The 132,759-nt window shown below is 49.3% G+C and overlaps 7 protein-coding genes and 1 long non-coding RNA gene across 12 annotated transcripts in view; 2 read left to right on the plus strand and 6 right to left on the minus strand.

Moving 5' to 3' along the window:
* LOC121105790 lies at nt 1-3,444 on the minus strand. The gene is made up of 3 exons (XR_005838460.1): nt 3,358-3,444; nt 210-408; nt 1-94 (listed from the first exon to the last, which is right to left on the minus strand). It is a non-coding gene; the product is annotated as an uncharacterized LOC121105790 (long non-coding RNA).
* The window catches only part of EPHA1 (EPH receptor A1), a 12,310-nt gene extending 2,305 nt beyond the window's left edge, over nt 1-10,005 (plus strand). Inside the window, exons 2-16 of the mRNA XM_040643880.1 lie at nt 901-1,303; nt 1,550-1,705; nt 2,004-2,348; nt 2,490-2,617; nt 2,853-3,003; nt 3,776-3,872; nt 4,095-4,153; nt 4,968-5,093; nt 5,929-6,114; nt 6,277-6,338; nt 6,459-6,665; nt 6,875-7,024; nt 7,307-7,500; nt 8,955-9,110; nt 9,190-10,005. Coding sequence (XP_040499814.1) covers nt 901-1,303; nt 1,550-1,705; nt 2,004-2,348; nt 2,490-2,617; nt 2,853-3,003; nt 3,776-3,872; nt 4,095-4,153; nt 4,968-5,093; nt 5,929-6,114; nt 6,277-6,338; nt 6,459-6,665; nt 6,875-7,024; nt 7,307-7,500; nt 8,955-9,110; nt 9,190-9,268 — 2,499 coding nt within the window. The 3' untranslated portion in view covers nt 9,269-10,005. The remainder of the gene's footprint in view (nt 1-900; nt 1,304-1,549; nt 1,706-2,003; nt 2,349-2,489; nt 2,618-2,852; nt 3,004-3,775; nt 3,873-4,094; nt 4,154-4,967; nt 5,094-5,928; nt 6,115-6,276; nt 6,339-6,458; nt 6,666-6,874; nt 7,025-7,306; nt 7,501-8,954; nt 9,111-9,189) is intronic.
* On the minus strand, nt 9,628-18,544 carry ZYX (zyxin). Of its 3 annotated transcripts, none has more exons than XM_040643877.1 (11): nt 18,455-18,544; nt 18,103-18,322; nt 17,423-17,622; nt 17,180-17,272; nt 16,552-17,082; nt 16,095-16,151; nt 12,261-12,384; nt 11,998-12,167; nt 11,724-11,902; nt 10,702-10,822; nt 9,628-10,182 (listed from the first exon to the last, which is right to left on the minus strand). In XM_040643877.1, the coding sequence occupies exons 2-11, from the start codon at nt 18,308-18,310 to the stop codon at nt 10,078-10,080; spliced, it is 1,788 nt and encodes a 595-aa protein (XP_040499811.1). In that variant the 5' UTR covers nt 18,311-18,322; nt 18,455-18,544; the 3' UTR covers nt 9,628-10,077. The 3 variants fall into 3 exon arrangements, with proteins under 3 accessions (XP_040499811.1, XP_040499810.1, XP_040499812.1); XM_040643876.1 differs by having other exon boundaries at nt 18,103-18,325; XM_040643878.1 differs by lacking the exon at nt 16,095-16,151 and having other exon boundaries at nt 18,103-18,325.
* Nucleotides 18,545-41,334: 22,790 nt separating this feature from the next.
* Nucleotides 41,335-47,067, plus strand: FAM131B (family with sequence similarity 131 member B). The gene is made up of 4 exons (XM_008697298.2): nt 41,335-42,117; nt 42,386-42,583; nt 44,044-44,187; nt 44,395-47,067. Exons 1-4 carry the CDS (start codon nt 42,030-42,032, stop codon nt 44,862-44,864), a joined length of 900 nt encoding a protein of 299 aa, XP_008695520.2. The 5' UTR covers nt 41,335-42,029; the 3' UTR covers nt 44,865-47,067.
* Nucleotides 47,068-47,377: 310 nt separating this feature from the next.
* Nucleotides 47,378-78,438, minus strand: CLCN1 (chloride voltage-gated channel 1). The gene is given in 24 exon segments (XM_040643881.1): nt 47,378-49,639; nt 50,111-50,197; nt 50,288-50,392; nt 53,268-53,306; nt 53,556-53,635; nt 53,974-54,085; nt 54,388-54,632; nt 57,754-57,887; nt 58,128-58,341; nt 60,142-60,252; nt 60,442-60,511; nt 64,927-65,076; nt 65,330-65,414; nt 65,731-65,832; nt 66,054-66,138; nt 66,437-66,562; nt 71,748-71,826; nt 72,848-72,925; nt 74,053-74,070; nt 74,073-74,188; nt 74,434-74,562; nt 75,121-75,252; nt 75,669-75,789; nt 78,259-78,438. Coding segments are annotated over 24 exon segments (2,976 nt in total). The 3' UTR covers nt 47,378-49,261.
* A 4,560-nt stretch (nt 78,439-82,998) lies between these two features.
* On the minus strand, nt 82,999-99,350 carry CASP2 (caspase 2). 3 transcript variants are annotated; one of them, XM_008697299.2, is made up of 11 exons: nt 99,186-99,346; nt 96,426-96,576; nt 95,967-96,134; nt 95,735-95,816; nt 95,050-95,144; nt 94,611-94,787; nt 89,342-89,470; nt 89,098-89,188; nt 85,685-85,834; nt 85,400-85,509; nt 82,999-85,269 (listed from the first exon to the last, which is right to left on the minus strand). In XM_008697299.2, the coding sequence occupies exons 1-11, from the start codon at nt 99,257-99,259 to the stop codon at nt 85,138-85,140; spliced, it is 1,359 nt and encodes a 452-aa protein (XP_008695521.1). In that variant the 5' UTR covers nt 99,260-99,346; the 3' UTR covers nt 82,999-85,137. The 3 variants fall into 3 exon arrangements, with proteins under 3 accessions (XP_008695521.1, XP_008695523.1, XP_008695524.1); XM_008697301.2 differs by lacking the exon at nt 95,967-96,134 and having other exon boundaries at nt 99,186-99,347; XM_008697302.2 differs by lacking the exons at nt 82,999-85,269; nt 85,400-85,509; nt 85,685-85,834 and adding an exon at nt 88,948-89,012 and having other exon boundaries at nt 99,186-99,350.
* Nucleotides 99,351-99,641: 291 nt separating this feature from the next.
* TMEM139 (transmembrane protein 139) lies at nt 99,642-102,595 on the minus strand. The gene is made up of 2 exons (XM_008697304.2): nt 101,431-102,595; nt 99,642-101,208 (listed from the first exon to the last, which is right to left on the minus strand). Exons 1-2 carry the CDS (start codon nt 101,721-101,723, stop codon nt 100,815-100,817), a joined length of 687 nt encoding a protein of 228 aa, XP_008695526.1. The 5' UTR covers nt 101,724-102,595; the 3' UTR covers nt 99,642-100,814.
* A 12,236-nt stretch (nt 102,596-114,831) lies between these two features.
* On the minus strand, nt 114,832-119,327 carry GSTK1 (glutathione S-transferase kappa 1). The gene is made up of 8 exons (XM_008697303.2): nt 119,145-119,327; nt 118,503-118,584; nt 118,175-118,303; nt 117,769-117,869; nt 117,562-117,597; nt 115,828-115,944; nt 115,355-115,448; nt 114,832-115,085 (listed from the first exon to the last, which is right to left on the minus strand). The coding sequence occupies exons 1-8, from the start codon at nt 119,214-119,216 to the stop codon at nt 115,036-115,038; spliced, it is 681 nt and encodes a 226-aa protein (XP_008695525.1). The 5' UTR covers nt 119,217-119,327; the 3' UTR covers nt 114,832-115,035.
* Between the last annotated feature and the right edge of the window lie 13,432 nt (nt 119,328-132,759).

Consider the following 132,759-nt stretch of genomic DNA (forward strand, 5'->3'; position numbering starts at 1 on the left):
GCTATTGACCTTCCGACGAAAGGTCAGAAGGAGGATCAGCTGTTTCCGGCCGTGGCTGACAGCGTGGGTAACACCTGCAGCCCCACAAGCCAAGCTGTGGATAAGGGGGAACCGCTGTGCCTTTGCGGCCGCGGCCGCCCTCGGGCTCGGCTTAACCCCTCCGAGGTTTCCCGGTCTGAGAAGAGCGTCCATAGGAGTGCCCGCCTCACCTGTTGCGGAGGGTTCGGCTCCGGTGAGCTAACAGCCTGCCCTGGCGGAGGCTGGCAGGAGGCATTGGGACTTCTGCTATCAGCAGGCGGGGCGCTGGTGTGCGACGCACCCCTGTGGGTCCGCCTGGAGTTGTGCGGGGAGACCGTTCTCTGCAGGCTCTCCCTCTAGTACCCTTTCTTTCCTCCTCAAGAAGACGTACTGGAATGTAGAGGTATAAGGAGCATGTTATTATAGGATGTGCTCTCATTTTTTTTCCAAAGGGAAGATGTTGTAAAGTTTGTTATAAGTAATAAATTAATGATGACGCACTTTATAACCGATCACTTCATTGGCACAGAGGTTGGGAACACCTTCGAATAGTGGAAATTATATGGGCTGTGGCGTCTCATGGACCGGATTCCAGTCCCGTCATGTAGTAGCTGTGTGATCTTGTACGAGGTCTGGAACCTCTCTCAGCCTTAGTTTCTCCATCTGTTAAGTGGCCCTGGTAATCCACCCTGCCTCACAGGTGTATTGTATGGACTCAAACAGTGTAACCCACATAAGGCGCTTAGCTCACTAGCTCACACGTACTAAGCCCTTGGTTTATGGTCGTGTCAGCTATAAAGAATTAAGCCAACAATCGTTTTCTGTTCCGTGGGAATGAAGCATGACTTCCCCATGCCCGCTTCCCGCACCTCCCCTTCCCAGGTGACTACTGTGGCTGCAGACCAGAGCTTCACCATCCGAGACCTGGCATCTGGCGCCGTGAAACTGAACGTGGAGCGCTGCTCCCTGGGCCGCCTGACCCGCCGAGGCCTCTACCTCGCTTTCCACAACCCAGGTGCCTGTGTGGCCCTGGTGTCCGTGAGGGTGTTCTACCAGCGCTGTCCCGAAGTTGTGCACGGCTTGGCCCGGTTCCCAGACACTCTGCCTGGCCCCGGCGGCTTGGTGGAAGTGGCAGGGACCTGCTTGCCCCATGCCCAGGCCAGCCCCGGCCCCTCAGCCACGCCCCGCATGCACTGCAGCCCCGACGGTGAGTGGTTGGTGCCCGTGGGGCGGTGCCACTGTGAGCCTGGCTATGAGGAAGACGGCAGCGGGGAAGCGTGCCTGGGTAAGGAGCCTGGAGGAGGGGATGTGGACGTGCAGGGGTCGCTCGGGGGAGGGTCTTTAGGTGCGGGGGGTGGGGGGAAGGATGCCTGTGCTCCGTCTTAGCCAGTTTTAAACAAAGTGGCTGAGCATCCCAGGGGGACACATGCAGGGTGTTTCTGGTACAAAGGATTGGGGGAGGAGGGGTGAATGGGGATGAGTCCGCCTGTAAAAACTGGACATCCGTGGCTCTGCTGCATTCTCTCTCCAGCCTGCCCTAGCGGCTCCTACCGGGCGGACACAGGTGCACCCCATTGTCTCAAGTGCCCAGGACACAGCACAACAGAGTCTGAGGGGGCCACCATCTGCACCTGTGAGAGCGGCCATTTCCGAGCCCCTGGGGAGGGCCCCCAGGTGTCATGCACACGTGAGTCCAGGGGGGCAGGGCTTGGCCATCTGCGGGGAGGTGCAGGCCCTTTGTTGAAACCATGTTAAGGTTGGACTTTTCCAGAGCTTTTCAGATATTGGGCATCCTTTACAGTGCCAAATGCTTACAGCTCCTCCCCTGGCCCTTACTTTCCCTGGAAGAATGAAGAAATGAGGTAATTCCTCATTTCTGGAATCAAATCTCCCATCAAGGCCTTCAGAGGTGGGAGGAGGTGGGGACCAGCAGCTTGGATGAGAGCAAAGCTGGGTCCTCCTAACGGCCCCACTTCTCCTTACAGGGCCCCCCTCAGTTCCCCGAAACCTGAGCTTCTCTATTTTGGGGACTCAGCTCTCCCTGCGATGGGAACCCCCGGCAGATATGGGGGGTCGCCAGGATGTGAGGTACATTGTGGGGTGTTCTCAGTGTCGGGGAGCAGTGGTGGATGGAGGACCCTGCCAGCCCTGTGGGGGAAGCGTGCGCTTTTCCCCGGGAGCCAGTGGGCTCACAGCACCGGCTGTGCGTGTCAACGGCCTTGAACCCTACGCCAACTACACCTTTAACGTTGTGGCCCAGAATGGAGTGTCGGGGCTGGGCACCTCCACACATGCCGGCGCCTCCCTGAGCATCAGCATGGGGCACGCAGGTGAGCCACTAGGACGGGACTGGAAGAAACCAGAAGGGCTTAGGACCACAGGGACAAATGGATGGGCAGGAAGCAATCGAAAAGCTATTGAAGTTATTTCCTCTTTCTTTCCAAACCCACTGGAACCCTCCCGACTCACAGAGTCGCTGTCAGGCCTGTCCCTGAGGCTGGTGAAGAAGGAACCCCGGCAGCTGGAACTGACCTGGGCAGGGTCCCGGCCCCGCAGCCCCGGGGGGAACTTGAGCTATGAGCTGCATGTGCTGAATCAGGTGAGGGCAGGGCTGAGAGACCGTGTCCAGTGTCCGTGCCTGAGCACACCCCAGCATCTGGTGTGGGTTACAGGACGGAGGGAATACTGATCACAGTGAACTGGACAAAAGCCTTCACAGAGCCCTGCCCTGACTGATCCCCCGTGCACCCCATTGCACGTGATCCCAAGACCGCCCATCCCCTCCACCAGGTCTGGCTCGGCACAGCCCGGTTAACGTTAGCTCTCATCCACAGGATGAAGAACGGCACCAGATGGTTCTAGAACCCAGGGTCTTGCTGACTGAACTGCAGCCAGACACCACGTACATTGTCAGAGTTCGAATGTTGACCCCTCTAGGGCCTGGCCCTTTCTCCCCTGACCATGAGTTTCGGACAAGCCCGCCAGGTGGGTGGGTTCTCCTGTGTTCTACCCCAAACACACATGCACCTGTCATCCCACTGAGACTTCTCAGACCCTGCTCCAGTCAGTGACCTTTCCCCTTCCTGTATGCCCATGCACACACACACACACGTGCAGACACACGTGCACATACAGTGTACACACACGCGAGCACCGTGCGTACACACATATGCGTAGACACACACATGCACATGCACACACACATGACATACACAGGAGCTGCCTGGGGCAGGGAGAGCACCACGTGGACTCACGAAGCCCCCCGCCCCATAGAAATCTCTTCAGATACACCTTCTAATGCTGGATGCTCCCAGCCAGTTTCCTATGAAATCTCCTAACCTCTCATGCTCGTCAAAAGGCAGCCCCAAGGGGTGCCTGGATGGCTCAGTCGTTAGGCGTCTGCCTTCGGCTTAGGGCATGATCCCGGCGTCCTGGGATCGAGCCCCGCATCAGGCTCCTCCGCTGGAAGCCTGCTTCTTCCTCTCCCACTCCCCCTGCTTGTGTTCCATCTCTTGCTGGCTGTCTCTATCTCTGTCAAATGAATAAATAAAATCTTTAAAAAAAAAAAAGGCAGCCCCAAGCTTGTGGTCCCAGTGTGAGGCCTCCACGTGCTCGCTCTCACATGCACACCCCCATCTCCTCGGGGAGGGACACACACCTGAGGGCCACTGAGGGCCCTGCCCCTCAGCGTGCCCTTTCAGCCTCCATCCTCCAGGCGGCCTCTGAGCCTGCGGACTTCTCACCCCATGTGCCACAGTTTCCAGGGGCCTGACCGGAGGCGAGATCGTAGCCATCATCTTCGGGCTGCTGCTGGCTGTAGCTCTGCTGCTCGGGATGCTCTTCTTCCGCTCAAGGTGCTGCCCCTGCCCCTCCCCGGCCACCATCTGGGCTCCCTTTGCCTGGCCAGAAGCCCCAGAAGGCAGCCCCAGCATCCCTCCCATCCCCTAGTACAAAAGCTGCAGTGTACCCCCACACTGTCCTGCGCCCCCTGTTATCTGTGGGAAGAACCCAGCCAGGGGCCCTTGGGCGCCTGCGGCCGTCCCAGAGCTGAAGAAGCTGTCCCCTCACCCCCACAGGAAAGCTCAGCAGCGACACCAGCAGAGGCAACGTGATCGCGTCGCTGATGTGAACCGAGGTGAGCCTGGGCACCTGTGTGTGTGCATGTGGTTGGGGAGGGGGGGCTGTTGGGAGATGCCATTGAGATGGAGCCAGAGAACCCACATTTGCCGGGCCAACTCTGGGAGCACACATTGGGGCTGTTGTCTCTGGGGCCTTTCTGATTTGCTACCTAATTAACTTTGGTTAATTAACTTTGTACTGATAGCCCCCCAGAGGCTCTGTGCAATTACCTGGTAGCTCTTGGTGCCCCTGTTCCGACACCAGGGCCCTGGGCGGCCTCCCCCACCCTGGCTGGCCAGGTCTGTGGGCTGAGCCTCGGCAGGACAGGGATTGCTAGCAGGCTCCTTGAAGTCCTCCAAGGCATGTGGGCTTTCTGCTGGTCACCTCATTAGCTGCCCCACCAAAGGGGGAGTCGGTGGTCCATCCAAGCGAAGGGGTGAGAGTGAGGCTTGTCTGGGAATGTGAATGAGGTGTGAGTGATCAGAGGAGTCTGGCTAGCAGGGGTGAGGAGGAAGGGCAAGGAATTTGCAGTGTGGTCAGTGAGCCATGGGAAGATTGGGTCACTGGAGTCCATGAACAGCTTTCTGGCCCACTGCTCTGGGCCTCTGGGGGCAGGGACACAGAGCTTTGCACATGGATGGAGGAAGAACTTCATTGCTAAGGACAGAGACTTTTTCCCACTTTAGCCAAAAGGGGAGTCCTAAGGGAGCAGAAGAATGAGAAGGCTGGGGAGTGCTGCTGGCCCTACCTCCCCTCACCACCCCCAAAAATTCCTCCTGAGCCCTGCAGTTAGAGCTCCTGTGTCTGAGCCCTCCCTGTTCTCCCCACAGAGGACAAGCTGTGGCTGAAGCCTTATGTGGACCTCCAAGCGTATGAGGACCCTGCCCAGGGAGCCCTGGACTTCACCCAGGAGCTTGACCCAGGCTGGCTGATTGTGGACACTGTCATAGGGGAAGGTGAGCCGGGCAGGTCCCCTCCTGTGTGGCAGCACAGAGCTGCCAGCCAGCCAGCCCCTTGGAGGGCCTAAGAGCTCCTAGATGAATTCCCTCTCTGTTCTACCCTGTGTCTTCCTTGAATCGCTGTGGTCATGTTGTAACCCCCTTATCTGGTGTCCAAGAGCCGTCCCTGCTCCCTTCACATCTGCTTCTGTGGTTTTGGGGTTTCTGATGAACAGCCTTCACTCATCATCTTTGTCAAGAGAGGGGTCGCTGTGCCCAGGCTCGGGCTATTCTCAGCTGGTTCCCAAATGTGGGAGAGATTCAGAGCCTCCCTCAGCCCACATTCCACCCCACCAGGGGCCCAGTGTCCTTGGGCTGCCCTGATCCCTTGGGTCAGCAGAGGAAGTGGATCTGAGCAGGAGAACAAAGCTTGGTAGTGTCCTTGCCAATTATGCAGCCAGGCCAGCTGAGCTGTGACCAGAGGATCTCACGAAGAGAGGAGGCAATGGTTAGCTTCCGCGGTCACTGGCGCACTGGCCCTGGCCCAGCCTGCCCTTTGTGGACACGGCCCAGTGCCGCCGCACAAGCGCCTTCACCTGGCCTGTACCGAGCAGCTCCTGTCAGCCAAGAACTGTGCTCATCTGAGAGACGGTACCGGACGGGTCGCAGAGCTACACTCCTCTTCCAGACTCCTGTCCCCTTCCCAGGAAGTGCAGCCCAAGCCCCTGGCCCAACAAGGGCAAGCCACTTTTCTAATCCAGAGAAGACAGAAACCTGGGGACTGGAGGATATGGCTGCCCATCCCCTAGGGGAGCCTGACAGGGCATCAGGCCATGGCTTGTTTTCTTTCCAGGAGAGTTTGGGGAAGTATATCGAGGGACCCTGAGAATCCCTAGCCAGGACTGCAAGACCGTGGCCATTAAGACCTTGAAAGACACCTCTCCAGACGGCCAGTGGTGGAACTTCCTTCGAGAGGCAACTATCATGGGCCAGTTCAACCACCCACACATTTTGCACCTGGAAGGCGTTGTCACAAAGAGTATGAGCAGGGCTCTCCAGGAGCTTGGGAAGGGCAAGAGGAAGAAAGGAGGGTGTGAGACCACCGGGAGTGAAGGGAAGATATGCCGCCAAGGGCAGGAAGTCTGGTTCTGGGTGGACATGGGGCAGAGGCTGCCGTGCTGACGTACACTTTGTGTCTCAGGAAAGCCCATCATGATCATCACAGAGTTTATGCAGAACGGAGCCCTGGATGCCTTCCTGAGGGTGAGGAGGACGGAGAGCCACCTGGGCAGGGGAAGGCACCATGGATCCCTGGGATTGGCTCCTGGTTTGGGAAGAGGAGACCCTGCCCATTCCCTAACCTGCCCACTCACCCTGCTGCAGGAGCGGGAGGACCAGCTGGTCCCTGGGCAGCTGGTGGCCATGCTGCAGGGCATTGCCTCTGGCATGAACTACCTCAGTGACCACAGTTACGTCCACCGGGACCTCGCCGCCAGGAACATCTTAGTGAGTCAGAACCTGTGCTGTAAGGTGTCTGACTTTGGCCTGACCCGCCTCCTGGACAACTTTGATGGCACATATGAAACCCAGGTTAGAGCCCTGTACTCACCACGCACACACACACAAGCACACACATGTACACAAGCGTGCACGCAATACGTATAGTCACGTGCACAAGTACAGCACACATGCTCTTGTGGGCACAATAATTACTCATCCCTTCGCACAGGTGTTTTCTCTCCCCCTCCCCCCACCATGCCCTGAAACACGTCACCTTTCTGTCCTACGTCCCCTGTTAGGGAGGAAAGATCCCCATCCGTTGGACAGCCCCTGAAGCCATTGCCCATCGCACCTTCACCACGGCCAGCGATGTGTGGAGCTTTGGGATTGTGATGTGGGAGGTGTTGAGCTTTGGAGACAAGCCCTACGGGGAGATGAGCAATCAGGAGGTAAGCCTGGGGTCCTCCTCCCTATGTCACCCCTAACTCACTTCTCATCTCCTCCTGAGATCCTCCCATGGCCCTTGCCTGCAAATATCCTATTCCTTCTTCCTGACGCGCTGTTTTTCCGCACTCTTGTTCCTCGGTCCCCTTTGCCTTACTCCCTGTTCTCTTTACTACTGTCAGGGGCAGGTGGAGGCTCTATCGCAGTGATGTGTGAACAGAGATTTCTCAGGGGCCACCAGGGAAGGTGACCTTCCTACCTCAATCCCGCCCCCCACTCCACTGCAGGTAATGAAGAGCATTGAGGATGGGTACCGGCTGCCGCCTCCCGTGGACTGCCCCGCCCCTCTCTATGAACTCATGAAGAACTGCTGGGCCTATGACCGTGCCCGTCGGCCCTCCTTCCACCAGCTGAAGGCACATCTGGAGCAACTGCTTGCCAACCCGCACTCCCTGCGGACCATGGCCAACTTTGATCCCAGGTAGCCACGTTGGGGAGGGCAAGGGCTTTTGGAGGGCAGATCTGGGAGAATGGAAATGGGCATTCGGCTGCATTCACTGAGTGCTGGGCCTGTGGAGCTCTGGGCAGAGCAGCGTACTACTGAGGCAGGACTATAGTCTGCGCCCCTGGGGACGGTCCCCCCTGATGGAGGAGCCGCCGTCCCGTCCCTGACAGCTCTAGTTTGGTGGAAGAGAGGAAGCAAGTGCACAGGGATGGAGAGCACATACAAGCCGTGCAGACAACCTGATACCGACTCCAGGAGGCTTGGTCACTTGGGTGGGGTGGGCAGAGCGACCAGCAAGCACCAGTGGGATGCAGGTCAGTACTGGGAGGGGCGGCCTTGTGGGGTCTCACAGGACACATGGCCAGCGCGGGTTGGGGAGCGAAGGGCAGGCTGATTACAAATCGTGCAAGATCCCGGCAGCGTTGTTTCGGGACCATGGCAGATGTGAAGCTGGAGAGGTGGCAGGGTGAGTGCAAGGAGGGCCAGCTGTGCTGAGAAGTTTGCACTTTACCCTCCGCGTGGGAACTATTGACCAGTTTTTAAAATTGGACGGCTAGGATCAGAATTGTGTTTTACCAAAACTGCTGCCAGACTGTGGAGAATGAACTGGTGGCAGGGGTGAGGTGGGGCAGATGGGCAAGGCCGGACTTGGAATGCTTAATCAAGTAAGCCAGCCCTCGCATGCCAGCCTCTGTATCAAACCGCCATATATAACCTTGTTTCTGGAAGAAAATGTGCTCCAAGTTCCAACTTTTGAAACTATCTTTTGGAGTACAACTCCCTCGTATACTGGAGACTGCATGTGCTAATCTTTCTGGAATGTTGAACATTTTTCCCCCAGCAGATTTACTTTGCTAATGGTTTTGGCTCTGGCTGCCTTTAGCACAGGAACACTCATTGTCTTCTGGGTGTCGGAGGGCAAGAATAACAGCCGGGCCTGGAGGTGGCGAGCAGTGGCTGCTCCCAGCATTCACAGGGGCCACTCTGACAAAGGCAGGACCCTGCCCGGCTTCCCAGGCCTCCGCTCTCCTGCCCTCTGCGTCCTCTCAGCTGGGAGAGTGGACACTTTCGCACCAGCCCCCAATCAGTTAGGCCGCACTGGCCGCTCCAGTGGGAAGTGGGCTGGCAATCAGCTTGTGTTCAGGCCCCCCGGGGCTTCCACTTCCCCTGGGCCTGTCAGTGCAGCAGGACCTGACCGTCAGCCTGCCCATTGCTGGGAGCACGCCAGAAATCAGGCCAGGAAAGGAGTTCACAGACAATGGCCGGGCTAATCCACAAAGTCCGGATAATCTCTGTGCTCAGACACCCAACTTGAATGCTGGCTGCACATGCTCGTGGGCTCAGCCCCAATTTCAGGGAGGCTGGGGCGGGAAGGCAGAGAGGACAGCCCCTGCATCTCCCACGGGACTGAGGTACCCTGTGTCGCACAGGGTGACGCTTCGCCTGCCCAGCTTGAGTGGCTCGGACGGGATCCCCTATCGGAGCGTCCCCGAGTGGCTGGAGTCGATCCGCATGAAACGCTACATCCTGCACTTCCGCTCAGCGGGGCTGGACACCATGGAGTGTGTGCTGGAGCTGACGGCCGAGTGAGGACCCCGCAGGCCTGGCCGGGGAGGGCTCCTGGGGGGCAGGCCCACACTCACGATCCCCTTTCATCGCCCACAGAGACCTGGCACAGATGGGGATCACGCTACCAGGACACCAGAAGCGCATTCTTTGCAGTATTCAGGGATTCAAGGACTGAGTCCCACCCTCACCCGCCCCGTCCTCAGAGAGCAAAGATGGGGCCATGGTCGCTCCCCACGGCCCTCCCCTCAACCTACGAGATGTAGGCCTTTGGTGCTGCTCCTGCCCACCTTTCCCTGAGGAACTCACCTCTGGGCCCAGGAGCCTTCGTTTTAAAAAGGGAGGTGGGGGTAGAAGTAAAAAGGAAATTGGGGGAGGGACCTGGGGAAGGGTTTAATATATATACATATACATATATATTTTTGTAAATAAACAGGAACTGAGTTTTCTCCTTTACCTCTGGCTTTTTTATCCCTGGATTTCCTCTGACCCACCCACGAGGGCTGTAGGCGTGAAAGAGTTGACTCCTGTGATTTCTGGAAAACAGGTTTTTTTATTTGTAGCTGTGGCTACCACCTGGCAGCATGGGGGTGGGGGGGGGGGAATATCCAGGCCGGTCAGCCCAGCCCGGCCTCCCGGAGTCAGGGCATCTTGCAGCCCTCAGCAAGCACAGGACATGGCTGCTCGGCCGCTAGCCGAGGGCCTCGGTGCAGCAGTGAAAGCAGCAGCGCCCAACCTGGGGCCCCCTCAGGTGGGGTACACCTGGGGGACGGTGGATGGTCCCTGCGGGGCGGGGCAGGCTGGAAACCCGGAGCTGGGACTCTGCAGCCCTAGGCCGTGCTGGGGCCCCGGACAGGGCACTTGGGATCCCGGGGTGGGGGTTGGCGTGGAAGGAGAGGCTGGACATCAGAAAAATAACTGAAGGTGGGCAGGGTGGTCTCCGTGTGGGTGGTCCACTGATGGAGAAGGGACTCGCCCGTCCCCCGCTCAGGTCTGGGCTCTGGCGGTGTGGCACTTCCGGCAGAGCACATGGCCATCCAGAGGGAAGCAGCCGTTGTCATCCGCCTCAATGGACAGTGGCTTCCCACAGTCCTGGGAGAAAGGAAGAAGAGCCCGCTGGTGGAAGGCCCCTGTGTCCCCCCACCGCACCGCCACCTTTAAAGCAGGAAGACCAAATGCCTCATGGCTTGGCTGATGTCCAGTGTCACTCACTGCCTGTGTCCCCAACCACACCCACGCCCACTCCTCGCCTCACTGCTATTGCCGATTGTCAGTCTTGTCCCCTATGCCTCTCCCACCCAAGGTGGGCAGTGTGGGTAGAGCTGGTTCCAAAGCACCCACCCAATAAAGGACGTGGGACCTCTCCCACCTGCCTCAGCTCCCTTCTCTGCCTCCTTTAACTTCAACAAGCACATCCCTCTCCCCCTCCACTACAGCGAGGCACAACACCCTCCCCTCCCACTGGTCACTCTTTCTTGGTTTATCCAAAACTCAGTCACCCCACAGAAAGCCCACCCCCCATCCCGCACAGTGATGGGAGCATCTGGGTGGGGCAGGCATGGACATCGCCCCCACCACCACCCAGCCCTGGGGGCCAGAGGCACGGCCAACCTCACACTTGTAACACTTCATGTGGAAGTTCTTATCCAGAGCGACCACTCGCACGGTCTCCTCGCGGCCAGGCTCAGGCATAATGGGCCCTTCGCAGACCGAGCACCTGGGGGCATATTGCCTGGAGGGGCCAAAAGCAGGGCAGGAGTCAGAAAGGGGGCACAGGGTACCCAGGGCTGTCCATCGAACTGCAGGGAATGAGATGGTGTTTGCATGGCAACGGGGCAGAGGTCTTGGCCCACTTGGCTCACATCCCTAGGCAGAGGAACTCAACGGAGAAGTGCTATGACCAGCCACCTTCTCTGGCCCTCATCAAGGGGAATTTCCTGCCTTTCCCCCTCACCCTCCCAAAGCCCCATCCAGCCCAGGAACCTGTGCCACCAGCTCTTTACCTCGTGGTAAAGACCACAGCCAGAGGTGCCCTTCTCCAGCCCCCATGCCTGGACGGGTGCCCCTAGCCTACCCCTGCCACGCAGGTGTCTCTGCCCCACTGCTGGGATGGGTGGAGGGAGGCGTGTGCGTTCTGGATGCCTCCGGTGGAATTCTGGAAACACACACCTCAAACACACTGGCAGACGTGGGAGTGAGATTGTGCAGTTCCCTGTACCATCCTTTAGCGACACTGTGGGATTCCGCTACAGGCCTAAGAAAGTAGCCACCTCGTAAACACTGCTTCTAGGGGAAAACCAGAGTTCCAAAAAGCTCATCTCCAAAAGAACTTTCAGAACCCAGCCTATGCGTGAAATGAATTCATTCCAGCGCACATGGCTCAACACAAGACCATACCCAAAAGAAGCCTCAGTGAACCAAAGGCCAGGGGGGCCTTGCAGGTCGTGGGACTTGCTACCAAGGTCTGAGTCCCCCAGACAGCTACATCCAGATGAACGGGGCTCTTGCTGTCAGATGGAATGTGGGACCAGAAAGTGAAGCCAAGGGTTTGGAGCTGTCTTAGACTCAGGAGGGCAGCCTCGCTCCCAGCCAACCTCCGAGAAGAGCCCAGAAGCCAGGAGGTGGGTCCTCACTTGTGGTAGTCGGGTACACAGTGGGGCCGGTTGGCCTGGTCCACGATGAACGAGGTGCCCTCCAGGGGGCAGGCACAGACCACACAGGTGAAGCACTGCGGGTGGTAGGCCTTGCCCGTGGCCCTCAGCATGCGGTCCGTGATGGGCTGCCCGCACGTGTTGCACTTCTCCAGAGTGTCCTAAGGAGGCAGCAGTAGGGCATTGGCAGGGAACTCGCACCCAAAGCCAGACGCCAGGGCACATCAGCCCCCCACGGCCCCCCACCCGGACTCACGGTATAGCAGCCCTCGCAATAGGGCGCCCCCTCCAGGCTGTAGAACTGCTGTCCTTGCAGCTGCTGCTCACACTGGTGGCAGGTGAAGCAGGTGATGTGGAACAGCTGCCCCAGGGCCCGGACCGCGGGCTGTGTGCGGGCCAGCGGCTGATGACACCGGCCACAGGCCTCTGGGAGGGCCAGAGAAGACAGAAGTAAGCAGCACGAAGGGGCGTGCGGGGGAGCGGGGCCGTGGTGCTGGGGGAGCTCAGGGGGGAGCTCACCGTGGACGGCGGCAGCGCTCTGCCTCTGAGGATGCTCCATGTCCTGCATCAGCTGCTGAGTCAGCTGCTCCAGCTCCTCCACCTCCTTCAGACTCAGAGGTCCTGGGGCCCCCGGGGAGCGCACCTGCAACGCCAGCCCTTCCTTCACCCTCTCCTGAGAGTCACCCTCCCTAAGAACTTCCCCCCGCCAGCTTATCCGCTTTCTGCCGGCAAGGACTACCCCCTCTCCCGTTTCCCAGACACTCCGCTTTGACTCTGGAAGCTCCTCATCCTCCCTCCCTGACCCCCAGCGCCACACGGATAAAGGGGAAGGGGATGACCGTTCCACCCACTTTGCCCAAACCCTCCCCGCCCCCCCAGCCCCGGGCAGTCGCGGACAGGCCAGGACAACTGAGCGGACAGAGGCCACACACACAGCAGCTGAGGTCAATGAAGCACCCGACACACCAGGCCACGCGTCAACTCCACAGAGCATGCTCAGACATGGCCCCCCACAGGAGAGGTTGGCACGCGATGGCATGTGCACCCATGTGCACACACACCTACCCGTCCCGCCTGCTGCTGAGCAGCCCCTGTCAGCGTGAGGATACAACATAGGCGGGAATCACAGGTTAAACCCCCAGCGCTATCTTGGGGAGCCCAGCCCCCAGACCCTCAAGCAGGGGTCCAGGACTACCTGACCCCACTCTCTCCCCAGTAGGCCTCAGAGAAGGACCATTCCCTAGGCCTACCTACCCCTTCTATTAAGGGCAGCCTGAGAGAGCTGGAGACGGGCGGTGGGGTGCAGGTGAGGTTGGGGGCACTGCTCGTCACCCTGAGCAGTGCCAGGGGAGGCCCTGAAGGGGCTGCGTGACCTGCACCAGCGTTCCCATTACACTCCAACAGAAACGCTGCGTTGGTTTTCTCTGCACTGGATAAGCCCACCCGGTGTCCCCTGTCACTGAATGTTCTACCTGCAAATGCCTTTGTTCCTATAACGCCTGGAAGCTCAAGGCCTCCCAGCTCCCTCGGCCCGCAGCCAGCTGCCCCTCAGCCCTGGTTCCAGCACACTCAGGCCCGTGTGCACCCAAAGCTGCCATCCGCCTGGGGAAGCAGAGCTCCACGGATGCCACAGCCCCCAGCTGACTCCCCGCAGACTCCTGCCACCTCCTGACCTTCCAGGACCGCAGCCCCTGGAAGCCCCTTCCACAATGTAAGCCTCACCCTCCCCTCTCCCAGTCTTCCCTTCCTGGCATCCTGGGGACGGAGGAAGGGTGCTCAGGCAGCCCTTGCTCTCTGGAGCCACTTTAGGTGTCTGTCCCATTCTTTGAGAGTATGAACTATTCGCACACGTCAGCTCCCCATGGGTATGCACACGCCTTCAAGACGAGCTCCACGCAGCCCCCGTTCTCCCTCTCTGCCTGCCGGCGTCAACGTCACAGCTGCCACACCCTGGCACTCAGACGGCCAGCTCTTCACTCCAACAGCTCCGAATGTCCTTCGTCTCAGGCACCTTCCGCCGCGAACACTTCAGACCCGAGAGCTCAAGTAAATCTTCCTCCAAGACCCTGGTCTTGACCTCCCAACAATCACATTCCTGTCTCCTTCCCCATTCGCACCTACTGAATGATCCAGCTCACAAAGGGTCCTCTGCCTGCCGACCTCCCCCATGTGTCTGTCTTGCGCATCAAAACCCTCTGGCTTGCCTCCCCCCAACTCTGGTCCCTGAACCATCTATTTCTAGAAAGCCCCCATGGCTACTCATGCCACCCCCGGCCACCATGGCTGGCTTATCCGGCCCCATATCAAGCCTGGCTCCCGCCACTGCCGCTTCCTGCTTCTGCCTCCGAGCTGCAGAAAGTAGGTGGAGAGATCACTGAACACCGCAGGGTGAGTTCACAAAACACTGCAGCGCCCTCTGCGCCCTCCGGCCTCAGCCCCGCTGTCTGGTATTTGGCTCCTGCGGATTCCCAGTCGCCTTCCCCACAGCAGCTGTTCCAAACCTTTCCATCTCCTAGAGCCCCCGACTGCGTCGCCCCCTCGCTCACCGATGACCTCACCTCCTACATGACTGAGGAGATGGAAGCCAGCCAGCTCCAGCTCCCTGCTCATTCCTCCTCTCCCAGAAAACACTGTGGCCACCCTGCCCTCACTGTCCCGGAATGCCAAGGGGGCGGCATCACCACGCGCCCCTCCAGGACGCCATGCCAGCAGCAGCCCCTGCTCTCAGGCATCAAGAACCCCTCTTGCAACAGCTTCTTGCTCCTGGTTCTCGCACACGCGCACTCCCTCCCCCACTGCTTCTTCATCTCCCTGCCAACCTGGGGGCAGGTGACTTGGCAACTCCATTTCTCACCACCTACTGACTCACCTCCTTTCACTCTGTCCCCACCATAGGGCACCAGGGGGCCACCCCAAAGCCATGGACGACTTCCAAATGGCCCAACCTCTGGCCTAAGTCCTCATCCACTTCAAACCCCCGCTGAGGAACTCCTCAGCCGTCACATTCTCCTGAGAGCCCACCCTGACTCGTGACCCTCTTCCTCCTGCCGCCTGTCTTCCCCCTCCCACCTGGTCAACCCGAGCATCACCCAAGGATCTTCCCAGGCCCTCGGCTCCTCCTCTCAGCAGCCACTGGGCAGCCCCCGCTGCTCCAGAGTCACAGCCCACTCCACCACGCACGCCTGCGCCTCGAGTTCAAGGCCCTGTCCTGAAACCCAGTCCTCCGTTTCTAACCAGATGACAGCTCCAGTGAAGGCCAAGTCCTCCTGGAGCCTGTTGCTCAACATACTGACAGCGGGACCCCTCCTCTTTCCGTCCAAACCATTTCCCCTTCTGGACTTCTCTATTTTGTCAGCAATACCGTCATTCCCCAACATACCCCTCCTCTTCCACCCGCTTATCAGTTACCAAGCCTGGAGGCTCTTCCTTTTTAACAGCTCTCATATCTGGGTCTTATTTTTCACTGCAACTAACATGACTATGGTCACCCTGCAGTCAACCCCACACATCACTGACCTCCCACCTCCAGCCCATGGCTCTGCTGGAAAAACGTCCCCCAAAGCTTCCAAAAGCACAGCTGTCACCAGCCCTCCAAGCCAGCCACACTCCTCAAAACCCAGTACCGACGCTCCAGGACTCACAGGCTCCCTTGGTCTACTGTCTTATTTCCTCTTCCCTCAAGCCCCCACCTACCTACCTCCGAAAGGACAGCTCTGCAGTACTCCCACAGGAACCGTCTACTCTCTCTTCCCCAAACACCCAGGCGTACCTGTGCCCTGGAGTCTTGCTCATGCTGTTCCCGCTCAAATGCCCTTCCTGCTCCTCTCAAGAACCTCAAGTCCCACCATCCTTCAAGGTACACCAGGGCCACAACGCCTTTCCTAACCCGCAGGCTCCCATGTTGACGCCTGTCCGGAGTTCCTGTAACACCAGATTCTGCAAAACTCACTGGCATTTGGCAACCCTTCAGTGGTGCCTGCACACTAACACACGCATTCGTGCCGTCGGCTAACTTGACGGCTCATAGGACTGCGTGACCGTCAGAGTCCCCTCGACTCAGATCTCATCCCCTGAACCGGAAGGCCAACGCGGTCAGACAGGAATGATAACTTTTCGACTCTGAGCATTCAAGAGCTAGATACAGACCTCAGCCGTTTCTATGAGTTAGCTCACTTAATCTTCACAACCACCATGTGGGGTAACGGTGGGGAAACTGAGGGCTAAAGTTTAGCTAACTCGGCCAGGGTCTTGTGAGCCGGGAATCTATCCCAGGCCCATCTGACTCGCTCAGACTTCACATCTTTGAGAGATCTCTTCCCTCCCAGAGCACAGAGCACAGTGCCTGGCACTCACCAGATGTTGGCTCAGCCTGTGTTTACTGACGCTGTGACTCTTATCATCAGCTGCGCCCTGGGGCAGTGAGAGTGGCTCAGAGGAGCAGAGAGGTTAACGCAAGAATCCAAAAGAAGCAAGGTTGGACTGGTGATGATCTCATCCCTCCTCCCTTTAACATTCTAGGGGGCAGGGTGCAAGGGAAGGTCCACTAAATCCCCTTCTTGATTCAGAGCCTGTGCTGCTCCCCCGACTCCCGATAAGGCCCCAGGCAGACCCAGACCCTGCCAGGCCCTCCTCAGAAGAGCTTTTTCTTACCACTGCTCCACCAGGCCAACTTCAGAGGCTTAAAACTCCTATCCCACCACCCCCACGTCCACCCCCTCTCTGGGGCCACCTTCACCCTCATTTTCTGGCTCCTGACTTAGCCCCATCCCCAGGCCCCTGGTCTCAGGCTGGTCCTCCCACCCTTCCTCACCTGATTTTGGTTTTGAGCCGGCGGGGGCAATGGATGCTGTTTCTCCTGCACTCGGGGCTTCTCCTTCTGCTGAGCATAGGTGAAGCTGGGGGGCTGAGGGGAGCCTGTGCTACTGGAACAGGGGGCTTCAGGGGACCCCAACTTCTGATTGGGCTGTGAGCCGGGTCCACCTGGGGCTCCAGGGCTGAACTTGGAAGCCACAGGAGTAAACTTGGGAGTGACTGGAGAAAACTTTGGGGCTGGAGATGGGGCTGGGGGTCCTCGAGGCTGAGTGATAGCCAAAGGCACAGGCTGCGGATGAGCCTGGGGCTGGGGCTGCACGTGGAGCTGGACCTGAGGCTTGGCCTGGGGCTGCACATGGAACTGGGTCTGGCTGGTAGGCTTAGCCTGAGCCTGGGCCTGGGGCAGAGGCTGGGAGCTAGAAGGGGACTTCCAAGGAGGCAGGGGTGCTGTGCCCCCAGTTGCAGGTTTAGTACTGGGCTTGGCAATGAATGGAGTGGCGACTGGTGGGGGTACATATCCAGATGACACCTGCAAGGAAGGGGAGGGGGAGGGAAGAGAAGCTCAGTTAGAGGGGCAGGCCCGCCTTTCCTCCCTGCCCTGCCTTTCCTACTCTCCTGTCCCTTACCCGGGCTTTGAAGGGATCATTCCTGGTCATGTCATCCAGCAGCGTGGACAGAGAGTCGATCTCCAAATCAATACTGCTCACCTTCTCCCTAGGCTAGAGGGTCAGGGGTCAAAGCACCCATCCCACACCTCCAGCCCCACCTCACCCCCATCAGGCCAGAGGTGCAGGGGAGGTCAGAGGTAAGGCCTCTCCTCTACTCCCTGGGGGGTGTCCCACGGTAGCCGCCCCTCCAAGTCCCCATACCTGTGGTGGAGGAGGTATGGCAGCCCCTGGCCCTGCCTCTTCCTCCAGTGGAGGCGGAGGGGAAGGGAAGATCTCTTCCTCCAGAGACTCAGAGGGAAACGGTTCCTCCACAGGGGGAGGAGGGGGTGGGAAGGCACCTCCTAGAGCACCCTCCGAGTCGTCGCCATCCCCAAGGACAGGAGGGGGTGGTAGGGGAAAGTCTGAGGTAGGAAGGCGAGAGAGGACAGTCAGCAAGAGACCCCTCCACCCCTTCCCCAAGTTACTCTCCTTCTACAGAGCTCACCCCTAACCCAAGAACTCTCCCGGGGGGCTGGGGGCCTGGGAGCCTGTGGGAAGGAGGGGGAGAGGCAGGACGCCCTGGGAGCACTGGGTCAGTGAAGGCGGGGGACTCGACCCTGGAGTGATGCAGCTCCCGTTACACTTGGGAAAACGGACCCAGAGGGGAAGATTCGTGCCCCACATTCCCGCCTCCCACCCCCAGGCGGTGGACTTGGAACGGTCCCAGGAGCCCTGGCTCCCAGCCATGAGCTCCACGATGAGGTAAGAACATCTGCTCGGGACAGGCTAGCTGCGCCCAGCCCCCTTCCTGCAACCCTTCCAGACACCCCAAACTCCCCAAACCACTGTCCCCGGCCCGGCGCATACCCGCCGGGGTCCAGCCCCCAAGCCCAGCCGCATACCTTCCGGGGGCGGCGGGGGGATCTCGCCCACCCGGCCCATCTGCGCGCGCTGGGCCCCGACGGCCGGGGGAGGCTCGCTGTCCCCGGGCCGGAAAGGATTCACTTTGGGCTTTGGGGCCACCACCGGGCCGAACTTCTTCTGCGGGGCGTAAAAAGCCGGAGCCGAGACCGAGACGGAGATCGCGGGAGGCGGGCGGGGGGCCGCCATGGCCGGGCCGGACTGCTGGGGGTGGGTGGCCAGGTTACGCGGCGCCGGGCCGGGCGGAGGACCCCCAGCCCGCCCGGCTCCCCGCGGCGCCCGCGCCCCCGCCCCTCCCCGTGCGCAGCAGCCGGGCGGCTCCCCGCGCCTCACCGCGGGCCGGAGCGTGCGCGCCGCGTCTCGGGTGGCCGCCTCGCAGCCGGGTCCGCGGACTCTGCGGCCGGGTCCCAAGCAGCCTCCAGCCTGGCGGGGAGGGACCAGGGAAGAGGGAGGGAAGGAGGGGGCGGGGAGAAAGCGGCGCTCAGACCATACAAGGAGCGGCCCGGAGAGGGGGGCGGGGAGAGGCGGGGAGGGCGGACCCGGCAGGAAACTCCCCCAGGAAGGGGCCCTGCTCCGGACCCCGGGCCGGAGGCTCAGCCAAGGTCCTCCCGCCCCCGCCCCGCCGCCCCCGCCGCCCCGGCCGGGCTCAGACCACCCCTCCCTAGGCACAGGCCTCTGATGTCATTTCCTGACTCGCCACCACCATCACCCACCCCCCCACACACACGCCCGACCTGCGGGTGCCCGAGATCTGACTCACCGTCCCCACTCCCGGCAGAGCAGGCAGAGGTCGGGTGGCAGTCCCAGAGGTGGCGAAGCAGCCCGCCTGCGCCTCCGCCGCGGCCCTGCCCCCTCCCCTCCCGGCCTGCAGCTACCTGCCCCCGCCACTTCCAGCTGCTCCTCCGCCTCCCACCCGGCCGCCAGCCCCGTCCCCCGTCCCCCATCCCCTCCGGCTCAGCCCAGAGTGGCAGGACTGGGACGGAAACGGGCTCCAGGGTGGACGGGGATGGTGAGTGGGGGTTCTCCCTGCCCACGCCCCCTGGGCCCTTCGGGGACCCCGAGGCGGGGTGTGAGCACGAACCTCGAGGGTCCTTGGAGGATCCTAACTTCAAATCTTGGGCCGCCGCCTAAGGCTTCTAGGAATTCGCATCACCCGCGCGCCAGCCTGCAGATCAGTTAAGCTTCGCGGGAGGCAGAGACCAGGAATGGAGGTGGGGGCGGGGCGGAGGCGAGGGCGGCCGGCGGACTCGGGCCGGGGAGGATGGCTGTGCACCCGGGCGACATGGCCTCGACGGTACTTCAGGGCCTACCGTGACCCACCCTTCCGAGAGCCTTTGGGCAGCGGGGCCGGCCCCGGGCAAGCGGAGCCTGCGTTCAGTGGAGCCCCCCACTGGTCCGACCGGATTCCTCAGCCTGGGACTCTGCCCCTGGCTACGCAAAAGGAACAGACCTAGGCTCTTTTTTCTTTGTTTTTAATTGAACATGGAAATTTACCAAATTGCTGCCTGAATTCCTACACATCCCCACCAGTAAAGTAGGGAGACATATGGCATTTCGGCCTGTGGGGCCAAAATATCACCCGCGGGCGCCCCCTTTTCCCTCATTCTCTGCTGCCAGCCTTCACTGCCTTGTAAGGCAGTCAGCGCCCTTGCAAGCACCATACTCAGTATGCACTTCCAGTCCTGGGCCCTCCAAATGGGCCATACCCTACTGTCTGCGAGCCTCTGGGCTATGCTCTAGGGACCTTCCAGACTCAGCCCTCACATTTGCCTCCAGAAAACAGGCTGAGATGGGGCCAGGTCATACCCAATAAGCTGCAGGGTCTAGACGAGAACTGGATATCTTGAGGGCTGTAATGTGAGAGCTTATTCCCCTAGGCCCTGGTGTCAGGTAAAACAGCCCTGGATACAGGAGAGCAGAGTGCGGTCAGGGTTCAGAGATCCAGCCTGAATGTCCAAAATAAGTGACAAGTGTCTTCATTCTCTCTGCTTCATTTTCTCTGTAAAAGAGGGGTGATCTTTAATCCACCGACCATATTGCATTGTATGGAAAAAGAAATCAAACTCCGTATCTGAAAGTGCCATAGAGTGCTCAGCATTATTATTCAAGTCCCAGTTCTGCCCAGAAGGGAAACTCTGATGGGTTCGCCTAGAACCGGTTTCCCCTTGGGTGTTGGCAGGCAGATCTCTCCCGGGCCTTGGTACACGCAAAGCCCTGCTTCTTTCTTCCACCTTATCGAATAACTAATTCTGCAACTACATTTCCATCTCCTTCTACAACCCCACTGACCTTTTCTTTTCTCTACCGTCCTACTGTCTTTGTCACCAGGATTTCTCGCAGCCACAAGCATGTGTGGCCATGTATGATACTAAGCCTGCAGTGCAGACCTCCGACACGTACGAGCCGGTCCTGGGCCTGTCCCTGTGAAGATCTGCTAGAAATTTGATACTAGATTTTCCGTGCATGTCAGAGATTGTGTCTTGGGCTCTACGGACCCTACCTAAGTCTCATTGCCAACCCTTCAAAAGACAGTTGGCCCTTGAACGACATTGGTTTGCACTGTGCAGGTCTATTTATATGCCAGGTTGTTTTGTTTTGTTTTGAGAAATACAGTACTATACACATAGTTTCTCTTCCTTAAGATCTAGTTAACATTTTCTTTTCTCTAGCTTCCTTTATTGTGAGAATACGGTATATAATACGTATAGCATGCAAAATATGTGTTCGTGGTCTGCTCATGTTACTTCCAGACAACAGCAGTCTGTTAGTAAAGTCTGGGGGAGTCAGAAGTTATAGGCAGATTTTTGACTGCACGGGGGTCAGGCCCCTAATCCCCACGTTGTTCAAAGGTCATCTATACACCCACTTGGGGAAAAAAGTTAGGAGGATGGTTTCCAGATAGCATCGCAAGAGTAAAAGCCATCTACCCTCTAAATGTCTCCTTAAGGAATGTGCGTGTGCAAAATATAGTACGTTTAATTGTGAGGCAGCTGAACCTATTTATAAATCAAGAATAGAAGAGTGCGTAGGCAGGCTTAGTTTTACTGACAACTAAGAGCATTTGGGATACAGAATATTCAACCTAAGAGTTTTAAGCCAGCTTTTCTAAATACAAGTAGAAACGCTTCAGAGCATCCCAGAAGGACACATTCGCTAGGCCAAGATGTCTCAAGTGTAGCTTCAGGGTCAATGCTATCAGAATGCACTGAATGACCAGCAGCAGCCCTAAGGATTTTTAGGTATTTTCTTAAGTAAGCGATTCGAATTGGCTTTTTCGGGGAGTATGTGTAAAGTATAGCAAGCGAGTAGATGTTCCTACCCAATCGTTTCCAGCGGCTTGGGGCCAGGTGAGAGAGAGAGGATGTGAGAAAACAGGCAGTGACCTTTTGCCACTGAAAACATCTCTACACACCTCCGAGGATTTATATTCACCAAGTCTCAGAAAGTTTGCTTCAAGGGCAACAACTTAAGAAGTTAGAGGCAGTTAAGAGAAGAGAGAAAAACATAAAAGGAGGGAACAGGGGCAATGAATTCCAAAAGGGAAAGAGGGATGTCATCACAGAGTTCTTTCTGTATGCTGGCTGCAGACGGACAGAGGACCGACAATGCTCCGGGCGCGGTGTTCGGTGCTGAGACTACAGCAGGAACCACAACCACCATAACCCCCCCACCACGTAACACCACCACCGCCAATAACAATAGCACGCCGACGTAAAGCTTAGTGTGTGAAGCTAGCCACAGAACTAAGCACTTGAAACATATGCCCCAAAATATTTTGTCCTCACAATAAACCTGTGAGGAATGTACATTATTATCCCATTTTTCAGTGAAGGAAACTGAAGCCAATCAGATGTTGGATTTTTTTTCACCTCCAAAACTAAAAAAAAAAATTGCAACATACACAAAAAAGAGAAAAATTGCAATGCGAATATTTTATGATTTGAAGACACCGCTGCCTCCCGCTTACACCCTTGCAGTCCCTTATTTCTTCCCTTCGAGAGCCCCAGCCTGGTGCATCGAGAACCTCTTCAGGTCAGCCTCCAGCTCCACGCCTTACTGAAGGACTGTGCCTAGCCGTCTGTCCGTCTGTATGTGTGTACACACGCTCACGCTTGTATATGTGATATATTCTATATCTACATTCTGGGCACTCTGGAGATTTCATACATATACGAGAGACAAGCCTTTGTACCCAAGTGTGAGATGCTACCGGAGGACACGCTTAGGCTATACTTTTGTATAATATATAGTTTTGTATAAGAGAACATTTCCAGGAGGCTTCTCAAAGAGTTGTTAACAGTGGTTGGTGTTATGGTATGGAACTGGGGGCAAGCAGAAGACTTTTATAACTATTGTCTTTTTCTCCATGAACATGCATTACTTTTGTAATTTTTAAAAAGGAAAAGAAAGAAAGAAGAACAATGGCAAGGCCACTGTCTCTTTCCTTCTGTCCAGTGCTCTCTTGCACTGAGTACCGGGAGCACATGGTCTGCAGCTCTCCCCCTCCCTCCAGTATTTACTCCTCTCCTAGTCCCACTTGCATTTCCTGTCGGTACAAAATAAACTCTTGCAGCTGGAATGGCAGACCCCAGGCAGGGGCTGGGTGGGGGCTGGGGAAGCACCCAGCAAGCCCCAGGGAGCTTGATGGCAAAGCCAAGGAAGAACAGAGCCCTGCCCGGCCCCTCCTCCCCCAACACCCCCCTCCTCATGGAAAGGATGCACTGATCATCACAAATGTCCCCTCTGTCCTCCTTTCTTCAGGGTCAGCCCAATAGGGTGATATCAAAACAGCATCCTGAGCACACTTTTCTCTTCCCTCCCTCATTTCGGTTCAACCAGAATTTACTAGTAAGTTCTGTATTCTAGGCACTCTGGATATAAAGATAAAGCCAGTTCTTGCCTTCGAGGAATTCTCCATCTAGAGGAGAAACACTGAAGTGGATATTTTGGTACAATAGGGTAAGTGTTAAGGTTAGGAAAAAGCTTTCACCCACCCAATAGCGCTGCTTGGTGTGGCCACATTACTTACAGCAGCTGGTGGCGTCCTGGCCACTTAAAACTCATTATGATCATCCCACCAGGTCCCAAGCAGCAGTGAGCAGAGCCTGCATGGGGCATCCGGGGAGCAGAGGTCAGAGGAGCAGTAGAAGTCAGGGCTCCATACACACATCTCCAGGTCTGGGCCAGATAGGCACCCAAAGGCTCTGCAACTTCAGGAAGAAAGAAATGTGTGCTGGTTGTGGGGGGCAGAGTAAGACAGATGGTCAGATGGCGCGGAGTCAGCAGCCCCGGGAGCTGGGAAGGGCAGACAGGAAAAGACCCGGGGCTCCCACAGCAGCACAGGCAGGTTGCTGGCATGGGCGGCAGGGGCAGTAGAGAAGCATCTGCTGTCTTCCTTCTCCCCGAACTCGGGGAAGCCAAAATCAGAGATGGTCTGGCCTAGAAGCTCGAGTGTTTTTGACCGAAAATTGCAGATTAAGTGGCTCTAGAGAGTAAACATCTCAGGAAGTAAGGGGGTTAACTATGGAGAGATAACCCAGCTGCTTGAGACCGAGGAGGACTTGTGTTTCTCTCGCGGTTCCTGCCACCTCCACTCCCTTTAAGAAGATGGGCCTGATATGAAGAAACCCACCAGGCCAATCTGACAAAGGAAGTGGGAACTCCGAGCAAAGCCACAGACCTCATTCAAGCTTCCTCGGGTGCCTTCCTGCCACTGGGTTTATTCACCTGCCATCCAGAGACGCCACCCACACAGCAAATGGACACCCAGGTCGGAAGGAGGAGAGAGGATCCACCCAGAACACAGACATCTTCCTACATAGACTTGGCTTCTCTCGTTTCTCTCTCGCAAGCCAAGAGACAAGCCTTTGTACCCTAGTGCTAGCAGAGGACACGCTTAGGCTACAAGCAGCCCACCCAAGTCCAGCCAAGCTGTCGTAATCTCTGTAGTAGCAGGGCCTAGGAGGCCTCGTGCAGCGCCTGCCACAGAGCCGGGGCCAAGTGTGCATTTGCAGACCGCAAGCGAATTCCCGAACCCTGGAAAGCTCATACTAGATCAGAAAGGCCTGTATTTAAGGGCATTTAAATTAGCTTGAATTGTTCATTTATCCACTTAATAGACATTTATTGAATACCTACTGCGCAGGACTTTGTTAGGTGCTGGAGACATAATATCGGGCAATGAAAGACACGAGCTCAAGCCCTCAGGAAGGGCCACGCCCTTGGAGAGGCTACCAGGGGAGATAAATATTAATCAAATAGTCATAAATGCAACACTGCAGCTGTTTCTAGGACCTCAAGGGAAACGTATATGATGTCTCATGGGAGATGCAATCCGGTGGGGGAGCTTAGGGAAGGGATGGCCAAGCTGAGATCTGAAAGCTAAGGAGTTAAGGAGGCAAAGTGGGAGGGGAGAGGCATTCCAGGCAGAGGTAGTAGCAAGAGCAAAGCCCTTGCTGGCTGAGGGCAAGCGCCGGCCGGCGGGGTGAGCGGAGGGAAGGCGGGCGGGGCGGCCCTGCGAGGGGGCGGTGGCTTCGCGCTCCGGAGAGCCGGAGAGGGGGCGGTGCGGAGACGCAGACCGTACTTTGCCCCGCGAGCGGTGGGGAGCCGCTGCAGAGTTGCAGGTCGAAAAGAATGGCATGAAAAGACAGGATTTTTGAAGATCTCACTGTAGACGCAACGTGGAGAATAGCAGGAGGGTCCAGTACAGATGTGGACAGACTCAAGGGGGAGGAGGACGCTTGTGGAGGTGGACAAAAGTGGATTGATGGAGGGCTGTTGAGGCGAGAAATCATCCGCAGAACATAGTGATGGCTTGAATCTGATGCCTGGGCAGGGAGGGGAGAGGATGGGGGGTTGAGGAGAAAGAGACATCGTGGACCCAGCCCAGCTTCTGGCTGGTACCTGCCCAGAGTGGGGTGCTCGGGGCTGAGAGGCGCAGGTCTGGGACTTGCCAAGAATGAGAGGGTGTGCGGTGGGCAGTGGGATATCCCGGACCAGAGCAGGGCGGAGAAAACTCTGAGGAATATCCACGTTTACGAGTCCTCTGCCTCCAAGTAATAATATGAAGCCGCTATTGGCTGAAAATCTCGCCTAGTGAGTAGTTGAGAGGACCTACGATGGACTTTGATGGATGACAGCATTTGTGGGACAGGTGGAGAGGGAGGCGCGACTCTCCGAATAAGGAAGCCCCTCCCCGGGCCCCTCCTCCCCTCCAGCAGGAGTGAAGAAAGATCGCCTCCTCCCCTGGCCACCTGGCCTCCATGTGCTCTGATTGCATTAAGCCCCTTAACCCCATATGCAGTCAAGGTAAGAAGCCCCAGATGCCCAGCTCACCCCACATCTTCCTCCTCTGCCCAGCTCCTGAAACCAGTGCCGAGGGCCCTTGGGAACTCACAGCCGCTGCCAGCCTGTTCTTCCAGCATTTTCCCCCCACTTGGTCAAACCTGGGTCACCTTTGAGGACACACCTCCCTCTGCAGCCCTCTCAGGTGACAGGAAAAATACCCCCCCCCACCAACTTCTTACCAGTAGCCCTGGATGTGCAACAGATCTCCCTGCTGACCCTCGTTACTACTTCCACACTATCCTCCTTCCCTCCTCCCTAATATCCCCAGCTTTGAGTATCTCATCATCAAACTGTACCACCTACTGCCATTTCTCCTTGTTTCTCAAACATTGTTACGTCCTAGCTCCCTGGCACTTTCTCCAAAACAACTTTGCTATTGAGTCTCGGTGATTTCAACATCACAAGATGACCCTTCCTTCCCTCTGCACCTGTGTCGCTTGCACTTCTCTCGTCCCACGTCTCTGCTCTGCCTCAACCACGATATGCCCTAAACCAATATTGACCAACAGAACTGTGACGTGAGCCACTTATTTAATTTAAAAAGAAACTAAAGGGGTGGCTCAGTCGGTTAAGCATTTGCCTTTGGCTCAGCTCATGATCCCAGGGTCTTGGGATAGAGCCCCACATTGGGCTCCCTGCTCAGTGGGGAGCCTGCTTCTCCCTCTCCCTCTGCGGCCATTCCCCCTGCTTGTGTGCTCTCTCTCTCTCTTTGTCAAATAAATAAACAGAATCTTTAAAAAAAAAAAAAAAAAGAACAGGTCGCAGTAACTTCAATAATAGATTTAATGTAGTATATCCAAAAATTTTATCATTTCAACATGGAGTTGATATATTAAAATTATTAATAAAACATTTTACATTTTTTTGGTGTGTTAAGTCTTGGGGATTTGGTATGCATTTTACCCTTACAGCACATCTTGATTCGTCCAAGGCCCATTTCAGTGCTCAACGGTCATACGTCACCAGTGACTACTGTGACGGACAGCCCATGTCTAAAAGACCTTGCACCATCCCTTCCCAATCACGATTGCAAGCAACCCTCTCTCCAACCGGCTCCTTATATCTTCCCAGTTTACTCCCTTCCTCTAGCTTGACCCTAACAATCTTTGGACCCACTGGGACCTACAATTTATGTCAGCTTTCCTCTTTACCTCCCCCTGCATCATGCCCTCCCCCTACCCAGTTTAAATGCCTCCGGCAATCATGAGACCTACTCCCTCGCACCTGCCCTCAGCTCCCTTGTGCCTCCCACTTTGTGGTACCCACTGGGCAAAACCCAAACCTGGCTTCAGCCAAACTCTACCAAACCCATGCCTCCAGCCAGGCAGCTCCATGGGGCCAGAGGCAAACACACAGCCCTTCTAACCAGTCTTGTTTCAAAATTCATGACCACGAGCCTTCAGGTGCCACTCAGCAGCCCCACTTCCCCGTAAGCATACCAATTTCTCTTGCCCATTCACTTCCTAGTCTTTTGAAAGACTTCGACATCTTCCCTCTCTCGAACTTCTTCCCCGTCCACACCCACCGCTGATGACCTTGCTTCCTGTGGCACTGAGAAAATTGATGAAATAGAAAAGACCTTACCCAGGCTCCCCTGATGTCCACTCCCCAACTGGAGTCTGCATTCCTGCCCTCGCTCTCCTTCCTGTTAGTGTAGTAAATGGCCCATAAAGCCACCACCACTCTTGCACTAGATTCTATTCCTTCTCATCTGCTCCAGGATGTTGCTTTAGCAATTGATGCACTCTCTTGAATTTCAGCGTTTCCTTCTCTCATCGGTATACAGATATATGCTAGTGTTTGCCCCAACTTAAAAATTAACCCCATCCTCCCCTCAGCTACCACTCCATTTCTCTGCTCATTTTCTGAGTTCTGTATACTTGTTATGTCTAATTCCTCTTCTCCCATTTTCTCTTAACTTCCTCTGATCATCGTTTACCCCCAGCACTGTACCAACATTACTTTTCTCAAGATCAGCAATGACCTCCATATTGCCAGTCAATGAACAACTCTTGGTTCCTACTTTTCTTGACATATCAGCTATATTTGATTCCGTTGTTTACTTTCTTCTTTATGAAGCGTCTGTTGCTTCACTCTCTGTGCACCAAGTTCTCTTATTTTCCTCCAACCCCACTGGTCCATACTTCTCGTTCTTCTCGTCTGGCTCCAGCTTATCTGCTCACCCTCTAAGTGCTGGGACTGAGTCCTTGCATCTCTTCTCCTCCATCTATGCACTCTTCTTGCTGACCATACCCAGTCTCAGGCTTCTAATGCCATCTCAATGCTAATGACCCCAAACGTGTACCTCTATTTGGATCCTTCCTATGACCCAACAGCACACACATCCTACCTCTTACTCGTCATTCCCACTTCATTATCTAGTAAACATTTCAAACTAAATATGTCCAAAACTTAACTCCTACTCTTTCCCCCCAAAACTTGTTCTACCCATAATCTTCCCTCATTTGGCTGATAGGGAAGAATTTGAAATTTTTTGGTTCAGGCCAAAAATTTTGGAGACATATCTGACATCTCTTTTTCTTTCGCACTCTGAATCTATGGAATTCTGCTGGCTCTGTCTTCAAAACATTTCCAGAATCTGGCCACTTCTCCCCATCTCTACCACTACCCTCGTGGTCAGAGTCTCCATCATCTCCCCTGATTTACTGCAGCGTCTTGCCTCCCTACAGTCCACTCAAAATATAGATGCCAGTGTTATCCTTTGATCTTATTTCCCATCATGTTACTCTGATCAAAACTCTCCTTTCTCATTTCGCTCGGAATGGAAGCCAGAGTACAAGGCTCTACCCAAACGAGTCCCACATACTCTTTGAGCTCATCTCCTATGACTCATTCTGCTCCAAACACATTGGCCTCTTTGCTTCCCCTCCAACATGCAAGTCACATTCCCACCCAAGAGCCTTGCACCTGCTGTCCCTCTGCTTGGAAGGCTTTTCCCCAGACATCTGCATGGGTCACTCTTTTATCCCCTACATACTCTTCCTCAAATGCCACCTTCTCAGTGAGGCCATCCCTGACCATTCTAGTTAAAACTTCACACATTTGGGGTGCCTGTGTGGCTCAGTCGGTTGAGCATCTGCCTTCAGCTCAGGTGGTGATCCCAGGGTCCTGGGATCGAGTCCCGCATCAGGCTCCCTACTCGGTGGGGAGTCTGCTTCACCCTCTCCTTCTGTCTCTGCCCCACCCCACCCCTGGCTTGTGCACTCTCTCTCTTTTCTCAAATCAATAAATAAAATCTTTTTTAAAAAAAACTACATACATTTAAGTACATACTACAAAACTACATGGGGCGCCCGGGTGGCTCAGTCAGTTAAGCAACCAACTCTTAATTTGGCTCATGTCGTGATCTCAGAGTGGTGAAATCAAGCCGTGCTTAGAGCCTGCTGAAGAGTCTCTCTCTCCCTCTGCTCCTCCGCCTGTGCACCCAAGAACGCACATGCACGTGTGCTCTCTCTCTCTAAAAAAAAAAAAAGAAAGAAAAAAGAAAAAAAAGGAAAAGTAAAAAGCTACATACACTAATGCCCTTTATTTATTATCCTCCTTTCCTTCATTTTTCTTCATAGCATTTATCTCCTTAAAAGTATTCTATAGTTAGGTCCTGGGCTTCAATACCAAAAACAAAAAAAAAAAAACAAAAAAAAATTACTCATTTAATTTCTACATTGATATCTCCTCCCAACTACTTCTCACTGGACTGTGAACCCCATGAAGGGATGAATTTTGTCCCGTAGCATCTGGAATAGTACTGCCATATAGGTGCTCAAGAAATACTTATAATGCGGAATGAACGAATGAATGAAATGAATTAGCAAAGAAAGAAGAGAGAGAAGGAGCAGCCAGAAGGGCAGGAGAAAAACCAGGAAAGAATGTTCAGGGACCAGGGAGTGGTCAACTGTGGAATGCTCCTGATGTGTCAAGTTAATATTAGAGATGAACCCCATCTGGTGACATGGAGGATATGTGAGACCGCTGTGCGAGCTGTTTCTGCGAAGGGAAGACGCCAGATTGGAGTGGGATGAGGAGTGAATGGAGGTGAGGAAATGAGGACGAATGCTGGCAGCTCTTCCAAGAACTTGGGCTGTGAAGGAAACTTGAGATATAGGGAGAGAAAGATCAAGTGGCAAATTCCAGCTCCCACTTTCGAATGCAGAAATTGCTCCCATTTCCTCCCTCAACACAATTTTCCACCGACCATAATAAAATCCAATGTCCACTACCACCACCCACCTCAGTGCTTATAGGTGCATGAGTCAGTTTGAAAGGAAATGTTGTAAAATGCTAATACTGTAAAAAATAGGTGACGGCTTTGGTTTCCTTCTTTCTGCTTGTATGTATTTAAATTTTTTTCTAGGGGCATCTGGCTGGCTCAGTGGATAGAGCATGCAACTCTTAATCTCGGGGCCCTGAGTTCAAGCCCCAGTGGAGCCTACTTAAAAATAAATATTTTTTCCCCTAGGGGGCGCCTGGGTGGCACAGTGGTTGGGCATCTGCCTTCGGCTCAGGGCGTGATCCCGGTGTCATGGGATCGAGCCCCACATCAGGCTCTTCTGCTATGAGCCTGCTTCTTCCTCTCCCACTCCCCCTGCTTGTGTTCCCTCTCTCACTGGCTGTCTCTATCTCTGTCGAATAAATAAATAAAATCTTTAAAAAAAAAAATAAATAAATATTTTTTCCCCTAAAACAAGTACCTATTGCTTGAGAAAAACACGTACACACCACCCAGCATTCAAAATTTCCTGTCTCTTTTGGACTTTACTACCTGGGTGGGTCCACTGCCCATTGGCAGGACAATCATGATTGATTTGGTGAATGAACAGCCCTGAAGTGAACACCCGCCCTCCCCACCACCCAGGAAAGTAAAGTCTTGTCCCCTTAGGCTTATCACCATGAAAACACCTAAACCAAACAATGACCTGAACATACACGCAAAGATTACACACCCATTCTTTTTTTTTTTTTCACACGCCCATTCTTAAGCACAAAGAACAAAGCGCTGGAACTCCTAAGTTTAGAACAATGTTCTCTTCTTTTTTTTTTTTTAATTATATTGTGGCAAGAACACTTAACATGAAATCTATCCTCTTAGAACAATGTTCTTGTTATCTCATTTTACCCAGAAGGAGCTGATCAATCTCAAGAGCAAAAGGAGTAGGGGGTCTGAGCGTATTTCAACAGGGTTTAGTGTCACGCATATCTTACATAATAACAATCAGAAAAACAACCCACCGTACGTTTAAGGTAGCATCACAGGATAAGGAAAAGAATGCTAGAAGAAAGATGGAGAACGTGAATTTTGGTCGCCGCTGAGCCACTATGCCGTAGGATTGTGAAGATCGGAGAGACGAATCTTCCGTGTCCGTGAATCGCTCGCGGCAGACTTGATGTCTAAGGTCGTGTGCAGTTCCAACACTCAGGGACCGGTGCTTAATGCCCTGTCTATCCTCTGCTCTTCCACCGGCAGGAAGACGCCTCTGTGGTCCTCTCTGGACCTGGCTGCCTTGCTTACAGAAGACAGCAGACTGAGAAGGGCAGCGTCCCGCCCGTAGCTACGCCGACCCGTTATGTGGTAAACCCACCATTGAGAATCAGGACCAGTTGCAGGAAAGAAGAAAAGAAGAAAAGGCAGTTAGGCTTTGCAGCAAAAACCAGATCCTTGTCCAAGAAAGCATTTGCAAGACGGATCCATGCTGAGATCTCAGGACATCCCGAAACTTAAGGAAGGCAGGGGGTTGGGAACCCAGAATGGGGGTATATTCAGGAATCCCAAAGGGGGGGGGCGGTCAACTGTCAGCTGGTGACAGAGAAGTCTGGCAGAGCCTCAGCCACCAGGCTGTGATTCCCAGGCACGATCGGGGCTGGGTGTGTTGTAAGCGCAGGTGGGGTCTCTCCTGGGGGAGCTGGGCATACTGGTGGAGGCTGAAGGGTGCCAGCAAGGGGGTGAGAGGGCTCCAGAGGCATAATGCGATGTGGCTGCCCCCTCCCCTGAGTTAGCAAATACTGGCCAGGAAGCTATCAGTGGTACTCAGGACCCAGCCTTCCGGTTCCCGGTTCTCCCTGACCCCCCCAGAGGGAGGAGTATGACATGGGCAGGTAGGCTGGAAGAAGCAACTGCCTGGCGTCACCTATTGGATTCCTTCCCTTCTCCATCAGTGGCTCTGGGATATGTGAGTGCCGAGAGTTTGCTTGACCTCTGAAGATCCCATCTGGTCTGGCTCTCTTGCTATGGATGAACTCCATTTTTTTATTGTTTACCAGGCCTCTGGCTCATAGTTGCCCAAACTTCAGACCTGCTCCCTAGGTCCTGGCACCCTGCCTGGTCTGCTGCAGGCTGTGACCTGGACATGATGAAGATAGTATCCCCGAAACCCTGAACATACTTGGGGCCTGCCATGGGAGCAGCGGTGAAGCACTGACATCGTTCTGGGCCCTCTGGACCAAAGCCTCCCCTTCTCTGAGGGAGGTAGGATCCAGTTGGCTTAGAACCACCGGCCTTTCTCATCGGAATGTTTGGAGGGAAACCCCAAATCTTAAGTGATTCTCTTTCAGCCTTTCCCACAGAGCCGCTTCTCAAGGAGAAGACAGGACAACCGCATCCCCTTGAGAAGCTAGAGACTCTGTCAGAGTCGCCAGGGGAACATGTGCTTGGGTACTCTCCTCTGCTGAGTGAAATCACAGGATCCTGTAAAATGTGGGTTCAGTGACGGTGAGCTGCCCACGCAGGGGACTTCGCCTCACACGTGGAGGAGCGTCTCCGGGCGGGCGCTGCCCCAGACAGCGAGCTCGCCACCCCTGCCCGCGCTGCCCAGCTCCCTTATCTCAGTACACGTTGCACTGAGCTCACCTTACTTGGATCCCTACTGTTCTGTAATGTTTCCAACTTCATCTAAAAGTCAAGCCAGCAATGACCTATGCCAGTCTAAAAGGTTTTATCTTCCTCAACGTCCCTCAGGTCGGAGATGGTTAAGTGAGGCCTTCCTGGCCCCACCAGCAACACTGAAACCAGAGAACTTTGGTTACGAATGTGTCGTCCTATATAACCAGCTGCCCTGAGCCGTCCCGTCTTCCTCAGCAAACTTGCTCTGCCCAGGAAACACCCCGACCTGGCACAATGGCCAGGAACCTCACCTACTACGGATGCCTCTGGGAATCCCGCTGAAGGTGGGGGTGGGGTGGGGAAGAGAACTCCACAGACCACCGCAGATTCCGTGGCCACTTCCTACTCTGTGGGAAGCCCATTTGCACACCACCGACACCCTCGCATCTGTGGCTGAGCTCTGAGTCTGCTCCTCTGTGTCAGCAACTTCGACCCCAAGCTCCCTTCTTTGTCCTCTTGTTCCCAGAGGATTAAGTAAATGACTCCCATTTGAAAGAATCCCGGCCTCCATCAGTGCTGTTCTTCCAGGGCCCATGCTATTCCAGGTACGCTGCCGACAGATAACTTCCTGCAGCCCTTTCCCCCAGTTCTCCAGTAGCCGCAAGCCCACTTCTGGTGCCTTCAGCGAACAAGGCCTCCTGTGAGCCAGTAAGAGCTGCCCCAAGGCTGACTAAACGTGGGGGTGGGCTGAATCACAAACATCACGGTGAGATAGAGACTCTGATACAAAACACGGACACTGATAAGTGGGAACCGACACTCCGGTCATCTGTGCCTCGTGACAGCACCAGAGACCCAGAGCAGCGGCTGCAAGTGTCCCTTTCCATGTCAAAATTTAGGAGTGTGGCTAGATCTGTTCCTCTCTTCAGCCCCACCTTCATAAAAGAAAGACAAGAGTGAAAGAACGTGTATCAAATAAAACCCTGAACCACGTAGCTCCAATTATTTAAACACCAGATGAACAAACACATAGAGCTTTTTCCTGCAGCATCCAGGATGAATTTTCTACTTGAGGGGCTGAGTTTATGCTCCAGCTCCTTCTCTTTCCAGCTGGGTAATTTTGGGGAAAAGATAAGTAATGGGCCTCTAAGCTCGGATTTCTCAACTGCAACACAAAGACAATGATTTCCCTCTGGATTGTTGTAGGAAGACACTGAAAACTCTTTGTCAACTGCCAAGTGATATTTGCATATTACTTATTATCATTTTATTCTCTCTCCCCCATTCCCAGATTTAGTAGATGACCCCGCTTCCTACTTCTCCGGGAAAACAGACACCATCAGACTGGAATCCCTCATCTTCCCAACACCAAACGTGCAACCGACTGGCATCTGCTCCAACTTTCCATCTGCTGGAAGAGCTGGGTCCCTCCATCTGAGCCCAGCCCCCCTCCCTGAGCCTCAGGGTGCATCCCTGGTGGCCGCCTTAGGAATTCACGCCTCTCTTGCATCAAGAATCTTCCTCTCCTGTACTTTGAACTTCCCCCTTTCAGTTGGATCTTTTCATCTGCCCTTAACCTTGATCTAGTGTCTCCCATTAAAACAAAAGAAACTCTTTATTAAGCTGCTGTCTTTTTAGAGTTTCCTCTGGATTTGTTGGGGGCGGGCCTGAAGCTTGGGTGTGACTTTTAGTCCTGCAGATAAAAGGGACACATCTTTGTTCTTGAGAACCAAGGCTTCAAAATGGGATGGCAAGTGTCTTGCCTGGTCATTTAAGTTGGTACTATTAACAGGGTTATTAAGCTCCTGCAGAATTAGAGACTACCCCACACCACCGCCAACACCAAAAATACATTTAGAAGCCAGGGATTCTTTTTTTTTTTTTTTTAAGATTTTTAAATTATTTTTACACAATCTCTACACCCAAAGTGGGACTTGAACTTACAACTCCAAGATCAAGAGTCGCATGCTCCGCTGACTGATACAGCCAGGCGTCCCTGAGGCCAGGGATTCTTAAATGTTTTTCTGCCCTGGACTCGTTGGCAATCTGGAAAATCCCTGGCTTCCCTGTCAGAATAATACTAAATACTAAATAAGAAATAATAATACAAAAAGGGAACGACTAATATAAAAAACCAGTTATTATAAAATTGTGATATAGTAATATTCTGCTTCTTTATCAAGGCATTAAATGAGAACTTGTACAAGCAGGTTCAGTACCACTCTAAGTTCAGAGCAGTGATGAACATAAAGGATAGCGTAAGAAATCTGCAACAACTGTATAATAGAAACATCTACGATGTTTATGGGCAGTAAAGACACAGAACGACAGCTCTAATACCATCGTGCTTTGCTGCCTGTACTCATACCTGAAGGAAACGGAGAATTTCAGTTACAAGTCAGCGAACACAAAGATGTAAGTTCTTCCAACCAAGGTTAGGGACTCTGGATTCTGCCCATGGATCCTGGGACAAGAGTTCCTGTTTTAGGGGCATCTGGTTGGCTCAGTCGGTTAAGCATCTGGCTTCGGCTCAGGTCATGATCTCAGGGTCCTGGGATGGAGCCCCACATTGGGCTCTCCGCTCAGCCGGAAGCCTGCTTCTCCCTCTCCCTCTGCTTCTCCCCCTGCTTATGCTCTCTCTGTCTCTCTTTCTGTCAAATAAATAAATAAAATCTTTTTTTTTTTTAAAAAGTTCCTGTTTCATTTTATTTAAGATGTATTTATTTGTTTGAGAGAGAGAAAGATCGAGCAAGCCGGGGGAGCAGCAGAGGGAGAGGGAGAGAGAGAATCTGGAGCAGACTCCTCATTGAGTGTGGAGCTTGACCCTGGCCTCGATTTCAAGACCCGAGCCAAAACCAAGAGTCAGATGCTTAACCCACGGCACCACACAGTCACCCCAAGAGTCCCTGTTTTAGAGGTCCCATTTTTTTCTCTCTTATTTCACAGTAGGCTCCATGTCCAGTGTGGAGTCCAACGTGGGGCTTGAACTCACAACCCTGAGATCAAGACCTGGGCTGAAGAGTCAGACACTTAACCAACTCGGCCACCCAGGCACCCCTAGACGGTACTGTTTCTGAGCTTGGTTCTGTTCTTTCTGTCCAAGAGCTATCCATAGGAGATTACGGCCATGAAACAGCAACCCCAGAGAAGGGGGAAACACCATTTCACCCCGTCGTGTTCCAAAGGGGACCAGTTAGGGAGTACCAATGCTGTACTGGGGCATTCAGCCAAAGTCCTCTATTTTTAGAGTTTGGAAATAGACTCATTAATACTGCGATTTCATTGAGGGCCAAACTTAACTGATGAGTGAGCCTGGACATCTGTAAAACATAGGTTTTCCTCAGGGAATCCCATACATTACTTGGGATGGAAAGCCTGACAAAAGGCAGGAGAATGTGTGTATGTGATTTTTAAGCAAACATAGATATACTCTAATTCTTATATCACAGCCTGCTTCTTTATAATGTCACAATGTATCATGAATAATTTGTCAACAAACTCAATTATAAAATAGTATCAGTAGCTACACAGTATTCTCTCATAAGCATATACCATAATTTATTTAATTAATCCCCAGGTTTGAGCATGTGGGTTCTGTACAATCTTTCATTATTATGTAAATAGTGTTCTGATGGGTGCTGTAGATTAAATCTTTGTCCACATTCTATTTTTATTTCCTTAGAATATTTCTATAAATGGAATAGCTGTGTCACAATTTAGTCATGTCGCAACAACAGCAATGCGTATTTTAAAGATTTTTTGATCAGTACTGTCAAATCGTCCTCCAGAAAGGTTGTTCCTGTCCAGATCAGAACTGGAATCTTTGACCCTGGCTCAGAAGATGCCAAAGAGACTGGGAAAGAATGTCTCTCAATGGTGAGAGGTAAGAGGATCCCATACTAGAACCAGAAAGAAAGCAGGCCAGCGCTGGGCCTCTGACATTCTGCTTTTCTCTGGTGCTAGAAATACCTTCGAGACAGAATGGGAACCAGGACTGGATCTTTAAGACCTGGGGTCCCTTGTGTTGACTGGATTTCAATCATTTGATAAACCCAGCCCTGTATAGCTGTGCTAAGGGGAACAAGGAACGGGGTTTGCATCCATGTTTGGACCAGACTAATCGTGGGAATACTGGAATCAGAGAGCTCCCCAAAGGGAAAGCAGTTTCAAGTGGGAAGGTGTGAGCAGAGCTGGCCACTTGGTCTGTTACTTCCCGACCTGGATATTCCCATCAGTGCTTTCTCTCCACAAGACACAGAGGTTGGGTGGCACTGCCATAGTATCGGAAGCTGTTTTTTCTTCCTCTTCTCCTTACCTTCTTCTCCTTCCTCTCCTTCTCCTCCTCCTCCTCCTCCTCTTTCTGCTTCTCCTCCTTCTTCTTTCTCCCCCATCTTTTCATGCTCTTTCCTTTACGGCTAGACAATATATTTCAGGAGGGCAGAAACCATATGACACTTCTTTTGCATAACCAACAATAGTAGATATGGGGGAAAATACTTGCTAATTCTTCTCACTGTCAAAATAAGGTATCAGATCTTGCCACAAATTATACTGGATGATTAAAATCTCAGCAGACCTACTGACTACTCCCTCTTCTCTCTCATGGTTTTATAGGAGCAGATTGAATTTATTTCGTCATGCACAGAGACCAAAGATCAGTTCTCTCTCCATAATTCCATCTCCCAGATCTGCAGTTAGATTATTAGCATCTTCTCTCCCATCTTTCCCCTGGGATCCCACAGAATGTAGTGGTCTAAAGGGTTAAAAGGTGCATCTATGAGACTTGGTCTTTTGTCCTGTTATACACCCACACCCCCCGGGGACGCCTAGCCAGGTGCCCTGCTCCCTGCCCAACCTCAGGAGGGAAAAGGAACCAGGTGGGGAACAAACATACCCTGGATTAGCATTTGCTGTCATTGGTACTGACACGGTCTGCTCTTTCACACCTTGCGTTTGCAGGTGTTGCTTAGTCAAGAGGCTCCGTGCCCTTTCTTGTGTCTTTTCTGGATTTCACTTCTTGTCTGCTGTAACGATAATGTTCACTTGACCCCTGCCACGTAGATCACTCTCTCTCTCAATCTCTTACCCACCAGCCCCTTGGTACCAATCTGACCCCTTCTGGCCATCCAGGAGGCAACCCTCCTCTCTCTCGACTGCTTCCTGACATTCATGGTGTCATTTGTCGGAGAAGACCAAGGCTCAGAAAGTTAAATTGGATTTAAAACTGTGCCTTCTAGTCAGTCTCGATTTTTATTTCATTCTAGCTGGGACTGAATTATCTCATTCTCCTCCCCCATCCCCAATCAGGCCTGGAGGCGATGTGCACCAACCCCATACCCATCCCCGAGTTTCTAGCGAGCGCCCGGCACAGGGAAGCTTAGTACACGATCCACTCGCAAAGACTTCGCGATCTGTTTGGGTGGACAAAACGCGCACAGGAAACGCAGAGCAACTGAAGCTGTATCCAATCACGCTCGCGTTTGTGTCCCAGATGCGGCCCCAGGAAGAAAACAAGTGTTTGCGGAATTTGGCGGCCAAGGCCCTTCATCCAAGCTTTATTACACGTCCCCCCACCCCCGCATCCCGCGCCTTTCTCCCCGGGCATCCCCAACGCCGGCCCTCGAAATCCATCCACCAGAACCAGAGGGCGGGCGCTGGGTTCTTTCCCCGGCTCCGGGGACCCAAGGGGGACGTTCTCCGGGTCTCCAGCACCCCCCGGGCACCATCCGGGCCGTCACCTGCGAGGAGCCCCCGCGCGGGCCAGGGGCAGGGCGGGTGGAGGGGAGCGCCGCGAGGTGCGCGGGGAACGCGGCGGCTGGGTCGAGGGCAGGGGCGGGGAGGCGTCGCGCGTAGCCAATCCCCGGGCCGCCCCCTCCCCGCCGCCGCCAGCCGAGCCGGGGCGGGGGAGCCAGGCGGCGGCGGCGGCGGCGGCGACGGAGGCTGCCGCGGGGAGGGATGGAGAGGGGAGGGGGGAGCGGAGCCGAGCGGAGACAGCCGCGGCGCTGCAGAGCGGCTGGGGCGGCGGCGCGGCTCCCGGTGCTGCCCCCGGCGCCCGCCCCGCGGCAGTGAGCGCCCGGCCCCGGAGGCGCCGGAGCCATGGGCTGCATCGGCTCCCGGACCGTGGGTGGGTACCGCGGCGGGGCGGGGGCGGGCGGAGGCAGGCTCGGCCAGCGCCGCTCCCCGGCCCCCTCCCCCACCGCCCCCCGGCGCCCCCCGCCCCGCCCGGCCTGGCTCCCGCACTTTCCCCGCGCTCAGCTCTCCTCCGCGCTCGCCCCTCGCGCCTCCGGGGCCGGACGCCCTCCTGGCTCCTCCGCTCCCTCGTCTCCCTCCAGCCTCCTTCCGCCTCCCTCCCCCCGGCGCGGTCCCTCTCCATCATCTCTCCACCAGCCTCCTCTCCCTACTCTCGCGTCCCCGCGCCCGCCACCTCCAGGCCATCCGCCTCGACCCTGCCTTCCCCAGAGCCTTTCTTCCCCCTCCATTTCTGGGGCAGCCCCCTTCCAAGGACCCCTGGCCTCCGCCTTGAGCCCCCCCGCCTCCCTCTGGCTTGGGTGTTTTGCTCCCACCTCCTTCCCTCTCTCTTGTTGCCTTTTTCTGTCGTTCCTGCCTCCCCCGATTCGCTTTGTTCACGTGCATCTTCCCTCCGGGGCGGGGGCGGAGGCGGGATGCGCTTGGTGCCTCGGGGAGGGGAACTGGGTCCACGCCCGGAGAAAATGGGGCCGGGCTGGGCTGGACAGAAGGGAAGGGCCGGGGGGCGCGGGGAGAAGGCGGGGGATTTAGAGGGATGGACAGGGGTCGGGAGCCCGCTCCCAGAAGGGTGGGGCCGGCCGGCCCGAGGAACCGGGACCTGCACCTGTCGGCGGGGGCTGGCGGGGCGGGGCCGCCTCTTTATTTACCTTGGACTGGGGGCGGGCACAGGCTCCTCCTAAGTCGTCTCTCCCCTCAGCCTTTGCCTTGCTTCCACCCCCTTATCCCCCGCCCCACGCACCCACTCCACGCTCACAGCTCCAAGAATTAGTCCAACCCTCTCCCAAACCCCCCAATTTTTCCTATTCCAACTCCCAATTTCTCCCGCCTACACGACCCAGTGACCTCAGGCTGAGAGAATAATTCGTATTATTATTACAAACAAACTCACTCTCCGGAAGCCTGATTTCTCTGAGACCCGATTTATTTCCATGGATACCCCCCTCCTCTGCTTTCACCTCTTCCTGGGGTTCTCTCTCTCCCCCTCCCTGCCCCCCAGGACTCTGACTCAGCTCTCCCTCCTCTACAAAGGCCACCCCCCCTCCCCTCTCTCCTGCTCTGCCCTCCTCATCCCTCCTCTCTTCTATCTGTGCCCTTCCTGCTCTCTATGCCCAGGGGTCCATATTTCCTCTTCCCTGCCAGCCACAGCCCCTGGTCTGACCCATCTCATCACTCCCCTGTAGCCCCAAGGGAGAGGGACTCACTTAGGAGGGGTCCTACCTCCTTCCCACCCATTAACCACAATCCCTTTTGCACTAGCTGTGTGGATGCCTGCTGAATGCCTCCTCATGCTCGAGACCCCGTTCACCTCACCCCTTCCCAAGAGTGGACCCCTAACCCTAAATTCAGAATCATAAAACTCCATGTGGAGGGAGGACCTATAAGGTCAGATGGTTCCACAGCCATTTGATGCTTGAGTCCCTTTCCAACTGCCCAAGGGGTTCTTCCCCAGCCTCCCAGGAGGGGAGGCACCACCCTGCCCTCTTGCCAGCATCTGCCTTGGCCACAAGATCCGGCCTCACCTGAACAATTCCCATCCTCCTCTGCCCTCCAGTCCCCCAGTCCCTCAAACCCTGTCCACCCCTCCCATTGTCTTTTGTCTTCTCCTTGACTTGAATGCCTATACTTTTAGTTCCTATTTTTAAAAGTCCCCTTCTCTTCTTCCCCTGTGCCCCTTTGCTCCTCTTCCATCCATCGCTTGTCTCCCAACAGTCAGGGAAAATGATCACATCTCAGTCTTTGCTTTCTCTCCCTTCACCATTTCTGGGTGAACACACCCAACTCCTGCTTCTATCCCCGCCAAATCTCCTTCGCGTCAGACAGATTCACCAAGTCTAAGATACAAACCATAAAGCCCACATATAGAGAAGCTTACCCCTAAAGAAGTTTTGCCCTTATTTGTGGAAACAGAATGGATGAAAGGCACGGCTCCCGTAAACTCCCATGTAGAAACCTCAGAGATTCCTCAGGAGAATAAAGTACTGTTTTCCTGGTAAAACCCAACCACTGACCCCTCCATTTAAACAACAACAAATAAGGCCATATAACACTTTCTCTGAATGTGCTATTCTTGGGTGAGCTCAAAGGGCATATTCTGGCTCAGCATTATGGTTTGTCCTACCAAAAATTGGGGGAGAGTAGGGACTGGAAAGGGAATGTGCTATCAGAGGGAGTGGGAGCTGGAGGGAAAGGAAGGGAAGGGTCTGGAGGGGCTGCCCCTGTGTGACCTCAGCACTCTGCGACCCTGGAGGGGGCTTTTGGGGGGTGGCAGGTGAGGTTGAAGGTGGAGCAACTAATGAGCCTGTGGCCACTTCAGGGAATGAGGTGATTGCAGTGGACTGGAAGGGCCTGAAGGATGTGGACCAGATCCACATGGACAGCACCAGCTCGCTGCACGGAAGCGGTCTCCACCGGACTTATTTATTTTATTTCTTTTTTAAATATGTTTTGACCTGGAGTACCACAATCCTTAATTTTTTTTTTTTAAGATTTTTTTTATTTATTTGAGAGAGAGTGTGAGCACACAGGCGGGGGCGGGGAGTGGCAGAGGGAGAGGGAGAAGCAGACACCCCAATGAGCAGGGAGCCCAATGCAGGGCTGGATCCCAGGACCCTGCCTGAGGCAGAGGCTTCACCGACTAAGCTACCCAGGCACCCCAGGTACCCCTAACCAAAGGACTTTTAAAAGACCCCGGGAACCCTCATGAACCAAGCCTGTGAGCACACAGGCGGGGGCGGGGAGTGGCAGAGGGAGAGGGAGAAGCAGACACCCCAATGAGCAGGGAGCCCAATGCAGGGCTGGATCCCAGGACCCTGCCTGAGGCAGAGGCTTCACCGACTAAGCTACCCAGGCACCCCAGGTACCCCTAACCAAAGGACTTTTAAAAGACCCCGGGAACCCTCATGAACCAAGCCTCCCAGCTGCCTAATCCTTGAATGATCTTCCTAAATTCCAAGAGAACAGCCCAAACACTCCTTCAGACTGGCACTTTTACGGAACATTTCTCCTACTTTCCTCAAAACACAGGCCAAATGTTCCACACTGAGCTCCTAATCCCCCTAAATTAAGCTGGGGAAAAACTTCTCTGCTTCAGCACTCCTGGAAGTCCCTGGGATGGGGGAGGGGCGGGGGCTACTTGCACTGCTGGGTGTGCCTGGGATCCCCACTCCCTTTGTTCCCTCCTCACAGCAAACCCGGACCGATTTCTCCTGGGATGGCATCAATGTGAGTGCAGCTCCCCCCAGCCCTCCCCAGCGCAGCCTAGTTCCTCTCCCTTCTCTTTGCTCCCCAATGCCAGCAGGCACCCTGAGCCCTCACATTCCCTACCGAGCCCCCATCTTTTCAAGGGCAGTTGTGGGATAAGCGTCCTTGGGACTCCTTGACATAACGGTTCCCTTTCACCTGCCCAAGCTCAGACCCTTCCTCCTGGAAACCCTGAACTCATCTCTGCCCCTCCACCCACATTCTCTCTCCCAGCTCTCCATGGAGGACACCACTTCCATTCTTCCGAAGCTTAAGCGAAACTCTAATGCCTATGGCATTGGGGCCCTGGCCAAGTCATCCTTCTCAGGTGAGACTCCCGACTTGGTGATGCATCCAGACAGGAGAATACCTATGCACTCCTGGTCTCGGTCTCCTTGCTCCTGGAGGCCTAAAGAAGACCCCTACCCCTGACCTATTTGACCTTTAGGTCAAGCCCTCCTGTCCAGGCTGGCCCTCATAGGGAGCCCCGCCCCCACTGGATGGAGTCCCATGGGACTTGGGTGGGGACATGGGGTGGATCTTGCATGGGTATTGTGTGCTCTTCCGGAGGATGTGGAGAATGTCTGGCCCCTCAGGGATTTCTCGTAGCATGAAGGACCATGTGACGAAGCCCACAGCCATGGGGCAAGGCCGGGTGGCCCACATGATTGAGTGGCAGGGCTGGGGGAAGACACCAGCCATTCAGCCGCAACACAGCCACGAGGCGGTGCGCAGGGACACCGATGCCTACTCGGACCTCAGTGATGGCGAGAAGGAGGCACGTTTCCTAGCAGGTACTTATTCCGGGGACCCTCAAGAGACACGTTTTCGGGATGCCCTGAGACTGACCTTCCAGCCTGATCCCGGATGGCAGGATCGGCTCTATCCATATGATGACCATAGGACATAAATTTCCAATCAGCTCTGATTTCAAGTACTTTGATTGATTCGGGTAAGTGCCCTCAAACTTACTTTTATTATCATCTCAGAAACTAAAGCGAATTACATGGGACTGTGGGTCCACCTGTTCCAAATGCCTTCCCTCCTACATGGCAGCACTATCAGTATAGGACAAAAAGGCAGGGGCCTTCAACTCTGAAGGGCTCTCCTTCCACTCATGTCTCTTGAGGAAAAAGAAGAAAAGGCGGTGGGAAATCCCTTCTAGACTTTGCCCCTCAGCACATTGCAGTAGTGGATTCACTTACTTGGCTCATTGCTTATGACAGCCACTAGAAGATCAAGGGACCTGGGTGAGGAGAGGGTGGTACACAGAAGAGGTTTCGGTCCAGGACAGTGGAATCCCTACGAGACAGGCATGTGGCATGCCTCCAGCGGTGGCCAAGCCCCTGTAGCACATCCCAGTAAGACACCTGGGAAGAATGATAGATCTGGAAGAGAAGGGAGGTATCTCCGTGTTGGTGGCATGAGGTAGAACTATCAGTGGGGAGGGGGGAGACGTGTATGGGTAGGGGGTAGTTTAGGGCAATTGCCAATGTAAGCTTCAACCTATGGCTCTGACTAGAATGGGGACCCCCAGGTCTACCCAGCCTCCCTAGTCTGTCCTCCCTCCCTTCTCCTTTCAGTCGCTGGAACCTTCCTCTTGATGCCACTGTGGACCTATAAACCCATGGTTCTCCCTTGGGGATTCTCTATTGAAATTGAGCCCTCTCATTTAGCGTTCTCTGTCTTTGATGACCTAGTACTAGCTAACATTCTTAAAACTGTCCACAGAGAAACTTCTGGAAATTCCTCATTTTAATCCCTTTGGATATCGCACCAGAAGACCCCTCAACTCTCTCTGCTAAGAATTCTTAACCTGACCTTCTGGGAAGTCCCACACAGTTTTGCCTTGTGTGGGGGTTAGTCCGTGCTGTCCCATACAGTAGCCACTTGAACTTGAACGTGAAATGTGGTTCCTCTGAATGGAGATGTACCATCTGTGTAAAATACCAACTGGATTTCAAAGACGTGTATGAATAAAATAACATAAAATATCTCATTAATAATTTTTATATGGATTATGTGTTGAAAGATAATCCAAGATCTATATCGGGCTAAATAAGATATATTATAAAAATTAGTTTCACCTGTTTCTCTTACATTTGCTTCAATATGGCTGTGAGAAAATTTTAAATTGCACCAGTGGCTTGCATGGTATTTCTATTGGACAGCGCTGCCCCGATGTCGCCCTACCCCGTGCATGTGTCCAAGTGTTCCCAGGGGTATCTTGTGCTGACTACGTTCCTTCTCGTAGGTGTAATGGAACAGTTTGCCATCTCCGAGGCCACACTCATGGCCTGGTCTTCCATGGATGGGGAGGACATGAGTGTCAACTCCACCCAGGAGCCACTGGGCTGCAACTACAGTGACAACTACCAGGAGCTGATGGAGAGTCAAGGTGAGGGATGATTCCTCTGAGGCTTGAGAGGCCTCCCCAGCTTAACTGGGCTACCTCCACTCCTGTGTGTTCTTCTGAGACTCCCGGTCCATCTCGGCTTTCCTTCTCTCCTCCCTGCTCTGCCGCCCTCCCCACTCAGTTCTCTGTGCTATCGCTGCCGCCCTTGATGTTCTGTAGCCCTGCTGACTTCCCTGATTCTCTTTACAGATGCCCTTGCTCAAGCCCCCATGGATGGATGGCCTCACTCCTACGTGTCCCAGGGCATGTACTGCCTGGGGTCGTCGGACGCCTGGGAAGCCAGCGACCAGTCCCTCATTGCCTCTCCGGCCACAGGATCCTATCTTGGCCCTGCATTTGATGACTCACAGCCTAGCTTGCATGAAATGGGGCCTTCCCAGCCTGCCTGTGGATACTCTGCTCAGGAGCCTCCCCCTTTGCTGGGGTCAGACATGGACTGGGCTCCGGGGGTGGGTGGAATGGACCTGGCAAGGGGCCCTGCTGAGGAGAAGAGGCCATTGGCCCCTGAGGAGGAAGAGGATGCAGGATGCCGGGACATGGAGTCACTTTCCCCACGAGAAGACCCTGAGGTGTCCACGGCTCTCAGCCGCAAGGTGTCTGACGTCACATCCTCAGGTGTGCAATCCTTCGATGAGGAGGAGGGCGAAGCGAACAACTAGCTTCCTCCCACTCCACGCCCAGCCTTCCACTCCCACCTGAGGGGCATGGCTGCGACAATACCCTCCCTTCCCCCAGCAGTACAGCTGAACCCGGGCAGAAGACCATGAGGGACCAAGGAGTTGCCAGTCCTCGCCAGGAAAATGGAGAGCCAGGATGGCATTTTATCCAGGCTTATGCTGTAGAAAGCACAGGTCTGGGAACTGAGGCCCAGACAACCAGATGGCTCTGAACTTTGCTTGGCTGTAGGCTCCTGGGTCTGTGATGATGAAGCTCCAGTGTGGCTCCCGAGGACAGCAGCACAGGGCAGCGTGTGGCCGTCGACTGGACCTCAGTTCTTCACTATCTGCTTCGTCTTCCAGGAGCCTTGACTGTGGCTGTGGGAATGCCTCCTTTCTCCGTGTCACTCCTGCTTTTCCCGACTCTGTTTTCTCTGGCTGTGGCCCCAGCTCATCCCGACTATGAGGAACAGACCTCAGGGGCTATTGGTATGGCTCGATGGGCACAGGGGAAGCCACCTGAAGTCATGTGTCCTTAAAGGGTGGAGAGCCTGCCCTCAGCGAGAAACTGGCTTCTGAGATCAGGAGTCGTGGGGGAGGTGGGTGTGGCAGCTGGGATGCACAGGGACACAAACGTGATTCTTTATATCAGGGCCTGCTCAGAGACCAGAAAGTCACTGATGAGACCAAGAACAAATATGGCCGCCTATGCTGAGATCTTGACTATTCCCTTGTCTGGAGGGAGGATCCAAGGATCTGGGAAAGGGCCCAGCCGGGGCTGGCCGCTCCAGCTCTTGCTTCCCTTTTCTGCCTCCTTCTGTCCCCTGCTCTGGAGCCCTGGCCCTGAGGGGGTGACACAGAACGCAGGTGTCCTGGCCAAATGGGGAAGCATGAGGGCTGTGTCTCCCTCCATCTACCCTCTAATTCTCTGGAGCTGTTTACACTTTTCTCTTTGCCTTTTCTACATTTTTATAACTTCTTGGGGACTCAGGGTTGAGTGGGGTGGAGGGAGGAGTCTGGTGCTGTCAGGCCCCAGCCAGGGTGGGCTGTTTGCTGAGGAGCGGTGTGGGCACTCGGCTCCTTTGCCCCTTCTTCAGCTCCTCCCAGGACTCCGAAGAGGGCCTCACAGGTGTTCTCCCTCCCTCCCCCGGCCTCCTGTGGAGGAAGAGAGGAGAATCAGAGGATTCTTCCTTCCAGGACGGGTTACAGGGAGGCACTCTCACTGCCCGTTTCCAGTGTGGTGGGGACTTCTGCGCAGCACTTCTGTGAGAGATCTGACAGCAGGGGACGGGGGAGAGTGAAGGACGCCACAGCTGTGGAGCTGGCTGGCACACTGCCCCTTCCCACTGCGGGGGCACAGGGAGACTCTGGTAGGAGAGAAGCTGAGAGCTCCATTGTTGCCTTCCCTCCTTCCTCATGCCCGACTAAGGCTCCAGCTCCAAGGCCTTGTGTCCTACCCACACTTCGTCAGGGGTCCTACCACTTTACCCTTTGCTGGGAAGGGAGCACTGTCACCCTCTCCCAGACCCTGGACAGAACTGTCCCCCCACCCCATGCCCCAGACTTCTGTTTCTTTGGAATGAGGAGGTTGAGAGTTGGGGTGTTTCTGTCCATCTGTGACTGCCCCCCCCCACAACTGAGTTCACACTTTCATTCACATGTGCTCCTGCGATGCAGCTGAGGCCAGGGTCCCGTGTCCTCCAGGGGAGGGGGACAATGGCTTTCCTGGGGTTGGTCCTTGGAGGACTCAGGAGTGGACATGGTGAGCATGGGTAGGCGAAGTCACCTTGTCCACAGCTGTCTCACGGAAGACCTCTCTTGTGTTTGGTGATGTGACCTGACTCAGGAGGCAGCAGGACCTTGCAGCGAGCAGCTCTGGGAGGTGGCCCCGCATGCCCTTGCTGGCTTCTGGTCCTCACGGGAGACTCCTGCCCTCCTGCCGCGGGACCTTGGGGTTTTGCATGCCCACAGTTCCCTCTTGCCACCGGTCCTAGTTTCCTCGCCTCGTGCCATCAGCTGTCTCAGTGCACCATCTTCTTCCTCTTAGTCTCATCCCCTTTGTGCCTACGTTCTGCCCCCAGACCACGGTGGACGTCCAATCCAGCAGGTTCATTCATTATAGTTTGTTCGTTTTTGCTCAGGGTCTGTGGAGTTGGGAAAGGAGGACTAAAGCAGTGTTCTTTCCTCCCTCCCTCCCTTCCCGGAGGAAGCCAAACGGTCCCTGCAACAGTGGCTGAAACTGGGAGGGAATCTAGGAGATTTTACACTTGGAGGGGGCTCGCAGACCAGAGGTCAGGTGAGGGCCTGCATTTTCCACTCTGAAGAGGGAGAAGAGCCAAGGAGCTGGCCTGGGACCCTCTTAGGACTCTTCTGGAGGGAGGAATTGCCTCTCTGGTGCTGGGGGCAGGGTGCATGGGGTTTGCTTCTAGCCTATTCTAGGGGGAGGGGAGGGGCATGTGCAGGAAGAGGCTGTAGGGGGTGGGGTGGGGGAGGGTTGCTTTTCCTTTGGGGTTAAAGGCTGTGCAGCACGTTTTCCAACAGTCCTGGAACAGGGCTGTTTTTATATTCTTGTGAATGAAACTGCTCTTGCTAAATGATTTTCCTTTGGTGGGGGGTGCACTTTCATTTTCAAATCACTTTATTAAAGAAAAATCCAAATCTCCCATTCTTCCCCTTCCACTGCCCCACTTCCTCCCAGGCCTCCCTTCTTATCCTTGTGCTGAGGGGGTGGCTCTTGGCGAATGAGTGTATGACCTTCTCTTTGCCCCCACCTCTACATCCCATACTCTGTCTTCCAGGTCTGGGAAATATCCATTTTTATGGCCAGTCTTAGCATGTTTTCTTAATGTGACATTCCCACCCCAGGCCCAAGAGAGATTCTATGACATATATTACAGAGAGAATTATATATAAATATATATATATAAATATTATAGATTATATACACATGGGCACGGGCTCAAATGCCCACTGCCAGTCCCCCTGCCCAGGCTGCACTCTCTCTTGGCCTGGGTGGGGGGAGGGGACGTCTTGTTGGAGAGGGCTGCAGGCTGTGTTCAATGGCACTAAACAGAATGTGGTGGCACCTCTGACTATGAGTGTCTTCTTTGGGGGGATGATGGAGAGTGGGCACAGGGGAGGGGAAGGAGGAGAATGTCAGAAAGGGGGTACAACTGCAGAACTAGACAGGGACCAAAAGGAGGGAGGGAGGGAGGGAAGAAAGCCTTGGTCGTGGAAGTGAGGGCTGCTGGAGGCTCAGAGCACCCAGGACAGCTCCATAGGAAAGACAGGCTAACGACAGGCACCCTATTGCTCATGTGGGGAGGATAAGGCTCTGACTTCCCTGGCGTGGGAAACATCAAAGAGGTCAGCCATGTTGACATTGAACCCCTATCTCCCTACCTCCAGAAGAGGAACACAAAGAACTAGTCTAAGAAAGGCTGGTGTCTGAGTGACCCAGTGACCTGGCTGCCCTGAGCCTTGGTTCTTGGCAGGAGAAGCCACGGCCATAGCAGCTGGAGAGCACAGCGGACCCTGGGGCAGGAGAAATCAGTGAGGACAGTGGGGAGGGGGTTGAAGTTCCCAGGGGGTGAGCTGGAACCTGGAGGGTGAGGAAGCTGGTTGGTGTGAGACAGGATGGATTTGGGCCTGAAGGAGGCGTAAGTGTTCAGCAGCAGGACACCCGCTCCCTGCACAGAGCCCTCTGCTCTTGGGGGATGCTCCTCCTTGATCTATGCCATGCTGCTCACCCTGGGGTGAGGAGGGGGCGATGGGACTGACCGGCCTTTCACTGCCCTAGTGATGGCCCTTGCCTGCTGAAAGGTATTGGGAACCAGGATGGAGTGGGGAGGCTAATCCAGGGAGCAGATGTGAGCAAGCAGGACAACAGGGCGGGGGGCTCTGAGAGAGGGGTATGGATGATTCGCCAGCATACTCTGGGCCATCAGTCTGTGCGGCCATGAGGTGCTCCCCTGTCCTCCACAGGCCCCAGTCATTGCGGGCCCCCCCTGCGGAGCCTGGTGGACATGGGGCAAAGCCAGGGAGGTGTTGGGACAAGACACCAGGGGACTGCAAAGGACTGAGGGGAGGCCAAGAGAGGCAGGGTATTTCCCACCCACGTACCAGGAAGGTCGGGAAGCCCCATGACATAGCAGACCCTTCACTGGGGTTAGAACCCCCTGCCTGCCTGGCCGAGGACTAAACAGCTGACTGAGGCTACTCTCTCTGCCCACATTGTGACCTTCTTCTAAGCCGGTCACTAGCACATTTTAAAACTCCCGGGAGGGGCCAGGACGTTGGTGTGATCTCTCCAACTTCAGGACATACCCCCCCCCACCCCCAACAGATCCAACCTCTGGCCTGGGCCTCTGACAGTCTTTAAGACGAGGTCCTGGAGGTGGTCAAAGGATCAGCTCGTCCTCATCCTCCTCATCAGTGGATCGCAGACTGGGGCCCTGCAGGATGTCAGCCAGCTCCTCCTCCGGCCCCGGACTCTCCACCAGCTCCAGCTCCTCCAGCTCGCCCTCCACCTTGTCTGGAGCCACCGAGAGCGAGAGCGGGGGCTGTGGGGAGGGGGAGGGCACAAGGCTCTCTGGGGAGGCGGGAGCCCCGTCCCCTGACCCAGCAGCCCCAGTTCCATCCTCAGGCAGGCTCCAGGCCTCCGTGGGAGGGGGCAGGCCCCCGGGGTTCTTCCGAGTTGAAGTTGTGCTCCGGAAGCTGGCGAGGGGAGGACGGAGCTGCACCCCAGACTTGGTGTGCCCCTCAATGGCCTTCTGCAGCTGGTGGGGAGAGGGCAAGGGGGTACAAAATTGGGAAGAGAAAGAAGAGGGGATAGCATGAGACCAACAGGCAGGAGAGAGGACAGATCTGTACAAGGAGGAGGAGCAGGAAAGACATGGAGCAGCACGAAAGGGGCATGGTGGGGCGGGGGGGGGGAGACGCGTCTGTGGATCTGCGAATCCCAAGCTCCTCTGACAAGGCCCCTTCCTGGTGACCCTCAGCCACATCCCATCTCTCCCCTCCTTCCATGGCCCTCCCCAGAGCACACACATGAAACTGTGACTCATGCCCTGAACCCTCATCCCACCCCACCCCCCATGGAAGGTCCCGGGGGCATTCCTCTCCACCTGCCACAGGCTCCCCCCATCCCCTCCAATCTCCACGTGAGACACCATCCCCTCCCCACCCCCACCCCCTTATCCTGTGCCCACTCTTCCTCCTGCAGCTCCACGGGGACCTGTCACATTTACCTCTTCCAACGCCAGCACGCCCCTGAGCTTCCCCATGCTGGTCACATAAGCGAGGTGGAGGCCAAGGAGAGAGAACAGCGTGTGGGTCTGCGGGGACACAGCAGCACGTCAGCGCGTGTCCACCCCAGACCTCCCCTGCCCTCCACAGCCCTGAGCAGTCGGGGGGCAGGGACTTGCCTTGTGCAGCGATGTCTGCTCCACCAGCTGGAAGGGAGATTGGTCAATGCAGCAGTGGTCAAAACAGACAGGCTGGCTCAGCTGCTCCTGCTCCCAGGTCTCAATCTGCCAGGCAGAGTAGGGCAGTCACTCAATATCACGGAGCCCCCTCCAACCTCACTCCTGCAGCTTGACCCCAAACAGCCCTCCTAGCCCCAGCCCAGACCCCCAAATAGCAATGACCTGTCACAGATCCTCCAGATCACTAGACCTCCTCACTCTTCCCAGCGGCTGGTCCCTCTCCTCCCTCACCAGGTCCCGCATCCACCTTCACCCTCAGGCGCTTAGAGCAAGGCTGTCTTCTTATCCTCCAGCCCTTCCACCCCCTGGTGCCCTGAGCACTTGTCACTTCCAACCCCTCTGTCCAGTCTTGTTTCACCACTCCTGTAATACCCACTGCTCGGGGAAATGAGGCGTGCCTTCCAGAAGCTGCCTTTGCTCTTCTGGATTCCCTTTATTGCCCTCGTTGCCCCCACCCTGCCTGCACACTGTTCTCCTGACGCTCCCGGGAGCACGATTTTTCCGTCCCCTATCGTACTTTGCTGGTCTCTCCTTTTCAGAAATGACATGGGTCATGCTCAGTCTCTTCTTGCCACTTGTCTTACCTCTGCCTACAGGGCAGAGTTGAGGACGTAACCCCTTAAGAGTGTTACGTGGGGTTGCCCCCCGCATGTTGTGCAGAATCAAGCACATTCGTCTCTTACGGATCACGGCAACTATCTGCTGATTTGAAGAGCTATACTGAATCACGCGGTACTTGGTTGGCTTGAGTAAAACCATTTTTGTTTTGTCCATGACAGAAGCATAAAGGCATGAAGGCCTTAACCTCCTCTTGATTTTAGAGATGCACGCTGAAATCCCCAAGGTTCCAAATAATCCAGGAGAGCTCTTTCATAACTGAATCTAAAATTTCCTGAAATCTCTTTCCAGTCAGCACCCTCCGAACACTGTACTACTTTATTTTCCTATTTGTTCAAATCTGCATGTCTCAAGCTTCAGAGACGGTCTCCGAAGGCCGCCTCCTAGTTCTGGTGCCCAGTGTGGAGTCCACAGCGGCGTGCTCTCCATCTGTCCCTTCCTGGCTGTTCTGGACCGCAATCCCACCTCCTCTAAACCTCGCCTGCCCTGGCTGAAGGTTCACACCGGGTTTGGCTGGCCCTCACAGCACAGGACGGATGACCACTCAGCAGGTGTGCTGTAGACATGATTTATTTGTAGGACCCTTGCCAACCCTGGTGTGGTGGGTCCTTCCTCCCGGACCTTTCTAGGACCATTTCCTGCCTTCCCCAGTGCACATGCACCAAGCACTTCCTCTGGGCCAAGCATTATTCAAGCTGCTTTACATGTCCTCACTCATTGGATCACCCCCAACAACAGAGCACAAAGTGCAGAAGTAGTCTGCCCAAGGTGACACAGAGCTGGAGCCAGGCTACCGACCGTGTTCCAGGAACCCCCAGCTTGCATCCCACGGGGCGGGGGATGTCTGCCTTGGGGTCTAACATGTCCCACTACTTGCAAAAGCTCAGCCCCGATACCAAACTGGAGCTCTAACTGTGTATGCTCCTAACAGAGGAGCAGAATGAAACAAGACTCTTCTGCGGGTGTCACCTGGATATTGCCAAAGGTGCCTCCTCGATCTCATCTGAAAACCAAGTTCAAAATATCCTGAATTTTTACTCCTCTGGGATCTTATCCACCTAGAACGTTCCAGTGGGTGACATGGGAGCTTAGATACCTAAAGTCTTCTTTGGGAAAGACATAAGCTAAAAATGGATGCTTTGTATTTATAAACCCTGGTCGCACTTTATTTCCAGTGGTGTTAAGTACCCTCACTGGTCAACTAGCTGGCTTTCCCTCTGGAGCACTTTTTTAAAGAGTACGATTATTGGGTTAGGACTGGAGCAAGGCCCTCTTCAACCATAGTTATGACCCATCTGATTCCTGCTTGGGGGCAGAAGCAAGAGCTGTTCTTTTTCCTATGTGCTCATCGATCTTTCCATTAAGCATTGATCAAAAGGGTATGTGTTTTGAGGGATGACAAGGGGAGAAGGGGAAGTCTTCCCTTCTCTCCTATGACTTCCCCCCCATTTAGTCCTAACAACCAATGAGATGTTTATTTAAAAATTAATATCCACTCTGATTCTTTGTTATCTACATACTTTTAAAGCTCTGTCTTTTCAGCCTCCACAGGGGGCCTGCATTCTTTTATCAAATGAAACGGCTGCTAATGGACTGTTGTTTCTCTGCAGCCCTGGGCTCTGTTCCCATCCGGACTGGATCAGGACCACTGCTGCCTCCTCCAAATCATTGCTCCACATCTGTCCGCTCCTCACAACCAAGCCCACTCAGGGCTGGATTTTCTCTCTCATGGACTCAATCACTATTTTTTTTAGGAAATAGGTGTTTGTCCCAATGAGACACCGCTGTCAGTATTTGCCCTCTGTTTTCGGTTCTTTCCAGTCTCGCTTCCTGGCATTTCCTAGCTGTCCACTGTCTCGGGGCCCTGAGCAATCCGGCACTGTACCCTCCAGCAGGCACCGACCGTCTTCGTTCCCATGCTGCTCTTCCACACTGGTCCGTGTAACTGCTGGCTGCCTGGTGCCATCCCATGGCAGCTGAAGCTCGTCCTTCCTGCACGGCCTCCACCTGGTCCAGAACGTCCCTAATGTCTAATAAAAGATCTAAGGCTTATCTTAGCTTTGTGGTCCCATCCATGTGTGGAGGCTCTAAACCTTTCTTTTCTGATCCCTCTGAGACCACCACCACGTTTCCCCCACCTCTGAGTGAGGGGCCCACCCCTTTCTCCATAATCCTCACTCCCAACCTCTCAAAATGCTTTCTGGCCTAGACTCGCATCCTACTCTTACAAGAACACAGTGAAGCAGATGGGCGAGGTCTTCATTGGACAGAACGATCCACCCCAGATGGCTGTTTCTCTTACCTCTTCAGGTGACATGTTGTCCACTAAATCCGTTGACTCCTAGAGAAGAAAGCCACAGGTCCAAGTTCTTTCCCTTTTCTCCCCACGGCAGCTGTGGTTCCACTGGTCATTAGCAACCCTCACAGGCCAGGGCCACAGACGCCTGCATTCCTGCTTGTCCCTCCTGCCCCAGGATGAAACTTCTTCGTGCTGGGACCTCCTCCTCCCTGACTTAAGGACCATGGGTTTCTCAGTCGTCAGTGGCATGGTCCTTTCCCTGTCTACCCTCCACAGCACATCTGCTCTCACCTGGGTTGTTTTCTTCTTCGTGGGGCGAGGTCTGCCCAGTAAGCAGCGCAGCAGGGACCGAAAGACAGAGGGTCTTTGACCTGAGAGGAGTGGCAAGCGGATGGAAATGGAAACAAAGTCATATCTGGCCTGGGAGGAAATGGCGGAGCGGTGGGTGGCTGGAGGGGCCCCTGACACTTTGCCGCACACCGCGTGTTCTTCCCAGATGCCGCATCTCCATAGATACCCCTGTTCTACCCTCCTAAATCAGCCCTTGCCTCTACCCCTTGGGGCAGTAATATGGAGACACAATGATTAGGACTCCCTTCCCACCCACCCCTGCCCTCATCCCTCCTCATAGTAGCAGCCCTGAGGTGGAGGAGAGCCCAGAGAGAACCCACGAGGCATGAGTGAGGGTGCATGCTGGGACAATCTTCACCTGCAGGCTCCGGGGCTTCTGGCTGCTGTTTGTGGCTGGGCAGGGGCCCATTGGACTCTTCGGGGGACAATGGGGCAGTAGGAAAGGGGTGAGGAGGAGGGGGAGGAGGCAGCTGTAAGGAACAATAAAAATTCTCAGTCCTGGAAAAGAGGCTGCCTAGTGCTTTCCTGCCTTCATCAGCTGGTGTCCTGGGAATTCTAGCTACATCCATTTGCTCCCATACCTGTTCAGAACTCCTATATCCCTTTGAATTCTCATTGGTATCATCATCTGCAGCCTGATCTCCTTTAGCCCCCAGCCACCAGGTGCACTGGTCTCTTTGACTTCTTCAGTGACCAGCATCTCCTCTCCCTCTTCCTACTTTCCCTTTGCCCCAATCTATCCTGCTCCCCCAGCCCGTCCCTGCCTGGTCACCTCAGGCTTCCCAGAGACGTCGTCGTCTTCATCCTCATCCACAAAGGCAAAGGACTCCCTCCGGCCCTCGGGTGAGATGTCTTGGTGTCCCTTGCCAGCTGGCCGAAGCTTCCCGTCGAAGGGCAGCTCAGACAGCTTCCTGGCCATGTCCTGGGCTGCCCGCAGCCTCCGCTCAGGGCACAGGTGGTGCTGCAGGAGGGACTGCAGCTCTGAGCGCTCCACAGAGCCCAGCAGGATCATTGAATCTGGGGGAGAGCCAAGCTCAGCCTGGGCCGGTGCGATTCCCCTCCCTCCTCCGCCCAGCTCCACAGGATTGGGTCGGGGACAGAAGCTGAGCACCTCTGCTTCTTTTTCCAGCTTTTACCCTCTCTTCCTGAAAACTTATTTCAAACATCTTCCAGGATTGACCTCACTCAATCCCTTTTATTTCAGTCATTTAGCACTTAGAGACCCAAGTGATAGTATGCTAATTGGTGTTAATTTATACTTATTTTGATGCAGCCCTTCCTTATACGGGTTGTTTGTAAATAGGTGAACTTGGTATTAAAATAGCTAATCAACTCTGTCTCAAAAAAAAAAAAAAAACACAAAACCGAACAACTTCAAAAGCCATTTATATAGACTGTGATGTGAATATACTTTGAAAGAAGTCTACAAGGATATCTGATGTTTAATCACTTAAACATATAAATACACACACACACACACACACACACACACACACACACACACATATAAACAAAATGCCAACTTTTCCTGGGAAGGTCTTTCAAATATGGAAATTCTGCTACCATAATGAACATTTTTGTTGTTTTAAGCCCATAAAATTGCAGCAGTGTTATTAAGGTAAATCTTACCATCAGGTCTTCGTTGTTACTATGAAAACCCTTCACCTCCTTGGCTGTACCCCTGCTCCAATTAAAGCCACTGCTTTAGAGACCACTTACAAAGTATTTGGGATTTGGGAAAAATATTAAAATGAATCTAACTTGAACAATATGGACATTCTGATTAGCTGAAATCAGGGACTAACAAATTTACTGGCTCCAAATGGCCCTACATGATTCTTCTTAATTACATGAATTCAAACATCAGGCAAGTATTTATTTAATATCTAGTAAATACCTAGAAGGAGGCAGTCTGAAGGAGATAGAAGTTATAGCCTCTGCCCTCAAAGAATTCCTAATCTAGTGAAACATAGATATAAACTCCAATAAGAAATAATATAGGGATGCCTGGGTGGCTCAGTTGGTTAAGGCTCTGCCTTTGGCTCAGGTCATGATCCCAGGGTCCTGGGATTGAGCCCCGCATTGGGCTCCCTGCTCAGATGGGAGTCTGCTTCTCCCTCTGCCTGCCACTTCCCCTGCTTGTGCTCTCTCTGTGTGTCAAATAAATGAATAAAATCTTTTAAAAAATAATAATACAGGGGCGCCTCGGTGGCTCAGTCGTTAAGCATCTGCCTTTGGCTCAGGGTATGATTCCGGAATCCTGGGATCGAGCCCCACATCAGACTCCTTCGCTGGGAGCCTGCTTCTTCCTCTCCCACTTCCCCTGCTTGTGTTCCCTCTCTCGCTGGCTGTCTCTCTCTCTGTCAAATAAATAAAATCTTTAAAAAAATAATAATAATAATACAGAGCAGGATTAAGTGCCAAAAGTGGACAGAAAGGATGGTGAAGGAAGTGACATATGAAAGCACTGCTTTAAGACCATTCATTCAATAAATAAATAAACAAATAAGTAAGTAAATACAAATTTTAAAAAGGGGTGCCTGGGGGGTGCAGTTGGGTAAGTGTCCGACTCTTGGTTTCAGCCCGGGTTGTAATCTCACGATCGTGAGGTCGAGAGCCGTGTAAGGCTCCGGGCTCCGTGTGGAGTCTGCCTGGATTTCTCTCTCTCTCTCTCTCCCTCTACCCCTCCTTCCTGCTCTTTCTCTGTCTGCCTCTAAGAATAATATATAAATCTTTTAAAAAATTAAAAAGAAATAAAACCATTCACTCCTTCATACAGAACTGTTTCATCTGTTGGGCACTGAAGCACAGCTACCATTTAGCTCAGCAGCCGAGACAGCCACATAAGGGGCTCCAGGTTTACAGCTGAGCCTTACTATTCATGAACTCCCTGTTTGCGAATTTGCCTCCTGGCTAAAATACAAGTATTTGTAAACTGTAAATCAGCGCTCAAGATGCCTTCACCATCATTCACAGACCTGCGCAGAGCAGCAAACCACTACAGCCTCCCTGTGCACACGCTCCCAGCTGAGGTAAGAAAAGTGACATTCTGGGACACCTGGGTGGCTCAGTTGTTAAGCATCTGCCTTTAGCTCAGGGCCTGATCCCAGGGTCCTGGGATCGAGCCCCGCATCGGGCTCCTCTGCTGGGAGCCTGCTTCTTCCTCTCCCACTCCCCCTGCTTGTGTTCCCTCTCTCGCTGGCTGTCTCTCTCTCTGTCAAATAAATAAATAAAATCTTTAGAAAAAAAAAAAGCGACATTCTGCTTCCTGTCTCAGCTCTCATATTATAAATAAGCATTCTTTTCATGGTCCATTTAATGCCACATCTTCACATCGTTGTTGATTTTGTGTTGGTGATTTTGCTGTTTAACATCCCCCCTCCACCCCCCGCCACCCCAAGCAGGAAGGCTGTGATGTGCCTTATGGAGAAAATACGCCGCTAGGTAAGCTTCGTTCAGGCATGAGTTGTAGCCCTGCTGGCCATAAATTCTAGTTAATGAATCAATAGTATATATTAAATGAGGTGTCTTTAAATTAGAGAGATACACATAAAATAAGTTTATGCATTCATTGGTTGAAGAAAACGTGACCAGAGGAACCTAACCCTGTATTTTCTCCAGGGCAACAGTTCCATATAGTATCCCTAATTCAGTGTTCATGGCTACTTTAGAGAACATAGCTGCAATGACTAATGAGCATCGGTTGTAGTTCTCTAATGGGATTTTTTTTTAAGATTCCTTTATTTTAGAGAGAATGGGGGGAGGAGCAGAGGCAGAGAAAGAAACCCAAGCAGAGGCCCTGCTGAGCATGGAGCCCACTTCGGGCCTGATTTCATGATCCAGAGATTATGATCCACAAAGTACGACCCCAGCTGAAATCAAGAGTTGGATGCTCAACCGACTGAGCCACCCAGGTGCCCTCTCTAACTGGATTCTTAATTATCTTCTTGTGCTCATGTTCTGGCTGTATTTTTCCTTCTTAAAGATGATCGTGCTCCCTAAGGAACACAGGCTGGGTATCCTGTGGCAGACTGGGTGGTCCCTAAAGATAAGCCCACACTACAGCGCCGCCTCCACCTCTGCGGAGCCCTCGTTCAGGTCACTAGCTCAGGAGTCTGCTTCCTTTCTTCCCACTAACCTTTTGAATCAACCAGTGGTAAAGTCTTGACTGTGGTGGTCTGGAGCAGGTTTTGCAATTCCCCGTACGTGCAAGTAGCTGAAACAAACTTCACATCACGTACCATGATGTCCTCAACAAAGATGGTAAATTTGCTATGGGGGAGAAGGCATGGGGGGTTAGCCCCACCATATGTTGTTCCTTTGCTGTCCCTCCCATTCCTCCCGTGAGCTTTGCCATGCATTCCATCACTCATAATATTCATTCAGTACATGGGAACATAAAAATAAGTAAAAAGCAGTGTTTCCAGATGTTGATCCTAATCTCAGTCTTGACCGCAGAAGCTCCCACCCCCACCCAATCAAGTCTGAACTAATTCCAGCTGGTGCCCTAACCTGAGCTGGTTCCAACCAAGGTCAGGCAAGTAGGGTAGCTTCTTGACCTGGATGATGCTGTCATAGAGGGAGGGCTGCAGGCTCTGAGCCACCATGTTGGCCAAGATGACAGCCACCATCATGGGTAAGATGTGGGCAATCTGACCCGTTAATTCGAAGCAAATCACAGCTGTGGAGACTGTGTGGGATACTGCACCAGTCAGCGCTGCCGCCCCTGGAATGACACAGGAATGTACCGATGGGTTAGGGCTGCCATTCGTGGCATGGAGGGCATGTGGGGATGTGATGGGAGACATGATCCTCGTCAGTGCCAACACTCCTGACATAACCATCTGTCAAGAGTAGGGGCTAGAAAACTGTTAGCACATCATTTTGATCTCATTCTATGTCCTTCGGCAATTTACAAAATCATTGTGCGTACCCAAATCTTCATTTGTAAAATGAAGATAGTGATGTCCTATCTATTCCTTGCTTTTGAAAGTTTGGATCATTCTTTTTTTCTTCTTTTTTTTTTAAAGTAATCTCTACATCCAACATGGGGCTTGAACTCACAACCCTGAGATCAAGAATAGCATGTTTTCTGACTGAGCCATGCAGGCACCCCAAAAGTTCGGAGCATTCTAAAACCCAGTGACAGCATTTTCCATCAGACCTCAGGTTTTGATGTCAACAATTTATGAGTGAAGAGAGTCAAAACCCAGGACTCATGCTGTGGACCTGGAGCAATGACACCTGTGTCAGACCCTGATTCTACAATTTCTCAACTGTTTAAGTAGAACTCGATTCTTCTGGAATCCCATACTCTCATCTCTAAGGTAAGAATGTCATTAAGTAAGTTGTAAGGCCCTTGTAGATCTAAAACGTTATGATTCTATTAACTCTTTGGAAACAGAATCTTATTTGTTTTTCATTATGTTTTCCCATCAATGAAAATAGTCACTAGAAGGTATACATGAAAAGAGAACAAGAAAAAGACAGAAAAGAGAGGGGTGCAACCTACAGAGCATGTGACTCTTAATCTCAGGGTTGTGAGTTCAGGCCCCAAGTTGGGTGTAGATCCTACTCAAAAAAAAGAAAATCACAAAAGAGAAAAACTGGAAGGAATAATTCTACAAGATGGTACACATGATATGCTTCAGAATGTGAACTGTCACAGGAGATTTGTATCCTGGGAAATGTCCATCAGGAGGATGGGGTGATATGTGAGAGACATGAAGATGGGGAATAAGAGCAGATGACTCTTATTGGTGAAAGAGGCTTTTGTAAATGTCTGTGATGGGGGAGTAAGATCACCATATGCACTGGAAAGCTGCCTAATGCTTCTGTATTTAAGGGAGGCATGGCCTTAGATGTTATGTGGTTTTGGTGAGGAAGAGGAGGAGGGCAGAGGCATAACAATTTTGAAGATTATACTGGCCACTGTGTTTGTTAGACAGGGTTTCAGTCGGATGGGATTGTGGATTTAATGAGAAAAAGATTATCACAGATTCTCAGAAAGTTAGGGCAGTAAGATATCTCAGAAGTCATTTTACAACAAAAACTCAGGGGCAGAAAGGTAGCTAGCTTGCTCCGCAGTCATCCAGGCGACACGTGGCAGGGATGAGTACAGAGCCTGTGTTTCTTAGTTCTTAGTCATGTACTCTGAAGTCCTGTCAGTCTTAGCACATCTTCAGGTCGGCAGTATCCAAGCCAGTCACCCACACTGGTGTTTCTGTGATTCTTTGGAAGGAAGGAAAAAATCCTTTCCAAACGTTCAGGCACAATCCTAGGTAGATGCTTTCATTCTTATTATCTTGTTTAATCCCAATAATCCCTTTTCTACATAAAGAAACTAAGGCTCAAAACATTCAATAAGAGCTAATGAGAGTCAGAACCAAGGGTTGATTATTTGAATAAAAGTTGAATCAGACAGCATAAAATTAAAACCGCATCGTGTAGTTTGTCTGGAATAAAGATATCATGGAGGGTTTGAGTGTGGCTATTAGGGGTTACCAGAGGGTGGAATGAGTCTCACCAATTACTGCATAGCCCCCGGGTAGGATCTTGTAGATGATGTCATCAAATAGGATACCATCAGGGAATAGCATGGCCATGATCTCTCCTACCAGCCTTCCAAATGCAGCTCCTAGAGGAAAGACAAAAGGAAGGAAGGTGTTGAAAGATCCAAGTTCCTTATCCTCTATATTTCAGAGCCAATCACTTCTTGGGTACTAAGACCAAATACAAGCTCCTGGCATTCCAGTCCTTTCCTTAATTTCCCAGTACCCTAGATTGCAGCTATCAGCAAGGTCCCAGGCTTCCCATCAGAACTTACCTAGCACAAACACAGGCATGAAGCCTCCGCAGGGTATGGGCATAGTGGTGGCCACGATGGACATCCAGAACTGGGGTAAAAAGAGGCATCAGGACACCCTCTCAACTCTGCCCAATACACACATACATACTCCACTCTCTCCTCACTTCCAACCCTCCCACTTGCCTCAAGAGTCACAGAAACTGTGGGATAGCTAATCCTTCCAGAAGCCATCTGGTCTGCACTCTTCCTCCAGATCCAAAAAACGTGGAGTACTCACTCAGGCTAAAAGACCACCAAAGACAGCACTATAAGAAAGTTCCTCCTGATGATTCATGCCCTGAGCCGAAGGCAGACGCTTAATGACCGCGTTACCCAGGTGCCCCCTGAGTCATTTTTTTTTATATCAAATCATATTAAGCAGAAGTTCAAAAGATCAGATCTATCCTAGCCATCCTGGAAGGGCACATTGAGAAAGCTAGCCAATGGAATAGAAAAGATCTCGAAGGCCAACTTTGTCAAGTAGTATTCCAACAGAAACCAAGACAATTTTAGCAAAAGCAACACACAAATTCTGTGGCAAAGAATGTGGAATGATTGAGAAATAGAGTGGAAAAGGGAGTACTGGTTGAACTTTTGAAATATCTGTAAAAGAAGTAAAAATATAAGACACAGCATGTAAATTTAGAAACAGGTTTACATATCACTTCCAAAATAAGTAAGCCAATCTTACAAAAGGATCTCAAACTCATGTGGTGAAAGATGGTAGCAGCTAAATCAGAACAAATTGCCAGGCTCGAAATATTTGTAATTGAAAATCTGTACCAAGTGCATTGTAAGCTAATGAGAAATACATTTCTTACTATTCTGAACCTTAGAAAGATTCCCTCGAGCCAGGGCTGATGTCAAGAGGCCATGACAAATGCTCTGAGAAGGCTTCATCCCAGAAGCTCCGAGATGAGGCAAAATGCATACTTCTTCATGTCAGAATATGACCATGCAAAACAGCTGAGAAGTGCAAAGTCAGATGTACAAGTGAAGAGAATATAGACTGAGAAAGCCTTGAGTATAGAGCAACCGTGTGTCTTGTTTTCTCTGCCTGCTTTCAGCCCTGGCGTGGTGCTCATCAATGCAGGTAGGATGTAGGTAGGTCACTGGGGAGGGAGGGAGGGAGGGAAGGAGGGAGGGAAGAAAGAAGAGAGCTTGGTCAAATAGTGTCCATACAACACAGAAAATGCTTCTCAGAGCTACTATTTGCTGAAACACCCAACAGAAATGCTCATTGGGGAATTTGTTGAAACTGCAGATGACTAGACACCACATCAGTCTATGTGGACATGGAGTTCTGGGCACTCGCACCTTATTTAACCTTTGCAAATGATTCTGACATATAACAATTGGAGACCCCTTGAATGATTTTGTAACTTCTCTTTGGAGTAAGCACATGAAAGCCATATGGGATTTTGTAGGCTGGGTTAATCTGAAAGCTCCAGTAATACAGATTATAGGTGGCTGGTAGGTATGATTTCAGAGGATGAATTTTGGATTATCCCTCAAGATATGTGTTAGAACAGATGAGGATCAGAGGGCACTGAAGTGATCAACTCCTAAGGACAAAGAATGACAGGAGCTTAGCAAACTTTTTGAGCTATTAGCACATGAAAGGAAAGATCCAGAAGCAATGTAAATAATGTAGAACACAAATAACTCTTGAGAATTTCAACACCCAGTTCTAGAGAACTGGGAAACTAGAGACCCATCATGACAGATTCCACTTTATTTAGACCCTTCACAGAAGGAGTGCTATGGAGAATTCTACAGAGCCTCAGGCTATGCTCATCAGTGATATTAGGTAATGACTTTAGACTTACTAAAAAGGGAAACTGAGAAGTTGTAATTTTATTCGTACCCATTGTAGCAGCTGCTGACTTACAACATGATGATATTGAGGAAGACGGAAGTTCCCTTCATCAACAGCTGACAGAACCTTATTGCCTGTATGGATACCGCCAGAAGCCCACACAGGCTAAATTGCAAAGCAGACTGTGGAAAAACAGTTCTAGACACTTTCATATTCTAATTTGTCTATGTAGCCTATTACCTACACTTAGGAATAAATAAAGGGATGGATGCATATGTGTCCAATAATAGAAAAGTGAAAATGCTGGAAGCAGTGATAATTGGACAATATGATGGATTTATAGCAACGCGTGGTGTTACGTTTATAAATATTATGGAATGGCATAGGCCTGATGCAAATTGTGGGGGTTGAAATATAGCCCGGGAAATATGTGAGTTTCTTCCCCTGTTATGCTTATGATGTAAACATTATCAAGGATGTGATTCAGTGAGAAATTAATAATAGTGACATACAGTTGAGTCCTGCTATATAATCCAAGTAGGTTTCTCAGAATACACTTTAATCCGTGAAGTCAAATGCAGATATATACTTGGGAATCTGGGGAGGTGAGGTGAGGTATAGGAGAAATGTTGAAAAATATACAGTATTTTGTTTCTACAAAACTTTGCAAGAGCTTGACATTTTAAAAGTATGTATGATCCCAAAGTTACCATATAGTTCAGCCTAGAGGAACATCAGGAAAACACAATCATTATCCTTGAACAACAAATTCTGGGATGCTATCAAAGCTTGGACTTGGCTACTTACAGGAAGCTGGGACTTATAAGTTAGAGAAGAGGAACTCTGTCTTGAAAGCCCAAAAGTCAATTCCCTAACAAGGCACCGAGAACTTATTTACAATAAAAATATCAAATCTTTTGAAGGAAGACATAAAAAAGACCTAATAAAGCAGGTGTACAAAATATGGAAGCTGTCGACCCACTGAACCCGCACAGAGTGGAATGGGAAAGAACATGCACAGATACAGCTTCCAGAAACCCGGAGCAAATCCTGAGAATATAAGTCACAGAGTTGGAACCTGGTGTGTCAAGCACCTGGTGTCTTTAATCACAGGATCCTTGACAAGTACATTAAAGGAGGAGCCAAAAACAAAGACATTTTTTTCAACCATAGCATGAGATTTGCAAAAGTTCAACAATCCAATATTATATATTTGGCACACGGGAGGTGTGTAATAATATTTATGGAATAAATGAACCCACAGCTATTATAATGTAAATATAACTTAGTGACTCATATCCTGGGAAAATATAGATTCACAAAATGTATTATGAATAAGTGAATAGCAAGGTATTCAAAAGCATGAAAGTTCAGTGCGGACAGCCTTTTGAATAAGAACCCTAATATACAGAGGAAAATGTTGGATCATTCAGGCAAGATATACCATTTGCAATCACTGAAAAAGAAACGAAAAAAAAGGGAAAGCAGCAATTGTAATAGATGTCACAACTGGGGGTGGAAATAAAAATGTCTTTACATAAAGCAGTGACTGAGGAGCCTATGAAGACATGGTCCTCGACTGACAGACATGGAAGAGGCTAGCTTTGGTCTCCTAACTGAAATAAGGAGAAAATGGCTTGAAAGTGACAAAATCCTTACAGCCTCACCACCAAAAGAGGGAATAATAACATGTATAAAAATGACTTATGGGGCGCCTGGGTGGCTCAGCCGGTTAAGTGTCTGACTCTTGATTTTGCCTCAGGTCATGATCTCAGGGTGGTGGGATCTAGCCCCAGGTCAGGCTCCATGCTCAGCAGGGAGTTTGCTTAAGATTCTCTCTCTCTCTCTCTGGGGCGCCTGGGTGGCACATCGGTTAAAGCGTCTGCCTTTGGCTCAGGGCGTGATCCTGGCGTTACGGGATCGAGCCCCACATCAGGCTCCTCCGCTATGAGCCTGTTTCTTCCTCTCCCACTCCCCCTGCTTGTGTTCCCTCTCTCTCTGGCTGTCTCTATCTCTGTCAAATAAATAAATAAAATCTTAAAAAAAAAAAAAAAAGATTCTCTCTCTCTCTCCCTTTGCCCCTCCCCAAGCTCACGAGCTCACACTCGCTCTCTCTCTAAATAAACAAAATCTTAAAAAATTATTTATAGTCACTGATAAAATTGAGTTAAATATTTTATCTCTTTGGCAATTCTAGGAAAGAGATTATCCAGTAGATGGGGAAAAAATGGATAAGCAAATCATCTAAAGATGGATAATCAGATACAGGAGAATGAAGTACCTAATTAATATGTGGGGGGATTTGGTTAATTTATGTCAGGTATTTACACAGTTATCTATATTGCTCAACCCTGTCTCGTCCTTGTTTACTAGGCTGCTGTGATGTCTTAATCATTTAGCAAGTGGAACTTAAGCAGGCTTATGGTAATTATGGCAACATCGCTAAGTTGACATGAAGGGAGCAATTAACCCAGATATCGGCTCACTTCTATAGGTGAGCAACGTACCTAGGCTGGTTTCATAGCTATTATCTTTTCAAGTTGGACAAAGCCCCGATAAAGTTGTACCCTCTCCTACCCTATCCACACCGTGGGTTCCAGGTTGAAAACAGAAATCTAAGAGGTCAGGAGTGCAAGGAGGGGTACCTTCATGATAAAGAAGAGGAAGATGATGATGACCACGTTGACCTGTGGGTGGATCCACACAGCCGACCGGCCCAGGCTTTCAGGGTCACCCACATGCTTTACCCAAGTGTTGTTGTCAAACAGGGTACTGATGGCTTCACGAGGCATCAACTGTGAGAGGAGGAAGCAAAAGGGGGCAGGTCTCCAAGGACATCCCGTACTAGCGCACTGTACAGAACTGCTCCCCCGGTCTCATTGTTTAAGGGGCTCTCTTGCTCTTCTCTCGGGGAGAGCTTCTACCCTTGGGCAAAAGTGCTCAGAAGCCTGAGGGATGTCTGTGCTGTGGCCCTGCCCTGGCTGAGTCCCAGTCATGTGCTCAGTGACCTGACCGCCCTCCCCCCCACCCCGACTCCCTGGAGCTGACCTCTCCAGCCATGAATTGACCCATTCCTGGCGGAAAGGTGAATGAGGCGATGATGAAGGTGACTATTCCGGGATACAGCAGGCGGCTGAAAAAGAAACAGATTGGAGCCCCCCCCGCCCCAAGTTAGCCTCAGTGGATGCCACACTGAGCTGGTGAGCTGGGCCTCAGTAGCCCACTGCAGCCTCAGCTCTTTAAACATGGAATGTTCTTGTTCTTGCCACCAAAAAGCAACCTTCAAGGGGCAGACCATGCCACTCGCTTCCTATGTGGAGTATCTGGGCTTCTATATTTCATCGCAAGCCACCTAAAGGCAAGGACGGTCTCTGACAAACATTAAAAGGGAGGGGCTCATGGAGAAAGCAGAATGGAAAAGGGTAGGACACAGAAGGGCAGTGACTCACTGCTTCGCCAGAAATTGGCTGAGGGCCTTGTTCTTTCGGACACCGAGCATGACTTGGCGATGCAGGTACACAAATACGGCTCCCAGGAAGCCACAGCAAATCCTGAGGGCGTAAGTTATAAAGCAATGGAACCCTCTTCCTGGACCTGCCCGCAGCGGGTAACAAACACCAGGCGTCCACCCTCCCTTTCTGCCCTGCTGCCCGCAGCAACTCACACTTATCCACGTCTGTCCCACTTTCTTCCAGCCGGGGCCCCTTCCAGCCCGAAGCTGCCCCCTCCCCTTGCTCACCAGTTCCCGAGCAGAGCAGCCGACCCCACTAACCCGATGATGGCGAAGGCTGGGAGCTCCTGCAGGTCAAAGGGGAAATCCATTCGGAAATTGGTTCTGAAGAGGGCAGTGATGGTGACTGTTGAATGGAAAGGCCAGGCATCATGGTGGGAGCGCCACAGAAACCCGGGGGGAAGCCAGAGTTATCAGCCGAGGGTCAGTGCCTTCCTTCCTCTAAGGCCGCTGGCTCCTCTTCCACTGAGTTTCCAGTTCATGCTTGAACACTGCCCTCCTAATGCCATGACCTAGATCTTTGCCCTAGATCCTTGGGCCTTGGGCCTACTTCCCAAATAATGCCATCCCTTCCTTTTCTAAACTGCCCCAAGGAGCTTCCCTTCGTGCCCCAGTTCCAGCCTCCACCCTGGCTGCCCTGTTACCCGCATCCTTGTTCCACACAGCCAGCACGCGGAAAACAAAGGCGCTGAACGTGGCCGCAAAGAATCCTCGCCAGTAGTTCCGCACGGCAAAGTAGGTAGAGGTGACCTCGATGCTGAACAGCACTCCTGCGGGGGCGTGGAGGTGGTCAGGTGCAGACAAAAGTGAGAGGCTCTCCTCCACACTCCCACCCTGCGGGCTTGAGGTGCTTTTGCTGAACCCGGAATCACGAGGGAAGCAGTGGTGGGAAGTAATGGTCTCCTGGAACCTCGTGCCCTAGACCATACACTTGCTCATGCTGGCAGTTGTTTGTAGGCCAGGCATGTGGGGCAACAAGATACAGAGAGGAGCGGAGGGGAGGTGGGGAAGGTGGGGCTGGGGGAGGCATGGTCCTTGACCAGCAAACCAGGAAGGTCAGGTGGTCCTGCCCTCTCTCCCCCTTAGAAAGTAGAGTTGGGTGGGATTCACAATTGTCAGAGATCCATAGTTACACAAGTCTGCAGAGAAGTTATGAGAGAGAACATTTCCAGAGTGGGTGCTCAGCAGAGTGGGCAAGCAGAGCTCAGGATTTATACGGACTCTCCTTCACATTCACTTCAATCTCTTCTCCCTACTTCCTCCTCCCCTGCACCATATACCTTCGGGCAACTTTATAAGGAACAAATACGCAAACTGAACACGAAAAGGCTTCATAAGAGCTGACAATACTCAATATTCCAAGAAAAGGAAGCAGAGGATTCACCCAGAGTTTTAAAAAATTAATATTAAAAACCTGACTTAAAAGAACCAAAACAAGGGGAAAAACCAAGAGGCTAGAAGTTGAAGAACAATTTTGCGTAAGAAAGGTCAGTGAGATAGAAAGCAAGCTAATCGAAAGCCCTAAATAGTACTGTTTCCGAGAGCAGGTGGTGGAGTGGAAAATGAGGAGGTAGGTACATAGACCAATAGCAAGCATGGGTAGGGACAGAGCAAGGAACGCGAAGGGGGGCATAAAAGCAAGATGTAAGAGATGGCAAAGAAAGGAACCTCTGAACGTATTAAGAATAAGGAGTGGACTTTGATTAGATGCAAAGTAAAAATTGACAAAATGACCTAGCTAAGCCTCATCTTGATCAAAGATGAGGAGAAACCAGGGAACTGAGGCATATCATCAGATGAATGGAGAAGAGGCTTGACCCCATGAGAGACCATCAACCAGATGAGGTTTGACTCCCCCTTTCTCCCCATGGCGGACGGTTGCTGGCCTAAGACCTGCTCCCGTCTTCCCCCTCAGGTAGCATCTCACACCCGAGCCATTTTTTCTCCCCGTTTGTATTCCAAGTCACATTTCTCGAATCCCTCAAGATGTCCCCCCTCTATTTCACAGGTAACAGTCACAGCAAGTTACTTGCACCAAAGGGGCGGCGGCCCAACGGTTACTCCCTTGTAGAGTAGCTGCAGCATTTGGCCGAGGGTCCCCTAGGGGTCAGCTCAAATGCCACCCTCTCCCAGAAGGCCTTCCCAGTGCCCCTCGCCACGTAGAAAGGGCCCCTCTCTCACCCTCCTGTCTCAGAGTTTGGGACTATTTGAGCACTTGCTCTTGCAGACGTCATGATTTGTTTCCATCTCTGAGTTCTCCCTAGGCTCGAAAATTCCATGGAACCCACCACCTGATACCATGCCTGGTACATCATCAGGGCTTAGTGTTTGTTTTGTGGATGAACAGGAGAGGAGAGGACGAGAGGGAAAGAGAACAAAAGAGAACAGAATGGGTGAAATTTCAGAAAATGAAGCGAGGGATGGGGGAATTGGGGGCAGAGAGAGCTGCCAGCCACCCCTTCTGCCTCTGCTCCTCAGATCACATCAGGTGAGACAGCTGCATCCTCAGGCTAAAAGGACCATTTGACACAGGGGGGAAGCAGGTGGAGCAAGTCTCTCTCTTTTTCTTGACCAGTAATAAAACCAAAGTCAGTTGTGATTTGTTGGGGTGTAAGCTATCCAACTTATGAATATTTTACAATCATTTTTTGAAACCCTAGGCTAGATTTTCTTTCCTACGAGGTGGTTCTGGGATGCTTTCCCTAGCAGTCTGTCACTGTATCCTCAGGAATGAGAACTGATTTTAATATTAGTCTGAGCCAAAGAGAAAATGTGCTGCTAAAAGCAAACAAAGCCTTACAAACACAAACAGCTTTTGGAAGCTCTCTGGTCTCTGAGGTTCTGCAGTATGGCTCTCTTCTGCCACCCTGGATGTTCTCTGTTCCCTGCTTCCAGCTCCCTTGCCTCTGCCCAGGCCAGGGCCCTGTCCTTGGCGTCCTGCTCTTGCTACTCACAGACACACTTTCTCAAATCCACTTATGCCCATGGCTTCAGCTGCTGCCTCCATGCTACTGGGTTGCAAAGCAATGTTTTCAGCTCGGTTCCTGAACTTCAGCCTCACCAATCCAGCCGCCTATTTGGTATAACTTGGATATGCCACAGGAACATAAAACTCAACATATCTAAAGTAAAATCAGGGGCACCTGGGTGGCTCAGCTGGTTAAGCGTCCAACTCTTGACTCTTGGTTTCGCCTTGGGTCATGATCTCGTGGGTGGAGGGATCCGGCTCAGTACTCAGCAGGTAGTCTGCCTGCTGATTCTTTCCCTCTGCCCCTCCCCCACCTCTTTCTCCAAAATAAGTAAACAAATCTTTTTTTTAAAAAAAATAAAGTAAAATTGATCAACTCCTCCAGACCTGTTTCACGTCCTATATTCCTCATCTTGCTTACTAGTACTGCTGTCCATCCAATTTTCTTTGAAATAAACTTTAGGAGCTGGCCCAAATTGCTCTTTCTTGCTCATCCTTTATAACCTCGCATAAAATCAACGTCCAGTTTCCGTCAATTTGACTTCCTATCGCCTTTACGTATCATCCTCTTCTCTCTCTCTCCTCTGCCTCCATCCAGTTCAATCTCTCATCATCTAGCATCAGGGCTATGACAATAGCCTTCTTGTTAATCTCGGATGAATCCTGCTAATCCACAGGCCAGTTCTATTCCACACACATCTGCCAAAGGGATTGGACAAATGTGCACAGTTTGTCACGTCACTTCCTTGTTCAGAATTCTTCCATGGCTCCCCTTCACCCTGGACAGCATTTCCCAAAGTCTACCTGTGAGATACTATGAGTCTCATGAGAAGTTCCTTGCAAAAAGAATTCCGTGGGAAATGCCAAATTTGAGCCACAATTTGCATAGTCATGATGCCTGCCAGCATATCCAACATTCTGATAACTTTTCCAGTTTAAAAAAAAAACCTATCTGTTTAACATAGTATTTTCCAACTTATCTGACATTGGGACCCTTTTCACATGTTACATCGATTAACACTGTGGAGAACTATGTTCTGTAAAACACATTTGGACAAAGTCTAGCCTGGAGAACAGAATCTACATTCTTGTGCGTGGCCGCTGAGGACCTTCATGACACAGCCCCATTTCACATGCAGACTCATTCCAGTTCCCCTGCATCCTCCAGCAATTCCCTCATCTACTGTGATTCGAGCCTAGAGCACCCAGATCGTGACTACATGATGCCGTTTCTTCTGTCCAGAGTACCCTGTCCTCACTCTTCCTTGCGCTTTGCTCAAAATGCCCTGGAGACACTTCTCTGCGGGGGCTGTGAGGCTCAGTTCGTCTGCCCGGCCACCCTTTCAGCTGTGAGCACCTGAGATCCCGCACAGCACCCAGACGACAGATGAGGGAAGCAAAAGGATGTTTGTTGTTTTAGCAGAATGTTGAAGCAGATTTCTTTCATTAGTGTGAGGAATTAAGAGTTGGCCATATAGTGAATAAATTACCTTATTACTGATGTTTTTCTTTCAGGATTATTCTATGGTCATTAAAAAAAAGAGAAACAATCAAATAAAGCTACCTGCTAGGACCTTTATTACTTGTACTCAATATAAACATCCTGAAAATGGGATCTCAATTTTTCAGTCCCGAACCTTTTCTTGCATCAAGAGGCATGTTTTAACAGTAACTCTCTTATCTTTCCTATAGTCTACACTGGACCAAGAGAAACCTTCCTCATTCATCCTAGAAATTCCAGTTTTATGGAAAAAAATAAAACAAAAAAACAGATTCTCTTCATTTTAAAAGAATCTGACTGATTAAAAACAAAAATTTAAAAAGTCTACCTGTCTAAAAATGTTTTTTAGATCTTCTGGATTTGTAAGGTGAAAAGAGTAAGTAAAGGTGAAAGTGGGTATAAATGTAAGCGTGTAACGTCTGATGCGTACAGAAATTCAAATACACCCCTCACTCGTGGGAACTAGTGACTTCAAGGACAAGAGCTGAGGCCACAAGTGCAGACAGGATGCTAGCTGATATGATCTCCTTGAGCTGTGCATGCGGACGCCGCGGCAGGACAAGTGAGCAGGGCGCATTTCCATTCACTCTGAATGCTTAACCCTATGTCATTCCTGAGCCAAGCCACTGAACACTCCTCTGCGAAGGCACTGATGACATTTTCGTAATTGAAAAGATACCTCTAACAGGAGGTGTGTTTAAGAAGCATAGGCTTTTCCTGCAATTTTGTTTCCCCAGTTGTCAACGTGGTGTCCTTTTTATCACTGATGAATCCAATGAATGATCCATGTAATCCCTCTGTGTTAATCTCATTACAGCTCACACTGGGGTGTAAATAAAGAGGTACAACAGCTTTCTCTGTCTGGACAACATTTGTTAGTGTTCCAGGACAAAGGTAACAGTCTGAAAACCACCCTTGGCCTTCCACGTGCAGAAAGAGCTAACCTCAGGTTTAAGTTGCCATCAGAGAGCTACAGGGCTTTAACTCCCATTCAAAGCCCTTGTGAAAGCCGACCGTGAATCTAAGTAAGGCCCACCTACACCCCCGTGTCCTGATAGCAAGCCCAAATGGAAGTTTTCCCTTGGAGAACAAACTGCGGAGAGTCCCTGGTAGAAGATGTAGTAGTAAGTGGAGGTAAACATGTCCAACAATATCAACAGGCTTTATTCAAGACAAGTAGGGGAACAGAGAGGCTGCCTGGGTTTTCATTTCTGGCTCTCCCACTTGCTCGAGTCTCTTACCCTCTCCGTAATCATTTTTCTCCTCCCTCTCCTCTGCACCGTGGGTCTCATATGGCTTTTAGCAGGAGTGAATGTAGAAAGATGCTTAGAACATCACTTGCACATAGTAAATGCTCAGTAAAAGTTTGCTATTCTTGTCATACTTTCGTTTTAACTGGTAATATCGCACTTGGGGATGCTGACAAAACCTGGCTAGGGAGCAAGCCCGGGCAGCGGACTGATGTAGGAGGGGGTAAATCACTTGCCTCCAAGCGGCGTCCCAAAACAACAGCCGACTCCTACCGCGCAGCCCACCGTCAGCATGTCAGTGTAATAGTATGGCTGCTACTAGGGGAGAGACAGACAGACAGGCAGATGGGAGGGGCAGGGACGGGGAGCAGAGAGGAACAGAGAACAAGCAAGGGTGGGGAATAAGGCAGGAGGAGAGGCTTAAGTCACAGGGAATCAGAGTGGTCCCCTCTCCCCCAGTGATTCCCAGGCCAAGAGAAACTCAGTTAGTTTGGCAAACAGGAAGTGACCTCATAGCGCAAGGCCAAACATAGAAAATGAAATAAAAGATAAATATGTGGAAGGCAGGTCAGCTAATAAGTGATCATCAGAGAGAGGGGCTGGAGGTGGGGATGCCCCGTGCAAGAAGTGTCAGTAGCAAGAGAAACAGAAAAGACTTCAGACGCACAGTACCAATAAAGCCTGCATAAAACAGCCACCAGCTGCAAAGGTAAACATAGCCCTTTGGTAGAAAAGTATAGGTGCCTGAAAACCAGGGGCTGTGATCTGGGTCACTCCTTGAATGCTCACCCACCAGTCCCTTTGGTGAGCACCCTCTCCACCCCAAAGCTTAGGCAGTCATTCCAACCCCCTTCCAAGCCATGCTTGGGCAACAGGGGTAGGGAGGAAGTGGGACTTGCCTCCGATAGGGGCTGCAAAGCAGCATCCCACGCCCACCGCGCAGGCCGACACCAGGAGATCAAGCTGCCCAGACACGGTCTGCAACAGAGAAGCACGCAGGACTAGGAGGGTAGAGGGCTGGGGCAGGCAGCAGTGCTCACGAGGGATGGGGTGGGGGCTAGGAAGACAAAGGGACAGGGGTAGGCAGGAGGGCAGAAGAGGAACTGGCCAGGGTGCAGGCCCAGAGCAGGGGCGTGGATCAAGAAGGGAGGGGTGTCCTGGGACAGCAGTGGCAGTGTGTGGCTGGGATAGGTGGGTGGGATGTGTGTGGAGGATAAGGGAGCGTGGGTTAGCGCAGTGCCCCCCTTCAGCATCACGGCCAGCCCAGCGCAAAGGCAGCCCTCCCGATGCCCTGAACACACACAGCCCCTCCCTCGTTTTACTTTCTCAACCTTACCTCATAGACGCCACAGAATATCGACATAAACCTGCTGAGGACAGCGGCACAGATGCTGGCAATGTGGACAAAAGGGCCCTGGGAGAGAGAAGCAGGGGATGGATCAGGGGCCGGGGGTCCAGATGGGGGACCGTGTGGCATTCCATGGACAAGCTTTATGGCTCCAGGCACCGAGCTAGGTGCCCAAAATACAGCAGTGAGCAACACAGAGGGTGTGCCCTCGGGAACTGCATCCCCAAGGGGAAGGGAGGGGCTGGACCAGCATTTCAGGGATGCTCTGGGGGGAGAAGATGAGGGCACGTGAGGGGAGGAGGAGGCAGGACAGACGAGGGTGCGATGGGGGACTAGAGAAGGTGCTCGGCTGTCAAGATTGAGTAGTGTCTCCACTGAAATAAGGTTGTGAGCCACGTGTGTGTCAGAAGGAAGAGGGGACAGCAAGGGCAGGAGCCCTGGGACTGGAACAGCTTGTGTGATTGAGGGATAGAAAGAGCTTGTCACCCAAACACAGTGAGCTAGGGGCAGCTTGGGAGGATCGGAGACCAGGCAGAAGAAGCCAGGTCAGCACAGGTCTCCTGGGCGCCAGTAAGAAGTAGGGATTTTAAGAAGACTGGGAAGCCATTAGAAGTTCTGAAGCAGATGTCAGCCAGTACTGATTGCATTTTGAAATCTGACTGCCGTGTGGATTCCCGATTGTAGCAGGACAAGAATGCACAGGAGCGGAACCTTGGAAAAAGCAGTGTCTTTCGGGGTCTCAGCTTCCGCATATTAAAACAAGGAAATTGGTCCAGAGTGTCTCTAAGGCAGTGGTCTTCAACTGGGGGAGATTCTCTACACCCCCCACCCCGGCGACATTTGCCAGTGTCTGGAGATATTCTGATTGCCAAAACCAGGGGGCACTACTGGCATCTAGGGAATAGAGGCCAGGGGTCCCACTAAACCTCCTACAATGCCCAGGGCAGCCCCTCGGAACCAAGAATTATCCAGCCCAAAAGGTCTACAGTGCCCAGGCTGGAAGACTCTGCTCTAAGTTCCTACAAGCTCGGATGTGTCTGTCATTCTGCCTCAGAACTAGGACCTTCCTGAGTATTGATTTCCCCTCCCTAGTGCCCCTTGGCACTGGCTCTCCCCGTGCCAGGGCCCACGTCTGCTCGGAGACCGCCCTCTGGGCTCAGTGCTGCCCTCTGCTGGAGTATTGGTGGACCTACCTCCTTCCCTACAGGAANNNGCCACTGCCCAGCCCTGCAGTCAAGGCCACAACCTTGGCCACAAAGGCCTTGAGGGTGAGATACTCTTTCAGGATCACCCCACGGAGTATTGTCTTCATTTCAGGGATCCCAGAGCCTAGGAGGGTCAAAGAATGATTATGTGCAGCTTCCAGCTAGAGGTTCAAAGGGAGATGAACGTCCAGACAATGGCCATGGCCATGGGGGTGAGTCGGGGAAGAGGCGGTGGTGGGGGAAGATGGCAGAGCAGAGGAAAGGGCTGTCAGTAGGGTTGGGCGAGGGAGGAAGTGGACTGGAAAGGTCTGCAGGCCAATAAGATTGTGCTGATGACATGACACGGGGAGGATGTGGGGCCGTTCTCACCTACAGCCTGGGGAGAGATGAGGTGGCAGAAGAGGGCGCTGAAGAGGATGAGAGTTAGCGGGAAGGTGACCCAGACAAGGTACTGCAGAGGCACGTTGGGCTGCATCTGGTAATAGGTCCACTTGTAGGCTGCAGAGACATGGGCCTGGGCTCAGTCCCAGAGAGGCGGGAATATCACTGCTCCCCCACGGCCGCAGCACACTGGTGTGCCGTGAGCGTCCTCACACCCTAGCAATCCCTTTTGACTTCACAAGATGGTGCTGTTCTCATTGCCCATGGGGGAACCTGAGCTGTGAGAGGTGATGTGACCTGTTCAAGTTCCCACTTGGAGGTGGAGTCCACGGCAATGCTGCCAACCCCACTCGAGCAGGCACATTGTTAGAGGCTGTGCCAGTTTGACCAGAACTGAGGGGTTCTGGGACTCGGGGTGGTCAGTGCTCAGATCAGAAAAGTCCTGGGAAAATGGGGATGAGTTGGTCACCTGATTGGAGGGGCACTGTCAGGTTGGCGGGTAGAGGTGAAGGGGCAGAAGAAATGGATCTGGGTCCAGGTCTGGTCTTATCCTGGGTCAGATCTCCTCTGGGCAACACCCCCTCCCAAAACACACCCAACTTGTCCTAGGTAGGAACTGGAGAAACAGCCACTGTGCAGGGAGAGGCTGAGGGTAAAGGGCCACGGTAAACCTACCCTGAAGGCTTTTGGCACTGACATAATCCATGCTCCAGCTAACCAGAGCCATAAGCAGTCCCAGGAGCACCAGAAAGATCCAGTCTTCTCCTAATTTTCTTCTCACCACATGTCCCAGGCGGTGGACACAGCCTGGGAAGAGGGAAGGGCAAAGAAGAACAGCTATCCAGTCACTACTTTGGGCTCTGACTGAGGACTGGAGCGGAGGAGCAGGGGGGCCCCAGGGTCTTGCTCTATGGCTCATTCACTGAGCTTCTTTTCACCTCTCTGCCGGCTGCTGCCCCTGCCCCTTTTGAAGGCACCCCAGTCCAATTCCCCATGAGATACTTGAATGCCTTCTAAAACTCTTACTTCCTGGGGGTGGATGGGAGGGAGAGTAGGGAACAAGGCAAAGTGAGAGGAAGCAGGGAGAGATGCCCTTCCTTGTTGCTTGGAGGAGGACTTCCATGTGGATGTGGGGAGGGTGGAGGGCGGGCACATCCCAGTTCCTCTCCCAGCCCCTGCACCTCCTTCCATTCCAGATGCCTTGAGCCCTCAGGCCCCATCACCTTGACATTTAGAATAGTGATCCTCATCCTTGCTGTCCACGCTCTCACTGGAGCCTGTCTTCTTGGGCACCCCTGGATCCTGCTCCTTGTCTGAGAATTGCTGTTTGTAATGGCCATAAATCTGGACACAAAGAATGGGAAATGTCTGTTTTGCTGGAGGTAAAAGGAACAGACAACCCAGAAGCACAGAAACCCACAGGGAAAACAGCTTTTTAAAGTCTGAAGCAGAGGCACAAGAACTCTGCTGAGACTGGACGGCAGTGTCAATCAGGGGTTTTGTGCGTGGCTCAGCTTCCTGTGCGTCAGCGTCTGTCTACTACCCCAGCCACCCCCTTCTCCACACTGGCCTCCCTCCTAGGAATCCTGCTGTGGACCCGTGAGGACAGACAAGCAGGTAACTCTTGGTTTCTCCGTCTTAGTGTGTCTGGCCTTTCTTGAGGCACCTCAGAGGCTCTGCCAAGCTCAGAGAAAGCCCATCCACCTCACCTCCCTGTGCTCGTGTGCACGCACAGGAACCAGTCCCGGTCAGGGACTTCCCAGAGCAGGGACGCTCACAAAGAATGGAGAGGGCAGAGCAGCACCCCTCCGACCTGGTAGCCCTCTGCTTGCATCGCTGTGCAGAGCACGTGTGTTTGGGGCAGGGGGAGCAAGGGCTCTCACTGCTTTTAGTCTGCCCCCCACCCCCCACCACTGCACTAGCTCTGTCCTCCAGGACCAGGGTCAGGCCAGGCCGTGTTGCTGGTTCTGGGAAAGCCCGGGTAGGAGGGATCTCATTTCACAATATGAGCAGCAGTTTACGCCCCAGTTCTGGACAGGCTCACACTAACTGCCCGGCTCACGGCTGTTTCGTCTTCTGGGATGAGGTTAGTGACCGAGGGAGACAGTGTGTCCCTCCCTGCCCCACCTGGCCCCAGAGAGCAGACACTACCCATGCAGCTTAGGGCACCTCCCTCCACCTGCCATCTCGGCTGCCTCTGGCCCCAGGCAGGTGGAGAAAGGGAGGGGTGCTGCAAACCAAACCCTGGCTGGGAAACACCTAAAAAAGCCAAATCAGAGCCAGCTGGTTCAGGGCAGGGGGAGGGGAGGGACAACCCAAGTCTGAAGGGGATGCTGCGTCTGGGACTCATGAACAAAAACGCTGGTATGTGGAGGGGGGAGGCTGCGCATGGGAACAAGAGCTGAAACAACGTCGACAAAATATCGATAACTGTTGAAGCTGGGTAAGGGGTGCTTGAGGATTCATTACATGGGTCTATTTTTAAGTTTGAAATTTTCCATAATAAAAATTAAACAGAGAAAAACTTAAGTCTAAACCCCTCTTCTTTGCTTTCAGGCCACCTCTACTTCCCACATTTTTACCATTCCTTTGCAACACAAATTTCCATGCTAGTCTGCCTGGTTTCCTGTCACCAGAAAGTGCCTTTTACTAGTTTTCACTCTCTCCACCCAGGTAGGTTGGTGAACATGGGTGAGAGGAGCCCTGGGCCACAAGGGTCTTTCTGTCCCATCCTATCCAATGTTCCAAGGCCAGGGCAGGCCCCAGCTTCCCTAAGAAGTGCCCCCCGCCCCCCGCTTCTACTCACCATTCCAGCCTCCCCTGACTTTGGGTCCCCACTCCCCACTGATTGCCCAGGGTTGCCTCATGTCAGGGACTGACTAGGACTGCAGCGTGAATCCTATGGACTCCTGGCCCCCAGTGCTAACTTCACCTGTGCAGACACCCCTCAGCTCCCCGCCCGTCTAGGTCCCCCTAATCACTCCTGGACCCATCTTTAGCTAAAACACTTTCAAGTCTGGCTTCCCGGTCCTGATAGGATCCATCCCATGACACTCTGCGATCACCTTTCCTCACTGACCCTCACCTCCACGTCTATCCATGGCAACCTCAGAAGCTTTCCTTTGCTTGTGCCCTCCCATTTCCCCTTTCCAGAGGTCTGCAACCCACTACTCCCCACTCCTGAGGGGGGTTATCCCTGGACACCCCCAATGAGCTCCCAATCCCCTCTTGCTGGGAACATACACTTCTACCCTCCCAGGGGCCTACTACTTAATAGGCTCTTACCACCCAAAAGTTTGATTGCATTTCTGCTCATTTTGACTCTGGTGTATCTCTGAACACTCATATGCAATTCAGTTAGCTTCCTCTACTTATCTCAGCACCTTTCTTCTGCCATCTGCAGAAGTGTTTGTGTGTGTTCTACGGAGGGTCAGGAGGGAGAGATCTGATGGTATCTGCGTAGGGGTGAGGGTGTAAGAGACAGCTTGCACACAGAGGTGTGGGCTCCCACACCAATCACTCCATGCCCGTTATGTAAGCACGAGCTAGTCAAGCATGTGTCGCTGTGCCGTTCCCCCCGAGGATTCGGGTGTTCTGTTAGTCAGGGTTATAAAAAACTGCATGGGTCTCTCTGTAAGTGCACGCTTAGCTGAGCTCAGCCCTTTGAAGGATTTTCATATTTTGAACACATTACCATGTACGTTAAGTTAAAAGGTTAACACTTCTGCCTCTTTTCACCTAATTCCTCAGTTCCCCCAAGCCATCACACAACTATCTCCTTGACTCCACCACCCCCTCCCCTTAGCACTTTACCTGTGTGGGGCGGGTGTTGGCACGGGGGCCTGCATCCCTCCGGAGCCTGTGCTGAAGGGCTCCAATCTCAGAGGGCAATCCGTAGCTGGTGCAGTGTTCAAAGGGCATATACTGGTACTGGGGAGCACTACCCCACCAGCTCTGTTCGCCCCCACGCCGCAGGGACCCAGCTGGCTCCATGTTCCCACCCTGGGCCAGGCCTTGCCCCTGTCCTCCCCCCAGTACAGCTCCTTAAGCCTGTTCTCTCGCCTGTCCCCAAGGCGTCTGGGGCAGCATGCCCACCCCCAGCTATTTATAGCCATCTCTCCATCACATGACCCCCCCCCTCCACTGCCACATCTGATCTGCTTGGGGTCGAAGCAGGTGTAAGAGCAGTGTGGGGGAGGGGTTGGGAGGAGAACCTGAGGGACAGCCCCACAGGGAATTCCCTCAGCAGGGCCAGAGCACTGTCCCCCTCCATAGTCACAAGGAGGCTTCCAGCCCCAAGCCACTGGGCCCTCTCTAAATATTGCTCAGACCAGGATGGAAAGCGGCTCAGCATGCTGCTCTCCAACCTGTGTGCTCCCCGGGGAGTGACGGACCTGCACCCTCCAAGGGCCCCGCCTTCTCTTCCATTCGGGGAAAGGTGAGGGGTGGGCGCTGGATGGAGTGATCTAAGGTCTGGGAACACTGGGTGGGAACTCACCGGAGAGAGTAACTGGTGCCTCTCTGCATTCTTTTCCTGTTGGGTTGCTCCCAGCTCGATATCGTCCCAAGATTGAGTCTTCATCTGTTGGACCAGCTCTCCCAACCTATCCGATTTTCAGTTTTCTCCTCCAGCTTTGCTATTTCTATCTGCCAGAGGCTGCTAATAATGCTTTGGTGTCATCCCCTTGACCCCACCCTTATTACCCACTGGGTGTGGGAAGCAGGGGTAACAGCCTTGGGTTCTGGCCTTTCTCCCACTTCCCAGACAGATATGTCAATCACACCAGAAGCCTGGACTCTCGGGGAGGGACTGAGCCTCTAGTTAAGACTGTGGAGCACCTGCCTAGGTCTGTCAGGGCAGGTTAGATAACAGGGGAGAAGGGGAAGTGAGCCAGGGGCATGGGGGAGGCTGGGGGTGGGGACGGGGAAGTACTCTGCTATTTCCCTTTTCAGATCAATAAATAATTTTTGACCAAGGCCAAACTACTCTATCTGGAGTCACTTTTTTTTTTTTTTTTTTTTAACTGACTTTCCTAGGACCATGCCCTGTGAACTCTTCACCTTAGGAGAAAAGTTACAAACACGAGCCAATGTGTAGATTAGAATTTGTCACCAGGTAGGGTCTGCCCCAGGATATTCCAAGGTCAGGGACGGCAGAAGAGGGACACCAATCATCTGGTCTACAATTAAATCTTGATCTCAGCTAATCGAAATTGTCCAAAGCAGGTGAGATGGATGCCATTAAAAGCAGGCTGTGTGGGGCACCAGGCCGGCTCACCTAATGGAGCATGTGACTCCTGATCTCGGGCTTGTAAGCTCAGACCCCATGTTGGGTATAGAGATTGCTTAGACAAATATTTTTTAAAAAAATAAAAGCATGTTTTCTAACATAAATCCTACAGCTTGAAGGCTTATAATCCACCAGCAACGATTAAAAACATGTGACAGTTTGAGGGACCAAAGGCTGTGACATTCACCTTCTTTGCAGGCAGAACACAAGAGATCTAAGGATTAGGTATAGATGAAAGGAATACTTTCTCAATAAGGAGAGTACCGTGCCAAAGTGAAAGTAGATTCTTTGGGGGGCTTCGGAAACAGAAAGACTCTCACCTTTTGTGGAGTATGGCTCTCCTGAAGGTAGCCAGTTTCTACAGGCACTCAATCATCCCAAGAACACAATGACTATTTCTTTACTATTCCTTAGAAAATGAGGACCTGGTTAGAGATTCCAAGATTTGAAGGCAGAAATCAGTGGGACTAGGAAAATCCTCATTCCACCAAGTCAAGTAGAAATGCTAGCTGCAATTCTAAAAACCAGATTCTGAAATTGGGAAGGTCAAGGAAATGTACAGCTGCTAATGCTAGAGAGCAAGGATTTGTAATTATCTTGAGTTTGACATCAGAAATAGTTAAAAGCTCATGGGCTATCATCCTTCAAGAGAACAAGAAAATAAAATGTAAACTATGACCGCCCCTCACCCAACAACCCATAGGTACTGTGCTTAGGGTCTTATTTGGAAGATGGGTTTCTGAGGATTCTGTGAAAAGCTCCAACATCTGGAAACGAATCTGTAAGCATGCATGCATTCTGTAAGGTATACATACTGTGTAAGGTATGCATTCTTCTGAGGTTTTGAATAGATTTTCTTGAGGTCCATGATACTAAAAAGTAAAACCTATAGGCTTCTGGAATTGCTATTTGAAGGAAGGTTGTCAAAAATGACCATATGGGACACATGTGCAGGGGAAAGTGTGTGTTGGAGTATAGGAGGGTGTGAACAAGCCAGCCCCTTGGCATCCCATCAATTTAAGCATGAACTTTCTGGGTTACACCCTTGTTTTCAGACCTCTTCAAATCTGGCCCCCCAGCCCACTGGATGACACACCATTACACTCTCTTTTAAGGACTTCCGGCCATCACTTTCCCTCTGCACATCCAGCCTAGCACCAAACCCACGACCACCTACTTCCTAGTTTCACCTAGGCAACTATGACTCCCTCACCCCACACTTTTTCCCTAGATGTACTCACTGATAGTCATTTCTCCTCTACTCCTCATTGGACCCTGCCCCCCCAATTCTTGACAAATCCTCGGTCCCTTCCAAGACCTACAGAAGGCCTTCCTGATAGCCCTGGACAGGTCTCTCTCCCTTCCAGTTTTCAAACATGATACACTTTTTGCCTATTCTCTACCTAACCGGCACAAAGATGGAATAGTCTCTGGTCTCAGGCTCATTCTCCCAGTTCAGTGGGAAAAACTTTTTCCCAAAAAAGTGAGGAAAAAAAAATCATGCTAGGAAGTCCCAGAACCAATACTGTTAGCAAGGAACGTACACTCAGCTAACATTTTGTTCACATCCTGACCTTACTTTCTACAGAAAGGCAGTAACTTAGTGGGTTATGGTTATAAAAGAATGCATGCAAAAAACTTACAGTGTTTGCCCCCAGAGCAAGCACTGAGTGGAATGCCTGTTATCGTGAAGCTCATCGTGCCAGAGTTAATCATCCTCAAGTGCAAGGCCTTAACACCTAATACCTTGTCATTTACCATGTATATTTAATCCTCATGGGGACCTTTTAAGGGAGAAACAATTTTCCTCCTTCTTAGCAAAGGGAAACTGAGGTTCCATGAGGTTAGGTACCTTAGCCAAGGTCTCCAGTATCTCAAAAGGCTGAGCCAGCATTCAAAACCTATTTAATTTTAGAGTTCATGGCCTTAAAGCTACATTTCTTCCTTTTCTGTGTTTTGGAAGTCCTTTGGAAGTCCTTTGAAGACTCATTTCCCTCTTCTGAAAAAAACGACTGGGAAAAATGACTAGCTCGTCAGCCCACAGGGAGGGCAGACTGTGAAGGTATAGGTGCTCCCTCGGCTGTGGCCATTATTACTGCGTTCCTCCTCTGACCAGACAACGCCTGCCCTGCCCCCCCTCCATCGAATGGAGGCTCTGCTCTCCCGGCCCCCGTTTCCTCTTCCCCCTTACAGGAAGCAGGATGGAGGAAAGCAGCAGAGAAGGGCAGCCCCCAGCTCAGAGAGGGGGATAATTTTAGCAGAGAATCCCTGGCAGAGGTAGCAGGGGGGAAGGGAAGAGAGCTATGAAATTCAACCTGATACTCTCATTCAAGGGCGGGGTGGGAAGGACACACAATCCCGGTCTGAAACCAGCGCCTCGCTCCGTAATGCCCAAACATACCACACCTCCAGAAAGCTTGCCTATGCTGGAAATGGGCACTTTGCTTACTCCCACAGCTCCAGTAATTTCTTAACCTCTTTGAGACTTTGCATCCCTTCCTCCCCAGAGGACAGCCCCTACTTTCTCCTGCGGTGCAGCCAAGCAGCGTCAGCAGGCCTTCTGTGCCTTCCTTATGTTCTTCAGCCAATTCTCCTCCCTCCACTTGCTGATATGCTTCAGCTCAACTAAATCTTTTAATTTTCCTCCTCCTCCGTATCTCCCAACCACTTTCTCCCAGGTCCCACCGATGCTTCCTACCAAGATGTTCCTAGAGAATTTCCCATCTCTTGCTAAGCCTCCACGGTCCACATGCACTTGCACACTTGCCTCTCCAGGCACACACTTTGGATACACTGCACCCCAAGAATTTCCCAACATACAAAGCCCACTGCTTAGATCACTTTCATGCTGCCCTGAGTTCTCTTACAGTCCATGTCTACTCCAGAAAACCTTAAATCCAACTTGGGACCACAAAGATTCTGTAATCCTCACCATCCTCCAATTCCAGCCCAATCTCTTTCTCCAGCCTCCATCCCATAATCTACATAATCCAGAACCAATACTGCTTGCTAATGACTCTTAGGTCTCCTCTGACCCTGAGAAATCCCAGTGCCAGCTATATTTTGGGCAGCTGCCTATGGCCATGACAGCTGAGATGGGCCCCCACCTGTAAATGTAACAAAGATCATGGGAGCAAAGGAAGAAGGGTGTTTACCTCTGTGTATGCCTTGGGAGGTGGTGAGGAATGCTGTAAGGGGCCAAGCAAATGAGAATATGTGAGTTTCAGAAGATTATCTGTGGAAAAAGAGATATCAGGCACACATCAGCAATAAATATGAGCATTTATTTGGCACCTGAAGGCAATATAAAATCCTGGCAGTGGGAAGTGGAAAGGTTCTATCACCTAAATACTTCCATGATACTGACCCAAGGGCAGGACTCAGCAACAAGTCTCCAAACCCCCCGGCTCATAGAACAAGTATTTACGGAGCACCTGAACGACTACAGACTGAGCACTGTGCCAGGAACCATGGGAGATGCGGAAGACATTGACACATGACAGCTGTCTTCACAAGCTAGCAGTATCGGTGGATAAAACACCACACACGAAAAAACCCAGAGTATAAATACTAAACTGTGTACATTGTTCAAGGGAAATTTTGTCCAGAAGTAGGATCCTAGCAAGGATTCTTTCCTTCGCCCAAAAACACTTACTGAAGACCTACCATATGCCAGGCACTGGGTATATACTGGTGAACAAAAGAGACAAAGAGACAAGATTTTTATCCTCAGGGACTTACAACCTTAGTAGGCGAAACAAAAATGAACAATGAAGCAAGCAAGTACGTGATTATAAACAGTGCTAAGTGCAATGAAGGAATTAAACAGGATGTAGAAATAAAGAAACACAGAAGATTTATTTAGGGACAGAATGGCCTAGGAATGCCTCCACAAGAAGGTGGCATTTAAGCCAAGACTTGTGGAGAATGGAGCTCAGTAGACCCCAAAAAAGTGTCTGTGATGGCGCAGAGCAGGAAAGGGCTCAGAATGTTTGAGAAACTGAGGACGGCACCAGGGAAGTCACTGAGAGGCAAATCAGCCTTTAATGAGGGACAAGGGGGAAGGCAGGAGCCCTATAGGCCAAGGTTAGGAGTCTGGACATTACTTCAGATTTAATAGAAATCTTAGCAAGGGAGTGACATGATCAGATTTATATTTAAAAACCCAAAACCAAAATCTGTCATATAGAGACTAGCCTGGAGAGGGCAAGAATGGAAGAATAAGAGAAGTCCCTGAAGAACAGGAAAAGCACCATATACGGACAGATAAAAAAGGCTGCTAGGGGACACAGCATATACAGCGACAGCCTCTCTAAGACAGAGACCTAGGAGAAGGGAAAACAGGCCATATAAAATCAAAAGGGGATTTAATACTGAAACAGAAAGCAGGAACAAGCGACTACATTACATCCGTGAGCAGCCAAATGATCCAATTAAGTAGTATTTTAGACAGATTTGGTGACAGCAGTAAACAGGATGAGCTGAAGGTGAAATGGGAGAAATAGGAAGTAGGGAGATAACAACTAGGATGCTTTTTATAGAAAAGGACATTTCAGAGGAAGCAAAAGATAAGGTGACAGGTTACAGAGTATGAGGAAGCATACCACTCTTATCTGCCTCTGCTAACACTCTCTGCTGAGGTTCATTTCAGTGACCAAGCTCAGAAAGAGAATAACTGATTAAGAAAACTTTGGAACTTCCCTGGGCAAAGATCAACAAGTTCCACGTACAAGGCATCCAAGCTGTAACCTCTGCCGAGAGGCTGGATTCCTCGAGCCCAAAGCAGCCAACTGTGGAGCAGAAAACCCCGGCCTTCCACTGGGTGGCCTTGCGGTCCTGCAGGAAGTGCACTGGTCATGACCACACAGCTCACGACCACACACATGGCAGCACTGTGCCGCCAGTCCTGTTTGCCCGTTTGAGGCAAAATGAAAACATCTACGTCGAATCAAGACACTTTCCAAACTCTCAGTCTGGGATAAATGGGGTTGGAATAGGAAATTAAAAAAAGACAGGAGATGGTCTCTGAAAGGTCTTAGCTAATGTAATAAAAGCAATTACCAAAGTGCTGTCTACCAAAGCCCTAGGGGCAGGAAGTGAACATAAGCAGCTGGGAAACCCACACGCCCTCTCCCCGTAAGGACACCGTGTTCATAACATCATCGGCTAGGCTCCTCCACTGCAGTCGAACGCTCCTGGCAACTGGTCGGTACAGAGCCAGCTCTACAGGGAGGGAGCTGCCACAGGAGGGGCTGGCCTGTGGTCCCGCACGCCCAGGCGGAGAGGACAGGTGTGCTCCACAAGCCCGGGAGATTCCCAATCCCTGAGGGGGAACAGAAACCGTGTATCGGAAGAGGACAGGCCTCATCAGGCCTGTGCGCGGCAGGGCTGTGGGGACGGCGTCACGTGGGAGGGTGGCCCGGGAACAGGTAGAGGTGGCGGCACAGGGTGCTGCAGTACTCGGACATCTCCTTACAGCGGTGGAACTCCGTGCCGGGGGCGTAGCCCTCACGCTCCTTGATGAGCGCGTTCACCTGCAAAGGCAGAAACCCATGGTCCCCATGAGCATCTGGGCATGAGAGGCAGGCCAGAGACGATGACAAACGGGGTGAGGGAAGAGGAGGCCGGAACCCGAGCAGACCGAGCCTGACGGAGGTGACTGACCTTCACGAGCATGTCGGCCACGTGCATGTCACACGCCCTCTCGGAGAACACCTGGGTGAGGGCCTCAATGTACCAGGAACCCCGTTTGGTGTTCCGCATGGCGGCAGTCCCTGCAACAAGGACGGTGTCACCCACAGTGTGAAGGTCATGGCACAGCTGACATGGGGGGTGTCCCAAACTCTACTACCACGGCACCTGTACCCTCCCCTGTCAGAGAGCCCAGGGGGGAAAAGTGCACATCTCCGAGAGCGCAGCATTGGACTTCCCTCTGGGAGCTCTGAATACCTCTGAGGCAGGCATAGCCACAGATCATGTCTGAACGCGTGGGCAGTCGGGTCTTCAGCAACTCCTCTTTGCTGGCGTCACTCTCCTCGCACTCAGAGGATCCTGTGCTGTTCTTGCCATCCTGCTGGTCCACCCCACGGTCCGTTTCATCTGTAGCAAAGGCAGACAGAATGGACAATGACGTTATTCCCTCCCGTGGCTCTTGCGCCTGCCACAGGCAAGCCAGTGTTCCCTGCCACCTTGACTGGGAAGAGCCATTTCCAGCTGCTGCCTCCAATCTCTGGCTGATGAATTAAAAAAAAAAAAAAATCGTTACTCCCATTCCTGCCCAGCACCCAGCCGTTACCCAGGGGAGCACCCAGCACCAGGCTCAAGCATGTGCACAGACGCAAAGTCCAAGCTTCATCCACTCTGCACAAGATGGAAAGTGGCAATCACATACTCCTTGTAAACAGAACTAAAAATCCTATGTCTGTAATTCATTTGTTCAATTAGCAATATACCTGGAAGTCACGGTCCTTTTTATGACAATACACTATTAAATACTGACAATTCAGTTTTATATATAAATAAGAAAACCAAGTTAATAAACTGGTAATATGATTACTACATGCATGCTATATAAAAATGACCTCAAATCTATGTATCAATAAAAAAATTAAAAAAAAAAAACCCTAACCATGATCAGTTTCTAAGTCTTTTGGTATTTTTAAGTTACCTATTAATTTCACAAGCCAAATTGTGGCAGGCATCCAAGATTTAAGAGAAATCTGTAAAAGGAAAAACTTAAAAATTGGGATAATTTGACTCATTTCTTCTATATTTCAGCAGTTTTCAACATACCCTGACTACGTGTCCAACCTCCTGACCCAGGCCTTATCTATGCCCAGACATATTCCTATTTGGATGCTGCAGTTTTATTTTGGAGGTGCGTGGGGATATGGTCAGTAGGAAAAAGAGACAGGGAGGACACACAGCTCAACACACCAAAGATAAGAGAGCAAAGTCTTTTACAGTATTCCCATTTCATGCAACACTCAAGAGAACCCAAAAGGCAAGCGAAGCTTGAAGAACTACAGGGAAATGACCGAAATTCACTGATCCCAAAAAAGTTACCGAGCAACTGCCATGTGCCAGGCACCACTTTGCATTACGCCCTAGGGCTGTAAAGACTCCTGCTCTTATGAAGCTCACACTCCAGTTTAGGAAGCCAGGCAACTGGAGAAGGGAGAGTAATTTTACAGACACCAATTGTATTAACTAAGTACAACAGAAGACAGGTGAGCTGAAATCTTCAAAGGTCATCTCTTGAAGGATTTAATTTTAGAGAGAAGATTCAGATTATCCCAGAAAAGAGTAGTCCTCCCTATCCAGATCTGATATTGTATATATATCTCTGAATATAGGAAGAGAAAATGACCATAAATGTCTTTCACTTTATTTTGCCAGTAATACCTCTGAAAGGAAACAGGCTAAGCTAAATGTGTCCCTCAAGGAAAAGGAAACTTCTTTCTTGCCTTCATGTCTCAGATCTATTCATCAATAAGTGTTATTGCTTCTTCCAATAACACAAAATCCCATCTGTTTTCTGTATGACTGCTACAGTCTTTGAGGAGATTAATTTTCACCCCTTCGTTCAATATTTATTAAGTGCTACCATATATCTGGCAGTGCCCAGGGCCTGGGCATCCAGCTGGTGAATAAACAGTAAGTTCCTGCCATCACATACCCTTTCCTCACTGCAGCTCCCCAGCATGGTAATCGTCCTGGAAAAGAACCCATCACATTATTCTTGAGCTACCAACAGTCCCACACTATTATCTGCTGAGGTCCAAAATCTCAGTTTAAAAGGTTTATCATCAGCTGGGTGGATGTACTGCCTGCAGCCAGCCTTAACTCACCACACACCTACAGATGCCCTGTCCTTAACTTAGATCTGGGCAGACTTCTGGCCCCACACATTTTGGGGGAGGGAAGGGGCTGTCCTTTTAGTCTTGGTGTGTTTATCATCTTGTATCCATTTCCTCTGGAAGGCCCTATTTACTACTCCATACCTATGTAGATTTTATCCTTCTGGGTCCAAATTAAGCCTTAACACATTAAGACACTTACTAAATGTCTTCAAATTAAGCCAACTTAAAACAATCTATTCTCTCTTACTCCTTCATATGCATGGCTTGTATCTCACTAATTTCCCCCTTGCTTGAGGCCTCTAAATTATTCTCAAGCTACTTCATGTACACTTGCTTTATCTTTCTAGTAACTGGTAGGCTCTTTTGAGACACACATTTTTTTCTTTTTTCCTTGTTTTAGATAGTAGCAGTTTGAGAGACCACACATTTTCTCTTGCTTTTGTGACAGTATCCTAGTCACGTTGCAGGACCTTAATAAATTATATTCTTTGGTGATATTAGGAAGATATCAACAATGTTAACCATTTACATTCATTGAACACACAAGAGAAAAAAAAATTATTTGAATGTTAGGACAAAGTGACCTTTAAACCAAACTATAAGTCCCTTGAGGGCACTAACCATGCTATAACAGTCATGGCTGGCCTTTTCTGTGGATTGACTATGAGCCAGGTACTGTGCTAAACAAGACCTTCGTATGTATTATTCCATTTAATTATCACAACAATCTTATGAAGTAGGTCTGATCACTACCTACATTTTACATGGAGAAAATTAAGGTGGAGGGACATCAAGTAACCTCTCTAACTTGATATAACTAGTCAGTGGTTAGAGCTTTTAATTATGACGGTTTCCCTCTAGGAGAAGAAGTATGCCCGCATGTCATTCTTCGGAGCCTAGTCTTGGCATCCTGGCTCTTGGAGGGTAAGAGACTGCATGCAAGAAGAGGGATGGAAGCAGCTCAAGGACGAGTAAGAGCCAAAGCCCGATGTGGGGCTTCTGCATTGCTGGCCTGCATGGTACACGGATGAAGCAGAGAAGAGGAACCATGGAGTGCAGATGAAAAGAGAAGAGGGGAAGAGGGATCAAGAAAGGAAAAGAGGAAGGGTGCGAAGGGAGAGAGAGAGAGAGACAGAGAGAGAGGAGACGGACAGAAGCTCCTTAACTGCAATGAATAACAGAAACAAGCAGACCAGAGTGAACTGCACAGAAGAAGTGAGAGTTCTCCAGGAGGAAGGCGAAGGCACTGATAGTGTCCTGAGAAGAGGACACGGTGGTGCACAGAGAGCTGACCAACCTGAGAGCCATGGGCTGCCCAAGTCCCAGCACACCCCATGCATTGGGAGACACTTACAGAGCAAGAGAGGCGGTGGCAGCAGTGAACAGAAGGAGGTACCCAAGGGATCCAATAGCACCTGAGAGGAGCAAACAGCAAAGTGAGAGCTGGTGGGAGGCTGCCCAGGAGCCACCACCCAGGTGCTGATCTGCCAGGGCACTCACCTCCACGGCAGGCCTGGATGAAGAACATTTTCGGCTTGTTTTGTAGGTTTGGGCAGCTGGCGTTGTCAAAGAGCCGAAAAACCTCTTGAAGCTGCCAGAAAGAAAGAAAAGTGAAGGGAGGTTAAGTAGACCGCAGGCCTTCCTGAGTCCTACGTGTACTACAGCAGCCATTACCGGAGAGATGGGCAGGCAGGAGGGGAAGTCGCCTGGTGTGAAGAGCTGTCAGCCCCAAGATGACACACACCTGAAGCAGTTTGCCATCCACACCATAGATGCCTCCCTCCACGCCATGAGACAGAAGCGCCACAATGCAGGAGTCAGTGACACGGTGGGCAGGTAACTGGGCAAAATTCTGAAGTTTCTCTTGCATTTCCTGGAGGAAAAACACCTTTTAGTCTTGTTCACTGCTCTCTGCACCAACATAATCTTTCTTTGGTGTTTGAAACTCTACGCAAGAGAAAATGTTTTCTGTGTATTACTGTGGTCAATGATAAGAGAAGTCAGAGACCCTAGGAGAGGCTAAAAAAAGCTACGCACTTATCAGAAAAATGCATGACTTCACACACAGAATTCTGAATACAATTTCACAAAATCCAGACTCACTGAGATATATTAAGAACTTCTGGACTAAACCAAGTTACTAATAAAGCTAATTATGAGCTAGTTAACTTTATCCACTCCCCAGTCATCAACCCAATCCTTTTGTCAGAGCAAATGCCCTTATACATAAATGGCACAAGGGGGACCACCGGGTGAACTATGAATGAGCAAAATATCTATACAGTCATAAGGAAATAAACCATTCTGACAAAGGGCTAATGGAATCATAACAGAGAATAATAGTACTTTCATGCTGTTTTCGGTCTGAGATTTTAAGTTCCCAGAGACGTGATATGTGCATAAAATGCTCCATTCACAGAAGAGCACACTGTCTGAAGAATTCCCCACAGGGCCATGGCTACATACATGGGCTACAGGATTGGAGGAACCCAATGTTTGACCCTTGGGTTCACAAATTGGAACCAGTTATTTGGCCCCTCAAAGCTCTAATATTCATTTTGTAAGAAGATAATTAAGAGTAAATTTTTTCCAATTTCATAAAGATTAAATGAAATACTATGTAGAAAGGATTTATAATGATGTCTGGAACATTGATGTATTGCAAAGTTCTGCCATTATTATAATGTGCGTATCTAACAAGGAGTAGCAATGTTATTTTTTCAAAGAAACCTACTACGGGTCAATCTTGGCGTCCAACTTAAGAATCTTGCCTATGGTGCACCAGGTTGCCATACACCACTATCACTCTACCTTAAGCATTTGGCCAATTCAATGGCAAGTTACGCAAAATAGTAAATAATCTGATACAAACTGTTAAACCTGTTTCCCTCTGCAACTCAAGAAGTCTGAGTGGTCTCTCCTATTTGAGACCAGAAGACAGAAAACAAGTTCATTTTACTATGAATTTTAGTGAACTATAATGAGTATAGTGATAGCAAACTAGGCAAGACAGTTACAGCAGAGCTTTACTTAAAGTTACCAGGGACAGCTCCCAATAAAAAGCACACCTGTACAAAAATTGCAGCGGTTCTGGAAACCTAATGCAAAGTTTTGGGTCCCAGGAAACTATGTTTTAATAAGCCCTGACATGGTGATTCTGACACACTAAAGTTTGAGAACTACTGGTCTACTTGTTTGGAATACTTCAGTTTGCAGATAACTGAGATAATTATATAGAAGACTTGAAAGTCTATAACTAAACTGGAAATGAAATTGGCTTTATTGAAAAGTATGAACATTTTCGGGCAAAGAGAAGCCAATCATAATACTGGAAATCTTAAGATAGTAAAAAGATATCCAAAACTCATTTACTTCAAGAATATATAATCTCAAGGGAATACAGAAGTATGAATGTTCTTCTGGAGTTGACCATAATAGAATTTTTTTTTTTTAAGATTTTATTTATTTGAGAGAGAGCAAGAGTGGGGGGGGCGGGGGGGAGGAGGAGCAGGGGGAGAGGGAGAAGCAGACCCCCCGATGAGGGGGAAAGCCCGATGTGGGGCTCAATCCCAGGACCCTGGGATCATGATGTGAGCCGAAGGCAGATGCCTAACCGACTGAGCTACCCAGGTGCCCCTTGAAGAGAATTTTAAGAGTAGTTGATGTTAATTTTGCTGGAAGAAGGCGATAAAAACGTAAGTTTGGCACCTACTCACAAGCATTTTGAACTTAAGTGAGACTTTTAGGTCAGTAAATAGAGGACAACAAAGACCAAGTAAGAACACACACACTTGGTAATCAAATTTAACAGTACTAAACTGATAACTGGGGGTTATTCATTTGGGGAAAATTTTTCTAAAAGTAGCACAGCTTAAAATAGGATCTCTAGATTTCTTTCTTTCTTTCTTTTCTTTTTTTAAGATTTTATTTATTTGACAGAGAGACAGCCAGCGAGAGAGGGAACACAAGCAGGGGGAGTGGGAGAGGAAGAAGCAGGCTCCCAGCGGAGAAGCCTGATGTGGGGCTCGATCCCTGAACACCGGGATCATGCCCTGAGCCGAAGGCAGACGCTCAACGACTGAGCCACCCAGGCGCCCCATCTAGATTTATTTCTGATAAAATTACAGTACTTCTAAAAATAGCAAGGTCCTTAATTCTTGCCTGTATTTTTAGCTGGAGGCTGGAGGACACAAGGGAGTAAAGTATAAACCCTCTGAGATGATACGCAAAATGTTATGGCTAGCTGCATTTTCCAGGGATGACCCGTAGCGCATCCTTACATTTCCAACGCAGTCTGTGACCCAGATGCAAGTTAAAAATCAATACCACATGGTAAAAGGAAATTTGCCACTTTAAAATGTATCTCATTTCCTTTTTTTTTAAAGATTTTATTTATTTATTTGACGGAGAGAAAGACAGCCAGTGAGAGAGGGAACACAAGCAGGGGGAGTGGGAGAGGAAGAAGCAGGCCCCCAGCAGAGGAGCCTGATGTAGGGCTCGATCCCAGGGATCTAGGATCATGCCCTGAGCCAAAGGCAGACACTTAACGACAGCCACCCAGGTGCCCCATCTCATTTCCTAATATGTAATAAATTGTAATTCTGGAACTAGTAACCTCGGGAGGGAGGCACAGTGACAGAAGACTTTGATGACAAACAGAAAAATGGAAAATCTACATAAGCATGAGAATACATGTACTGTCCAGCACTGCTGAGTGAAGAGGGTTATCTAAGACTACACTACTTCGAATTTCTAAATGCAATTATTTCTAAAGTCAAAATGGTATAATGGGGGGAAAAAGGACCTTAATTTTTTTGGTTCTCTTTGCTCACCAAATAATCATATGATAAAAGAGTTGAGTCTCTTGAGAAGTCCTACCAGGAAGAAAGTACTCTGTGCAGACACCCAAAGAACCAAATTATCATATCCATTGTAACTACTTGGTTTTAACTTCATCTGAGAATTTGATAGGCCACTGTTGTAAACTCACATTTCTGACTCTCCAGAGCTGAGGACAAGGCTACACAGGGAGGGTTCTATCCCAAGGGTCAGTCCTATGCCTTTTGCTCTTGTTACTCTACTCCCCTTCTCAAAGATCTCATACTCTCACCACTTGAAGTATTTCTCCTACATAGGTAATGCCCAAATTTACATTTTTGGTCCTGACTTCTCTGAGACCCTCAATTCCTTACTTTTCTATCTTTTTCCATATGCAGTCTTTTAACCACCGAGTGTTGATAGTACAATCATGCCATTATGCTGTTTTCACACGTATTCTTTCCCTCTTGGTCCACTATTCTGTCCAGGCTCCCAACATCTTGCATTGGCATTCTATCAACTCCAAACTGAATTCCCTGCCACTGGTCTCTACTTCATTCTTTTCAATGGTGCCTTGAATCATCACTTTAAATGTATCACCTTTCTGTTAAAAAAAATTACTAATGGTTTTCTAAAACAAGTAAGTTCAAGGCCCTGGCATTCTGGTCCCTTTATCTCCGATCTTATTTTTAGCACTCCTTTTCCCTAGCATTTGGTTTACCCATTAGGTCCCTAACATCACACACACATTTCCTATCTATAGGCTATTCTCCCTGCCTAGGACCCCCTCACCACTCCTCTGTGCTTTAGTGGCTTCTTCCCAGGCCAGCTCAAGTCTCACACCCTCCATTTATCCTTCTGACGAGATCTACCCAGGGTGATTGTTTCCTTCTCATAACTGCTGTAGAAGACACTGTCTACTCCTGCTTGGTCCTTCAGAATATAAGGGGAAATACTTCCATTTTTGCTGATGTCAAGACTCCCTCATCTAACTGATATCCTGTAAATTTAAGATTCACATTTAAAAAAATTTTTAGTATAGCAAACATAGTCCCCCCACCATTATAAAGTGCTCCAATTAATTAATTTCGAAAGTAAGCTCTACGTCCAACGTGGGACTTGAACTCACAACCCCAAGACCAAGAGTCACATGCTCTTACACAATCATTCTCACAGAAGAATGCTAAGATACAGAAATAAAGACCACAGACAATGCTGAAGACAAAACAGATTCTCTACCACAACAAATCAAAGTGAACTTCCTAGAAACTTTGATTTTACCATTGACATTTCCAAAGGGAAGTTTAAGAAAGTGCTATTATTCTGGAATCAAAATGAAGAATTAGGGGTGGGGGGATGGGTGAAACAGGTGGTGGGGTTTAAGGAGTCCACTTGTCATCATGAGCACAGAGTAATGTATGGAAGTGTTGAATTACTATATTGTATACACAAAACTGTTTTAACACTGTATGTTAACTAACTGGAATTAAAATTAAAACCTAAAAAAAAAGAGGAAAGGGATAGAAATGAAAAAAAAAAAAAAAACCCTGAAGAATTAGTATCTATTTACCAATAAGCTACTATCAATTTCAGAACAGAAATACCTAAAGGTAACTAAGTCAGCAGTATAGCTCAGTAATTGGGGTTAACAGGGAATAACAGATAATGAAAATGCTTGTGATTTGCAGGAATCCAGTCTAAAAGTAATCTCCCTTAAGATCTGTCTTGTGGTCACATAGCTGGTAAGAGTAAGGAATTTCCCCATGTTAACTCATTAAACTGCCATGGACAGTTCTGGCAAACCTCCATTTGCAAGAATGTCATCTGCCAAAGTAATCTTTTGAACAGTAACTGGACTTCTAAGCAACAGTATCAAATCAAGAAATAAATGTCCGTGTTGTCCTGGCTTATAAATATCTTTCCTGATTGGCTGGGTGAATCTCAGGTTCTCCTCACGTCCTGAGTGACTGGGAATTAAGTGTCTGAATATATAAGAGAAATAACAACCCAACCAGGGACCAGTATTACTCAGGGAGAGCACAGCGACTCTGAGAGGCTGCAAGGTGAGACCAGAACAGAATGAGTAAAAAGGTAAGGAGAAGAAAGTAACTTGAGTAAGACCTATCCAGCGGGCAGAGAGCAGATGTTCCTGGCCCCACTGTTGCCCAGCTCTCTACTATACACATTAGATGTACCTGTGCAGTCTGGTCAAGTAGAACATGGACTTTGTAGCCCAAGAGCTTGAAGAGGGTGACCAGAGTACTGTGGTCCACATCCCCTCCGGAGCGAAATTCCAGGTCTTTCTCTCCAGTGAAGTGCACATTGCTCAGCACCAGTGCCAGGCCACGAGGCCGAGACTGCAACCTATAGGCCTGGGGGTGGGGGAGCCAATTAGAGCTTCTCATGGACAGAAACTGTTTCCCCAAATAAACGAGACATTTCAAGAAAACAAAGCCATCAGATTCTTGTTAACCCCACCAAGTCAATACAGAGAAATGCCCACAGAAGATAACCAATCAGTACTGACTTTCTGACTAACAAAGCAGGAAGGAGCTATATATGCAAACTAAGTTCAGACACCCAGGAAAGGTGTCTCATTCCCTAACTTTTCCTCTTGCATTCTGTAGGACTTACCAGCTGGTAGTGTGTTTGATAAAACTCAGGAGTGCAAGGCTTCACCTGAAGGCAGGGAGGACCATCTCCATTGTCTAGGGAGTGTTCCATAGTATCTGTGGCATAGAGAGCCGAAAAACTAGTGTACAATCTATGTGTCAGTCCCAGTACTTCCTTATAACCTAAGGCATCCTGTTGAACTGGGGTTTTAATAATTACTGGTTTTGCTCACTCCCCTATATTAGAAGAGCCACGAAGCCAGAGACCCTGTCTGCTTTTGCTCACCACTGGATCCTCCACACTTAGCCCATACACAGTAGGTGCTTAACCCACTGAATGACTGAATGGGATATCTGATAAAAGCCTTGTTCTAATCACTAGGCTACTCAGTCAGCAGGCTAGTGGCCCATAACATAGTCTTTTCTCATCCTAAAATAACAGCTTTAAGGAGCCAGGCCAGTCACGTGTAGGAATTTCCTACCTATACCAGTTGCTCTAAGGACTAATCCCCATGAAAAAATCATCTGTGATGGAGGGGAAGCAGGCCCAACCAATATCCCATCTAAACTCTCCTGTTAGTCCCTAACAAATTCACTAAGGAGACTGTTCCCAGTATGAATGAAAACAGGTATCGTGCTAGGGCAAAGTCAGATACCAGTAAAGAAAAAAGTCTATCTGTGGGATGTGTTATCCCATCAATTCTCACCTGGAGACAGGCGGGGCTGCTTGTGAGGGGGACAGGACTCACACATCGGGAAGGAGAGACTCAAGTCGTAGTCACAGCTCAACTGTAAGAAATCAGGACCCACCATGCCAGGCCTTAAGGAGATGGTCTAGTCTGAACAAAACCATAATCTAGTCCCCCCCACCCTGTCTCAAAAATTCCTTTCCCACCAAACTAACCCTTCTCAACACACCACACATCTAGGGCTCCATACCGGTGGGAGTGCATGCTGAAGACCAGAGAGGGTTGTGAGCAACAGGTCCTCCAGGTGACCCTGCTTGGTCTCCCTCAGGGCCACACAAAAGGCATCAAAAGCCTGGGGACCCCTTTTGGGCAGCAAGTTGAGAAGTTCCACATTTTGGCTGAAACTGCCCACTTTGGCCTAAGATAAAAGAATATAACATAAAATCATATTTATTTATTCAGCTATAATTCTCTCTCTCCAGATGACCTTCCTACTAATCTCAAGAATCCTTTTATAGGAAAAATACATGGATGGGGGAAGTCTTTTCTATTATTCTTACATTATATATCTTTTCTGTTAAAGGTTTAGGTAGAAGGGCATTTCCATTTCCTTAGAAAGGTTCTACATCCTTGCCTCACTTCATCATGCTCTGTTCCTGCTCCTATGACCAATTTACTGATTTGGCATTTCTCTGTTGCTTCCCAATACCTGAATGTGCTCTCTCATTTCCAAGGTGATGATGTCCTTCTCCAGGAGGTGCTCTAACAGTTCACTCAGCAACAGCTGTTTGGCTAGCACCACTCGGTTCTTTTTCAGTGCTTCCTGATGGTCAGGATGCATGCCACACGCTCCCAACACCCTACAGATAAAAGGCAGAGGGAAAGGCTGTCAAGTACAAGATTCGGCACAGAAGAGTAGAGTGGAAGAGGTGTGGGTAGGAAGAACAAAAAGAATGGGACTTATGACAGCCAATATTAGGCATACTCTATTGAATCTGGTTAAAATCAAAGTAGTATTAAGCAGTAACACACCAATCATAAAGAAATAATATATAATTTTTTATGGCGTATGTTCCACTGAGACCATCTTCTGAGATGAAGAGTCTGTCTAGGGGAGGGAAATACCTACCTTGACAAAAATAATACATACAAAAGAAGGAACGCTCCTCTGACAGACCAATTTCAATTAAGAGATTATTCCAAAAACATTTCACATTATTTATCTAGGCTGATAAAAATAATGAGTTAAGATGATCCTGGGTGAGGAATAAAATAATTTGATACAATTGCAAAAGCTCAAACCAACGGCTGGCTTTAATAGTAAATAAATGAGACAGGCTGACACACACACACATTACTCTATAGCCCACTTCTACCAATTATACCTGTGGTCTTTAAAACTTAAATTCCTGTGATAAAATGACAACAGAAATGATCAGAATCCTGTAAGAATTAAGAACTGTATAAGCAGCAAGTATGACATAAAGTCACAGTAGATAAATACCCATGACAAACACAATCAACGTAAATTGAGATCACTTGAGTTAAAGCATAAAGGCTAAATTGTTTCGGTAATTTATGAGGGATGTCTTTATCTCAAGGATTCTTTGGTTTTGTTATTGGCTTGGAAAGAGATCGGCTTCTGTTTATGAATTTTAAAAATCCCATTTCCAACATATATCATCTCTGTGCCTCGTTTATATAAATGCAGAGCTCCCCAGCTTGCTTAGTCAGTTTCCAAAAACATGACAGCAGTAAGGGCCTGATGGCAGAGAGAAAGGGAAGAGATAACAGCTTCAGTTCATAACTTAAAAACTATTTAAAGATGCATACTGATTTCAAAGATGTTAAAATGTGTGTGTTGGGGAGGGGAATGGGCATCTTAGAATCAGTTAAATACCATGCATTTATAGGATGTACTTGGCTTAACTCTAGGTTAAAGATTTATAGAGGAGGGAAAAGCAGAGTCCTGAAATTGCTGAGGGACCCAAGAAGATGGAATGTGGGATCCCAAGGCAGAGAAAGTTGTAAAACATTCCTAAGGCTGGAAGCAGCCAACTAGGGTTAAATTTGGAATTTGGGACAGTGATGTTTGAAACTCCATTTTAACTTTAGGTTTCTGTTCTACAGAAATACTCCCGTGACTCCAAACCTTCAGTAGAAACCTGCTACAATACATCTTGAGAAATCAAAAAACCCTTTTTAAGAATCACCTTAGAAAACACCAAAGCAGTAACAATGATGGCATATATGAAACTGGTAAAAATGTTATTATGCCAACTGCAAGACATCACAGCTGGATGCTGGGTATTTCCTCAGGATACATATCATTGGTGGGCTAGGTTTACTCAAGCTTCTTCTCTTACTTAATTTCTCTTACTACTTTACCAGTAGTGTTTTTTCCTTAAAACTTTCTCCTCCCTTGTTTTCCCTGATATTATTCTCTCCAGTTCCTCTCTCCGCCTATGCTCCTGTTCCTGCAAAAGATCTTCAACCCGCCCTTAAATGTTGACATTCCATTAGGAACCCCCCTCAAAGAGCCTCTCCCTATTCAATCTCATCCATACACACAATTCCCTTAATTGACTCCCAATTAGTGACTCTTTCAAGTTCTAGACTTAAATTTTCAGTCAGTAACTCATTAGGTTTAATCTGAAGTATTATCCATTCTCTACACACCTGCTCCTTCCCCTATTCCACTTGAGGGTTTAAGTCTCAAATACGGACTTTTCCCAAAGTAACCATGATCCCCTAGAACTTCAGGACACAGCTGGAAGTGGCGGAAGGAAAAGAGGAAAGGACACAAAGGGAATTCTTAAGTCTTGATTCTGTCTTTCTGCAGGTTCTGGCTCCAAAGTCCTAAAGCGATCTTCTGGGTCTGGACCACGATGCATTAAAATGTTATCCAGGGTCATGCTTGCCATGAAATCATGTAACTGGGGCAGAGCCGGGGATACACTCCGAGTCTCAGAACCACCTTGTCCTTTCAAAGTACTCAAACCCCAAAGCTTATGTCGACTGCTTTGAAAACCTGATCATTATACCCAAAGCAATACGTGCCATGATAGTGTCAATCCAAGTCAAATGCACATCAGGCAGCATCCCGAGGTTTGCAGGTCTCGTCCGTTTTTAAGAGGACAGAGTAAAGTTCCTCATAAAAGAATAAGGGGAAAGAAAGGATGGAGAATCTTTAAGAAAAGCCGAGATTTGGCAGCACTGGAGAGCTCCTCCTCTTCTGAGCCCCTTGGGTTGGACAAAGCAGGCTGAGGCGGTCGGCTCACGAGGAACAAGGCCGACAGGAGGCCGCCGCTCGCGCGCCCCTCGGGGGCTCAGCCCAGCCTCCCACCCTTGGCAGCAAGGGCGGACACGGCTGCTTCCAGGGACTCCGAGGGCTGGGGACGCCAGGGCCATGACCCGCACTCCCCTCCTTGGGCCCCACGAAGGACCTATGCGACCCTCCCTCACTCACCTGCGCCCTCTGTCAGCGGCCATTAGCGCCTTTCGCTGTAAGGCTGGCCGAGAGCCCGCGCTCGGCGCCGCCATTTACCGCTTTTCCCGGGCTGTGCGCGCACCGCCCACAATCCAAACAAACCGAAAGCCCTCGCGCCCTCTGCATCCCTCCCCCGTCCGCCAGCGCACTATGCGCCTGCGCGCTGCTCCTCCTAGCTCCACCCCTTCGAGAAGCCTACCCTGCCCCTGCCGTCGCCGATGCGCGCGCAGGTACAGAGCCCTCGCGCTGGACGTGCCGTCCAATGGGGTGAGAGAGCGCGCTTGGCGGAAAGGGAAGGGGCGGGGGGAAGCGTGGAGCCGCTCCGTCCTACGCGGGAATCCGATTGGTCGTCGGTTCCCGCGGAAATCACGGCTCGCTCTCCGGCGCCTCCCACCCTGCCTCACCCGCCTATTGGAAGCACTTTACAGAAACGAGTTTGGCCGGACTTTCGACTTTATTGAACTATTGGGGCGAGGGTAAGGAGGAGATGGAGAGCACTAGAAGTCGTTAGACAGATACCGCACAACGGACGAATGCCCAAGTGGGGAGCGCATCCCTGAGGAGGGTGGGTCAGCGATGGCTGGGCAGCTCCCGGTGCCTAAAACCTTCATCGCAGCCACAGCACGATTCCAGAAATCCTTACGTTCTGTTTTGATTTGAGGAAGCCGGACCGGGGGACTGGGGTAAAACCCTGTGGTCAGAGCGCAGGGGTGAGGCTTAACGGTTAGACACCGTGCGGGTGGCTCCAGCGCTTCATAGGGGAGTCAAGAGGGAGTCTTAGATACTGCCACCCCCCGCCAAGCTCCTGTTTTATCCTTTCTGACCTTCATCCGCCCATCTCAAAATCGGAAGCCCCTCCTCCTGGGGCAGCTTACTCCTCTGCTTCCAGGTAGGAAGCACTGGAGACTGCTCTTCAGGCCCTGGGCAGAAACTGTCTACTTGGACCAGGGCTGTCGCAGCTTTGATTAGTTTTGCTTATCCAGGAGGCTGGGCACACACCCTTGGTCACACAGGCCTCACTGCCTGCAGACGTAACTATTCCGCCATTCTGTCTAGAGGAAGTCTCCCACCTCTGTCCAGTAGTTGTCCAAGATAGAGATTGAGAGATTTGTGGATGACCTTATAATTGAAAATACAGTAGGATCTGGAATCAGAAGAGTAAAGTCAAAATCATTTTTATGCTGTTTACTAGCAGTGTGCCCCCATGCAAACTCTCAAACTTCTCTGTCCCTTGGTATCCTCATTTTTCAAATGAGGGTAGTAACATCTCACATGGCTGGGAAGCCTAATTGAGCTGGTAGAGAGAAGCACTCAGAACAGAAACAACATAGCTGTCACTCAAATGTTTCTTTTCTTCCTTCTTCAGATTCTCTGGATCACTCCTCCATCTAACTCTGAAAATATCGGATATGGGGTAGGTCACTGAATGTTACCTGAAGACTCAAACTGTGCCACATCTCAGCTGGAAAAGGCTTACAACAGCCTGACTCCCCTCTGTGTTCATTTCCCCACACAGAAACACAGTTCCTGACACAGCAGGCACTGGAAAATGTTGGTCAAATGCATGAACAGGTCTGGTGCAGAGATGATATATCGTGGGAAAGTCTTTTAGGGAGGTGTCCAGTTGTTTTCAAAGAAAACATCATCATCGGGTTGACCAAAGCTGACATCATAGGCAGGGGGTGGAGTAAGAGGCTCCAACTTGGAGGGGACCCCCAAGCTCTGCAGATCAGGAGCAGTGGACATGACCCGGGGTCCCCGAAGCCGAAGGCTGACTGGAACTCTTCCAGAGTTTTGTGGGGTCATAGACCCCTCTGAGCCCACTCGCCTTTCTAGTCTGGCTCTATCAGGGCCCTCTGGATGGCTAGGCTGTCCTTCTTCAAGTCCTGGGGGAATTACAACACTGCTGTAGGGGGGTGGTTGATCTAGCTGCTGGGGGCGGCATTGTGATTCCAACACCACAGCCTCTTCGTAGGTTGGCACCTCAAAAGCTTCATTGTCGCTGAGGGAGAAGAAATAAGGTCACTGGTGGCCTCCTAAAAGGAGTCCTTTTTCCCTTTACCATCTTCTTTTGGCAAAAGACCCACCCCACCCCCCTGACCCCACCCATCCCCTCATAGATCCAGTAACAGGAAAGCAGAGCTGTATGTCTGAGAGACTAGAGGGACACAGGGAAAAAGGATCCATCGTGTATTCCTAGACTTCTGCCCACCCCTTAACTCACCGTGCATTGCCTGAGGCCCCTGGGCTCTCCGTCGGCATTGATCGGAACCCCCATTCCAGAGAACATGCCAGGAGGCAGACAAACAAAAAGAAGCCACCCAAGGCGAGAAAGAAATAAGCAACAGGGGCGATGTCCGGCTGTATGCCCAGTAAAGCCAGCCCCAGGAGGAAGGAGGTGCAGCACAGGAAGAGAAGCGGCTTCTCCAGTCTCCCCCACAACTGGCTTGGCACCATGGCCCCTCCCCAGGCTCCTGCAAAAAGACACACAGGTGTGTCTAAACCAGCAGTTGGCATCCTGTCCAGGTCAGATTCCAAAGTAACTATATTAGACACCTTTAGGTTTTAGGTTCTTCAATCTCAAATCAAATGGCCCAAATATATGATCTTCAGGGTTCCCTTCAGCTTTGTAATTCTCTCTAGGATCACACTGCTGTCCCAGGATATCAGTATGTGTGGAGTAGCCAGGAAATAAGCCTGGGAGTCTTCATGCAACTTACTGTGTCATGGCCCTGTCTTCCTTCTTCCTTCTCTGCATTCTCCCTTCCAGCTCTATCTTTTTACACCATCCAAGACCCAGTCTTGGCTGGCCCTGCCTGGGGCCTCTGTGCTCACCAGCATCTGTGGAATCCAGGTGATGAGGCAGGCAGGCCCTGCCTTTTCTCTCCAATTGCTCTGCAATGGACCTCCACCCTACCCGCCCCCATCTCCCCAGTTAGACCTTGTTGGGGAAAGCAGTTGGGGAGGAACACCACCTACCCTGTCTGACCTCATCTTCCCATTTCCTCCACTCAGCCCATGCTCCGGTTGAGGGGAGAAAGCGCACATGGATGCAACAAAGGGACACAATTATGTGAGAATCTTACAAAGGCCTAGGGCAATGGACAGAGGCCCACATAACTCCTGATCTTTCCCTGTCTGCCAGGTTATCCCATCCTCTACCGGCCTTAACTCAGTAAGCTCAGATTTCAAGTTTCCTGTCTGTAGTTACCACAAGGGCTAGGAAGCTGGTGGGGAGAAGCCTTTTCCCTCAGCAACACAGCAGCAACGCCTGGGCAGCAGCACCCCAGAACCAAGCCATTAGGAATTCCCTGAACTCTGCATAGCAAGAAGCCACAGACTCTAGGTAGGGTCCAGACCCCCTGCTTGAACCCTAACCCCAATCCCATGGCCCTCCTACCCTTCTCACCGGTGTTAGGAATTCCTCCCTCACTTGTCTGGACGACTCCGCAGAAAGTAGGTTGTAGGGGAGCGGGAGGGGGGGGGGAGGTGGAGCGCAGTGGCTCCACCCACTTGTCTGTTCCAATCCCTCAGTTCCTGCGCAGGCTTCCTCCTCCCCTTTCTGCTTACAGCTGACCGGCTATTGCCCCACCTTGATTTTTTTTTGGTTTTTATACCACCCACCCCCTACAGTGCCTTAAAGAGAATGCACTTGCGCCCTCGTCCCCACCCCAGTGATCTTTGTACTTAGGACCAGAGTTGTATTCAGTTTCCTCTTCTTTCCTCAGTGCGCACCATATTCTGAGTACTTTGTCTTAATATTTAGGTAATATATTTTATGCCTGGAGCAGAGGCCATGGTTTATTTAATCTCTAGATCGCAGGGCTTTGCATGATTTGCTGTGGGCATGAGATGGCGTGTCGTGCTTCAGCTGCCAAAGTACCATTTCTTTGAACTTGTGTTCTGCAGACCTGTAAGACATTTTTGTGTATGCTTCTTGGCCCAGTTAACTCTTGATTCTTCAAAAGCCACGTCCAAGGTCGTGCCTGCTGTGGATGTCTCCACAGCATTCCTTCCTACTCCTGTTCAGGCCTTTAGCTGTTTATATAGTAATTTTCTGTTTACATAACTTTCTTCCACTGTGAGCTTTTCAAAGTAAGTGATTAGTTTCAATAAGTTGAATCGTGCAATTGACATGGTTCCTCACACATGGTAGGTACTTACTGAACAGTTGAATGCTCTCATTAGGAGGTTACCATCTTGTCTGGCCTCGCCACACACTGGAGATCCAGGACCCACTCTTTTTTTTTTTTTTTTTTAAGATTTTATTTTGTGATATATTGAATTCAGTGCTTTGCCAAAAATTTCTAGTAATGTAGATATATGTATAATTTTTCTACCCTGGACAGAGTCAAACATAAATTGATTAACTTATTTACTAGATTTTACCCAAACAGGCTCCCCACTGAGCGGGGATCCCCATGTGGGGTTTGATCCCAGAACCCTGGGATCATGACCAGAGCCAAAGGCAGACACTTAACTGAGCCACCCAGGTGCCCCTATGACCACTCTTTTTTTTAAGGTTTTATTTATTTGACAGAGAGAGAGAGCACGGGAGGGAGAGAGAGAGAACAAGCAAGGGGAGTTACAGGCAGAGGGGGAAGCAGACTCCCTGCTGAGCAGGGAGCCTGAGCTTAGGGAAAGGGAGAAGCAGGCTCCCCGCTGAACAAAGAGCCCACTGTGGGGCTCGATCCTAGGATCCTGGGATCATGACCTGAGCTGAGGTAGATGCTTAACCAACTGATCCACCCAGGCGCCTCTATGACCACTCTTTTTTTTTTTTTTTTTTTTAAAGATTTTATTTATTTATGTGACAGAGAGACAGCCAGCGAGAGAGGGAACACAGCAGGGGGAGTGGGAGAGGAAGAAGCAGGCTCATAGCGGAGGAGCCCGATGTGGGACTCGATCCCGGTACGCCGGGATCACGCCCTGAGCCGAAGGCAGACGCTTTAACGACTGCGCTACCCAGGCGCCCCTATGACCACTCTTTTAAGGGGAATCCTGGTAATAAGTCTAGGTGATGTAGGTGCTGGGAAGTGTAGAGGATGGAGGCATACTTTATTCTTGAGACACAGAGAAGGACACAAGGCTGGGTTCCAGGCCTTCAGAGTGTTACCACTGGACAAACCAATGGGAGTAGGAGATAATGGGGCACAAATCTAATCCCAAGGATGGTCGTGGGGCATAGCCAGGGTGGCTGCATCAGAGGATATGTGGAGTGTCTGTGTGTGTGTGTGTGTGTGTGTGTGTGTATGTGAGAGAGAGAGAGAGAGAGTGGGAGAGGGAGAGGAGAGAGGAAGGGAGGGAGGGAAAGAAGGATGAGGGTGCCTGGAGTAGAATGCAGATGTGTATAGTGATGGAATGTCAATGATGATTCTCTGACCAGATAGAGGAGAGGGAGGAGTTGTAACAGGAAGGCTGTGGTAGTCCAAATGAGCTGTGTCTCTGTAGGAAGTAGGAATGGAGAGTGGGGTGAGAGCTGGTTGTTTTGTTTACATGAATTTCCATACTGTTCATCTCCTATAAGGAAAGTATGACTAGGATCAGAAGGATTTGCATCTGGGACACCTGGCTGGTTTAGTTGGTAGAGCAGGCAACTCTTGATCTCAAGGTCATGAGTTCGAGCCCCATGTCAGGTATAGAGATTACTTAAAAATAAAATCTTAAAAAAAAAAAAAGGGTTCACATCTACAGTTAATATATTAACAGAAGGAAATTTGTCAAGAGTCATTGATATGTATGATAAGAGGGCTTTGTTAAGAAGTGTGTTCTGGGGGGCCTGGGTGGCACAGCGGTTAAGCGTCTGCCTTCAGCTCAGGGCGTGATCCCGGCATTCTGGGATCGAGCCCCACATCAGGCTCCTAGGCTATGAGCCTGCTTCTTCCTCTCCCATGCCCCCTGCTTGTGTTCCCTCTCTCGCTGGCTGTCTCTATCTCTGTCAAATAAATAAATAAAATCTTAAAAAAAAAAAAGAAGAAGAAGAAGAAGAAGTGTGTTCTAGTTCTAGTTCTAGTATCTAGTTCTGGATAGTGAGATGGGGGGTTGTAGGCTGACAGGCAAGGGAGTCAAAGGGGGGGGGCTGAATGTCTATAGTGTGAAAGGATTTGCAGTTGGAAGAATGAGATCTTTGTAGCATAAGGCTCTTGGTTGCCAGAAGGAGCCTACACTAGAGAAACTTGCTAGTTGAGTTAAGAACTGGTTCCAAGTCAGGAAAGCTGGACTGCTAGCTGGCTATGCCTTCAATATATTCTCTATCATGATAATTTTAAATAGATTTTCTAAAAATTCCATTTTTTAATACTGTTACTCTTTATTTGAGAGAGAGAGAGGAGGGGGCAGAGGGAGAGAGAATTCTTAAGCAGCCTCCCTGCTGAGCATGGAGCCCGATGTAGGGGCTTAATCCCAAGACCCTGAGATCATGACCTGAGCTGAAATCAAGAGTTGGCTGCTTAACCCACTGAGCCACCCAGGCACCCCTAAAAATTCCACTTGTTAAGTATAAAATCTTGCAAAATATTTAAAGGTTATAAAGAAAAAAAAATCATCCACAATTTCCTTATCCTAACATGGCCATTTAAAATTTCTACACATTTCTTCTAGTCTGTCCACACACTGGTTGAAATCAGAGTACTCACCATTTTGTATTTAAAATAAAAAAATTAAACATTGTTTCACATATAGTTCACCTTTTGATACAGTCTTTGTTGTGGTATTTTTAACAGCCACATAATATTTTATCGAATGGATGTACCATTATTTAACATACCTTTATGTTATGTTACTTGGTAGCATTGAGTTTATTTTACTCAAAATTTTTTTTTTTTTTTTTTGGTCATCAAATGTTTCAAGAGACAGAAAGTAGATTAGGTGGTTGTCAGGGGCTGGAGAGAGGGAAGAATGGGGAGTAACTGCTAATGGATTTCTCTTGGGGGTAATGAAAACATTTAAAAATTAGTGGTGATGCGGGGCACCTGGGTAGTTCAATCAGTGAAGCATCCGATTCTTGATTTCAGCTCAGGTTGTGATCTTGGGGTCATGGGATGGAGCCCCTTGTCGGACTCCATGTGTAGCCTGCTTGGGATTCTCTTTCTCCCTCTCTCTGTCCCTCCCCACCTAAAATAAGTAAATCTTAAAAAAAAATTAGTAGTGATGCTTGCACAACTCTGAATATGCTATAAAAGACCCACTGAATTTTATACTTTAAAAGGGTGAATTATGCTTCCATAAAGCCATTTAAAAATGATTCTACAATGAACCTCTTCTTACATGTAGTTTTACCTTCTTTTTGGATTATTTCCTCCTGTTGAATTCTAAGAAATGTCATCACTGAGACAAGCAATGTGAAAGAAAGCTTTTGTTGCTCCAAATAGGTATGGCCAAACTTCTTCCCAAAGGTATTACCTTCCTTTTTTTCTTCATCAACTTAGTATCCTTAGCAAAATATAAATGCTAAAGATACTATTGGTCATTCTGCTTTCTACTCACGTTCCTCTACAAACCACCATGTACGTTAGAGGCCGGATTACTGCCTTAGGTGGGCCCACTATGCCCACCTCATTTTGGGAGGGGATAGTGAAGGGAAGTGGGGTGGGGGAGGGAGAAGCAGAGATAATTGTCAGGCTTCCTGTGAAGGGTAGTTGATGTCTACCACAGAGCACTTCTCTACGCCTCCATATTCTTGTGATTTTGTGTTTCTGAATCTGAGTCTGCTTTGTACTTGTAGCCAACATGTGTGGAGTGTTTTGTGTACTGCTCACTGTGCTAAATGCTTCGCACAAATTAAGTAATTAAAAATATAATATAATAAAAGGTAGTTGCTATTATTATGTTCATTTAATAGGTAAGATCAGAAACTTGAGGAAAATGTATAGCTAATCAAGGGTGGGGCCAAGATTTCAACCTGTAGTCCCAATCCATAAACCTGGCTCTTAAACACTATGTCATCTGACTCTAAACACTCTTTTTGGCTGATTTAATAGTGATAATTTAACAAAACACCTATGACATTCTAAAATCATAACTCTGGGGTCTTCCCGGGAGGAGCGGTTAGATGTTATTTTCCCCACTGTTTGGCATCTTAAGAAAAGGCTGACCTTCAGAGAGCAAAGGCAGCAAAAGAGATTATCAGAAGATTAAATGAAGTTATCAATATGTAAGGCAAGAATGGAAAATTAGGATTGCAGGCCCTGTATCAGGATATTTATCTTTTATGAGCTAATTAATACTGATTACAAAAGGTAAGACTTTTACCTGGATAGCTCTAGAAGCCCAATGTGCAGGTGACTTTTTAAAAAAAAGAGTATAAGTGAGGATACGTGTGTATGTTTGTGTGTGTGTAGAAACAAATTGGCCCAATCTCATTTGATCCTTGACAATCATGTGGGTCTGATTATCATTTTTATGTTGCGAGGAGAAAACCAGCTCAGAGAAAGTACACGATTTGTTTAGTTAGAATCAAACTCAGAATCTTGCCCTTTTAACCCAGTTGAGAGTGTTTCTCTTTGTATTTGTTGCCTTATCCACAACTCTTTCAAATGTGTAGNNGAAGGTGGATAAATGATTTAATATGAAGTATATCAGCATCATTGATATTTCTGGGCTGGAAATGCTTCCCATAAATGATGAATTCTCAAGTACGTAAGGATAAATACACATTCTCACTCTCATCAACTAGTTGTAATACTGCACAAAGCTCACTGGGAATGCACTGAGTGACTATGAGGTTCAGGCTGTCCCTCCAGCTCAGCTATTCAGCACTACGCCACAAAAAGTGATTCTCGAATTTGAGAAGTTGAGTGTGGTTGTTGCCCAGGGACAAAAAAAAAAACACACACACACACAAAAAAACATGTGTTTATGAGATGTCTGCAGATAGCGGCAAAGGAGTCCACATGAGTATGTCCCTAAATAAGAGAAAACAGAGAGGTATTTGTGGTTATGGTTAAGCACATATTTTTAGAGATGCACAGACCCGGTTTCAAAACTCATTCCTACTGCTTACTTGCTGTGTGACCTTCTGTAAGCTATTTCATCTTTCTGCACGCATGAAAGTAACTAGAGTTAAATATCAATTAACTTTTTCTCTTTTGAAATAAAATTTGTCACAGTGAAATGCACAGATTATTAGTGGACCACTCCATAAGTTTTGATAAAGACTTAAACTTGTGTAACTCAAACTCCAATCAAGATACGAAGCATTACTATCATCCAGAAAGTTCCCTCATGCCCCTTCCCTGTCAACCCCACAGGCGACTATTGTTTTGGTTACTTTCCATCTATTATACTCTTGAAAATGGTTTCTATTTTATGGAACAACAATTAATTTCTTTAATGATAACCACTGATAACCTTTTAGTTTGTTTCCAGGATTTTGCAATTCCTACACTTGTATACACGTTTTTATTCATATGTATAAATCAGAAAAATTCCTGAAAGTGAAGTTTTTGATAGATATTGCTGTTTGCTCTCAAGAGTTAGAAAAATTCACTCTCTGCTCACATTGCAGGAGTATCTGTTTGCCCACACCCTGATCAACAGCGAGTTATGAGACTTGGATTCAATAAATTTTTACTGTTCACTTGCTATACAGGACACTCCAAGGTATATTCAGTAGATCTGACAGGAATCTCACTCTTAAAGAGCTGACTGCTCCTAAAAGGAAAGGTGTGTATATGACTAACTGTAAGGGTACAAAGTGACACGGAACAAAGTGCTGCTGGGCTTCCCAGCAGACTCAGTGCTGACAAGGGTGGGGATCAGAATGCATCATGGGTCGGAATGGGGTTTGTTTACACTCCTTTTACATCCATCTCATCATTATGCATGGTGTAGATAATACATACTTATTGATTGGTAATTAGTGAATATTTGCTGATCTAATGATTCATGATCTTTTGATCCCTTGATCCTCTCTCAACTGCCTCCCCACCTTTTCCAGTCTTTTTTGGTCTGGCATCAGCTAGAGCTAGCCATACCCTTGAACATGGGCTTGCCCAAAGAGGGAGCTGGTCTGATCCAAGCCAAGGGTTTCAGTTTTCCGCAGTCCCCTATGAAGACACGGAAGGAACTCTCTGGGATTAAGGTCATGGGATGAGTGAGGAACAGTGGTCCAGTTGGCCTCCTAGCCAACACTCCCCTCTTTNGTCCAAGTGGCTACTTCTTTCTGCTTTCACTTTTGCTTATACCTGGGAATCATAGTCAAATGAAGGACTGTGATTCCTCTGAGGAGAATGATGAATAGTGCACCCCAGGTTCATCTTCCAGCTGGACTCCTGCTTTCTCTGTGCACCTCCCCGGCAGCACCCCTTGCTGCAATCCCCATGCAGCCTTTCTATTTTGAGACTTCCTGCATCTCCTCTTTGACCTAGTTCTCTCTTTCTCCTTTGCCATGCCCATCTCTTTTCCCCTTCTCTCACTCAGGTTCTGCTCTTTTTTGGCCCATTTATTTGATAAACATTTACTCAGCACATATTAATGTGCTTATAGGAGCGGCTACGGTACATAATTTGTGAGGTCTGCTGCAAAACGAAAATGCAGGGCCCCTTAATTGAAATTAAGAATTTCAGGACCAGGCAGAGCACCACACCAGTCATGAGGCCCCATGTGAGTGCACAGGTCGCCAGTCCAGGAGGCTGAGGCTGACGTTGTGTGCACAGTAGTGTGGGGACATGGTGAGATGTGTAACATCACAGAATTGAAATCTCAGTACATTTTCTTTTCTCTCTCTCTTTTCTTTTAAAGTAAACTCTACACCCAATGTTGGGCTCAAACTCATGACCCTGAGATCAAGGGTTGTATGCTGTACTGAGCCAGTCAGTCAGTACATTTTAAAAACATTTTCATTATGGATATATCCCAACACACATAAAAGGGGAGAGGATAGTATAAGGAACTCTCCGTATACCCATCAGTCAGCTTCAACAATTACGTGTCATCTACTCCTTCCACTTTAAAGGCAGCTTGTCACTTCTGAGTGTTTCAGAATGCAGTTCCAACTGATGAGAACTTAATCGTGCCCAGCTACCTTGCCATTATTACACTTAATAAAATTAATGTTAATTCCTTAGTATCATCTAATATCCAGTCCATGTTATTTTCCCCCAGTTGTTTCAAATTGTGTTCTTACAGTTTGTACATTCTTTTAAAATATGCTAACTCAGTCAGCTGGGCATGTGATTCTTGATCTCAGGGTTGTTGAGTTTGGGCCCCGCATTGGTTGTGGAGCCTACTTAAAAAAAAAAAAAAAAAAAAACTTAAGGGGCACCTGGGTGGTTCATTTGGTTAAGCATCCGACTCCTGGTCTCAGCTCAAGTCTTTTTTTTTTTTTTTTAAAGATTTTATTTATTTATTCAACAGAGATAGAGACAGCCAGCGAGAGAGGGAACACAAGCAGGGGGAGTGGGAGAGGAAGAAGCAGGCTCCTAGCGGAGGAGCCTGATGTGGGGCTTGATCCCATAACGCCAGGATCACGCCCTGAGCCGAAGGCAGATGCCTTAACCGATGTGCCACCCAGGCGCCCCTCAGCTCAAGTCTTGATCTCAGGGTCGTGAGTTTGAGTCCTGCATTGGGCTCCAGGCTGGGTGTGGAGCCTACTTATAAACAAACTGTTAAGGACAGTATGGACATTTCAAAAACAATCCAGTTGGAAAATGGGTAAAAGGTGGGAACAGATATTTCACTGAAGAGGCTGTACAGATGGCAAAGAAGCACACAAAAAGATGTTCATTAGTCCTTAGAAAATGCAAATTAAAATCACTATGAGATAGCACTTATACACCTATCAGAATGGCTAAAGTTTAAAAAGAGTAATAACACCAAATGCTGGTAAGGATGCAGAGAAACTGGATCACTCATGCATATCTGGTGGGAAGGTTAGGATGGTCTGGCCACTCAGGAAAAATGCAGCAGTTCCTTATACAACTAACCATACATTTACTATATGACCCAACAGTTGTACTCCTGACATTTACCCCCCAAAATGAAAATTTGTGTGCACACAAAAACCTGTACAAGAATATTCACAGCAGGTTTATTTGTAATAGCACCAAACTGGAAACCACCTAAATGTCCTTGAACAGGTTAAACAAACTCTGGCATATCCATACCATGGAATACTACTCAGCAATCAAAAGGACAGACCACTGAGACACACAACGCCTTGCATGGATCTCAGGGGAATCTGCTGAGTGAAAATAAGCCAGTCTGATGCCATTAATATAGCACTTTTGAAATGAGAAAACTATATGAAGAACAGATAGTCATTGCCAGGGCTTAGGGAAGTGGGGAGGGCAGAAGGTGGCCTAGCTAATGAAACGGGAACATGAGGACCCCTTTATGCTAGAAATATTTTGTATCTTGACTGTGATGGTAGTCACACACACAGTAAAATTATACAGAACCGAAACCAGACACACAAATGAGTGCATGAAAAAGTGGTGGAATCTGAAAAGGGTTTGATGGAGTGCATCACTGTCAGTTTCCTGGTTGTGTCATTGTGCTGTAGCTGCGCAAGACGTTGTCATTGGGGAAACTGGATGAAGGGCAGACTGACTCCCTCTGAATCATGTCTGACATTCGTGTGCTAAAACATATGGACATTTCTGGTTGCACCACAAATAAACCAGAGTAGGAATGGGAATGACAAAGGGGAGACTCTTCACTTTTCACTTGATACCTTGCTGGTTTTTTCCCTTTTGTTTTACTACATGCGTGTGATACTTTGTTGTTAATTAATGCTTGTTTTGGGCCTGTAAAAAAATATAATTCTAGAAATTTTACCTAAGGAGTTTGTTTTAGAAGCATGTTACTTGGTTAGTTTCGAATTTGAATTGCAATGCAAGAAAGTGGTTCAGTGTTGAATTCTGAGTATTGACATAACTACAAATTTTATAAGGTGCTACAACTGTTGACTGGAAGGGGAGGAAAGGAAGAAACTAACAATAAGTATGAAACTCTTTGGGTTAGGAAAAAAGTGTGTTCATTTTAAAAATATAGCTGCATTTGGGGGCTTCCCCCTTTCTCACTATCATAGTTAAGTTCATGTGTCAACTTGACTGAGCTAAGGGACATCCAGAGAGCTGACAAAACATTTCTGGGTGTGTCTGTGAGGGTGTTTCCAGAAGAGATTAGCATTTGAATCCGTGGACTGAGTAGAGAACAAGGCCCTCACGTATGTGTGTATGTGGGGGGGGGGGAGGGGGATCATCCAATCTATTGAGGGCCTGAACGGAACAAAAAAGCAAAGGAAGGGCAAACTTGCTTTCTGTGCTTGAACTGAGACATCCATGTTCTATTGCCCTCAGACACAGGTGCTCCTGGTTCTCAGGCCTTTGGGTTCTGGATTGGAACTACACCACCAGCCCACTTTCCCAGGCCTCCAGCTTGCAGATGGCAGATTTTGGGACTTCTCGGCCTCCATAACCATGTGAGTCAATCCCTGATAACGGATCTCTTTTTATATATACCTATAAATATGCTACTGTTTGTTTCTTTGGAGAACCCTGACTACTGGATTCTACTTGGCAGAAGTTCAGACATTATAATCTACGTCATGTTTGTAAGGTTTAGTCTAGAAATTGTCTCATTCCTCCAAAGATTAAATTTGCTATCTGATTAAGAAAACACGATGCTAGACTCTTTGAAGGAAGACTGGGCAAAGCTGGGAAATATGCATCTACAATAAAAGATTATGTCACATTAGTCTGGGATAAGATTTAGGATTAAGTTAAGTAACCAATAACGTTTCAAAAACAATGGAAAGAATGCACAATTGTGCCCAAATGTGAATCCACAAATTTTTATTTTATTATTTAAATATTATCTATTTTTTGTCAGAATAAATGATCATTTCAAAAAGCATACAAGTGAAATGGAAACATTTTGGCATATTTTATTCCAGGATTAATATATTATTGTCCTCTGTAATGTGTTTTTATACATCAAGACATAACTGAGACCTTACTATATAGTTTCATCTTTTTTCCAACTAATATTATATTCTAAGAATTTCCAATGTTGAAATGCCTTACAAATAGAATTTTGGGGGGTGCCTGGGTGGCGCAGTTGGTTGAGTGTCTGACCCTTGATTTTCGGCTTGGGTCATGGCCTCAGGGTCATGAGATCAAGCCACATGTTGGGCTCCCTACTCCATGAGGAGTCTGCTTGGGATTCTTTCTTTGCCTCTCCCTCTGCCCCTCCCACTTGTGTGCTTGCTCGCTCTCTCTCAAATAAATAAATCTTTAAAAAAACACCTATACTTTTTGATGGCTATGAAACATTACATCCTGGATGTACCATAACTTATTCAAACATCCTCCTATTGTTAGATATTTCAGTTACTTGATATCACAAATATTGGGACAAGCATGTTTATTCATAAAACTTTGTCTCCACCACCATGCTCTCAGCATATATGAGAACTTCTATATGCTTGAATATATAACTTGAATATATGAGAAGTAACATTTTAATTTCCTCTTATGTTTCTTACTATTGGACATTTTCCCATATTTTAAATTTATATTAGCTGTACATGTCATGAAATGCTTGAAAGAGGGAGCACGTATTTGGATGTACTTCTGGTGTTAGTTAGCAGATAAGCCTAGTAAGGATGACTTGAAATCCTGGAGTATGCTGGAATAATGGAAGAGGGGAGAAGAGGAAATCAGCAAGTGACGGGGGATAAGAGGGAAAAATGAGCTCTGAGATGAGAAAGAGCCAGAGGGTGGGGGCAAGGAATCCCTTCTTTTTTTTTTTTTTTTAAAAGATTTTATTTATTTATTTGACAGAGATAGAGACAGCCAGCGAGAGAGGGAACACAAGCAGGGGGAGTGGGAGAGGAAGAAGCAGGCTCATAGCGGAGGAGCCTGATGTGGGGCTCGATCCTATAACGCCGGGATCACGCCCTGAGCCGAAGGCAGACGCTTAACCGCTGTGCCACCCAGGCGCCCCAAGGAGTCCCTTCTTAATGCCTCTGGAGCCACTGAGCCATCGTAGGACACATACCTGTTTCCCAACAAATGTCCAAGTGTGGTTTCAGCTTCTGAATAAAGAGCATTCTCAAAGAAGCCCAAAGACTACTGAAACACAAGGTATTCTGATCACTGCACAGCTGGTACATACAGAGCAGGGCCTTTGGATAAATAGTTGAGGGAGTGGGAAAGCTGTAGGTTTGTGTGGGAAGAAACAGGGGTTATATGAGGCTAGGAAGAGAGGCCCCAGGGTTTTCTCAGGATCTGCTTTGAGGGTGAGCAACTTCCCAGGCCATGGCAACTCCAGCCTGTCGCCCTGTGGCTGCCACCTTGCCCAGGTTCTGCTCGCAGTGTAGCTGGAACTGGTTCAAATATCTGGGCAGAAGCTCAGCCAAGTTCTGGCTCTCTCTGATCCCAGCCCCGTCTCAGGCACTGTGGCTGGTCAGAAGACAGTAACTGCCAAACTGGTTAGTTGCAAAATCCATCTGGCTTAGTTTTCCATCTCTGAAGAGGGACTGTTTCCTCTCCTTCCACATAAGCTGACCTGAGGGGGGCAGTGGGGCTCGCAGTATGGAAAGAGCTGTTCGCAAACACCTAGAATGGACAGGACGTGACTGCAGGAAGAACACACAAAGACCACAGAGGACACAGACCCAGAAATGTTATGCCTGATGGCATTAGGTTTATTCTGAGAGAAAGCAGAGTTTGGGGCACCACGCGGCCCCTTCCACAGTGCCATGGCCCGCAGGGCCATAGAGGAACCTCTATCAAAGAAATCAGAATCCTAGTGTCAGAGTGGAAGTAGGGGAAGCAGAAGGTCTGCTTTTTCATCCCAATAGTTTTGCTCCCCCTAGCCATCCTTAAAGTTTGGCATTTATGGCTGGAGGCACAGGGCCCATCCACTTCTCTCCTAGATGGAGAAAATCACACATCAGAGGCTGGCCCCACAAGCCCCCAGGGGATTTCCAGGAAGAGCTCTGCTTGGCTTCCTTCTCTTCTATTGGAGTGAAGGTGACTTCCCCCCATTCAACCCTGAGGACCTCTGTGTATGAGGTTTCATTGTTGGAAATGCATAGAATTTTTTTTTTTTTTTTTTGCTCTGGATCTGTCCTTCTGGTCAGCTGATAAATGGGGGTGGGACCAGGGTCAAGGGCAGCTCACCATGAACCTGTAACTTACCCAGCAGGTGTGCCAGCAACTCCATCCGATCAGAGCCAAACAGCATGTGGGTTTGGCCATCCAGATGGGCCACAGTGACCGGCAGCCCAAAAGCCTGGAGAAAGCAGTTACAGTGCAGGGAATAAGGTGATAGAGCAGGTGTTCATAATGGCTGGGATGGAGGACTAAGAGTCAATACTTGTCTGAGGTCATATAAGCAAAGCAGCCTAAGAGGAATCTGCTAAGAGGCTCCAGAGCTCTAAGGAGTTTTCTGTTTCTAATTCTCAGGTGCTCTGTCTTTCCTCTCACCATCTAGCTCACTCCCTTCCTTTCTTTGGACTGTGGGACAGGAAGGGAGAGGATGAAGGTTGTCTGGGACAGTTGGGAGGACTCATGTTGGGAGCAACTTTTAGAACAGGAGCATGGGGACCCAGCAGATGCTCAGCCTCAGTCTTCAGCACTGGGGTTGGGGACTGCCATCAAGAGTTGCTCACCCCATATTTGCAGGCTGCCTCGGTGGTCTCCTTGAGCTTGTTCTTCACCTTTGGTGTTGAGATCTCTTCCAGAAGTCCCTGGGCTTGTTCTGTAGACATGCCAGCCTTCTCTGCAGCCTGAGGGAATGTGGTAGGGAACACAACTGTGTCTGCATTAGTGGGGTAGGGATCTCAGGAGAAACTCTGGTCTTTATTTTCTGCTCCCATTTTCCTGGTAAGGCCTTCACCCACCCACAAATAGAGGTCTATCTTTGCTAAGAGGGGCTGTTTTTCTCCCCCCCCCCTTTAAAATCTTGTGATTGGTGGAAAGAACAAGGTGCAGAAATTTAAAGCCACAGGGCATCTTAGAAACCAGCTTTCCTACCTCTTTATTAACCAGCGAGGGGACTGCTGTTTAGAGGCAGTACGTGACTTGGTTGGCATTGAAGAACTTGTTAGTGGCAGAGCCAACACTAGAATCCAAGTCCCCTGACATTAAGTCTGGGCTCTTGCCTTTTAACTTCTCTCAGAATTCCCGAATATCTTGTGCTCTTTTGAATCAAGGTCTGGGCTATAATTCTCATGGCATTTCCTGAGGACTTTTGAGCAGGGCACAGGGATATAGCCACCAGCAGGGCTTAACAAGAATAAAAGTTTCAATTTGGGGTTTGTTGATATCATTTGGGATTACTGGTTCTCAATTTTGGCTGCATACTAGAATCTCCCGAGGGAACTTTTAAAAAATCCCACTCATAGGTCATCCCCTAGAACAATTACATCAGAACTTTTGGTAGGCAGTGCCCAGGTGCTCCAGGTGACTAAAATATACAGCCAAGGTTGAGAACCACTGCAACCCGACCTTCTCAACGTGGAGGGGGAAACAGGAAGTCATGAGGTGCATTCTGATGTGGCAGGGTCTTTGACTTGGCTACATGAGAGAATTGTGTCCCAGACCAAATGTTCAACAGGGGAACAGTTAAGTAAACAAAAGGAGGCCCACTGAATGGAATGCTGTGTAGAAACTAAGAATGATACTTTCAAAGAGTTTACAAAGGTATGGAAAAGGACTGTTACTTAGTAAGTAGTAGGACAAGCTCGCGCACATACTTTGCAGGAATAAAAACACTGGAGTAACATATTGGCCATTCTTCGTGATTTGCCATTTCACGTATTAAACTTCAAAATGCCTCAACTATCTTTTGTAAACGGAAGGGAAAATATCATTTTGAGTTTCCTGATTTAATCCCAAAGAAAAACTTACTTTTTATACCCCCATCTATGGCTGGCACACATTTCAATGTTTTGAACTATTTCCATGTGTTTCCACTCAGGCTTCTGTGGGATTCTGGCTTGAGTCCGTTATCTCTTTTTCTCTTTTTAAAGCCTGTCTGTAAAGTCTCCTGCTTTCCACTCTAGATATATTGGTGAGGTCTGGTGTCGGAGTGTTTGGGGCCAATACTTCATCCCTCCCCATCTGGGGGTGCCAACATGTAGCATCTCTCTCCCACTGATCTCTTTCATGAAATAAAATCTACCCATGCAGAATTTTGCACTTCCCCTTTCAACCGTGACATAGAGGACATCCTCTGAGTTCCAACCTTTCAGTAATTCGGCTCCTCAAACACAGATACCCTTTCTCCCCAAATAACTATGACCTCTTCCACCCGATATGAAAACAGTGTCCTCTTTGCCCCTAAACGTCAGCTGTTCTCAGCTTCCCTATGAGAGGAGTGGGGACAGAGCCAGGACACTCACGGCCAGGATGCTCTGGGGCTCCGAGATGTCTTCATCCTGAGAAGAGAATATTCGGCAGGAAGGGGGTGGTAAGGGGTAAGATGGGGGGACAGTAGGCCAGTGAACAACAGGGGAAGGCAGGACCAGGACTCAGGAAACCAGGTTCTAGGGGAGGCTCAGCACGTCATCCATGGTCTCCCAAGTAGGTTCCCAGAGCTCTTCCCTCACCCGTGACCAGACACGCATCCACAGTTCCCTGGACACTTTCTCCAGCATCTCTGGGTGCTCCATGTTCACAGCGGTGAGGAATCTCATGGCTGATAAACTTCCTGTGGGGCAGAGGTCCTCAGAGGCAGGGTTCTTCTAGCTTGTTCCCCATGGAGGACTGGCTCTTTCCTGCTTCTGACATCCCCCGAGCTCAGCTGCCCTCAGCCTCCCACCCAAATTTCTCATAGTTGGTTTGTCCTGCTCTTCTTCCCCTTAGGTCCCCAGAAACTTTTGCTCACTCAACGCTGACCTGTGTTTTCCCAAGCTTTGTTTCATTTCACGTAGTTGCCAGCCCCTACTTCCTGGCACTACAATTTACAACTTTGCTGCCTTTCACTTGATACCCCATCTGTATCTCACTCTTTACCTTTTTCAAGGATCACAGAGAAGAAATCCTTGGGGAACTGCATGGGAACCTGGACATGCTGTCCCAGGAGCCTAATATCATTTCTCAGGTATTGGGCTTTGCGGGGAAGCAGAGCTGGTGGCTTGTTTCCTGCAAGTGGAAATTTGGGCACACTGGTGAGAGACTACCGAAGGATCCCAGGCTTGGGGGGACCTCTACCCGGGTTTTCAGCACAGTGCAAATTACTAGCTGCTGGTGCCAATGTAAAGACCCAGTTGAGGGCAGCCCCCTGGACTTTGGAAAGCCGCCTTCCCTCAAATCCCTGTCCCAAACGCTGCTGCCTTCACACCACTGTCTTTCATGATCCCGGCAATGAGAGTGGGGCGCAACTGCAGGTTGATGTTCCAGATGTTCTTATACCGGCACAGGACCTGCAGGAGCAGAGGTGGAGATGGGGAGCCAGTGTGTAAGATGGACAGAGTGAAAATCGCTCAGAGAGAGGGAGGGGTGTTCTCTGGCAACTGATTAGCCAGAGGCTCTAAGTGCACAAAGAGTAGGGGTTATTCGCACACCCTAAACTATTTGGTTTTAAATGGCAAAACTCTCCACTCCCAGAAATCGATCCCCTGAACTTTGCTCCGTCCCAAGAAATCGATCCCAGGAACTTTGCTCAGTGGACGGCCTCCATCCTGTTCTGCACTACGCCCCCCAAAAACTAACATCGGAGGGCTAAGAGGTGCTGTGCCATGGATTTCTCCTTGATTCTTTGGAGTTACCCCTCTTATTCCAAACTGTCATGGGAAACCCCTGCCTTAGGATATAAAGGCTCGACCTAGAAGCCAGCGACCGTATACCGTTTAGTGACTTTCACCCCTGGCTTCCTAAACCGCGACGGGCAGCGCCAAGAATTTCACGAGACCACGACCCCCGCGCCCCGCTCGCCCCCTTCCCTTGCCCTCCAAGCCCCGGCCAGGGGGGCTCCCGGAGTTACCTCGAAGCCTAACCAGGAATAGGGGGACAGCACATCGTAGAAGAGCTCCAGGGTACGCGGCACAGCTCCCATTCTGCAGCAGCTCGCGTTTCCTAACCCCGGGACGCGGCGACCCCGCCTGGATTCCCGGCCTGCCCCGGAGGACCGCCCCCGCGCTCTCTGCAGCGCAGCCGCGCGAGGAAAGAAGCCCGGGGCCAAGTCTGGCCAAAGGGCGGTTGGGAGGGGCTCCCAGGGGAGGGCCTGGCTACCCCCGCACCCTCCGCCCTCGACCGCGCACTTCCTTGTCTCCGCCCTGTTATTGGGCTGGAGTCTGAGGCCCAAGCGGATGTTTGAGATGCATGCGGTCCCTCTCACTTAGCTGTGCCCCTTTGGCAGGACGCCCGACCCCCCCTGAACCCCAGTTTCTTCGTCATCTCTCTTAAAAATGGACATACGTGATGATAACTCCTATCTCGTATAGCCTCGTGAGAATGGAATGTGTAACTGATACATGTTAGTTATTGGCGTGACTTGGCAGTTGCAGGAACTTTCTGAGACCGGGGCAGAGTAAGAAGTGCCCAAATTATACATTTTTTTGTGCTTCTCAGAGCTTACCTTGGGACATATTTGACAGCACATACTCTGAGAGTGAGTGCAGGAGAGAAGGAGGCCTCCCTGCCACGATAATCAGAGGGATAATGGGAAATGGTGTGTCCTATTTCTATTTGTGAATATGTTATATTGTCTTACATTGGGATTACATTTACTGCAAGGAAATAATTTTTAAAATTCTATATAATTTTATTAAAATTATTCTTAATGTTACTAATTTTATGAATTGGAAAACACATAACAAAGATTGCACTTCTCATTTGTATTCATTAGAAAAACTACCTTAAGGCATCAGAAGACAAAGACTGTAAACATTTACATAGAGTAGAACATAAGAAGTGAAACGAGGATGCTATTTTCACCCACTTGCAAATTGAACTAATTGCTTTGCAATAACTGAAACTGAAAAATTACACATTTCTCCAGTAATGTTAATTTAAAAGTATCCAAGAGCAAATTTAGCTCCATAATATTTTATTTTAAAAGTAAATTATCACTTATTTTTAAAAACCTTAATATTTAGGAATGATTTTAGATTTACAGAAGAGTTGTAGGGGTGCCTGGGTGGCACAGCGGTTAAGCGTCTGCCTTCGGCTCAGGGCATGATCCTGGTGTAATGGGATCGAGCCCCACATCAGGCTCCTCTGCTGGGAGCCTGCTTCTTCCTCTCCCACTCCCCCTGCTGGTGTTCCCTCTCTCGCTGGCTGTCTCTATCTCTATCAAATAAATAAATAAATAAATAAATAAATAAATAAATAAATAAAAAAGACGAGTTGTAAAGATAGTACAGAGAGTTTCTATATACCCCTCATCCAGCTTTCCCTAATGTGGGCACCTTACATAACCATGGTATAATGATCAAAACTAAGAAATTAACATTGGTACATTACTATTAACTAGATGATGGGCTTCATTCAGATTTGACCAGTTTTTCCACGATTGTCCTTTTTCTGTTTCAGGATACATTCTAGTCTACCACCTAGCATTTAGTTGTCCTTTCTTTTTAGCCTCCTCCTTTCTATGAAAGTTTCTTGACTTTTTTTTGTGTTTCTTGACTTTGACACTTTTGAAAAGTATTGGTCACTGTATTCTGTAGAACGTCTCTCAATTTGGGTTTGATGTTTTTTCATGTCTAGGCTGGGATTCAGATTTTTTGGAAGTATACCACAGAGGTGAAGTGCCCTTCTCCTTGAATTGTGTCAGGGGGTTCCTGATACCAACATGACTTAGTACCTAAGATGTTAACCTTGACCACTTGGGTAAGGTGGAGAAAACTGTCAGGTTTCTCTGCTGTAAAAATCACTGTTTTCCCCCTTTCCGCACTCTGTTCTTTGGATGGGAGTCATTAAGTGCAGACTAGTCTGGAGGTGGAGGTACTGGTTGAGTGGATTAAACCCATCCATCTCCTGGAGGGAAGGATATCAAAGAATTTGTGGCTGTATGTTAAAACCACCCATATTTTGGGGGAGATACTTTGAAGCTATGAAATGTTTTATTCCTCCTTAAACTTTCACCTGCCAATTTTATCATTCCTTGGTAGATTTTGCCTGCAGCAATTATTACTGTGGTGTTTTAATGGTGATTTTCTATTTCCCTTGTTTCTTCTACATTTATTAATTGAAATTCTGAAAGGGGAATTGTTCCATTTATATATTTATGTATATATTCAGTCATTCTTTTATATCATATGGATGGATGGATATTTATTTTAAGAATCAGAGAATGGTAAAACATCGATCTGAGTCTCTATATCCTGCTTCCATACACTATGATTATTATTATTATTATTATTATTATATTGGGTTCTGTGGATTATACTGAATGGGAACAACAAAAAATATTTACACTTCTTTACACATGCTGAGAGGAGTGTCTAGGTACAGGGTAGAGTTGTTGGAACAAGAAATAGTGGTGTAAGCCAATTATTTACAGTAGAAAAAGTAACTAATAAAGGGACTAAATGTGATGTGATTATCAAACTTACGAGAGGCTGGAGAAGGGGTGGGTTATGTAAACCAAATCCTTATCTTTCATGGTCAGTGATATTGTCTACATTTGAAACATCACTAGAGCTGTGATCATGTAATTTGGAGTCAAGTATTTGAAACCACAAATGCTTTAAATAAACTGCCCTTCCAAATAAGTAAAAGATGGATCGTTTGATAAATGGTTTTTAGGACAACTGGGAGTTGTTCTAAAATGCAGTTGGACCCATACATCACACCTTACACAAAGAACATGTCTAGCCTGATCGAATATTTTATGTTAAATAAAGAACCACTAAAGTACCTGAGGAACTTACGGAAAAACCTTTAAAAAAAAATATGGGAGTAGATGGGGTGCCTGCGTGGCTCAGTCGATTAAGTGTCTGATTTCAGCTCAGGTCGTTATCTCTGGGTCTTGGGATGGAGACCGGGCATCAGGCTCCTAGCTCAGCAGGGAGTCTGCTTGTCCCCCTCCCTCTGCCTCTGCCCTCCCCCTGCCTTCCCTCTAAAATCTTTAAAAAATAATCTGGGAGTAGAGACCTCTTTGTTAGCTGTGATACTAAATGCAGAAACCTTAAAAAATTTATACATTCAATTACATAAAAATTTGGCAAACTCCAATAAGTCAAAAAATAACTGGGAAAAATATTTGGGTTCATTTCGCAGTTAAAAAGCTAATTATAAAAACAAACAAACAAACAAAAAAGCTAATTATCCTAGTGTAGAAAGAGCTATGAAATCAATAAAGTAAAAGAACAGAAGCCCGGTGGAGAAATGGGCCAATGATATGAACAGAACATACACAGAAATGGACATATGGACGTAAAAGATTGTGCTAGTATATACTTACAAAAATTGTGAGTCAGGATTACACTATGATATGTTTTTATTTATCAAGTTGGCACAGATCAAATAGTTTGATGATTCAGGGTGTTGGCAGGGATTTGTGGAAAATCATTGTCTTATTCAACTGGTGGGAGTGTAAATCCGTACAACCTTTAAGGAGGGCAGTTTAGCAGTATCTTTCTGTTTTGCAAATACACACACCCTTTGACCTAGCAATTCCATTTTTAAGAATTTATATTATAGGGGTGCCTGGGTGGCTCAGTCGGTTAAGCATCTACCTTCTGCTCAGGTCCTGATCAAGCACCACAAGGGGCTCCCTGCTCAGCAGGGAGTCTGCTTCTCCCCCTCCCTCTCCTTGCTGTTCTCCCTGCTTGTGCTCTCTCTCTCTCTGTCAAATAAATAAATAAATAAATAAATAAATAAATAAATAAAATCTTTAAAAAAATAAGAAATTATGTTATAAACATGTTTGCCTCCATGCAATATGATGTGCTCTAGGGTTATTTATTACGACATTGTTTATAATAGCAAAAGATTGGAAACTAAATGTTCATCAATGTGTAACTAATTCAATACACCAAGATTTATGATATTTTTCAACTTTAAAAAGAATTTGGAAGCTCTTTAAATGTTAATATTGCATGATATCCTATATATTAATAAGTGAAAAGCAAGATGCAAATGGTGCATATTATTTGCTCTCTTTTTTTTTAAGGATTGCAATGCTTTCTAAGTGTGGTGTACATATACACGTATGTGCGTGTTGATTTTGCTGGATGGAGAGACAAAAAACTGGTGAAACTGGTTGCTTTTGAGGAGGGAAGCTGGGGGAACTAGGGCGGGGCAAGACAGAAAGTTTTTGTTGGATGTAACATTTAACCCTTTGATTTGCAACCCATGTGAGTATCTTATCTACCCAGAAAGACAGACAGGCAGGAGGAAAGGATAAAGGCCAGGAGGAAGGAAGAAAAAGGAAGGAAGGAAGGAAGGAAGGAAGGAAGGAAGGAAGGAAGGAAGGGAGAAAGGAAGATGCCTTTGGGAACTTGTACTGGCAGAACAGGGAGGGAATTGCAAGGAGACTTACATATCTGCTTTATTGCCATTTGTGTATTTTACTTTGCTTTAACGAAAATGTCAGTTATGAAGGCCACGTAGCAGCACGTGTGACACAGTTTTAAGGTACAATATTTGCCAAGATGCAATGGAGTATTTACGTCTCAGTTCTCAAGGCCTGACATTTTCCTAAGGATTTACCAAGGGGTGTGTGAAATTCTGTGTGCTAGCTTTCTCCCTGAGTAAATCATGCCAAAATGCAAGAGAGTGAGATTGACATTATTATGGTTCTAATCTTGGAAACACTATGCTCTATTAAAAGAGATCAACCTTGGCAAACTGGGGTACTTGAGATATAACTAATAACAAATTTAGTTGGGACATCTCACAGTTCATCAGGACATACCAGTGTGACAACATCACAGCTGAGAACAGCTAATATGTGCTGTCATTATACCCTTATAAAACACATATACATGTGGGTGAAAACTAAAGAAAATGAAAATAATTCTATTTTAGGGATTATACACAATTTTTCTCAATTTCTTAGACTCTCTTTAAGGCTTTGACAATGTCTTTTTTCATTTCTTTTTATGGAAGAGCTTTGTTGAGTTATAACTGACATACAATAAACTACACATATTTAAAGTGTACCTTTAATAAGTTTTGACATACGTATGCACCTGTGCAACCATCACCACGATCAAGATAGCGAACATAGCTGCAGATTTCCTTGAGACCCTTGGCGATCCCTGCCTTCCGTTCCCAAACAACCACTGAGAGACTTTCTGTCACCAGAGACCAGCCTGCACTAATCTTTCTGTCACTGTATATTTGTTGGCCTATTTTTTTTATACATTAAAAACCTTCATGTTCCAAAATCCATTTTAGAAGCCAGAGCCATTGTTTCCTGGTGTCAGAGTTGGGAGGCAGTCTCCTGGAGATGAGAGAGGAGGACTTACATATTTATTGGAGATTCATGTTATGACTGCCACCTGTGGAAAGGGAGGGGTGAGAAGGGGAGGGAAGGAAGGACACAGCACGGGGTGGAGGAAGGCATGGGCTTCATGCTTGATTCTCAGTCAACTCCACAAGGAATTGTGAAACTGGGATGGCTTCACAGAGCTACTGAAGCTGGGTGAGCTGGCTGGGCCTTTACAGCCCCTCACAAGTCAGTCACAGGATGCGGGTTACCCTGGGAGGGTGGGCTGAGCTTGGCTGAGGTGACTCTTGGGCTGAGGGCTGTCTGCTGGCAGCACTCCCATGAGCTGGGAGTCATGTCTGAAGAAGGATCTGTGCAAAGCACACCACAGTGCTCCAGATATAATAATTCTGATAGTTCTCCCATCCTGGGGAGTTCTTTGAAAATAATATTGGAGAAACAAATTTCACATTATGGAAAGAAAGGGATATTGCATTTTTGGAGACTTTTTTGAGAATCTGAAGGGGCAGTGGAAGCCATCCTTATTTTCAGGCCTAAAAGCATGATCTGTTTGTTCATTACTTTACACTTTTCATTCCACAAGTGTAGGAGTTGTCAGCCTTAGTACTGTGGACATATTGAAGTGGATAATTCTTGTGAGGGTCGTCCTGTGCCTTGTAGGATGTTTAGCAACTTCCTGGTCTCTACCCACTAGGTGCCAGGAGTACCCCCATTCCTAGCTGTGACAATAAAATATTCTAAGTGAAAGAAAACAGATGCAAAGAACTCCTTATTGTACAATTCCATTTGTATGACATATTCAGAGAAAACAGAAAGTGGATCGGTGGTTTCTCTGGAGGCTGGGAGTGGGAGTGGGGAGTGACCGAAAGTAGGCATGAGAGGACTTTTTTAGGTGATATTGTCTGCAGGATCAAAATCACCCCTGGCTGAGGGGCGCCTGGGTGGCTCAGTCATTAAGCGTCTGCCTTCGGCTCGGGTCATGATCCCAGGGTCCTGGTATCGAGTTCCACATCGGGCTTCCTGCTCTGCTGGGAGCCTGCTTCTTCCTCTTCCACTCCCCCTGCTTGTGTTCCCTCTCTCGCTAGCTGTCTCTCTCTCTGTCAAATAAATAAATAAAATCTTAAAAAAAAAAAAAATCACCCCTGGCTAAGAATCATTGCGCTAGTGTTTCTTGAAGGCCCCATATGTCCCATGTACTATTCTGAGTGCTTGGGGGTGGCTACAAGCACCATTTATCTGTTGATGTGGGAATCAAAAGGCAACAAGTTGGTTCAGTATAAACTGTGTGTGTGTGTGTGTTGGGGTGGGGGACATTGGGGCAACAAGAAACAATCAAACAAGCTTCTTAGAAAACGTGACCCTAAGTGAAGACTTGAAAGGTAGGTAGGGGGTAGGTAGGAGTTAGACCATGGAGAGGAAGTGTAGGTAGATGTGTACCCAGAGCCAGCAGCAGGTATGAAAGACAGCACTATGGTCCAGAGTCTCCAGGAACCGAGAGAAGTTCTTTTGGGTGAATAAGGCAGTGGCCTGCAGAGGTGGCAGGTAGAGGCCAGGTCATGTAATAAGTTTCAAAGTCTCTCCTTGAGTGACCTCAAGCTTAGTATGATTTTGATTGTTTTTAAAGATTATTTATTTATTTGAGAGAGAGAGTGAGTGAGCACGAGTGGCGGGGGGAGGGGCAGAGGGCGATGGAGAAGCCGATTCCCCGCTGAGCAGGGAGCACCAGGTGGGGCTCTGTCCCAGGACCCCAGGATCATGACCTGAACCGAAGGCAGATGCTTAACCAACTGAGCCACCCAGGCGCCCCCTGATTTTTAAAACATATTTTGTGGAAGAGCAGTAATTCCATTGCTTAAGTACTCAGATGTCATGCCTCCTGTGCTATAGGAAATCACGTAAGAACTGTCGGTAATTTACTCATGTGATGAATCACATAGCCACAAATAATAATTTTTATTATTTAGCTAATACATGTAGAGCACACATTGCTTACTAGCTGTTAGATACTGTGCTCTATAAAAATTAACTCATTTAGGGACACGTGGATGGTGCAGTTGGTTAAGTGTTTGACTCATGGTTTTGGCTCAGGTCGTGAGCTCAGGGTTGTGATCTCAGGGTCATGAGATCAATCCCTGCCTTGGGCTCCACGCTCAGCCCAGAGTCTGCTTGAGATTCTCTCTCCCTCTCCCTCTGCCCCTCTCACTCATGCTCTTTCTCTCTTTTTAAAATAAATAAATAAAATCTTTTTAAAAAAATTAACTCATTTTATCATTGTAACAACCCTACGAGGTAGGTGCTATTTTTTACAGCTTTGTTGAGGTATAATTTATGTACATAAAATTCACCCATTTAAGTGTACCATCCAACGATTTTTATTAAATTTATAGAGTTGTGCCACCATCACCATGATACTGTCTTGGAATATTTCCATCACCTCAAACAGTTCCCTTGGAGCAGTTTGCAGTTTATGCCACTCCTGCCCCTAGTCCCAGGAAACCACTGATCTGTTTCCTGTCTCCATTGATTTGCCTTTTCTGAAAATGTCATGTAAATGGAATCATATAATGTATAGTTTTTTTGCATCTGACTTCTTTATATGTTTTTGAGGTTCGTCCATGTTGTAGCATGTATCAGTGGTTTTTTTTTTTTTTTTTTTTTTACTTTTTATTGCTGGGTGGTATTTCATGTATGGATGTAGTAGTACCACGTTTTGTTTATCCATTCACCAGCTGATGGGCGTTTGGGGTATTGCCGGTTGTTGGCCACTATCACCAATACTGCTATGAATATTTGCAGACAAGTCTTGGTATGGGCATGTGTTTTCATTTCTCTTGGGTAGGTAGCTGGGCTGCAATTTCTGGGCCTAATGGAAAGTTTAACTTTTTAAGAAACTGAACTTGTTGGGGCGCATGGGCGGCTCAGTGGGTTAAGCTCAGGTCATGATTTGTGGGTCCTTGGATCGAGCCCCACATTGGGCTCTATGCTCAGTGGGGAGTCTGCTTCTCCCTCTCACTCTCCCTCTGTGCTCTCTCTCTCTCTCTCAGATAAATAAATAAAATCCTAGTGTCTGTTCAGATAGGTACTATTATCACATTGATTCCCATTCTACTGATGGAGAAACTGGAGGCATGGAGTGATTCAGAAACTTGCATAAGATTATAAAGCCTATACGTGGTGGGCGTGGTAATTGAACTTAGGTGGTCTGGAGTTGCTTCTGTGACCTTGACGCTGAACCCTGGTGGCCACTTCCTGGGTTGGAAATTGTTCTCAGTTTCAAAGAATGTGGCATGCCTGCTCTCCCTTACCTGATTTTGGTTTCAAGCTGCTGGAGAACATGTTGTTCAGCTCTGTCCATGGGAATTATGCCTGAAGGAATGTCTGTGATGTCCTTTTTCTTCTTTACTTCCAAGGTCATTCCCTAAGCAAATTTCAGGCCACTCAAGTATTTTTATTTTTGTGCTTCTTCTGTGAGAAAAATGAACAAACCTAGTGAGTGTTTTGCAATTGGGATTTGTAAAATCTCCAGTGACCAAGTCCCCTTTCTTGGACTTGCCACCTTCTTAGGGCAAAATAACATTCTAGCTCCTGATTCAGTGTATGCCTGCTGGATTTCCTTTTAATGCAGCCACTGCTACCCTGCAGTGCACTTGCCAGTAATAGCTTGTGGGCTGATGGCCACTCATAGGCCAGTTGCTCAAAAGACCCTCTGACTCTGACTGGTAATTACCAACTCCTGATTTTTTTTTTTTTTTAGATTTATTTATTTATTTATTTGAGAGAGAGAGCGCGAGAGCAGGGGGAGGGGAAGAAGGAGAGGGAGGAGAGTGAAAGAAGCAGACTCCCCGCTGAACACAGACCCTAAGATCATGACCTGAGCCAAAACCGAGTCTGAAGCTTAACTGCTTAACCGACTGAGCCACCCAAGCGCCCCTATCTCCTCCTGATTTTAAAGGCCAGCCTCGTCATCACCCTCTTCTGCTTCCAAGATCTGATGTGATCACCCCCGTTAGCACCCTTCCTTTGCTGAGAATTACAAAAAAGGCGACAGCTTGCTCTACAAGGTACTCTAAAGAAATCAGTGAGCAAATGCCTTTAGATTAACTTGTTCATGATTGGCAATATGCAATTTGGGGGATTGTTCTTAAAGAGATATGAACTACTTGAGAGAGGCTTAGTCATAGCTGAGATTATGGAGAAGTTTTGCTGGGGTCTTTGAGTTCTAGTAATGTATTCTTAGGGCCTGGGTATTTTCTAGGTGTAATTACTCTGGGAATGTAACTTGCCAAAAATCACACAGAATAGTAAAAGGCACAACTGTGATCCTAACTCAGGTTCCAAATCTTTTTAAAAAAATATTTACTTATTTATTTTGAGAGTTAGAGCATATGGGGAGTTGGGGGGAGAGGGGAGAGAGAGAATCTGGAGCAGACTTCCCATTGAGCACGGAGCCCAATGAGAGGCTCAATCTCACAACCCTGAGATCATGACCTGAGCTGAAATCAAGAGTCAGGTGCTTAATTGACTGAGCCATACAGGCACTCCTGAGGTCCCAAATCTTTTTTTTTTTTAAGTTTAGTTTTATGATTATATTTATTTATTTGTCAGAGAGAGAGAGAGCATGCACAAGCAGGGGGAGGGACTTGCAGAGGGAGAACCAGGCTCCTTGCTGAGCAGAGAGTCCCACACAGGGTTGGATCCCAGGACGCTGGGATCATGACCTGAGCCCAAGGCAGATGCTTAACGGACTGAGCCACCCAGGCGTCCTGTCAAGTCCCAAATCTTAAACTCTAAATCATCCTTCTTCCCAACACTCCTATCCTGCAGAATCCCTTTGTGAAGCTGAAGGCTAACCTGTCTCTCTTTTGAGTTCTTGTGCTGCCCTGACCGCCCCCCCATGCATTCTTTTACCTTGTCACTGTCGATTGACATTTTCAGTGTCTTCCATTGTATTATAAGGTGGTGCAGGGAGGGAGGGGTGTGTGTGTGTTTTAACCTCAGGTATGGAGAGTTGGATTAAACATTCTCTTCAATACATAGCTCACTATTATCATGCACACAAGTTTCCATCCTAGTTTTTTTTTTTTTTAAAGATTTTGTTTATTTATTTGAGAGAGAAAGCATGAGCTGAATGGAGAGAGGGAGAGAGAATCTGAAGCAGACTCCACACTGAGCGCAGAGCCCGATGCAGGGTTCAGTCCCACGACTGTGATCATGACCTGAGCCAAAACCAAGAGTCAGACACGTTTTAACCAACTGAACCGCCCAGGAGCCCCTTTCTGTAGTTTTTTAAGTTTTGTTTTTCTCTTCCACACCTGATCTCCCTCTCATATTATTATGGATAATAATAGCAAGAGTAACACTGAGGGAGCACTAACTGACAGGCAGTTTAAGTACTTGTATCAACTCAGCGGGATCCTCACAAGCTCTCAGAATACTTGCTGTTATGATTGCCCCCTTTTCAAATGAAGACACCGATTAAACAGAGAGATTAAGGGACTTGCCTGAGGCGACAGAGCCAGGAAGCAGCGGAGCCAGGATTTAACCCAAGTGGGGTGGCTCTAGCAGCTGTTCCCTGAACTACTATGTCATGCGCCCTCCCAGGTACATGCTGTGGGTCTTGTTTTGCTTCCTTTGTTGTTGTTGTTGTTGTTCTGCTTCTTCTGTTTCCTTTTGGAAACACCCGCAGTGCTTTTTGTACTTCTAGCACACCACTTCTGACTGCTGCACGCTCTTCTGCCCTGGGCATCTGCCGTGCCTTACTCACCCATTCTCCTCGTTTGGGGTGCCTTCAGCTCGCCACCTCCACAAACGGTGCTGCAAGGAGCACCTTATCTATGTCTCCTCAAGAGCCTGTGCTAGAGTTTCCCCTGGGGATGTCCCCAGGAGCGTGTGGATCTCTAAGTCAAAGCGTGTGTGAATATTTTATCTCACCAATACTGACAGATTGGTCTCCAGAATGGCGGTACAATTTCCCACCCCTGCCAGCAGCACCAGGGTTTTCCTTTCTTCACATCCTTGTCAACACTTGGTAATTTTTGGCTCTTCTGATGACTGTGAAGTAGTATCTTACTGTTTGTTTGTTTGTTGAGAGAGAGAGTGAGTGTGGGAGCACGTGTGTTCTGGGGGGAGTGGAGGAGCAGGTGGGAGAGGGAGAGAGAGAATCTTCAAGCAGACTCCATGCCCAGTGTGGAGCCTGACGTGTGGCTTGATCTCATGACCCTAAGATCCGCTGAAATTAAGAGTTGAATGGTTAATGGACTGAGTCACCCAGGTGCCCCTCTTATTGTTTTAATTTGCATATTTCTGATTACAAGTGGGAATGAACACCTCTTCTATCTGTTAGCCGCTTGAGTTTTCTCTCCCTATTTGTATTTATGTGTGTGCGTGTGTATGCAAGTTTTCCTTGTACACTCTCGTTAGTGGTCTCCTGTGGCTTTTGGATGTTGTAAATGCCTTCTGCCTGACTATCATCCCTACCTTTCACTGAAGGGAAATCCAATCAATTTTTGAGCTTCTGGGATCTTCTCTAATAAGCCATTCTTTATCCTGATAAAATTATTACATATTTTCTTCTATTAACTTTATAATCTTACCTTTCACATTTGGATTTTTTTCTTTTGGATTTTCCTTTGTATAAAGTAAGAGGAAGGGATTTTCCTTTGTATAAAGTAAGAGGAAGGGATCCAACTGTATTTTTCTCCAAACAGTGAGCCTCATTCCCAGTACTTTTCATTTTATTTATTTTTATTTTTTTAAAGATTTTATTTTTTTAAGTGATCTCTACACCCAACATAGGGCTCAAACCCACAACCCCGAGGTCAAGAGTGCACGCTCCACTGACTTGAGCCAGCCAGATGCCCCTTCCAGTACTTTTTAATAAATAATCTATCCTTCGCCCACTTACATACGGTTCACTTTTTATCACATCTTAAGTTCCCATGTATAAATGAGTATATTTTATGCTCTTTTTCCTGTTATATTAGTTTAACAATAACTTAGCAGTATGCCTTAATATCTGGTAGAGATTAGTTATTCAAGGACCTTTGTTCTTCTATATAAATTAGTTATCAACTAAGTTGTTGAGTTCATAAAATTAGTATTTTATTTCTGGAAAGGTCTAAATTTGTCGATATGCAAATTTCTTTCCTTCTATGATTCTTATTTATCTTTATATCCTTATTACCTGGCACAGTATCTCACATACCCAGTAGCTCAGTAAAGATTTATAGAACTGAAACCGCTATTAGACTGATTTATGTCCCCTGCCCTGTCCCTGGGCAGGAAACAATGTGACGATAATGGACGTCACATTTGAAGCCATATTGTCTTCCTTTGAGTGAGAGTTGAGAGATGAGGAAAGTAAAGATCAGGGAGGTGACCCCTTCTGTAACAAGGACAATTGTGGCTTTTGTTTTTGATTCCTGTAATTACTAAATAAGAGTAGACACTCTCGATTGAGAATAGCTTCGGCATTGAGCTTGAGAGGTGGCTGTACATGAGGGTCAATAGCTGGGTTCCTAGTGGGTTTTTCAAAATATGAAGCTTAAGCCAGGAGATGAGAGAGGGGGGAAGTCTTGTTAGTTAATTGATCTGATCTGGTTAGTGACTTTTTGAATGTTGAGTTGCAAATACTTCTGTAAAAAGAGATTGTTCTACGGCAATGAGGAGGATGCCATCTACTGGCAATAACTCCACACGGCACCATTTGTTCTTCAGTCCTCGGTAATAACAGGAAATTAACTCGAGTGCCTACAGGATGTTAGGAACCATTGTCAGAGTCGTACACTTTACAGCAAAACCCACGAGACAGAGGTATTTATTACCCCTATTGTAAAAGTGAGGAAATTGAGCCTCAGAGGAATTAAGCAACTTGCCCAAGGTCACAGCGCTAGTACTATGTTGAAATGTAGACCGCACGCGGCTGTGGCATTGGTATGTTGAGTCTTTTTGTTATTTTGCCTGAGAGGAGAGGGAGTGGTGTGCCAGTTAGCTCCTACCAGATAGAGAGCGTGGATGCTGTGCACTTCTCCCCAGCTTCCCATTCAGTGACGTCATGGTGGTGGTTCAGATTCCTTCGCGGTGGAAGTATTTACACAATGAAAATCAGAATACTCCACACATCAGGCTCGCCTGCTTGCTTTTTCTTTTTTCTTTTCTTTTCTTTTCTTTTCTTTTCTTTTCTTTTCTTTTCTTTTCT

This window comes from Ursus maritimus, unplaced genomic scaffold, assembly GCF_017311325.1.
Source record: "Ursus maritimus isolate PB19 unplaced genomic scaffold, ASM1731132v1 scaffold_3, whole genome shotgun sequence".
NCBI classification, from domain to species: domain Eukaryota; kingdom Metazoa; phylum Chordata; class Mammalia; order Carnivora; family Ursidae; genus Ursus; species Ursus maritimus.

Excerpts from the sequence above, each read along its gene's own strand:
- ZYX (XM_040643877.1), bottom strand. The coding sequence starts at position 18,310 with ATGGCGGCCCCCCGCCCGCCTCCCGCGATCTCCGTCTCGGTCTCGGCT. Across the intron at positions 16,152-16,551 it reads CGGCTCAAAACCAAAATCAG|GGCGCAGCTGATGATAAGAG; the intron begins GTGAGGAAGGGT and ends TCACTGCCCCAG. Across the intron at positions 10,183-10,701 it reads TGAAGTGTTACAAGTGTGAG|GACTGTGGGAAGCCACTGTC; the intron begins GTTGGCCGTGCC and ends CCTTTCTCCCAG.
- FAM131B (XM_008697298.2), top strand. The coding sequence starts at position 42,030 with ATGGAGGACACCACTTCCATTCTTCCGAAGCTTAAGCGAAACTCTAAT. Across the intron at positions 42,584-44,043 it reads GGAGGCACGTTTCCTAGCAG|GTGTAATGGAACAGTTTGCC; the intron begins GTACTTATTCCG and ends TCCTTCTCGTAG. Across the intron at positions 44,188-44,394 it reads GGAGCTGATGGAGAGTCAAG|ATGCCCTTGCTCAAGCCCCC; the intron begins GTGAGGGATGAT and ends TTCTCTTTACAG.
- CASP2 (XM_008697299.2), bottom strand. The coding sequence starts at position 99,259 with ATGGCGGCGCCGAGCGCGGGCTCTCGGCCAGCCTTACAGCGAAAGGCG. Across the intron at positions 96,135-96,425 it reads AAATGAGAGAGCACATTCAG|GCCAAAGTGGGCAGTTTCAG; the intron begins GTATTGGGAAGC and ends CTTTTATCTTAG. Across the intron at positions 95,817-95,966 it reads TTCAGCATGCACTCCCACCG|TTGAGCTGTGACTACGACTT; the intron begins GTATGGAGCCCT and ends GATTTCTTACAG.
- TMEM139 (XM_008697304.2), bottom strand. The coding sequence starts at position 101,723 with ATGCCAACTGCTGGTTTAGACACACCTGTGTGTCTTTTTGCAGGAGCC. Across the intron at positions 101,209-101,430 it reads GGGGCCTCAGGCAATGCACG|CGACAATGAAGCTTTTGAGG; the intron begins GTGAGTTAAGGG and ends CTTCTCCCTCAG.
- GSTK1 (XM_008697303.2), bottom strand. The coding sequence starts at position 119,216 with ATGGGAGCTGTGCCGCGTACCCTGGAGCTCTTCTACGATGTGCTGTCC. Across the intron at positions 118,585-119,144 it reads ATTCCTGGTTAGGCTTCGAG|GTCCTGTGCCGGTATAAGAA; the intron begins GTAACTCCGGGA and ends CTGCTCCTGCAG. Across the intron at positions 115,086-115,354 it reads GTTGCTGGCACACCTGCTGG|GAGAGAAGTGGATGGGCCCT; the intron begins GTAAGTTACAGG and ends TTCTCCATCTAG.